The following is a 141,291-nucleotide window of genomic DNA, read 5'->3' on the forward strand; positions in this document are numbered from 1 at the left end:
CGAGGTGCCTGTCCCTTTGCGTGTTGACGGTCAGTCACTCTGACCGAGCGCACTGTCATGGTCACGGGAGCTCGGCGGCCTAGTTTGCCCTTCTCCCAGGCCCGGCTCAATCGCCCAAGGCAGTGAACAGAGCTGAATGAATGACTGCACGAACGGCTGGAAGGCTCCACACTGGCGCCCAGTAACAGCCAGCGAGTTTGAAACCACGGGGTGTGAGCGTGGAGACCAGAAAACTGCGCAAGGATTCCCCCGAGGTCGAGGGGTGCCCGGCAGGCGCGCGCGTTTAGGCTCACTCCTTGTGGGCGCGCGCCCTAGCCCCTCATTCCGGGCCGGAGCGTGGCTCGGGCTCAGGCTCGGGCCCCATCCCCCACGTGTCCCGGGGCGCGTGCCCCATCTCATTACCCACCCCCTTCCCCCGCCCGCACGGCGTGGCCCAGGGCGCGCGCGCTCCAGACCCTCCCTCCGCCCGGCGTAGTCGAGGGCGCGCGGGCCCGGGCCGGGGGTGGGGTCGCCGCGGGCTCGGCCCCCTCAGTTCCCGCGCTCGGGCCCCACCGGGGCCCAGGAAGTGGCCCTAGGCCGCGGCCCTCGCTCCGCCTCCTCCCTCCCACACTTATCACCTGCTGGCCCGGCGCGCGCGGGCGGGGAAGAAGGGCGCGAGGGGGAGCGCGCGGGCGACCAGGCGCCGGGTCGCCGGAGGTGAAGCGCGGCGAGGATGGCGGCGGCGCGGGGCCGGGGGCTGCCGCTGCTCCTGCTCGCGCTGTCGGTGCTGCTGGCGCTGGGCCCCGCCGCCGCGGCGGCCAAGCTCAACATCCCCAAAGTGCTGCTTCCCTTCACGCGGGCCACGCGCGTGAACTTCACGCTGGAGGCCTCGGAGGGCTGCTACCGCTGGTGAGGCGCGCGGCCCACGGCCAGGGAAGGGAGGGAGGGCCCTCGGGCCGGGGAGGCCGGCGGGCGGGAGCGCGCTGCAGGTGCGCCGGCGCGTGGAGAGCGCGACCGCAGCTCCCGGGACTGGTCGGGCGGAGCCTGCGGGCACGCGCGGCTCCCGGGCCGGGGCGGGTGCCCGGGGGGGCGCCGGGGGTGGGGGTGGGGGCCGGCGGGGCGGCCGGGCGCGCCCCCAGCAGGCCCGCGCGGAGCAGGTGCGCCGGCGCGCGCTGCCGGGACACTCGGGCGGCGGCCAGGCGGTCAGGGCCGGCCGGAGCGACCAGCCGCGGCTGATTCGGCGGCATGCTCGCGGGTTGCAGCCACCGCGCATGGCGCCGCCTGGGCCTCCGCGCCGCTCGGGCTGGAAGGCAGCGGGGCCTGGCCCGCATCTAGCTGTTTGTGGTTTGTGCGCCAGGAGGGGCGCAAGAGTCCGCCTGACGGGAGGAACTGCGTCGGATGCTGCGGAGGGCCCCGGGAAGGCCTTACCAGGAAAGGGGGTCTTCAGGACTTCCCCTGTAGGGAGAGGAAAGCACTGGGGCGCCGGGGATGGGGGGGTCCACGTGGTCTTACTTCCCCTTCTTGTCCAGGATTCCGGGGAGCCGGTGGTCGAGGCCCTAGTGTGGAGACACAAGTGTCTTGATTTTGTCTAGTGATGGGGGACTCATGCCCCGTACCGGACTTGTGTGGGAATTGGGTTTGTGGAGAAGCCTGAAAGCCATGTGTGGGGAAGAATCCCTTAACGATGTTCAGCGTCTTTGGGAGGAACATAAACCTTTGATGAAAGGTGTTGCGTAGGAAATCCTAGAGGCCCATTTTACAGATGAAAAATGAAATGCAAGGAATGGTTGGTGATTCACCCCACGTTGTCCAGGGTGGGGTTGGGCTTTATGCTCAAAACTCGGGCTTTTCCCGACAACTCCCCTCCTGGCTTCCTGGGGGGTACTCAGGAATTCTACATTCATTGTGTGGCGGTGGGATCTTGGAAACCCCAGAAACTAATGAAACGAGAGGCCTCTCTGCTCCCCCTTTTTCCGCCTAGACAAAGAGACCTGGCTAGGCCCCTGGCTGGGCAGGGTGATGTGGTCCAGACCTCTGTCCAGCAGATTGAGAAGAATGCAGCTTTTACTCCTGCGGGCTGGAGACAGCCCTGGGTGTGACTGAGGCCCCACCCACACCTCACAGCCCCACCTTGCTACAGATGAAAGGAGGCTCTCTTTGCCTCTCCCTTTCTTTACCTGTTTGATGCCTGGGTCAGTGTTGAAACTGACCGAGGTGTCTCCACTGTTACAGAGAACCAAATGTGTGTGTGTATGTTTCAGGTCTGTTTGCATATCAGTTTGTGCATATATGCAAGGATGGTCCCCAGAGCTCAGAGGAGCATTCTTCCTCAATAGTAGTAGTTGAGGCTATTTATTCAGAGAGTCAGCCTTCTGAAATAAGGTCATGCTATGTTAGCCAGTTGTATTTTGGGTTTAGTGCATTATGCACCTGGAGGGGTCTTGTTCCTGGCTGGGTATCAGAGGCTGAACTTGGGCTTAGGGTTTTCTGTATCCTTGACTAAGGCCTTGCCTTGTGTGGGATGATGAGCTGTTTAGTCCGTACTTTCAGGATATACATGCTCGTTCTCTGGCTGTACTCGTCTGTCCTTCTTGATATATGGGCAAGAAAGAGGAAGCCGGTTATTAAAAACAGCTGCCTTCAAGTGAATCCCTTTGGATGTATTTGCAACTTCCTTTGAGATTCTATAGCTGCACTTTTTTTCCCCCCTGAAGTAACCTTTTTTCCCCCCTCCAAGTACGTTTTCTTTTCTGAGAGAGTCTGGTGGTTTTTAATTTGCTCGTATAGCTGCTTAGGAGGAAGGGGGGGCAGTCCTAATTTCTTATGCATCAGAGAAGTGCTAATACCTTATAACTTGTTTTGCATCTGATCCATAATTTTTATTGCAAATGTGTGACTGCTTAGCTTAAGCGTCTCCTCAGAGTTGTTGTGATTTTCCCCTTCACAGGAAAATCTCCCATCAATCAAGCATCGAAAATACTTATTTTTAGTAGCGCTGCTCCTACTTGAGGCCTCTGTTGCTTTAGTTTTTGAAGAATCTCCTCTGGAGATTTTTAAGAGTTGGCAAGCAGACAAAGCTATGTAGCCTCAGTTATCTAAACCTGGGAGAAAAATATCCTCTTCATCCAAGAAGTTCATCCTTAAGTCTGAGATGAAGACCAAAATATAAAAAAAATTAAAAGCCTCCTGGACCTTGGGGGAATTTTTGCTCACTCCTTTGAATTGGGGGCCAGGCTCTGAGATGACTGAAATGACAGCATGTCTCAGTCAGTGGCTCTAAGCTCATTTTTCCTGTTTCTTGATTTTAGGGCATCAAATAATCGGACAGTTTTCGGGCCCTAGGAGCCTTAGAGATCCATGTAGTCTGAGCTACCCACATTGTCCTCTGAGCCCTTGAAAAGGAGGGGCTCTGCGTGATATCCCGTAACCACAGGTGGCCCCCAAGTAACAATGGTTCCACTTAGATTTTTCAACTTCACAACGGTGCAAAAGCGATGGGCGAATGTAGAAACCGTACTTTGAGTATGGCTCTTTACCCAGGCTGGCGACATGCAGTACACTTTCCCATGACGTTGGGCAGGGTCAGCGGCCATAGCTCCAGGCCACGGGATCACAGAGTCAGCCACCAATAGCCTTACAGCCATCCTGTACTCCTACAACTTTCTGTTTTTCACTTTCAGCATGGTATCCAGTAAGTTACATGATACACTCCGCACTTTATTATCAAACAGATTTGTGTTAGCGGATTCTCCCCAACTGCAGGCTGACGTCAGTGTTCCCAACATGGTTCGTGGAGGCCAGGCTCTCACACCAAGGGTGGGGGGGTTGGTGTATTAAAGGTACTTTCGACTTAATGATTTAAAAAAAAAAAAAACATTTTATTTATCTGTGTATTAGAGAGAGAGCACATCAGGGGGAGGAGCAAGGAGAGGGAGAAGCCGAATCACAGAGCATGGAGCCCAATGTGAGGCTTGATCCTAGGACCCTGGGATCATGTCCTGAGCTGAAGGCAGATGCTTGACAACTGAACTACCCAGGTGCCCCTCGACTTAACGGTATTAGGTTGGGTCTTTCAGGGCCTAACCCGGTCACAGGTAGAGGAAGAGCGGTGGTGATAGTCTCTGGGTTGTGTGGAAGCTCACAGGGACGCCCCTGTTCCCACCGCATTCAGGGACTTGAGACCTCTGATACATTTGCTGGATGCTGATTGAATCCTTCCCATTGCATTGCTGGTTATATGAGACAAGTTTCTTATCCTTTTTTTCTATTTTGTGTTACTGAAAGTGTTCATTAGGTCTTTTTTTTTTTTTTTTTAAGATTTTATCTTTAAGTTGTCTCTACCCCTAACATAGGGCTCGAACTCATGACCCCTAAAATCAAGAGCTGCATACTTCGCCAACTGAGCCAGAGCCAGCCAGGTGCCCTAGGTCTTTTTTTTTGTTTTGTTTTGTTTTGTTTGTTAAGGTATCCTTTTATATACAAAATGACATTACATGGAAAATTGGGAAGGTAGAGAAAAAGAGACATATACCATAATCTTTCAACTGTAACAGGGCTCGTCACCGCTTGGGCTTTCTTCTAGGCACAGCTTTTCGCCCTTGGAGCTTGTACTTGGTGTTTGGGCCCCTCGGACCCTGCTCCGCCAACCACCAGCTCACATTAAGACTCAAGTATTTTTCTCTGGTGCTTCGCTATCTTCCTAAGCTTTAGGTGTCTGAGCACCATTCTGCTTGGTAGCTGTTCCATCATCTGCCCATGCCTTTCCCTGTGATTTAAGTCCCAGGGTGTTTTGGTTTCCGCAGTGCACTGCCCCGTCTTGGAGAAAGTGAGTGTCTTCGGTTGGCTTCCTGGTTGGCTGTGTGTGGAGGGTGTTGTGCAACCTCCTGGGCCTCCGGGTGAAGCAGGCCTCTTGGCCGGGGGTATCTGACTGGATGGTGAGGGGAGGTGGTTGGCCTGGTAAAGGGCATCCTCCAACCCCCACTGAAGTGCCATGCCCAGAATTCCCCCCCCCTTTCCTGCTCTGGAAGTTCTCCCCAGGGCACCCCAGAGCTGCCTGGAGTGTCTACCAGGCTTGGTCCTGAACCAGGGTGCCCTTCTCAGACGTGCGGATAAGGATTCTTGGGGAGGCAAATGGGAGCCCTTCCGGCTGCATGGGTCGCCACTCGGTAGGCTTGTCTTCAGTGTGTGTTGTGTCCCACACTCCTCAGATCCCCCTTGGGAATCCGTGGGTTTGAAAGAGCCAGCAGTCCTTCTGTCCTTGCTGACCTGTAGCGGTGCGAAGTCCAAGGCCAGCAGCACCTCCCTCCCTGCCCCCCGCCTCGTGGAAGGAAGCAGCGGAGTGGGCCCCATTACAGCCTGGGGAAAGTGGGAGAGAAAGGGGGAGGGGAAGGGTTTCCTCTGGCTCTTCCAGAAAACCCCTCTACACACCAAGCCAGGCTGGAAAGTCATCCAGCCTGGCTGTCTTCTGCTCAGAGGAGGCAGGAGAACCCAGGGGAAACTGGAGAATCAGGCACTATCATTAGAATAAAAAATTTACACTGTGAAAGCTTAACCCCAAAAGTGAGTTTAATTCAGCCGGAGGCCCATCAGTGCTCACTGTGAGGACCCATCCTGCCCAAATGCCCTGGGGAGGCTGGTGGGGGGGCAGCACTGATCAGCGATGACAGCTGGGGGTCCACTTTCCAGGTGAGGAGTATTTGTGACTTAGAGCTAATCCAGGCACCATTCTGGTCCTGGGTCATGGGATAGCGAAGAAGCAGATGGCACTTCCCTGGAGCCTGGAGCTGGCTGGGAGGGTTCAAGAATCAACCCAGGTGAAAGCAATGGCTGCGTTTCTTGTGGCAGTAAGTCTGCAATGGACATAAAACAGCGGGCCGTGGGGCGCCTGGGTGGCTCGGTGGGTTGGAGCCTCTGCCTTCGGCTCGGGTCATGGTCCTGGGGTCCTGGGATCGGGCCCCGCGTCGGGCTCTCTGCTCCGTGAAGAGCCTGTTTCCTCCTCTCTCTCTGCCTGCCTCTCTGCCTACTTGTGGTCTCTCTCTGTCAAATAAATGAATAAAATGTTTAAAAAAAAAAAAACAAACAGCGGGCCGTGAGGCTTGCAGAAGATGGTGGGGTGTGGTTTTGGATGGGCTGGCCAGGAGAGCCCTTTCTGGAGCTGACCTGGGACCTGAGCATGTTCCGGCCCAAGGCAGCAGCCAGGGCCTCTGGCAGAGTTCGCCAGCAGAGCAAAGAGAAGGCGTGCCGGTTGAGGGGAAGGGCAAGGTTAGAGAGGTTGGCAGGGCCAGGCCGTGTGGAACCTTGTGGGCTGTGGTGAGGAGGCAGGGAGGGGCTTGCCCGGGTCAGGACTTGGGCTGTGGTGGCCAGGGATCAACTGGCTCTCAGGGCCTTGCTCTCTGCTCTGCATCTTCCGTGAAGGCCGCCTGCAGGGCTGCTGGGGCCTTGCTCAATTCCCTCCCACGGCCTACAGCGGGAGCTGCCACGGGCAAGTGTGTGTTGACTTGAGCTGACCTGGTCCTGGGTTGTTTTCTTCCTGCTTCCTTCGTGGTCTGCGCTGCCAGCCTCTCTGGGTGGCTTCGTCCCCGCAGGCCTGCCCCTGCCGCAGAGGTGCCGGAGTCGCAGGTAGATGGTGGGGGGCTGTGCTTCCCTCTGCCTCCACCCACCCACCCCTGTTCTTCGTGCATCTCACTTCCCCTTCCTGGACTCTCGCTTTCTGGCCTGAGCCTCCCACGTCCTTGGGTTCCCCTGCCCAGCTCCTGTGCCTGTGTTTTGAGGCGCGGGGAACGCCCCGCCACAAAGCAGCGGGGCCCCAGAGCTCCCAACGGACACATGGTGTGTGAGCGGCCCTCGTGTCACATTGGGAATGGGCAAGATTCACCCTTTGGAAATCCACTGTCAGTCCTTTAAGTCCTCAAAATTAAAGCTTATTTCTAGCCCCAGTATGCTATTCACCTTTTTTGTCTGTTGGCTTTTTAAATCGTGGTGAGATACACATGTAAAATTTACCATCTTAATCATTTGTAGGTCCCCAGTTCAGTGGCATGAAGTACATTGTCCCCATTGTGCCACCCTCAGTACCCTCTACCGCCAGGACTTGTCCATAACCCTCAACTGAAACTCTGTTCCCATCAGACAGGAACTCCCCCTCTGCCTCCCCCCACGGCCCCTGGAAATCACCACCGTTCTGCTTTCCTGAACACCTTTGAATATTTGCCTGTCTCCTGAGAGCGGGCAGATGGGCCCAGAATCTTTGCAGGCAACGGTGCCCCCCCGCAACCCCCCCCCCAGAGTCTAGCAACATGGTTTTGTTTCGTGTTGTTTTTATGGTTACCTGAGATGTATGGCAAATGATAGGGGCTTTCCATGTATACTAGCAATACACGGTTTCCTTTTAAAGGACTTTTTCTTTAAAGAAGCATCTGTTTAAAAGAAAAAAAAATGAGAAACGGATAAGATACAAGGCTTCGCTGGCTGTGGCTAGACCAGGAAGGGCAGCATAAAGAAGGGGGCCTTAGTGGTGGGGACAGGTGGGCAGATATGGAGGTGTGTGGCCACGGGAACCAAAATAGCAGAACCAGCGTTGTTTTTTTTTGTTTTGTTTTTCTGGTTTTTTGCTAATCTCTTGGTATTATTTCCCCCAGTTGATCTTAAAAACAAAGCAAAACCCTTTTTTCTGTAAGAATGATGACTCATGGCAAAATTGGGGAGCCAGGTATCAGGAGCCGGCGATTGGAAGAGCCATGTTCAAAACCAGGTCGCTGACCCCAGAGCCAGCTTGATTCTGGGGTCGGCCAGTGGTTGGTTTAATAAAACCAGTGACACTTTTCAAAAGCAGTGTGAAAGATACAGGTGGGATAGTGATTCAGGAGAGGGTTGAGGCCATCTTCTGACAGAATCTGGGAGCCCAGGCCCTCCCCATGGGCAGCCCCCAGGTAGGGGCCAGAGTCCTTTGGCCCTGTTTCGAATAGTTGTGCCTTCAGCACAAGGGAGTAGGGGAGTGTCCAGACCAGGGTTCCAGGACCGGGCTGGACTAAGCCGTTTTTCTAGGAATGTGACCTTGGGCTGGTGACTTAATACCCGTGCGGAGGTCTCCTCAGGTATCAGGTGGTTTTTTGTTTTGTTTTAGTTTTAAGGAGGCTCCCCACCCAACGCTGGGCCCAGCGCAGGGCCCGAACTCACAACCCCGAGATCAAGACCTTAGCCGAGATCAAGTCAGAGGCTCAACCAACTGAGCCACCACCCAGGCGCCCCCCAAATGGGGGGTTTAATAAGATGTTCAAAGCAAATGAAACATTTGGGGTGCGTTTCACTCTGTGCCTGACAGAGAATAAGCATCTAGTAAATACAAGGGGTTTTTTGTTTCTTTTTTGCTTAAAAAAAAAAAACAAACAAACAGTCTGAATGAAATCAAGCAATAAGCCTTAAAGTATTCAGTCAGGGGTGTTTCTTTTGTCTAGACTCTTCTGACTATATGCAACAGGAAACACAAGCCAAAATAGTTTAAATAAAACAAAGAAATATTGCATTGGCTCCCCAAAACGGAAGCCCTGGCAGAATTTGTTTCCCGCTTCTGTCCTGCAGGGGTTTACATGATTGTCAGCAGGACCCATGTTCTCAGTCCTCGTGTCTCTGCTTTGGCCAGGTGCTCTCCTGGGATCCAAGGTCACAGGTCCAGCCATACAGTCCCCAGAGTCAAGTCTAGTGGGGCACAGGCCGCATTGCCCATTCTGGCTAACTTACCTGGGCACGTGCCAGGGTCTGAGCCCCTCTCTGGTCAGGGGAGCAGAGTCGACTGGCCAGACCGCAGCCTCCTGCCTTCTAGTGTTGGGAGGAGTGTGAGCATTCTGGAGCCTTATGGTCTGAGAGCGGAGGAGAGGCAGCACCCATGGAAAAGTTGGGTGCCATTACTGAGAGAGGCAGATAGAGGCTGGGCAGCCAAAATCCAGCACAGGTCCCCTACCGGCATGATATCCTTGCCTCCTGTTGCATTTAGGACATTTGGTAAAATTAAGTTTATAACTAAAAACCTTCTCCTAAAGAAAATTCCAAACCCAGGTGGCCTGTTTATAAATCCTATGAAACATTTAAGGAAGGAGTAGTACAAGGTTTTTGTATCTTTTTTTTTTTTTTTTTCTCTGTAAACTCTTTCAGGAAAGAGACAGGAGCAGTTATTTCCTAATCATTTTCATGAGGCCAACTTTCTGCTGATTGCAAACCAGACGAAAACATTATAATAAAAGAAATCCGCGGGCCAAAAGCACAAACTTCTTTCACGAAATAATAACAAATCAAAACCAGAAAAATATTAAAAAGAGGGATGAGTCATCATGACCCACCAGGGTAAATCCCAGGAATGCAAGGTTGGTTTAACATTAGCAAGCAGTGTGGGGCACCTGGGTGGCTCAGTGGGTTAAAGCCTCTGCCTTCGGCTCAGGTCATGATCCCAGGGTCCTGGGATCGAGCCCCACATCGGGCTTTCTGCTCTGCAGGGAGCCTGCTTCCTCCTCTCTCTCTCTCTGCCTGCCTCTCTGCCTACTTGTGATCTCTGTCTGTCAAATAAATAAAATCTTTAAAAAAAAAAAATTAGCAAGCAGTGTAATTCACAGTATCTGTGGAATTAAAAGAAAAGCCATGTAATTAATTGTCCCCATAGGTGCAGAGCAGTCAGTGCCTATTCTTGATAAAAATCTGTAGCAAACTAGGAATGGAAGAGAATCTATAACCAGATAAAGGACATCTACTGGAACTCGTACCAGACTCTTGTGCTAGGGGCAGTGGGGGGGGGGGGCAAGAAATGAACGAGCCACAGGCTCTGTGCTCACACTGTCTCTGAGGGAAGTCAGACGAGAAGAGGGTCGTTGCTGAGGCATTGCCTTGAGCCACTTGGCTTGCTGATCCTTTTGCCTTGAATGCTTTTCTCCCAGATAGTTGAAAAGCCAACCTCTGCCTCTCTTTCAGAGTTATTTAAGGCTGTGTTCATATGTCACCCCCTCTGATAGGCTTCCTCTGACCCTCCTGCCTTTCCATCCCTACTTTATGTCTGTCCCTAGCCCTGTTGTGTAAGATCCTATATTTACGTACTTTTTTTTTTTTAAAGATTTTATTTATTTATTTGACAGACAGAGATCACAAGTAGGCTGAGAGGCAGGCAGAGAGAGAGAGGAGGAAGCAGGCTCCCTGCAGAGCAGAGAACCTGATGCGGGGCTCGATCCCAGAACCCTGGGATTATGACCCGAGCCGAAGGCAGAGGCTTTAACCCACTGAGCCACCCAGGCGCCCCTATGTACTTGGTTTTTTTAATCCTTATTTCCCACTGAGACGTAAGCTCCATGAAGTTGGGGATTAATATGTATTTTGTATTTTGGTGTATCCCCGACACTTAGAACAGTACCTGGAATACGACATATGACCCAGTAAATATGGATTCAGTGAATGAAGGAAGGAATGGTCCTCCCCCAAGGAGGACCAGTGGGGCTGTGGGTGCTGAGAGGAGAGGGGAGGGGGAGGCTTGGGGATGAGTCCATGGAAGAGTTGCCATTGCAGTGGGAGAGCTTGGTGCAGGGCCGGTGAAGTGGCAGGAACAGCAGCAGCAAAGGAAGTGAGAGCAAGGGGGAGGGGGAGGGGCGGGCTTCCGAACAGAGGTTAGACGCCAAGTGCAGTGGCTTGGGGTCTTGCCAGCGGTGTGGCCTTGGGCCAGCAACCCTGTCTCGGGCCTGAATCTTTGCTTGTGGTTCTGAGGATATCTGCCTTAGGGGATGGGGGGCCCCTGATGAAGCTGCCGTGGGGGCCCCGACAACAGGGACCAGGGGAAGGGGGTGGACAGGGTGAGGCATAAATGGTCGCAATATGGAAGGACCTGCACTGTCTGCCTGTCTGCCTGCCTGCCTTCATTTATTTTTAAGATTTTATTTTTAAGTAATCTCTACACCTACCTGGGGCTCAAACTCACAACCCCGAGATCAAGAGCCACACATTCCACCAGCTGAGCCAGCCAGGTGCCTGTCTAACTTTCTTTAAAAAGCAAAGTTCTTGTGGTCAGAATTGCACCAAAGACCCCTCCTTTGAGAACCTCCTCTTATTTCCTGATCTTGGGAGCTTACTATATACAAGCCCCGTGATGAGAGCTTTGTGTTTTCTACTCCACCTAATCACCCCAATCCTTTGCCGCAGGAATTATTTTTATTCCAGTGTGTAGAGGAAGAAACAGAGACCCAGAGAGGTTAAATCGTTTGCGTAAGGTCAAACAGCAGGTGTCACCCCAGTATCTTAGGACATGTAGGACGTACCCTTGCAGCAAGCAGACTGCCCCAGATGAGAGAACAGAATGAGGCATGTCACCGGCACCTAGGGCTGCTTACCAGACTGCACCAGGGACTCCGGGGAGCCCTTGGAGCCTGTCCTGTGGGCCCTGGGCAGAGGGCGGGGGTGCTGGTGTTGGGAGGGTGGGGCAGACCTGCTGAGCGCCAGCTGGGAGGTACAGAGGAACCCCGGATGTGCAAGCTGGAACACCACAGATACCTTCTGCGGAGTGGCAGTTAATTTAAACTGGGGGGCAGAGGCGGGCTCTTCGGCAGAAAAGCCATGCGAGCTAGGACCTGTTTCTTTGGCGGAACACGATGCTGTATGCAAACGAACTGGGCTGTGGTAGCAGGGACCTGGCTTCCGTGGGTGGCAGGTGACACTGCGGGCATCTCAGCTGTCTGGCCCACATGCAGACCTGCCTCCGGATGTCATTAGTGCTTGTCTGTCTGCAAGCCCTGTTGTGTCCCGGCCTCCGAATCCACACTCACCCTTCCTGAGGATGCCACATGCCGAGGATGCTCAGGATGCAAGTGGCCCCTGTGTTAGCTCCCGTGGCACACGGTGCACTGTCCCTCACAGGGGACTGACACAACCAGAGAGGGGGCTCCCTGGTGTGTTCAGAGCTGCCAGTACTGCTGGGCAAGGCTACGTGGTCCTCGTGTTTCTGGACACCTTGGAAAATGGCAGCGGATACAGTAGCACCAGAGAGAAGGTATGGCTGGTGGGCGAGGCTCAGGCCCTCACACTCCTGGACCCCACAGGCCCCCCACTGCCAAACTACAGACACTTCCTGCCACTGTCGGGCTTGGGCCTTTTTTTTTTTTAAATATCTGGCCCATGTTGGAATTCGCTTTTTCCTACAAAATGCCTCACTTTTTAGGATATTGATGTTGTCATCAGTATTAATATGCATGAGTGCACGAGTTGGATATGTTTGTTTTTCCTCAAATGCTTGAAACTGAAAGAATAATAACGAAAATCCATAAGAGTCCAGGAAGAATAGTTCATCTGTGTATCCTCTCCAGTGTTGTGTGTGTGTCACTCCATGGAGAAGACACAAAGTGGGAGAAACAGCTGACCTGTTGTTGCACAGACCTTCCTGTGACCCCTGGCCCTGCCACTTACAGGGGCGTGGCTCTGGGGAAATGGCTGCCCCTCTCTGAGCCTCAGTTTCATTGTCCCAGACAGGCTTGCCGGAGGATAAGCAGTCTGATGGACAGACGTATTCATTCCTGGGTGTGACATGTGGCGGGCGATTCCCTTTGCTGTCTTCTGGCCTCTTCCTGTATTAGTAAGGATTCTCTGGAGAGACAGGACCGATAGTATATAATTTTATTATATATAAAGAGATTCATTAGGAGGAATTGGCCCATGTGATTATGGAGGCTCACAAGCCCAAAGACCTGCAGGGGCGTGGGCGAGCTAGAGACCCAGGAAAGCCCAGGATATAACTCCCATCCAAAGCCTGGCAGGCTGCAGACCTGAGAAAAGCTGATGCTTCAGTTTGAAACGTCAAAGGCAGGTTCTGAAGGCAGGAATAAGCCAGTGTCCCTAATCAAAAGTGTTCGGGCAAGGGAAAGCCTCCTCTTACTTGGAGGAGGGTCAGCCCTTTTGTGCTATCAGGCCTTCAACTGATTGGGTGAGCCCACTGACATGGAGACAATCTGCTTTACTCAGTCCACTGATTAAATGTTAATCTCACCCAAAAATACCCTTGTAGAAACACCCAGAATAATGTTTGCCCAAGTAACCTCTTGGCCCAGTCAAGGAGACACATAAGATTAATTATCATACTCCCTCAGCGCGCGTGTGCACACACACACATATATATTTTAAAATTTTTAAAAAAGATTTTATTTATTTACTTGAGAGAGAGAGAGAGAGAGAGAGAGAATAAGCAGAGGGAGGGAGAGGGAGAAGCAGACTCCCTGCTGAGCTGGGAGCCCGATGCAGGGCTCCATCCCAGGATCCCAGGATCACGACCTGAGCTGTAGGCAAACGTTTAACCAACTGAGCCACCCAGGCACCCCCATATATATATTTTTAAAGTTTTATTTACTTAAGTAATCTCTCCCCCCAACATGGGGCTTGAACTCACGACCCCGAGATCAAGAGTCACACACTCCTCTAACAGAGCCAGCCAGACAAGTGTCCCATGCTTTTTATGCTAATCAAAAAACGGTCCCTGGAGGTCTCAGCACCAGCCAGATGTGAGGTGCTCCTGCCCATCATCCCGTCTCTTATCTCCTCTGGCACTCCCTCTCTCTGTCTGCCTGGCTTGACGTGATTAACAACTATGTCTCAAGAATTACCCGTCCTCCCTCTCTGGGAAAGGTGATTCATCTCTTGCTAGATCCTGGAAGCAGAAACATTCCAGAATTGCATATGTGTGGCCAGCTCTTCCGTGCCCAGCCCCGGGGCCAGCCTGACTCTTCAGGAGCACGTATCTGTAAGGTGTTCTGAGCCCACCTGGAGAGCTGTAGAATGCAGAGACCCCACTTCTGTGTGGCTGGGAGGGGACTTGAACTGCAGAAGACACCCAAATTTGGCTTTGGATCACGTATGTCCTGGCCCTCGGCATGGCCTTTAACTAGTCTCCTCTTCTTTCTGAGCCTCAGTTTACTTCCGTGTACAATGAGGAGGGCACAGCAATAGTTCTCTTAAGTTATGTCCGCTGTTGGGGAAATGTTTTTATTTAGAAGTTGAAATAGTACAAAAAAGAACAAAGAATGATGTAATGAATACCGATACTCGTACCATCAGAGTTAGCCATTGTCAACAACTTCTGTCCTTGTTCCCTGTCTGCTGCTATGGCCCCAGGTTTTCACCCCTACCCCCCGCAGTCTCTGGTTGGACTTTGAGTCCCGACAGGACCTGCCCGACAAATTCCCGACAAACACTTTTGAATGTGCTTTTTTATCTGTCTTCCACTTGAACCTCACCGTGACCTGGGCACATAAATTGCCGGGTTCTGTGGCTCTTTTGTGCCCCTTACAAGTACGCCAGAAGCAGGCAGGCCTCAGGATGTCCCAGAAAGATCAGGTAACTGAAAAGAGCCCTTCTTCTAGTTAACAAAACCACCACCCAAGGCTGTCCTAAGCCATCCTGTAGGGGGCTGTCAGGAGGCCTTCCGGCTTCAGCTGTGGCCTCCTGGAGCCCACAGAGAATCCGTGGGTGACACCAGCGGGCTGGTGTGGGGGTGGGGGGATGTGGCACGCTCTGCTCAAATCCTGGCCGTCTTCCATACCTGCTGACATTCTGGCATTTTCGCATTTCTCATGAGGTGCTCTCTGGCCCGCCCAGCTGCCCCATGAGGACCGAGTGTGGCTCCCGTTGCCCCAGTGTAGCCGAGGCCCACAGGTGCAGGGACTGGCGTCTGCCGTCCCTGCACGAGATCCCACTGTCTTCTGGTTTGGACACGGGCCCCAGAATGGGGCGGGCACCATCCTTCCAGGCAGCCTTTTTTCTTATCTGAAGGCTTAGCGCCCTCGCATCAGCCCCAACTGTGAAGAGGGGAACTTTCCCAGGAGGCACTAAGAGCACTCTGTGGCCGCCGGATCCCACGCTGGTCCTTGGCAGGGAGCAAAGGATATCCCCAGGACAAGTGGTGAATTGAGAGTCATGTTTGCCTCCCTGGCTGCCCACCTGCGGGCCAGCCCTCAGACCTGGCCATCCGCTGCCTTCGCCACTCTCCTCGCCTGGTGATGAGGGCCTGCAGGACAGCTGGGCCAAGTGTCGGGATGATGACATCTGGGATATGCTGGGTTGTATCCCAAGTCTAGTTAAAATTAACTTGCCAGTTACTTTATTTTTATTTTTTGAATTTACTTATTTGAGAGCCAGAGAGTACAAGTGAGAGGGGAGGGGCAGAGCGAGATGGAGAAACAGATTCCCCACCTAGCAGAGAGCCCGGAGCCCGACATGGGGTTGGATCTCGGGGCCCCGGGATCACAACCAGAGCCACAGGCAGATGCTTAGCCAACTGAGCCACCCAGTCATCCCCCACCTATTACTTTAATATGGCTTTTTCATAGGAACTTGAAAAACAGGGATGAGTTGGTGGAGCCCAGGATTTCTAGGGCAGCGACGCTGCTTAGGGTCAGGTTACGGATGGTGGCTCATTCGCAGACTGTACAGCCTGGAGAATGAACCCCCACGTGAACTGGAGGCTCTGGGCAATAGTGATTTGTCTGTGGGCTCCCCTGTCATTGCAAATGTGCCCTCCTGTGAGGCATGTTGACAACGGGCAAGACAATGTGTGTATGTGTGTGTGTGCTGGGGGTGTGGGTAGAAAGTACGGGAAGTCTCCGTACTTAGCACTCAATTTTGTGCGAATCCCAAACTTCGCTGAACAATATTCAATTCATTTCACCTGTTAAACTTTTGTTAACAAGGCCTTAAAAACTGATAAATGGGATCTGCCTTATTTCTCTTGGACGGGACTGCCTTGAGGGCTGCATCTGGATGTAACCTAGCTAGGAGTGAGAGGTGTGTAGCAGGGCCTCTCTGGGGTGGCTGCGGAAGGGTTGGGGATGGGGGGTGGGGGAGGCGGGAGAGACCGGCCTCTCCAGCTTGACCTGACCTAGCTCCATTCTTCTCTGCCTCTGATTAACTCACGCTGTGCAGCAGCGGGAGGAGAGTTGGCTGCCCCTGTCTCATTCTTGAGACTGAGATTCAGAGAGTGGGGAAGGGTTTTCAGCCCAGACCAAGAGTTCCCATGTCTGGCTGCCAGGGGCCGTTGAACGTGAAGTAGACCACACTGTTTCTCAAATGTAGAAGCAGAAAATAGGAATTGTCTTTTGAAATAGACCTTATTTATTTTTTTTTTAGAGCAGTTTCAGCTTCATAGAAATTAAGCCAAAATTACAGAGATTTCCCATATAGAATCCCCTGCCACATTCCCCACTGTTTAACATTTGTTGTAATCAGTGAACCTACATCCACACGTCATTGTCACCCAAAGTCCATAGCTTACATCATGGCTCCTACTTGACGTCATACATTCCATGGGTTTGGACAAATGTGTAACAACCTGTGTTACCATGATAATGTACAGAATGGTTTCCTGCCATAAAAATCCTCTCTGCTTTGCCTGTTTATCCATCCTTCCATTGTTTGTTTTTTTTTTTTAATTTAAAATTGTGGAATAACTTTAGATTTACAGAAAAGGTAAAAAGGTAGTACAGAGATCTTCTTACACCCTTTCCCCAGCTTCCCCTAAAGTTCATGTGTCACACAACCAGGAACCTTGGTCAAAATGAAGAAACCAGCTCTGATGAATAGTCACCAACCTCTAGACTTTTCGCAGGTCACAGTTTTCCCAGGGAGATTCTTTTTCTGCTCCTGGACCCTGTCCAGGATCCCACATTACGTTTCTTTGTCCTGCCTCCTTGGTCTCTTCGGTTCTGTGTGAGTTCTCTAATTTTTTTGTTTCCACACACAATTCTGTGTGTGTATACTTGCCCATGTGTGTGTGTGTTTTAATGGCCTTTGAACACTACTTTAGAGGGGCTCTGGGGTGGCTCTGCCTTCAGTTCAGGTCATGATCCTGGGTGTCCTGGGATCGAGTCCCATGTTGGGCTCTCTGCTCCGTGGGGAGTCTGCTTCTCCACCTGCCTCGTCCACCCCAGCTCGTGCTCACTCTTTTTCATGTTCTCTCAAATAAATAAAATCTTTTTTTTTTAAAGATTTTATTTATTTGACAGACAGAGATTACAATCAGGCAGAGAGGCAGGCAGAGAGAGAAGAGGAAGCAGGCTCCCTGCCAAGCAGAGAGCCTAATGCGGGGCTCGATCCCAGGATCCTGGGATCATGACCTGAGCGTAAGGTGGAGGCTTTAACCCACTGAGCCACTCAGGTGCCCCTCAAATAAATAAAATCTTAAAAGGAAAAAAGAAAACTATCTTAGAGTCGCAGAGCTGCCAGCAGCTAAATAGAGTGCGTTTCCACCATGCCGTGAGGCTCATTGCCTCTCATCACCTCCTCTCACTTTCTTATCTGCATACGCATTCCAGTCCCACTTTGTTGTCTTTCCTTAGTCGCTCACATGCTCTTTTCTCAGAAGAAATCCCACTGTGAGGAGACCACGGTGTATTTCCTGGGGGGCTGGGGGTTCCTTCCATGACAGTGGGTGAGCTCTGTGTTCTGAATATGTTCATGGAGGTGTTGATCTGGGCACCCCCCAGCTGCTCAGCATGGGTCTGTGATGTGTGTGCCACGCTGTCATCCTTAGGTGCATATGGTGGGACCGCTGTGCCTACCTGGCCCCGGGAGAGGCTCTCGGTGACAAGCCAGAAGACTTGGAGAGGTCTTTTGGGCTCTGTTTCACACCATTGCTTTTTACAGCAGGCGTTTTTTTGTTTTGTTTTGTTTTGTTTTGTTTTAAACAAGTTTCTTTCTGAATACTCCAGATCAATGGTGTTCCGGGGCTGGGAAGGAAGCAAAGACGGGTAGTTCATGCTGTGTTCAGGCTGCTGTGCTGAGCACAGCCCCTAGGAATGAGGGCTGGACACTCTGCACAGAGGACACCCCTTCCCTGGGTCCCAGAGTACACCGTAAGCACCCTGAAGGCAACACCTTGTCCCCTGCTCCATACAGTATGCAACGGCTAGAATTGTGCACCTGCTTCAGATCCCTCCATAGCTTGTCATTGCTCTCAGAATAAATCTAAACTCTTTGCTTGTGGCCTCCGGTGTCTCCCTGATCTCAGTTCCTGCCATCTCCTTGGACTCAAGCCCCGCCATCTCCTTTAAGGACTTTTTCCCCCCCAGGTTTATTGAGTTGTAATTGACGTATAACATATGTATGACGTGGGGCGCCTTGGCAGCTCAGTGGGTTAAAGCCTCTGCCTTCGGCTCAGGTCATGATCCCAGGGTCTTGGGATCGAGCCCCGAATCGGGCTCTCTGCTCAGCGGGGGGCCCACTTCCCCCCACTCTCTGCCTGCCTCTCTGCCTACTTGTGATCTCTGTCTGACTTGTGATCTCTGTCTGTGAAATAAATAAATAAAATATTTAAAAAAACATATGTATGACATATAACATAGTATTAGTGTAAGGTGTACAACACAATGAGGTGATACATGTGTCTATTGCAGAATGATCACCGTGAGTCTGGTCCATCACACACATAGTTACGGTTCTTTTCTTGTGTTGACAATTTTTAAGATCTATTCCCTTAACCAACTCAAATATGCAGTACAATACTGTGAGCTGTAGTAACCGTGCTGTACTTTCCAACACCAGGACTTATTTAACTTATAACCAGAAGTTTGTACCTTTTGATCCCCTTTGCCCATTTCCTCCATCTCCCACCTGCAGCAGCCACCAGTCTGTTCTCTGCTGCTGTGAGTTTGGTTGCTATTAGAGTCCTCATACAAGTGAGATCGCACAGTTTTTGTCTTTCTCCCTCTGACTTATTTCACCGAGCGTGACACCCTGAAGATCTATCCATGTTGTCACAAAGAGCAGGATTATCTTCTCTTCTATGGCAGAGTAATATTCCACTGTGTGTGTGTGTGTGTGTGTGTGTGTGTTCCACATTTTCTTTATTCATTTGACCATTGATGGACACTTAGATTGCTTCCGTGTCTTGGCTGTTGCGAATAATGCAACAGTGAACATTGCGGTGCAGATATCTTTTCAAGTTAGTGATTTCATTTACTTTGGATATATTCCCAGAAGTGGAATTGATGAATCATATGGTAGTTCTATTTTTAATTTTTTTGGAGGAACCTCCATACTGTTTTCCACAGGGGCTGCACCAATTTGCATGCCCACCAACTGTACAGGAGGGTTCCCTTTTCCCCACATCCTTGCCAACACTTGTTATCTCTTATCTTTTTGATGATAGCCATTCTAACAGGTGTGAGGTGTGAACTGTTGTGGTTTTGATTTACATTTCCCTGTGAGGATCAGACTCCAAATTTTAAAAAATTCTCAAGGAAAGCCATTAGCAGCTTGGGGTGGTGGTTAAGAACACAGGCTGTGGCCAGCGTCTCCACCTCCTTGACCTTGGCCTCTGTCCATCTCCTTGACCTGAGTCCCAGGCCTCAGATCACACTAGCCCTCCTGTTCTCTGAGTGCTCCTGGCTGCTCCCACCTCAGGGCCTTGCCCCAAACATCTGATCTTCCTGTGGTAGGCCCTGAGAGGCCTCCCCCAGCAGCTCCCCGGTGCCCCCTGTCGGCAGAGAACCATAATGACACTCACTCAGCTCTAGGAAGTATCCGCTTTGCTCATAACCACTCATTCCCATCCTGCCTGGATCCCAAAACTGTCATCAGGCTGTGTCATAGGTGAGAAACCGTGGCACTGACCTTGGGTCACTTCCCCCATCACGCTCTCCCTTCCTCCTGTTGTTGTCAAGCCCTGTCTCTCCATGGGAAGGCAGCTCATAGATTTTACTGGTCTGTTTGTGTGTGATGTGCCTTTCTCCCCAGCTTCACCTTAAGGTCAGCTCCGGGCACACTGGACTTTACGGTTGTTTGCTATCTTTATAGTCAGTGATCTCCAGGTTTTATGGGACTTATTTGGTGGTGGTTAATGCTGGTGCCTGCTATGACACACGGTGGTTCCTCCTTACCAGACCCCAGAGGCAGTTTTCCCACCAAGAGAGAATTCTTCCTAGTTCCACAGACTAGTCTTACAAGGCGACCATGGTCTCCTGGTTCATTTGCTTGGTGGGCGCATGCTTGTGGAGGTCCCATGCACCCAGGTGGTCATGCTCCTATGAGAGGGGCCTCTGCCAGGCCCTTCTTCCTGGGTGGGAAGATCCTGGACACTGCCCACCTCAATTCTGTGTTTCAGTCTGGGGCAGAGCCCAGGATGGGGAACTGCAGCTTTGGCTTCAGGCCCCAGCTGTGCCTTCTGGGGTAGCTCCAGAGAGTAAATTCTGACCTTTTTGCCCCAGGTCATCGACCCGGCCAGAGGTGGCCAGTATAGAGCCACTGGGTGCCGACGAAGCCCAGTGCTCCCAGAAGGCCGTGGTGCAGGCCCGCCTGTCCCAGCCTGCCCGCCTGACCAGCATCATCTTCGCCGAGGACATCAGTAAGAGCTTTGAGTACCCTGTGGGAATCCCTGGGGTGGGGGGGCGGCAAGAGACGGGAGGCGGCACCCCCATCACCTTCCCTGCACCTGCCCCTCCCACTGAGACCTCAGCCCCACAGCCCTCTTCTCTCTCTTGTTGGGTCAGAAGATGCCCAGGCAGGACCCACCCTGGCCCCTCCGTCAGGGCTATGTCCTGTTTTCCCTCTGTGGAGTCTGCCTTTCATTTCTAAATAATTACTTGTTAACCAAATAACTCTCAATGGGTCTTGAGTCAAAATGAAAAAAAGTTGTTGCAGTTCTTTTACTGCCCATGTTTAGTTTAACCTGTTATGGTTGTAAACTGCTTGGAAGACAATTAATGGCATTTTCTGGCATGCTTTCTGCCATTTAACATGATGTGAAGTTTTCATTTTTATAGGGTTATTTTTAATGACTCAACACCATTCCTCACAGGGGCTTGTCCTATAAGGATCCCCTTCTGTTGGACATTTAGACTGTTTTTGGTGCCTGTGGGGTGTTATATAGAAAAATAAATATATTTGTCCAGGGGACAACTTAGGGTTCTTTGGAGCTATTTGCTACCAAGGATAGGTTCCCAGTTTTACATATGAGTTGAAAGATTCTGATGTGGTGCTTTCTAACGAGGTACTGTGAATGGGGCACAGGTGGTTTCTACAGTGCCTGGAGAGTGGGCAGGATGTTTTTGTGTCATCTGCTGTTGTTTTTACACTGGAGAATTCCCCGGGTAACACCATTTATGTATTGCATTTAAGGAGCTAGTAAAAAAGGCTATGTGCTCGCTCACACTACCCTTTCATTCTGTAGTACAGTTGATGGTCTCGTATAAAAACCAGTGTAAGCAGACGAACTCCGGGTGCAGTTCCTGACTGGAGCATAGGGACAAGCATTCCAAACTGCATTATCTTCTTTGGTGCTAACTCATCGTAATGTACCCTGGGCTTTTAACTTAGTGGTCACACCCCAAACAAAACCAGATTTTCTCCAAGGAGTTTTCTCGTGTGCAGCTGTAAATGCTGGTGCTCATGTTGCTGAAGAACAAGAGAGGCCATGAAAATGCCTCTGAGCCCTTACTCTGCACGGGTCTGTGCTGACTTCCGGAAAGCCCGTGTGTTGGTCAGCGGCTTGGATGCTGAGAGTCAGTGTGGTTCTCCCAGCTCCACATCGTGGTGGTGGTTCTGTTGAGTGCTGACGTCCTTGCCAAAGTGAGAGAGCACCTGACCCAGGAGACCCTGGAGGTGGGGTGGTGGTCAGGGCGCCACCTTCTCTGTCAACCCCTCCATGCCCATCCCCCAGCCACGGGCCAGGTCCTCCGCTGTGATGCCATCGTCGACCTCATCCACGGCATTCAGATCGTCTCCACGACCCGCGAGCTGTACCTGGAGGACTCCCCCCTGGAGCTGAAGGTCCAAGCTCTGGACTCTGAAGGTGAGGACAGGCCCCCAGCAGTTTGCTCGCTGTCCCCTCACGTCCGGCCCTGCCATTCCCCTGGGGAGGGCAGTTCCAGCCGATGGCAGAGCTGGTGTTGGGGAGACGCTGACGAGGTCAGGACCACCGAGTGGCTCTCAGACCCTTGGGGGGCTGACACTCCTTGGCCTCTGTGGCAGGGCCTGTGAGATGAGATATTTGGCAGTTCCTAGAGGCTGATTCTGTGCCCAGGACAGTGCTGGGTAAAGTGTCTTGGCAGTAGTAGGAAGCTGGGAGATGCTCCCTGGATGTGCTGGAAATGGTGGGAGTGTCCTTCTTGCCCAGCTTTGAGGGCTGGGGTTGGCTTCCTGGTCCGGATTGCAGGGTGCACCTGGGCATGTGTGTGCGTGCACTGGGTCTCCTCCCTGTGCTGGCCCGAGTGCCGTCATTCACTTTACTTCACCAGAGTCCAACATTAGATTGTTCTGGGGTTCTGAGGAGATCTGTTTTTGGACTGTCTTGGGTGCAGCCTGACCTCTTGGGAAACTGAGCAAAGGGAAACTTGTAGGTTAAGATTCCCGTTGGAGAAAGTGACTCAGGCAACAGATGTCTTTCAGAGGAGGGATCTCCCAAAACGTAAGCCCAGTCCTTGGCTCACCTTGCCTTTGAAACCTTCCCTGGCCACTCCAGCTCCCTCTGCTCAAAAATAAAATTCTCTAGATTAGAACTGCCCAACTTAGGGTAGTATCTGCACTGGGGGGTGGAGAGTTATTTGTGGTAGGGGTTGTCTCGTGCTATGTAGGGTGCTCAGTAACATCTCTGGCCTTCACCCACAAGAAGTAGTAGAATTCCCCAAGTTTGTTATTTAAAGATTTTATTTGTTTGCTAGAGAAACAGAGAGAGAGAGCACAAGTAGGTAGAACAGAAGGCAGAGGGAGAGGGAGAAGCAGGCTCCCCACTGAGCAGGGAACCCGATGTGGGGCTCAATCCCGGAACCCTGGGATCACGACCTGAGCCAAAGGCAGACGCTTAACCCACTGAGCCACCCATGCACCCCAGAACTCAAGTTTTGATGACCAGAAGTATCTCCAGCCATTGCCAAGTGTGCCTGGAGGACAAAGTCATGGTTCTAGAGCATCAGTCAGGTCCCTTATTCCTGTCCATTCATTTATCAGATAAGCTGCCTCACTTCTCTGATCTGTTCTCTGGTCTGTGAAACTGAGATAGTGGTGCTTACGTGGGGCTTGCAAGGATTCAGTAAGAAGCATGTACAGAGCTTCATGCTGGGCAACACAGAGCGGGTCTCAGTGAGCCTGGTGGCGTCTGAGCAGTTCCACCTGCTGGCCATCCTGCCAGGTGCTGGGAAGGAAGGGCTGCCTTCTGCCTCAGTAGCTCAGGCTGTAGGGAGGACCACATGCATTTCAGTAGGTGCTACTTGTCATCAAATCAGATGTAAGGCGACCTGGGGCACGTTGGAAATTGGGTGTGGGGGACAGAAGTTAGGATGATCTCTTAGGGACATGCTGTTTGACCAAGCCATGGAGAGTGTGGTGTTTGCCCACCTTGGAAGGCCATTTTCTTCTGGAGAAGATAAAACTCGCAGTAGGGTGGCGGGGAGGGGGGATGCAGAAGGTAAAGGACCTTGCATTGCCCACATGGGGTTTGCACTTGGTCTTCAAGTGAGGGAGCTGGGGGAGGGGTTTGCGCAGTGAGATGATAGGAGCTCCCCACGGGGATGACTCATTGATCTTGGGAATAAATGACCACACTTGACGCCACGCCAGGGCCAGGTACTCCTCTGAGCACTTTGCATGTTCTAACTTCATTTCACAGCCAATGATGAGACTGAGGCACAGAGGGTGAACACAAACACGTGTGTGCAGGGAGAAGTCATATATAGTTAGTATGTAACACAACCAGAGTCTGAGCTCCGGCCTGGTCCCTGAGTCCACTCTCTTGGCCTGGGCTCAGCAGACCTTTCTAGTGAAGGGCCAGAGAGAGTAAATGTTTTAGACTTTACTGGCCATGCCGTCTCTGCTATATGTACTTGGCGCCCCCCACTGTCGCTCTAAAGCAGCCCTAAAGGTTGCATAGTGGCTGTGTTCTAATAAAACTTTATTGACCACATGCTCTTGACTACTCTGTTTTATTTCCTGTCTTAAGTTACTTGAAAAAAAAAAAAAGATTTGTATACCATGACATTCATCCATTTAAAGTGTACAGTTCGGTGGTTTTTAATATTTTCACGAAGTGGTACAGCCATCACACTAGCTGATTTTAGAACATTTGCGTCAGTACAGAAAAGAAACCAAGTACCCTTGAGCAGTGACTTCCCATTCTTTCCTCTCTCCGGCCCCTGGCAACCACTACTTTTGGTATATACAGATTTGTCTATTGGGGACATTTTCTATAAGTAGAATCATACAATGGTACAGTCTTTTGAGTCTGACTTCTTTCACTTGGCATAATGTTTCCAAGGTTCATTCACGTTGTGCCGAGTATTTCCTTCCTTTGTATGGCCGAATGACATCCCACTGTGTGGAGAGAGCACATTTGTTTATCCAGTCATTTGTTGATGGACATTTAGGTTGCTTCTACCTTTTGGCTGTTGTGAATAATGCTGCTGTGAATATTCATGTACAGGTCTTTTTGTGGACATGGTTTTCATTTCTCTTGTGCATCTGCAGGGGCGGAATTGCTGGGTCACAGCATAACTGTGTGTTGGCCTAAAAGTAACGGTAAAGACAACAGCCCAGTTTTCTGGAGCTTTTGCTAAGCAATGTTTTTTTGGCTTCTGAGATCCCACAGGTGGGGTGGGGCAGGACCTGGGGCCCATCTGGCATTAAGTGCCTTACCCTTTGCACTGTAGAAGGAGCTTTTCCAGATCCCAGATGCTCTTATCTGGGTTGCCAGGCAGGGAATGCAGATGAGGACTATTGCGGTATTGCGGGGGGCAGGGGGGCAATAGGGCATGGTGGGGAGTGTGGCAAATCCAAGACCATGATCCCTTCTAGCAAGGCTGAGCCAGCCACTGGTCTGCAGAGGGACATTGGCCCAGGAAGCCGACTCTGTAGACTTTCCAAGAGAACTTGGGAGTTGAATTTATTTGGCGCATTTCTTAATTTGAGATGATGGGACATAACTCAACAATGTAAAAGCAGTGTTGCCTAGGTAAAAGCAAAGCCACAGCTCAGAGGAGATGGGGCCTCAGAGCCATTGGTTGCCATCTCCCACCCCATTGCGGGGTGTTGATTGATGCCCAACCAGACCTTGTACTCACACTAGAGTGTTAGGACCCACTCTGAGTCCTGTCTCCAAAATCATTACTGGGCCCAGTTGGGCTCACATGTCCTGACATCCTGGACTGCAAGCCGATTGCAGAGCTAAGTCTGGCTTGGGTGGCTTGCCATCTCCTCCACACTGGGACCCTGGGAGTCCCAGCATCCAGGGGAGAGATGAGCTGTCACCCTTCATCCCCTGACCCTTGAGGCCTCAGTTTCCTTTTCCTGAAATGGGGGCATAACACCTGCTTTGCAGAGGGGTGGTCCTGAGTGCATTTTCCCCTTCCCCTCACCCCAGGGAGTTAACTCTGAGCCTTTCTGCTCCCCCCATCCCCCCCATCTGTTCCTGCAGGGAACACTTTCAGCACCCTGGCTGGGCTGGTCTTTGACTGGACGATCGTGAAAGACACGGAGGCTGATGGGTTCTCGGACTCCCACAACGCTCTGCGGTAAGAGATGCCTCACCTTTGCAGGAAAAGCGGGAAGGAGGTGTCAGTTGGCTCCAGGCAGGGTGGGGGGCTTTGAGAAGCGTCATCACCATCAGCAAGGAACCCAGGGTCGTCAGGAGGCTGGCCTGGCATCCCCCATGATTGAGCAAGGACGAGCATTTCGGCTCCCACAGCTGTGTGGGAACCTTGCTGCTTCTGCTGCCCGCTGGGGTGTGCGCTGGGTGTGGGAAATTGTGGTGGAGGCTGGCATGCCCAGCTGTGGAAGAGAAGACTTGCCCCAGATAATGGAAGCTGTCACATGGTACAGGGAAGGGTTGCATGTCGCCTCAGAGAGCAGCCCTTCACTGGGGGTGAGTTAAAGGGGAGACAGGTTGTGGCTGGGAAGACATTTCCAGCCCTCACAGGAGCAAGAGGCTGTGTTCCCCAGCACGGGGGGATACAGATGGGCTTGTTATGTGCTCTGTACCACCATTTTTGCCATTTTTCAGACAAAGAAACAAAGATTTAAGCCTCTGATCAAGTTGGTAAGTGGCAGAGCTAGAATTGGATTCACAGCTATATAAATCTTCACTACCCAATATGGTAGCCACCAACCCTGACTATTTAAATTTAAATGAGGTAAAATGAAAACTCCAGTTCCTTGGATGTACTGGCTGTCTCACGTGCTTGTTTGCTATGTGGCTAGTGGTTATGACACGTTGCACAGAGAAGATGGGGAGCAGAAGGTCCTGTTGGCCGGTCCTGGTGTAGACCCAAGGACTGGGCTCATATCCCTTGCTACCCTGCAGTGCCTCAGGCCTTATCGTATCAAGTTTTAAAGTCTCTTTTAAGAGAAGAAGATCTAATTTTTTAAAATATCCTCTTATAGTCTTTATAAAATTTTAATTTCAGTATAGTTAGCATACAATGTTATGTTAGTTTCAGAGGTATAATATGTGAGTCAGCACTTCCATAAATCACCCAGTGCTCATAAAAGTGCCCCCCTTAATTCCCATCCCCTATGTCATCCATCCCCCCACTCACCTCCCCTCTGCTAACCACAAGTTCTCTATAATTAAGACTCTTTCTTGGGTTGTCTCTCTCTCTCTCTCTCTCTTTTCTTTTTCCTTTGCTTGTTTATTTTGTTTCTGAAATTCCACTTGTGAGTGAAATCATATGGTATTTGTCTTCCTCTGACTGATTTATTTCACTTAACATACTCTCTAGTTGCGGAGGAAGACTTAACTTAAAAAAATGAAATTCTTTTAAAGATCTTGTTTATTTATTTGACGGAGAGCACAGGCGGAGGGGAGCAGCAGGGAGAGGGAGAGGCAGGCTCCCCGCTGAGCAGGGAGCCCGATCGGGACTTGATCCCAGGACCCTGAGATCATGACCTAAGCCAAAGGCAGATGCTCAACTGACTGAGCCACCCAGGTGCCCCTTTAAAACTTTGCAGCTATTTTCAGCTTACAGAAAAGTTGCAAGTATAGTACAAAAAGTGGTGTCCCTGAACCATCTGAGAGCCAACTTGATGTCCCTAATTATTTTAATGTGCCTTTGCTACCATGGAGACATTTTCCAGCTTACGTGCAACATCATCAAAATGAGGAGATGAACACTGATGCCTACAGTCATCAGACCTCATTCAAGTCTTGCCAGTCTATCCTAGTTATATCGTTCATAGGAAGCACAAAACCCAGCCAGAGTCGCCTGCTGTCTGTCGTCCTATCTTTCTCAGCCTAAGATAGTTCTTTGGTCTTTCTTTCTTTGGGGACCAAGATGCTTGTGAAGATTACAGTTCAGTTGTTTTGTAGAATGTCCCTCATTTTGGGATTATCTGATATTCCCTCCTGATTAGATGCAGAGCTTTGCATCTTTGGCAGGAAGATCACAGAGGTGAGCTTCTGTATTCTCCTGATTGTATCTTATCACGGTTTGGTGGGTCTATCACGGACGACATTCACGGTCATCACTTGGGGTAGATGGTGCCTGCTCAGGTGCCCCACTGTAAAGTCACTGTCCTATCCCTTTGCAATTAGTAAGTATTTTGTGGGGAGTTAAGAATCTGGTCTTCCGTTTACACCTTTCCAAGTCCAGCTCCAGGCTTTAGGGAACATCTTGGCTTAGCCCATGCCTATTCCCATGGCAGACATCACTATGCCCTGATACTGTGCAAGGCGGGTTGCTTTTTTGGGTCAGAGGTCTTTGGGGGCAGGGGGGCATGGGGCCCTCAACCTTCGTCTTCTGCATGAGCTCTGGAATTTCTGGTGTCTCACGAAGCCAGGAACATGGGCTGGACAGTCAAAGAGACTCGGATTCCCAACCTGGCCTGGTCACTTCCTGCCTATTGCCTCAGTCAAGGGGTGCAGCCCGTCTGGGCGTCGGCGTCCCCCCTCTGTCGGAGGGAGAGGAGGATTGTGGCTACTTCTGAGGGCGGCTGTGTGGGTCCACATGGTATTCGGAGCCCCGCCCTGGGCCTGACACCTGCTAGACATTCAGAGAACGCTGGTTCCCTGCCCCAGTCTGTGCTAGCAGGTGCGTTTCCTACCATGACAGCGCCCTGAGCGTCCATGCACTCTGTACGTGAGCTGAATGTCAACTGAAATCGAAAGCACTAAGGCCGGTTGCAACCAGAGTGCCCTGGGTTTTCATTAAAACCAGCATGTGACACCTAGTCAAACCAGACAGGGAAATTAGTCCCAGCACACTACCACAGCCCGCAGATGCTGGGGAGAATGGAAGCGCGTCCTGCGCCCTGCTCTTGTTCAAGTGGAAAGGCGGGCTCACCTAAATCGCAGGCTGCGAGAGAGAGAGACCGCGTGGAAAGGGTCCCTCAAGCCGCCCAGCTTCTGGCCTCCACGGTGGGGTCTCTGCATCCCAACTTCTCTCCCAGTGTGGGGCTTCTCCCCACAGCCCAATGTCTTACCGTGGGGCGATAGGATGGGTGTGATACCCTCTCCCTGACACTGGAGGAAGGGTCATTGAACATCATTTCCCAGTGGCGGGAGCTGGCCCAGAGGGGTGGGTAGAACATCACAGGGGGCCCTGGGAGCCTGGTGGGCACTGCTGGCCCTACCCCGGCTGGGTCTGTGCTCCTGGGCCTGCTTCCTAGTTTCCACGGGCCTCACCTGTCACACCTGTGAGCGTGAAGCATTTTGTCCAAGCAGGTGGTCCTCATGTATCAGGGTTCACCGTCATCGCATGTGATTTTGATAAAAAGCACAGTGCCAGCCTTCTTGCAGACAAAGGCCTGTACGGGGCCCAGGAGTCTGCACTGTTCACCAGGAGGTGGGCAGTTCTGATGTAGGAAGTTTCGGGGACAAATTTCTATGTGGCGCCAAGCAGGGCACCGCCCCTCACTTAAGGGTCTGGCCCCTCCCAGGAGGTGCCAGCAACGGGTGAATCTGTTAGGGTCCTTGCTTTTGCACTCAGGTCTGATGACATCTTCCTTCTCCAGAATCCTCACGTTCTTGGAGTCCACGTACATCCCTCCTTCCTACATCTCTGAGATGGAGAAGGTGGCCAAGCAGGGGGACACCGTCCTCGTGTCCGGGATGAAGACGGGGAGCTCCAAGCTTAAGGCGCGCATCCAGGAGGCTGTCTACAAGGTGGGCCCCTGGGGTCGAGGGGCACTGGGCTCCTTGAGGTGGCTCATGCCTGTGAGCACATTTAGGCATGGTACCATGAAAGTTTCACTCTTCATGAACTGGGAACTTCAGAGTGTGATTCTGTGTTTCTGTTCGTTGGGTTTGGTTTTTGGAGGAAGGGTTCCACAGCTTTTGAGGGAGGTAGTTGGAAGACCAGAGGGCACTATCTCCAGAGTCACAAAGTAGTTGGTCCAAGGTCCATTTCGAGGCAGGTCAGGGAAGGGAATGCCCATTAACCCACTGATGTTCAGCAGCCCCCCTGCACTGGTCCCTGTGGAGGGATGCAGCCAAGCCTTTGGAGCTCTGGAAAAACTGGGGGCTTCCAGGTGTCCTCCATGCCATCCCTTCCTAGGTCCCACTCTGAGCCCTCGGACTGGTAGTCCCATCTGTGGAGAGCTAAGACTCCTTCCTTCTCCTCCCCTTCCCCCAGTTACCCTGGCCTCACTGGGACCTGCTCTGGCACCGTCTGGAAGAGGGGTATAGGACAGCAGAAAGGAGAGGTCCTGGTTCTTTCCCTGTTCTCATGGGCACATGTCTGCCCTGCCTCCATTGAACTACAACCCTGAGACCTTCCTTTCGTTTGCCTGGTTCCTGGAGCTCACACAGGGAGGGTGTGGTACTCCATCCACCATTGACTTTCTAAAGTGACAGATGAGAGAACGCCTCCTGATGCCCTCTTTCGTCGTTTAGCCTGTAGGCCAGGGGTCGTGGGGGGTTTTAGAAGCACAGGACATGCCACATTACAGGGGCTCATCCTGTAGCACCCTGCAGATCGTGTTTGGAGACCATTTGCCTCTTGTTATTTGGGGCCTGAGCCCAGCCTACCCCACCCCTGAGCTGGAATTCCCTCTTGTCCTGCCTGGTGCATGTAGGAGGCTTCCCTGCTTGCCACACTAGAAAGCACTCACCAGAGCAGAGCCCGGCCCAAGGGCTGCTTTTGTCTCTTTGGATGAGTCAAAGATACTATGTAACTTCCTATTAAGTGAGGAAACCTGTAAGATGTTACACCTGGGGCCCAGGAGACCCTCAAGAATTTAGGAACAGACGCAGAACTGGTCAGTATCCATGGGGTGCTGATCGATGCCCTCTCCACCTGAGACAATGTATTGGCATTTCTGTGGATGAGAATCATTTTCTTTGCCAAGTTTTCTCCACGTTGACGAGTTGCCAGTAGATCAAAGGCAAGGGAAGGCGCGGACCCCCAGAGACTCCGGTGATCCAAGGGGTGTGCTGGGTTCGACACTGGTGACCGTTCTCCCATTTCAAGTCTTTCATGCCATTTCCCGATGAGGAGGTCACGGCGTGATGGGGGTGGGGTGGAGGGACATGTGTTGCTCCCCCTTTTCAGGTTTGCCCTTGGCTCCCCAAGCTCCCTGATCTTTGGGCTTTCGTGGGTGGAGCCCCTGAGCCCCTGGTGGCCACAGTATCCATGATCTCACTCCTTACTTTTCTTTCTGTGTAACTATGATGACTGCACATTGAGCTATAGTGTACATTAATGTAAAGTGACGTGCTCAGCACGGTCCAGCAGTAGCCACTGGACACGGGCCTCGTGAACACACAGGGCTCCCTTGGGGCTTTGAGGGGTCTGAAGGTGTGGGGCTCTGAACATTGCCTTGTTTCTTTACCACTAACTTCCCTATCCCCACGTAAACATGCTGAGAAGTTCTAGACTCTCTTTCTCCTGCCCACACTGCTCCCTGTTCCCCACCCACACCTCACTTCTTCTTTTTTTAATAAGTAGGCTCTGTGCTGGGTGCAGGGACCAGCGCCGGGCCCAAACTCACGACCCTGAGATCGAGACCTGAGCTGAGGTCAAGAGTCGGAGGCTTAACTGACTGCACCCGCTGAGCCCCCCTCCCCCCGCCTCACCCTTTCTACCCTCTTTCTTCCAAGCACGTGCGCCCTGCGGAGGTCAGGCTGCTCATTCTGGAGAACATCCTTCTGAACCCGGCTTACGACGTCTACCTGATGGTGGGGACCTCCATTCGCTACAAGGTGCAGAAGATCAGGCAAGGAAAGATCACAGGTGGGTCACTGACTCAACATGGTCGCCATGGCGGAGGTTACCCTTTCTATCATTGTGGTAAGACGCCCATAACAGAATTACCATTTTCACCATTCTTAAGTGTGCGGTTTGGTGGCACACTCACATTATCATGTCACCATCCCCTCCAGCCCTCTTTGGAACTTTCTCATCTTCCCAGAATTGAGACTCCCGTTTCCATTAAACACTAGCTCCGCATTCGTCCTCCCCCAGCCTTTGGCAGCAGCCATCTTTCTTGCTGTCTCTGTGACTTTGACTTCTCTGGGGACCCGAAATAAGATGAATCCTACTGTATTCGTCCTTTTGTCACTGGCTTTATCTCATTTAGCCATAATTCCCTCAGGGCTCATCCACATTGTAGCGTATGTTAGAATTTCCTTCCTTTTTAAGGCTGAATAACACTCCAGCATATGTGTATTGATATTTGTTGAATGTTTATCTATTCATCTGTTGATGGGCGCTTGGGTTGTTTCTGGTTCTCGGCTATTGTGAATAGTTTTACTAGGAGCATGGGTGTGCAAATACTCTTTTCAGGACACGGTTTTCGGTCCTTTCAGGTGTATATCCATCCTTTTGTTTGGAGAGCATCAGAAGCTGTGAGCGTCACATGGGAATGGGTTTGCCTTTGGTCTGCTGCTAACTGCCGGCCAGTCTTGGCCGGCTTCTGCCCACCCTTTGGGGCTCAGTTTCTCCTTCAGATACCTTGAGGCCTTTCTGCTTATGCTTTGAGGGCAAAGTTAATTAGTGGATATGGATTTGTTCTGGTAATTGTAGAACGCTGCAGACCTGGGATGCATTTTATATGGTGAGAGTTCTTAATGCAGCACCCATCCTCCTAGGAATTATTACTATTATCATTTTTAAAAAAGTTTATCCATGTCTCATGGCCAGAGCCCAGGAGGTCAAGAGTGTCACCCACCTGTCCGAGGGCTTTGACATGTGTTGAGGCAGATGTCTCCCCCAGGTTGGAGGGTCACTCTGTCTGTGATGCAAGGTCTTGTGTAAGAAGCACATAGATGCTCCAGTATCCAAGGAACTTGGGTTTTGTTCCATAGAGGAGGTCCTGAAAGACCCTGCCTCTCCTGGGAGCAGTGGATCTGGGGAGCAGTTATAGTGTGAGAGAGCACTGTTCCCCTCAGACTGTGGAAGCTGGGACTAGGCTCCTTCTGGGTAAGAAGCAGGGCAGGGGCTCGTGGCCAGAGATCTGAGAGCTGGGCCCCAACCAGGGAGGGCAGTCAGCACGGTTAAGGGTGGGTGATTTAATAAAAAAGTCTTAAGAGCCCACCCTGAATTAGCTCAGGTGTCACAGTCCAGAGGAACAGCACATCTCAGGGGACCCAGAGAATTTGTGGGCTGGGTCACTGATCTACCATAGATCTCAAAGGGCCAGAACACACAAAAGATAGCCTGGGGTAGGAATTAGGAATGTTGTTGCCTCCCTTTCATCAATGGAGAAATGGGATCGAAACTTCCTCCAAAAGTGAACACACCTGTGTGACTGATGGTTCTGGTTGACTCAGGTCTAGAGCGGCTTCCACAAGGAAGCCTCGAGACCCGAACCATCAAGGTCCACAGTGACCTAGTCATACAAATGGAAATTCTGCTCATTTGTTTTAGATGGATTGGGCTTGGGTGTTTTGTTTCGTTTTGTTTTGTTTTTTAGTTGAAGTACAAGTCACATCACTGTCATTTTGAATGAGTTGACTGGACAGGGAAGTGAGGACTGATGACGGGACAGGGGTGTGAATTGCTGCTGTCGCCTGTCTCACATAGCACCCTGCATTGGCTGAGAGAATCCTAGGTTAGAGGCCAGTTACCTGGACTTATGAACATGCAGATCCTTATAACCCCAATTAATTCTTTCTCTTTTTGTTTTTAGTTTTCCTTCCTTAAAAATTTATTTTTTCCTCTTTTCTTCCATGTCTTTATTTCCCTTCTGTCTGCCTCCCTTTGTTGGGTGGCTTGCTTTCTTGCAAGCCCGTTTATTGAGCACCTACGCAGTGCCGTGGTCTGCTGGCTGCTGCAAATGTCGCCCGGGTTCCTGCCTTCCTGGAGCGCACAGCCCAGCAGCCACTCTGACGGTTATTCTGCAAACATCTTACAAGTGGGGGCAGGGGAGGGAGGAGAGGGGCTCTTGGAGCTCCTAACCAGGGGGATGTGTGTTGCTTTCAGAGCAGTGTTTCCAGTGGGTGGGCAGGGGGAGACGCTGGTCCCTCCCCTCAGTTCTTAATGGTGTTGGTGTTTGTGCTGCTTGAAGACATGATTGGCACAGTAACCAAATTACTGGACAGAACAAAATGCGGGAAGGCCATGCTGACTGAGGGAATTGTTGTCTGAAAGAACTTGGGTGGAATGGTGGAAGGGACAGAGACAGAAGTGCACTGAGGCTGGGAGAGTCACCTGCCGAGGCTGGTGTCAGTGACCCAGGTGTCGAAGGGACTTGGAGCCCAGCACCCCCTTGAGCCGTGGCTGCCTAGAACTAGCTCACATGGGCTGTGTGAGCAGGGGCTGGAGCCAGAGGCAGGGGAGTGAGCTTCCCATCCTCCTGGACTCAGATCCTTTCCAGGAGCTCCATGGTCATCCCTGGAGCCTACCTTGGGGGAGGTGGCAGGGGATGAAAAGCATGTCTGGAGGGTCGGCCAAGATCAGGAGGGTCACAGAGCCTGGTCTCCTAGAAGCATGTGGGCCTCCTGGTTTACAGAAGGGCAGCCCTGGGGATGGCCCTTTACCCCCTGCAGATGATAGATGGGCTGCTCCAGTGCCCCAAGAACAGCCTTCCTATTTATACAGATAGACAGTGACCCTGAGCATCTGCAAAGCCTTCTGCATTCAGTGCTTTTCATAGTAGCGAGCTCTGCATTCTGAGAGGTTTTCCAGGACTCACGCCCCTTATTTTCATTGTTTTAGGATTTTGTAATTACGTTGTCATGCAAGATCTTTTGAGAATCAGTATGTTCATTTCTCAAAATGGTCTCTTTGTTTGGAGAAGTTTAAATAAGGGAGGAAGCTAGCACTTCGTAAAACAGCATAAAGGAATACTGCTTGATTGAGCAACGGCATTATTTTCTTACAGTGTGGATCCTTGATGCCCTGCTGCTGTATTCTGAACATATAATCCTCAAGAATCTCAGCCCAGTTTGGCTGGGCTTCCCCCGGGTAGAGAATGAGGAGATGGGCTGTGTATATGCTAGAGGATTCTCCATTCTGGCATGTGCTGGAATCACCCAGAGGGCCTGCGTAAGCTCAGCGCTTCGGGCCCACCCCCAGAATTTGTTTCAGCAGCTCCGGGGTAAGGCCAGTCATTGGCAGCTAGTAGGTGGCATTGGTGGTCCAGGAGGGCCCGTACTTTGAGAACCCTCTGCTCTAGGGCAAATTCTTGGGGATTTATCAGAACAACACAGAAGACACCCTAAGACAGGAGGTGGACCAGTTGCCTCCCTTTTAGAGTTTCCTTCGGAATTCTTGGAAGTCTAAGGATGCTGTGGCTGAAATTCCTCCTGGCCCTTGTCCCCAATGCCTTCAGGCCCTGAGCTGGGACCCAGGGAGAAATGGTGACCAGGGGTACAATCTGTGGCTCTCCCTCCCTCCTCTCCCTAGCTAGAGGGCCAGGGTGTGGCCACACCTACAGGGTCCTGAGCAGGTTGCTTGGTAGGAAAGTTGAGGGACAGGACTGGGAGGGGTCAAGTAAAAGTGTTCCTGTGCTCTTTGGTTTTTTAGTTTTTTGGTTTTCTTGTTTTGTTTTTTTTTTTGTCTTTCTGGGTTTTTTTTTTTTGTTTTTTAATGTTCAGTTAGCCACTGTATAGTACATCATTAGTTTTTTGTTGTAGTGTTCAGTGATTCATCCTGCTGTCTTTGGTTTGAATCCCAGCTGCGCCACTCCCCCGCTGGAGGACCCTGTGGGATTCTTGCCTCGATTTCCACAGCACCACCATCTTGAAGGTGTGGACATCAGCAGTACCCGCGCCAGGGGTTGTTGTGGGATAAAATGTGGTGATAGGCCCCTAAAGCTGCAGGCACAGTCCCGCCACATCTTGTTTTTGTGGTCAGCAGTAGCCATTTATAAGAGCGTTCGTGGTCACTACCCACAGGATGTGGAAGACGGACGCCAAAGTGGCGGGTTTTGCAGGGTCCCTCATTTCCTAGGGAAATCGTTTTTCATCCTGGCCCAGATTGAGTGAGTTCTCTTCTACAACATGACACTGAGCTGGGAAACCTTGATGGATGGTCAGGATGGTGACGGAGAACATTCTTTGCAGATCCTAGATTGAGCTCCCCAAACCTGGTGGGAAACCATGGACTGATGCCTTTTTGGAAACCCCCCACTCCCAGAGGCCTCACGGCTCCAGTGAGCCCCACCCTAGGCCCCTCGGTGCAGCAGCAGAATTCACTTAACTCATGGATTCTGCAGGCAGCCTACAATTGCTGTCAGAAGCTGTGCTTAATTAGGAAAAAAAATAGCAGTTTATGACAGTCACTAAAAAACTGATTGCTTCTGAAAATTCATGGAGAGTGTCAGTTTTGTCCACGGGCACGGAGAATACTGTTAAATTTTAAAGCGTCGAGAAAATTATAACACTGTGTTAACTATGCTGGAATAAAAAAAAAAAGTGTTGAAGAAACTAAGCAAAAAAAAAAAAAAAAAAGAAAAGAAAAATCAAGCATTCGTACGAATGGTCGGGTCCAGGGATTTGGGGTGGGGCGGAGGTACTGGTTCGTAACGTTCCCTGTCTTTGCTCTTGTCTCTCCCACTTGGTTCTTTCTGCTTCTGGGTGGCCAGAGCTGTCAATGCCTTCCGAGCAGTATGAGCTCCAGCTTCAGAACAGCATCACGAGCCCCGAGGGAGCCACAGGCCAGCCTGTGGCCATCTTGGACCAGGATACGTCGACGGTCACCGCTGTGCAACTGGGACAGAGCAGCCTGGTCCTGAGCCACAGGAATATCCTTTCTCTAGCCTGGCTGCAAGTCCATATGTGCGTCCTGCACAGGAGATTGGCCTGTTTAGGAGTAATTTTTCTCCCCGAAAGCTTGGCTTGGCTAAAAATAACCCTGTTTTCCCCTCAAGGTCTGAAAAATCAGAAAGAACCAAAATAGCAACACGGCTGTGTGGCATCGCTCACCTCCGTGGGTGACTCACTGAAGAGGCTCCGGGCCAGGAGGTGGTGGCAGGAGCAGAGGCTCGCTCCTTGCCTCCGGAACCTTCCCTGGCACGGACAGCCCCATCCCAGGGGCCTGGCCAAGGCTGTTTGCACACCAGCGTGTAGGTTGTCCCTGTCCTAGCCTTGTCCGGGTAGTCTCCAGTGTCCCTTGCAAGAGACCCTCCCCTGCTTGTGTGGGAAGTGTGCGGGGGCCTCTGATTCTGGAACATGGCTTTGTTCTACTTGGCCTCAGGCAAGAGGGTTTTCATCCTCTCTCCCATGCACGTGTTGTCTCCGTGGTAATCAGGCTGCCCTAGTCTTGCTGAATCCTGCCACCTGCTCTGTTTGCCTTCATGTGTTTTGTTCCTTAAGTAAGAATTCAGGTATCCGCATGCAGGGTGCTTCCAGGTTACCCAACAGCACCATCTACGTGGTTGAACCCGGATACCTGGGTGAGTCTGGTCATCATGGGTCCTCATGGATGCTATTGACAGGAGTTAAAAAAATAAATAAATAAAGGCAACAGCAGTTGCCCAGAAAATGCTTCACCCTAGCCAGCTCTGCCAGCTTTTTTGCCAGGGCTGCTCCCCAGTCCTTCTTGCATTGATGCACAGAAACAAGCAGAGGGTAGGCCAAGGTCAAGGTAGGTGGGTAGCTCCAGAAGGAGAGAAGTGTTTGGGTAGAGTCCAGAGGGTTTTGTCTCCTCCTGCTTCCTATACCAGGGCTCTGTCCAGACCTGACCATGGCTGTGGACATCTAGAGGTTGGGGATCCCAGTGATCAGCTCAGTGACAAAGGAGCCCCTCAAGCAAGGAGACATTTGGTAAAAGTCTCAGTGGGGAAGAAGGGGAGGCATTTGACCAAGAGAGGAAGGGAGGAGTCTGCGGTCACGGAGGACCTGTGGGGACAGAGCCCGGTCCCAGAGCTGCTGTAACTGTTGAGTGCTTGAGAGATGTCTGGGACACATGTGTAGCCCAGGTCATAGAGATGATGCTCCCTTCGAGTTTCCTCCCTGTTGACGTACCTGTTGGGTGTACTGAATGGGTTCAGGCGAGAGAATATGCAGCAAACCCCTGGGTCCTCCTGTTAGCCATCACACGAGCTTGTTGACTGGTGCAGGCCTGAGCTGACAATGTTGAAACACCAGGCAGGGTAGCCCTGTGGGTCCTAGGAGCTTCATTCATTCAGAAAGGCGTCATTCAGATGTAGACTCACTGTGGATTCAGATGTAGACCTACTGAGGATTCAAAGGGTAGACCTACTGTGGATTCAGAGTGCAGATCTTGTGTGGATTCAGATATAGACCTACTATGGATTCAGATGTAGACTCATTGTAGATTCAGAGGGTAGACCTACTATGGATTCAGAGGTAGACCTACTGTGGATTCAGAGGTAGACCTACTGTGGATTCAGATGTAGATTCACTGTGGATACAGAGGTAGACCTACTGTGGATTCAGAGCGCAGACCTACTATGGATTCAGATGTAGACTCACTGTGGATTTAAAGAGTAGACCTACTGTGGATTCAGAGTGCAGACCTACTGTGGATTCGGTTCATAACAATTACGATGGATTCAGAGTCTAGCCTTCAGTGGACAGTGGGATATGCTCAGGTGGTGCTGGGGCAGCTGAGGGCTCAGCCCAGCATCTGCATCCCCAGGGCTGCTGGTGGGCATTAGGTCTCCCAATGATTAGCAGCTGTTCTTTCTCCTTGGAGGAGTGCAGGTAAATAGTTTGCGGGGTCCTTCAGGTGTGCCTGCTACCATTTTCTTCCTCAGTGGCACGTCCCTGTGGCCCAAGTGGTCAGGCTTTGTTGCCTGCCTGTTTTGTAGGGTTCACAGTCCATCCTGGTGACAGGTGGGTGCTGGAGACCGGCCGCCTGTATGAAGTCACCATCGAAGTGCTTGACAAGTCCGGCAACAAGGTCTACCTGTCAGACGTGAGTGCCTGCCTTGGGTCCCAGCGGGGTGTCAGTGCGGGATGTGTCTGTTGAAGTGGCCCCCCAAAGCTGCAGGGCCCCCATATAGGCAAGCTGAGTTCAGTGATTGCTGATGGTGCTGCTGGGTTCATGGGGGACAGCACCATGACATCCCTGGTGCCTCTCTGGACTTTGTGAACCTGCGAATCTCTGTCCCCCCAGCCCTACCCCTGCAGGGACCAAGTGGGGAGAGAAGGCTGCAGGCTCAAGAAGGTTCAAGAAGGCAGAGATGGGAAGTAGCATCTGCCAGCTGCCTTCCTGCTCCCTTGTCATTAGCCTGAGACTTCATGGTGCTGAGAATCTGTCTCTGCCTGCTCTGTGGAAGACAGGGAATAGTTCCTGACCTTTCCCTGCGGGGCCAGGAATACTTGTAAATGTCTAATACCCGTAACTGTGACCCAGGCCCAGCTTAGCTTTCTGGCTCTAGAAAGGAATGGCAGACATAGAGGGACAGGAATCTCAGCAGGTTTTGGTCCTTCGTGAGAAGTTCCCAGTATCATCAGCTAGAACGTCTGCGACCTTCGTAGGGGCCTCTGGGGTTTTAGAAGAAGGAAGCAATGTTCCCCCTTGGGCAGCTTTGCAGGTCATTGCTTTCCTCGTGTTGTTTTACATAGACTGTCAATCCAACATTTTGGGGGGAAGAAAGCTCTAATGGATATTGGTGACCTTTTTGGTGTTTGCTGCTTTCCTCTTTGGAACCTCAAGGTCTGAGAAAGCTTGACGATAGTAGGCTTTGGGCTCCCCTGAGCACCACATGGGTAATCACAGCAGGGCCATGTGGGGAGAGGGTAGTGGCCTAGGAGGGGGGTCAAAGGCCAGAGGGGACAGAGCCCAGTTCTACGTCTAGTCCAGCTGCTCTGCTGGTTTTGGAGACCTCTGGGCCTCAGGGGGCCCCATGGCCCGGTCTGGCTGCTCTCTGTGGGTCACATTGCTCCTTTCCTGCGTTCTGACTCCCAGACACACTCCCAGAAACACCTCTTTCACTCATCCTGCCTCCCTTCCAGAATATTCGCATTGAAACCGTGCTGCCTCCTGAGTTCTTTGAGGTGCTCACTTCTTCCCAGAATGGGTCATACCATCACATCAGGGCAATAAAGAGGGGCCAGACGGCCATCGAGGCAGCCCTCACCTCCGTGGTAGACCAGGCAAGTCGGCACCTCCCTCCCTCTGTCCCCTGCGCCCTCCCAGGCTGGACATGCACCGGGGGAGCAGGGTGCCCAAAGTTCAGCCTGGTGCGCCACTCTTGTGGGTACCGTGGGGGTTGCCTCTCATCCAGGCTCATGGGGGCATGTCTGGTGGCAGGGCTTTGGGCTCTCCCTGTCCCGCATGTCCACACGGGGTACCCCTCTTCCTTTGCCCTTTGCCAGCCTCTGTCAAGGTAAGCCTGCCCTTCTGGGATTGGGGTGGAAACCCTGTTAGGGAAACGCAGTTGGGCCCGTGTGTCTAGCTGTACTGTTTCCAGGAGCCATGAGCACCCTCTGGCTATTTTAGCTCTTGAATCCTTTAAAGTCTTCATTTTCCCCCTTCATTTAAAAGGCCAGTCTCTTCTAGGCATGAGCAGTTTTTTATTGATTGGAACATTAGCATGGGTATTCTTAACTTCCTACCCTGCACAAAACCTGTCCTGGCCCCTTAACAGGCAGCAGAAAAGAGCGGCCTGCAGGCCAGACCGCAATTCCTACCAGTCTGTCATTGCAGCTCCAGGGACTTTGGGCAAAGTTGCTGCAGTGCCCCATGCCTCAGTTTCCCCATCTGTCAAGCGGGCGTAACCACAGCATCCCAGGTAGGGTGCTGAGAAGGTGAAGTCAAGCAGCATTTACTTGGTGGCTGTTCCAGAGCCCTGGGAAGCTGTCTCCATGGAGACAGAGAAGGCTGCAGGGTATCTAGCATCTTCCTTCCTGCTCCCAGACCATCAGGGAATCTCTTTGTGACCTGATCTCCAGGGAGGGGCGGGGGTCTGCTTGACTGGGAAAACCTCTGATGACCTGGTTGTCATGGTGACGTGCGGCACCCTCACCTCTCTGTAGGACGGAGGGGTCCACACATTACGGGTGCCTGTGTGGAACCAGCAGGAGGTAGAAATTCACGTCCCCATCACCCTCTATCCGAGCATCTTGACGTTTCCGTGGCAACCAAAGACAGGCGCCTATCAGTACACAATAAAGGTAACCGTGATTCCCCACATCTGGGTGCATTCCTTTGGGTGTTTCCGTGGGATTGGAGCTTTTCACCCATCCTGTTTCTTTTACTATTACCTTCTAGTGGTTGGAGAGAATTTAAAATCAGGGAATTTTATGCTTCTTGTATTTTCTGGGGTTTCTATCACAGCATTGTATTTTGGTAATCAGAAAAAAAAAAACCTGAAAAACAGAAAAGAAAGCATAATAAAGAAAACCTGGAATACAGATTTAACTTCCACCTGCATTTTTTGTTGTTGTAAAAAAAAAAAAGATTATTTTCTACAAGTAGTGTAACTGTCCCCAGAGAAAAATGTGAAATTCCAGGGAAAAACATCTCTAACTCTGTCACCTGTCATGTGTTCTCAGTCTCTGATGTTCATGTGCCCGCCTGGCCTTCACTAGCAGGGACTGACTCCCATGGGGGCTTGAGTCTCCATCAGTGGCCAGTAGAATGCCCATCAGTCCCCACTGCCTCCCTGGCAGTGAGGACTGTCACTGGGATCTGCTGCCTGTTCACACAGGTGTCTCCCCTTCCTGGCCTCTCTTGGGCTCCAGGGTGGTGGCCCCTGACCTGGGAAGCCACTGGACTGTCTCTGCTCCATGGTGGACGACCAGGAGTGGCAGGGGTATGTGCCGGGAGGGAGTGTTGGGCCTGGTCAGGGAAGTAGCTTCTAGCACCTGACTGTGGCCCAGGGTTCTCCCACTCCAGTCTGTAGGTGCTCCCTGATCTGGGGCCACTGTCACAGGTGACGGTGGGTGTCAGCCACAAGACCCCCAGAGTATGAGGAGGAGAAACGAGGCAGGGCAGAGAGAGTGAGGTAGGGAGATTGTCTCCAGCCAGATATCAGCCGATGCCAGGGTTTTCCATGGGGTGGGAGGCTGCTGACCATCTGAGTCAGAGAGTGAGACAGAAAGACCAGGCAGGTGGACTGATCTGATGGTTCTTCTCTGCAGGCCCATGGTGGGAGTGGGAACTTCAGCTGGTCTTCGTCAAGCTATGTGGTTGCCACTGTCACTGTCAAGGGTGTGATGACCACAGGCAGTGACACCGGACTCAGTGTGATCCAGGCGCATGATGTGCAGAACCCGCTACATTTCGGGGAGATGAAGGTGAGACCTCAGGGGCCCAGAGCTGAGGATGGCGGTCTCTAGCTACCTCCTCACATCCAGTCCTCGGTCTTGTACTTGGTGTTGGTGGTGGGCAGGGGGATGGACGTGACATTCCCCACCAGCCAGGGGATGGGACACAGAAGGGCCAGGGTCAGCATAGGTGGAATTTCTGGAAAGGAGATCAGAGAACACAGAAGACCTGAGATACTCAAAGGAGTCATTCTAGAAAACTCCTCAGACCTGAGAGGTCTGAATCTCCAAATCAGAAGGGCCACTGAGTGTTGGTAAATTCACAATGAGAGGGAGGTGCCAGACTCCAGGACACCTGGCTCTGACTCCTTTCCTCTCCCTGTACTGGGGCCCTACACCTGGCTCTTCATCACAAGTGATGTTGGACCAACTCACTTAGCATAAGGCCTTGGGTGGGAGTGGTCACCGGCCACTGAGCCTCTGCCAGCCCCACCTCGGCCTCCTAACTTCTTGACCCTGACCTCAACCTGCCGTTGTTACTTCATTGAGAGCAAAAGTCAAAGCTCCATATGTGATGTGTCCAGTCCCAGCCTGCCCTTTTATTATTTGGAACATGGATGGACAGATGATTCTAGTCTTTTTATTTGGATCCGCATAGACAGACAGACAGACTGATCCGCGTAGACAGACACACACACACACACACACACACACACACACACACACACACACACACACACACCCCATCTAAAGATTGATCTCATTCTCGCATACAAAGTGTTGTAACTGAGACCCTTTAGCTACAGCATAATTGTGGAATGTGGGATAAACTATGACCACCTTGCTCCCTTCCCCCGCCCCAAGCTTCCTTATGTCAGCACAGGTGCCACCTTTCACCCAGTTGTTCAACCAGAAGTCTGAGGACAGTTCCTTGAGAGACAGTGTGTGTCATGGTTAGAGCCTGGTTCTGGGGCCAGGCTGCCCAGGCCAGACTCCCATGGTGGGTGGGCAAGTCCCTTAACCTCCCGTGCCAGTGTCTTCATCAAATAGAGATTACTAATAGAATCTTCTTAAGAAACAGGCTGAGGGGATTGAACTTAGCAACATTTTTAAAATAGAACCTGGACTATGGAAAGTTTTGTTTCATCGAAGTGTTAGCTGTGGGCAAGGACGCCTCTCGCCCTGTACTACGACCTTCTTTATATTCCTGCAGTAAGTCGAGCTGCTGCTTGGCTCAGGATCTTTGCATATAATGTCTCTTCTTCCTACAACGTCTTTCCCCCACACTTCTGTCTGGCCACCTCTGACATGCCCCTAAGATCTGAGCTCCTGAGTCACCGTCTCAGAGGGGCCTTCCCGGACAGCTCTGTCCCTGAACTCACTCCAGTCCCAGCACCCATGTCCTCCAAAGCTCAGTCTTCTCACTGACGTGTCCTTGGTGCCCAGAGCCTGGCAGCTCTTAGTAAATACTGGTGCGGGCCCTTCCTCTCGCATGGAGCTTGCTGACCTCCATCTGCACCCCTGCCCTCCAGGTGTATGTGATCGAGCCCAGCAGCATGGAGTTCGCCCCGTGCCAGGTGGAGGCCCGTGTGGGCCAGACCTTGGAGCTGCCCCTGAGGATCAATGGCCTTATTCCTGGCGGGGCCAACGAGGTGGTCACCCTGAGCGACTGCTCCCATTTTGACTTGGTGATTGAGGTGGAGAACCAGGGCGTGTTCCAGCCACTTCCAGGTAAACCAGCACTGGTGAGTGGGCGGGCGCCAGTCGGGGATCAGGCCAGACCGCCGAAGTTCTCAACATGGGCTGCCCCAGATTCCTAAAGAGAGGGCTTGAGGGTTACAGCATCAGGAATGGCATCCGTCTGCAATGGTCTGGTCTAGCTCTTGCCCACGTGTGACCTGCTCTGTCACTGGGCTTTCAGAACCTCGGGTTCCACATCTCTAAAATGGGTATCATCCTAAGTAGAATTGCATGTCCTCGTGCCCATTACAGTGTCTAGATGGTAGGAGGAGCTCAGAATACACAGTCCATAGGGATTTTGGCTGGTGACAGAGTCCTGACACCTTGGTGGCATGCAGGGTCCGACCCCCTGAATAGTCGAAGCTGTGCACATTGCTCTTTCCTCTTGGGCATGCCAGGCAGGGTTTCAGTGGTGATATAGGTGGTGATGGTGGCCACGGAAGTTAGTTTAAGGGATGTCAACCCTACCAGGTGCAGTGAGCACTCGGTGTGTGTGTGACTCATCAGACTTCCTGGGGGTAGGGGAGGGGGACTGTGGTTGGGCCACGTGTCATGGGAAGAGACTGGGGCTGCCTGGCTGCTCAAGATCACACAAGGGCACAGGTGGGATGGGATAGAGACTGGTTTGAGTCTGACACTGACCCTGAAGCCTTTTGTCCCCTGAGAAATGGTGCCTTGCAGGGGAGCCGGCCAGGGGCAGCGGGTCAGGGCGGGGGTGGGGGAGGTTCTGTGGACAGAGAAAACCAAGGACTGATAATTCACTGAGGGAAGAGGAAGGTTTGGGCAGGGGTTAGAAGTCACAGGTGGGCAGGGTCTTTGTGGTCCCAGAGGTGGGCACGTCTGTGGGGCACAGGCGCATACCGTGGCCCTGGGATGGGAACCTGTGGAATCATGAATCACGAAGGGCTTGGACTTCAGGGTCTAGGCAGTGGGAAGCCACTGTTGGTGTTTGAGCACAGGAGTGACCACTCGATCCCAACAGGTTTAAGAAGCTCAGTTGGCAGAGGTATTTGTAGGATTGCCTGCAGTGCCTGGGCGGCTTCACGTGCCCCTGCTGTAGTTGTGGTTACTCGTGGAGACCTATGAACCTGAAGCTATGCCAAGGAAGGGGGCAGTGTCTCTGAAAGGTCACTAAGCAAACCACGTTCACGTCCTTCCTTGGATGATGCTGCTGTGCCCTCTCTGACCATCCATGGAGGAACAGCTTTTTGAAAATTTAAGTGTCCTTAGTGAGGCAACCATTTAGAATGGAGGAAGACCTCAGCATGAGGGAGAGAGAGGCTGGCTGATGGCTCCCCCTGTAGCACCCCTGATGTGTATCTGGGAGGAGAGTCTTCAGGCTATGGCTCCAGGCACTAGGTCAGTGCCCAGGAGGTCCTGGGAATGAAGGATAGGGTTGGGAGCTCTACAGCTATGGGTCTGAGCATCCTTCTTCCATAAATTGGCTCTGTGGTGGTAGACAAGTTGCCCAACTTCTCTGAGCCTTGATTTTTCCATGTATAAAACAGGGATACTAGCTCCTCACTTGCTGTGAGGGTTACAAATGAACATCCCTCAGCCCAGTGCAGAAGGTTTTTCAAGGAGTTTGGTTCTAAATACCACAGCCAAGACCAAAATCCTGTGGCATCAAAATTTCCCTTACGAAGCCCCTGAAATGTCTCAGTGTGTAGCTGATTTGGCTTTGGAAAGCCTGTGTGTAGGATCCAGGTTTTATGAGAACTATGTATATTACCACCTGAGCCTCGTCAGGGCAGAGGGATGTTGGCATTGTGGAAATCTGTGGGACTGGAGACCAGGTGGGGCCAGCAGATCGGGTGACATCTGTCTGGGGCACAAGAGACTCATGGTACAGACGCTTCAGGGCAGAGGGGGAATCCCCCTGTTAGGTTTCCTTCTCTGTCTCAGCCTCTTTCCCAGGCAAGATTGCCCAGGTTGAGAGGACAAACGATGGGACTCAGGTCCTGGTTCTCAGGAAGGGGCGGCCCCAGGATCCCAGCACCCTCTGGGTCAGCTTGAGGTTCCACTCTCTTCCTATTGGAGTTGGCCGCTGGGGTCCCATTTCCTCCTTGTCTTTAACATTGAAGTTCCCCTGAAAGTCCTGGGGCTGTAGGCACCAAGGAGCTTCCGGTGGAACCCCAAGGCTTTGGACTTGGCTAGGCTCAGTGCCCAGGGTGGCCACATCTCAGCTCTTGCTCCACCCTGGCCCCTTCTCTGCTCCCAGCCTCAGTTGGTTTTCAGCAGCCTGTTCACGGAGCACCTAGTAACTGCCGTGCTGTGGGGGTTCCTGGTAAACACCAGGGTGTGGCGTCGCCTTCATGGCCCACACAGCCTAGCAAGACCCATCCTTACGCAGGCAGTTACGGCACCTGGAACGGAGTGCGCCTGCGCCTAAGCCCAGGTCCCGGAAGTCCCTCCCACTGTTGGGCGGGTCCTCGGCAGAAACGCCCGAACGTATTCCTGAGCAGAAATGTGCCCAAGATGGGTGCCCAAGCCAGTTTGGGGGTGTCCGGGAAGGCTGCTTAGAGGAAATGAGAGCGGGACCCTAAGGATGAGAGGGGACAAATTGGGGAGTGTACCGAGGAGCGGGAAGAGTATGTCAGAGGCCAGAGACTGCAGAGGCGGTGGCATGTTTCAAGTTGGGCCCCAGGTTCGTGCAGGTGGATCTCTCGTTGCTACAGTGGAGGCCGCAGGATGGGGAGAACCTGGGTACTGGGGGAGCCCTGAGTCTTCCCACCAGGCAGGCTGGGTGGGAGGAAGCTCAGGGGGGCTCTTCTGCCATGTGTCAGGACCCCCGGTTCTCCAGCACCCTCTTCCCAGCTATGCAGAGGACCTGGCGTCCTGTCCAGAAAAGCGCTTGCCCAGACTCCCTGCCAGCAGAGTCCACGCTCAGACCTAGCATTTCTCTGTCACTGTATGTAGCTATGAACACAAATCGGCCTATTTGGCAGAGTTGCAGTTTTCCGGAGCTCGTGGGCTCTGCGCGTGGACTCCCTAGCTCACCCTTGGTGGTGTAGGGAGTTCTGCCCAGGGCACAGCAGACTTAGCTCCTTGATCACCCCAGCCAGGAAACAACCCCAGTGCTCATCAGCTGGCAAATGGATGAGCAAACTGGAACCCTTGCAATGGAAGACTCAGCAATAAAGGGGAGCCAACTATCCATCATGCCACAGCCTAGATGAATTTCAAACACATGGTGCGTGAAACCAACCCTACGCAAAGAGCCCACTTTATTGATGTGCAGTGTGAGGCAGACTGATCTACACAGAGAGAGACTGGTCATGGATGCAGGGTTTCTTTTTCCGGAGAGGAGATGTTCTAAAATTAGCAGTGATAGCTATGGGACTCTATGAACATGTTAAAAACCACTGAATTATGAGTACCCTCTAAATGGGTGATTCTGTGGTAAGTGAGTTATAGTTCAATGAAACTGTTATTTAAAAAGAAAAAACTAAATTGGGACACTTGAGTGGTTCAGTCGTTAAGCGTCTGCCTTGGGCTCAGGTATGATCCCAGGGTCCTGGGATCAATTCCCGAAGCGGGCTTCTTGCTCAGCAGGAAGCCTGTTTCTCCCCGCCCCCCACTCCCCCTGCTTGTGTTCCCTCTCTCGCTGTGTCTCTCTCTGACGAATAAATAAATAAAATCCTTAAAGAAAAAGAAAAACTATGGTGGAAAAAAAATCGGAATGTCATAAGTGATTGCTTCTGGGAACAGGGCGGGGGGTGGGGGGGAATCACCCAAGAAGGAGTGGGAGGGAACCACAGGGGCAGGTCACGTCCCACATCTTGGTAGAGGTTCGGGTTTCACAGGAGGATGTGTTTGTCTGAACTCATAGTGCGGCCCACTTAAGATCTGTGTATCTCACTTTGTGTAGATTTGACCTTAAGAAAAAAGAACCAGGACGAAATACTGAACTGGAGATAATTATGCATATCTAAAGCATTTCAAATGAAGTGTGCTGATGCCTGCAACTTACTTTTAAATGCACTGAAAAATAAGATCAGTTGTTGGATGAGTAGGGGGATGGATTGCTATGCAGTAAGAGAAATACAGCGAAATATTCTTCATAGAATCTAGGGGATGAGTATGTGGGGTGTCACGGAAATTTTTTCTATATGTTTAGAAAGAAAACAGTAAGATGCTGCTACCCTTCCACGAGAATGGCTTTTTTTTTTTTTTTTTTTTTAAATCATGGGAAATACCAAGTATTGGTGGGAATGCTGTGTAGCTTCTAGTGGCAATATGACTTGATGCATCCATTTTGGGGAAGATATTTGGCAATAATGATGAAGAGTGAACATACACGTGGTCCTAGCAGTAAGGATGGGGGGTGGACATACTGTACTCTTAGGGGTACACGTAATAGAAATGCTAGAATATATCCATCCAGGAAAAGACGTACACATGCCCCTTCATAGCAGCACCCTGCATCAGAGCCCCACCCTGCAAACAACCCAGATGTTTGCAATAGTATGGGGACATCAGCAGCTGTCTATTCACACAGTGCAATCATACTACAAATGTGGATCAAAGGTCTACCTCATGCAAAATAGGAGGGCTCTCACCACCAATACTAAGCTCAAGAGGGCAAATACAAAGGAGTTTATGTTTAGTGATTCACTGTGGTTAAAATAGGGCAGCCAGCAAAATTAAGCTGGTGGTGAAAAGTCAGGTAACAGCGATTTTCCTTTGGGGAGGGCTAGTGACCAGAAAGATCTATGGGAGATGCAGGGTTATAGGTCATCCTGTTTATTGATCCTCGATACAGGGTGTGTTCAGTTCGTGGGGAGGGATGGGGAATCACTGTGAATTGTATGCTTATGCTATGTATATTTTTGGTATGGGAATTAGACTTCATATTTTTAAGTTGAAAAAATTAGATTGCATATGAAGCCCAGGATGAAGGAAGGGCTGTCAGCCTGTCATGCCTTTCTAGGCAAAGGCAAGTTCACGGTGACCATTTGACTCTTTTCTTACAGGGAGGCTGCAACCGGGGTCTGAGCACTGCAGTGGGGTCAAGGTGAGAGCAGAGGTCCAGGGCTACACCACACTCCTTGTTAGCTACAGACATGGCCACGTCCACCTGAGTGCCCGGATCACCATTGCCGCCTACCTGCCCCTCAAGGTGAGCCTGGGGTCCCTGCCCTCTACCTCCTCCCCCGATGCGAGTAATTCATTGGCTCTGGCAAATTTGTATTAAAACCCTGATTGGTGAGAATAGCTTTTGGAAGAGCGACTGCTCCCTCTTGTCTGAAATGTTGAAGGAGCAGAGCCTCCCCAATGGGAGACAGTGATTGTTAACATGCGTGTGGATGATATGTTCCCTGCAGGGGTCTGGACAGGAAGGCTTCTGGTCCACTCCAGAGCTATCCAAGTCTTCACAGAACCCTAGGAGGGCACATAGTGCCTACTCTGGGGTCTGGGAGATGCAGCTCAGGTCTGAATTGTGCTATCTGCCCTGTCAGGCAACCAGCTGGAGTATGAGTCCCCCTTCGTCCATCTGTGGCCAGAGGCAGCTAAAGCCTCTGCAGCTCAGAGCCCACTGCCTCGGCTTTGACAGTGACTCCCCAGTCACCAGCTCTGACACCAACTCTGTGGCATTGGCTCATTTCATTTTCCCGGCCTCCCCTTTCCCTGTCTGTAGAATGAGGCTAAGACAACACCATAGGGTTGTGGTGAGGAGTAGCTGAGCTAATGAACGAAACGGACTTAGAACAGTGCCTGGAAGGGAGTGAGTGCAGTAGGGTTAGTTATTAAAATGTTAATGAAAGGGAACCAGACCTTCTTCCAAGGGGGGTTTGGAAGGGTTCACATAGCAGCTTGCGGTAGGGGGATGGCAGACCTACTGAGAACTTTTCCTCTCACACAGGAGGCCCTGAGTCAGTGAGTTGGCTCCCCCTGCAGGGGAGGGTGAAAGGGTCATCCTCCTGGAGGCCCCCACCTCCGCCAGCCTCCCAGGCTGGGCCAGTTAGGGCCACATTTCCCTGACATCCAGCATCAGCCTCTAGAACAGCTCTGGTCCCTGTGGTTTGTGGGAACAGGTTTTCTTCCCCCTCTCAGCCATTAGAAGTGGAGTCAGTGAAGTTAGAGCCTTTTACCTCTGAACCTCTAGCCCCAAGCATAGTGCCTGATACAGAACAGATAACCACCAAGGGTTGGTTTTGTGTTTCTTTTGGGTAATTGACATGTGACATACTAGTACTTCTGTACAAGGTAATGATTCGTATTTGTATACATTGTGAAATGGTCACCCCAGTAAGTCTAGTCTTATTCTGTCTTATCAATTTTCTTAGTCATAATCTACTCTCTTAGCGACTTTCAAATATGCGACATGGTGTTATTAACTCTAGTCACCGTGCTGTACAGGACATCGCCAGGAGTTATGTATTTTATAACTGGAAGTTTGTACCCCCTGACTCCCTTCACCCCTTTGCTGCCCCACGCCCCGCCCCAGCAGCCCTGCCACCACCAATCTGTTCTCTGTCTGTGAGCTCTTTTTCTCTTTTAGATTACAGTGAGATCATAGTGTTTTCTTTCTGTCTGACTTATCTCACTTAGCACACTGCCCTCAAAGTCCATCCATGATGTTGCCCATGGTAGGATATCCTTTTTTATGGTTGAAAAATATTCCTGTGTATGTGTGTGTATCACATCTTCTTCCATTCATCTGTTGCTGAACACTTAAGTTATTTCCATACCTTGGCTGTTGTAAATAATGCTGCAAGAAACAGGGGAGTGCAAATATCTTTTTGAGTTAGTGTTTTCATTTCCTTTGGTTAAATGGGTATTTTTTTTTGAAATGGGTATTTTTTTTAAAGATTTTATTTATTTATTTGACAGAGAGAGATCACAAGTAGGCAGAGAGGCAGGCAGAGAGAAAGTGTGGCGGGGAGGGGAGCAGGCTCCCTGCTAAGCAGAGAGCCCGATTCGGGGCTTGATCCCAGGACCCTGAGATCATGACCTGAGTTGAAGGCAGAGGCTTTAACCCTCTGAGCCACCCAGGCGCCCCCTGGAAATGGGTATTTTTTGAGAAGGGTTGTTTTATTTAGAATCAATGAGTGTGCACATGTGTCCAGACTTATTAGCCAGGACGGAAACCAACATCTCCTTAGCCCTCCCCTCCGATCCCCTCCACTGCCAAAATCTATATGAACACTTTTTCTGTACCAGTCCTTGCTCTGAAACTAAGAATGCACAGTACAGAGAACACACAGAAGGGGCATCTGGGTGGCTCAGTTGGTTAAGCGACTGCCTTCGGCTCAGTCCATGATCCCAGAATCCTGGGATCGAGTCCTGCATCGGGCTCCCAGTTCCATGGGGAGTCTGCTTCTCACACAGAAATCCTTGTCCTCATGAACGGACATGCTGGCAGAGACAGTAATAAACCAGTGCTTCCCATGGAAAAAGTAAAGTAGGAGAGGGCGATAGGGAGGGTAAGGAAGGGGGAGGGTGGCAGTTTAAAAATAGGAAATCATGGGGCACCTGGGTGGCTCAGTTGGTTAAGCAACTGCCTTCGGCTCAGGTCATGATCCTGGAGTCCCAGGATCAAGTCCCACATCAGGCCCTCTGCTCATCAGGGAGCTGGCTTCTCCCTCTGCCCCTTGCCCCTTTCATGCTCTCTCTCTCTCAAATAAATAAAATATTAAAAAAAAAAAACAAAACAGGAAGTCAGGATCCCCTTCCTGATCAGGAAGCAGGGGTAGGGCTCAGAAAACAGGGTTCCAGAGATGGGCAGCCTTCTTGAGGAACCCCTGCCACAGCCTCAGGTGGAGTTTCTTTAGGACCCTGGGGAGGAAGTTCCATAGGGCTCTTCCTTGGTGCTTGTTCTAAAGGACCAGACACCCTATTTAACTGGGGTGTGTGGCTGAAGTATCAGAGGCAACCGACTGAGCTCCCTGTCCCAGGGTGGGATTAAGTGTGAAGACAATATGGACATGTTCCCAATCAAGGCTTCCTGACTAGACAAATTATAGGAGAAGGATATAGGTCTCTTCTTCTCTTTTTTTGTCTTTCTTCGTTTTGATAACAATTAAGATCAAGTTTATTTACATATAACAAAATCCAAAACTGTGGCTTAGCCAGTGTAGAGGGTTTATTTCCCTTTCACATGAGAGCCTTCACATGGGGCTAGTGTGGCAGCTCTATAGTCACCAGGGCCCCAGGTTTCTATCTTTCATCATTCTAGTACATTGCTTTCATCCTCACGTTTGCCTTATAGTCTAAAATGGCTGCTGGTGCTCCAGCCATCACATCTGCATTCCATGTAGCTAGAAGAGGAAAGGGCTCTCCTCCCAGCTGAGGTAGTTTTTTCTAGTAATCTTGTCAGAAGTTTAAAGGAACAGTTTCTACCTCATTGGCCAGAACTTAATCCGTTGGGCATATCTATCTTCAACAGAGGCTGGGAAATGTTTTAGCTGGACAGTTAACTACGCTAACAAAATGGGGTCCTTTCTCTAAGGAAGAGAGCAGTGTGGAAACTGGGAAAGCAACATTCAATGACTGTTTGCTTGTCCATTCACCAGTTTACTCTGCAAATCATCTCTGAGTAAGGTACACAGTTGGTACCTGACCCAGGCTGGGGAGGCAGAGATGTAGGGAGAAATCCCACACTGTGCCCTGGCTGGCCACTAGTCTATGGGGAAGGCAGGTGCTCAGACAACTGCAGTGAACATGGTAGAGGGAATGAAGAGCCCCAAGGGGGCAGGTCACCCATGAACACAGAAGTAGAAGAAGGGCCTGCTTTGCAGGGAGCTTGGCTGATGAGAGCATTCGAAATCGTGTGTCTCAGGTGACATAGGAGGCTGTGAAGTCTCCCTGGGTCATATCGAGGCGGTGTCTGAATGCCGGGTTAGGAGTGGATATTTATTCTCTTCTTACCTAGCAGTGGACAGCTGGTGAAGGTCAGGGAAGGACAAAGTCAGGTCCACATGTAAGATGGGCACCACTCGGCCCTGCCCCCCGACATACATTTGGACCTTGGAGGGGCTCATGTTTGTTGGCTACCTCATCCTTTCCACAGTCAGCACTCCAGTTACAATTCGGCTTCTGTCTGCTGTAGGGATTGGCATCCCTCAACCTACCAGCAGGTTACCCCCTGGGAGTCCCTACTGTCTGGGTCTGGGGACCCCACCTGGCTCTCCATTCCCACAATGTCAGCATGACTGAACGTGACAACCTCTGAGCCCCTGGGACAGCCAGGTGCAGTGGGGCCCTGACTTCTGCCCACCCCACCTCTCTCCTTCTGTCTCTTGATCCTGGACCCAGTGTGAGCATCCCTGAGAGGGGGCGCGTGGATGCTGGCTGCTGGAAGTGTAGGCTGTCTGCGCTAAGGGCCTCCTGATGTCTAGACTCACCCTCATGTTCTGCAAACCAGGTTCCCAAGGCCCCAGAGTCGGGGTCTCATCCGAGGTGCAGGGGCTCTCTCCTCTCTGGCCTGGCCAGTTCAAATACCTGTGCCTTCGTAGCCACCAAGGAACCTATACGATTTATGGGTGTCCTTCATTAGCTGGGCTGATTATTAACCTTTCTTCCTGGCACAGGATACTGTGACACTTTTATGTCTGAGTGGGAAGAGCATTACACGTGAAGGTGATAATTCATTGTTCTCCAGTTGTTAATTACAGGCCACGTGGTGCCTGTGGGAAAAACCGTCTTTCCCTTTGGGCTGGCCATGGAAAAAAAAAGTCCTTTGGCCACATTTACAGTGACCTGCTTTGCCCACAGTGAAGTTTTGCTGGTTGTAGCATTGAGACTTGGTGAAGAACAGAGCACTGGACTTGGAACAGACTGGGTGAACCTGGACACGTGGTTTCACTTTGCTGGGATTCATGCTTTCCAGCTGTAAAATGGGGATGACAGTTAACATTAATGATGGTTGATAACAGCAGGGGCCATTTATTGAGCATGCGCGGGACATGTACTCAGGGCTTTCGTTCACATGCCCTTGAATCTCTACAGCAAACTCGTGAGGCTTGGGTTCTTGTTGTACCATTTTACTGGAGGGGGAGACTGAGCCTTATAGAGCTTAACCTGCTGCACAGCTGGTTGCACAGCTGGCCAGTACCAACTTCATTCTAGTTGTGGGGACCGAGAAACATCATCATATGGAAAATGGTGGCAGGGAGCGACAAGGGTGGTCGAGCTGGGAAAAGAGGTAGCCGGGGACAGGAGGTTCTGTCTGAAGGGGTCAGAGAAGGCGTCTCCGAGGAGGTGAAGTCTGAGCAGAGGCCCGAGTGGTGCAGGCCATGAGGCTGTCTTGAGGAAGAAAAACGAAGGCCCTGATGGTACTTTGGCCATTCATGTGCAGGAAAAGGGCTGTTTTGATGGTTTTGAGACCTGGGCTCACAAGCAAGGTAGAGTCTGTGGCTGGGGGCGCCCCAGGTTTTTTGAAATTGCACATGTGTGTGTACGCACATGTGCATGGAGGGAGGCCTGGAGAAGTGATACCCAATAACAAATTCAGGAAAGTGTCCATATTGCAAAAAAACAAACAAAAAAGTTCAAAGGACAGAACTCTCATTGACAAGTGATGCGCTTTCTTTGCTAAGGGTTTAATGTAAGTACCCAGCCCAGAGAACCTGTGCCCAAGAGGCCTCAGCAGGTCATGTCACCTTGCCCTCCTGCCTCCATCCTGGAGGGTGTGTGGGTCTTAAACCTGTCACTCAGGTCAGACTCCCCCTCCATATGGAGGAAGATGGCCGCTTGCTGGGACACGGCTCCAGGTGACAGCCGAGCAGCCATCAGTCTGTACCTGTGAGGACTTGAAGCTCTTGGCAGTTGGGGGATGAGAATCTAGCCACCATAGGGGGTGTGGGCGTGGAAGGACCTGGGTGGAGGATTAGGGGCCCTGGTGAGTGGGTCAGTGTAGACTGGACTGGAGTCTACACTGACTGTCCAGTCTTCATGACAACCCAGCAATACATTCTGGTCTCTACCTGCAGAGGGTCTGAGATCGGATGTTCTGCCCAGAGCGGCACGAACACTCAGGGCTTTATGGATTCCGGGAGAGTAGAGCTTGGGGAAGCCGGACCCGAATGTAACTCTGGATGGTCTAGGCAGTAAACCAAAGATACGCTCGAAGTGTGTTAACAGTGGCCTCCTCGCTGCCAGCATGCTGGCCATTCTGAGCTAGAAGGGGCCCCGCCCACGTGGATGGCAGTCTACAGCATACGTTACACCTGTGTGTACCCATGTCCACAGCAGACATTGCTAATCAGTCCTGGCATCCTTTTTTGCCTGATGGTGATTCCACCTTCAGAACCAGTCCCCCTTCCCCCGTCTGGCCAGCTGTTGCAAGGCTTTCAGGGTAACAGGTATTTGCAACGCTTGTTCTGAAAATGTTGGGGATCATGAGAGGTCAAGGGATCCTCGAGGCCAAGAGTAGGGTAGGGGACTGGTGCGGGCTTTGTCACTGCAGCATTGCAGTGACCAATTCTTCAGACTGGTCTGTTTCCCTTTCTTCTCGATTTTAGGGTTTGATTTCGGGTGATGGTTTTTTTCTTTAATTTTAACGCATATGTAAGTTGTTTATGTGGTTCCAAAGTTAAACCTGTCTTAGGAGGATCCTTGCAAGTCTTGCTTTCACTTCCCTTTAGGGAAGTTACACATGGACTTTCGACTGCCTGGTGGGTCAAGAGCTCGAATCCCTGCATTGTTCAAGGGTCAGCTGTGCATGCAAATATCAAATAGTTACGCTATACCCCTGAAACTAATACAATGTTCCATGCCAATTATACCTCAAGAAAAAAGTAAGTTTTTCCTAAAGGGTGCACGTTTCTCTACCAATTCACCAGCAGGGCATGTGCTCAAACTCCTAGATTTTTGCTAATCTCATGGTTAAGGGTTTTACCCATGATTTTATAGAAGAGGCAAATCAGTTTACCTCCCACCCCGCCCCCCAGGCATTGTATCAGAATGGACACACAGTTCTTAGAACACTCATATGCTTTTAGATCTTGACGACAAACCATAGTGGTGCTGTCAATGAGCAGACCGAGTTCCACGGAGGGGTTGCAATTTGTCTGACCTCTGCGGGATCAAGTCAGTGGCAGGGCAAGGCCTCCCGTGCACATGAATGCTGACTTTCCTTCCCCTCATGCCCCAACAGGCTGTGGATCCCTCCTCTGTTGCCTTGGTGACCCTTGGCTCCTCAAAGGAGATGCTCTTTGAAGGAGGTCCCAAACCCTGGGTCCTCGAGCCTTCCAAGTTCTTCCGGAACATCACCTCCGAGGACACAGACAGCATCAGCCTGGCGCTCTTTGGACCCTCTACCTCCCGGAATTACCAGCAACACTGGATCCTTGTGACCTGCCAGGCCTTGGGAGAACAGGTGAGAGTGCAGCCATCCCTAGACCCATCTTGTCCAGAAGGAGGGGTGGAAAATCCCCTTCCCTGAGTACCCTGCTGTGTGCCTACAGTGCCATTTCCCAGACAGGCAAACTGAGGATCAATGGGATAGGCAGGTTGACCGGGGTACCCATTTGGGGACCCTGCCAATACAGGACAGCTTTGCTAGAGCTAGCTAGTTCTGGCTCCCTTTCCACTACTGGGTGACTTCTCTCCCTGGGCTTCATCATTCCTGCCACCAAACTGGGGGATGGGACAAAACCTGGGGGGTCACAGTCAGAAACAGCCAGGGTCAGGCAGATAGCGTACATGAGCAAGACTTTAGCCCAGGTTTGGCAGCTCTTTTCAGTGTTTCAGGATAAGCAAGGAATCCCAATATTTTTTTCTGAAAAATCCCTCAATTTTTATCGCAATGCTGAAAACCAGAGAAATTTGGAGACTGAAAGACTGAACCCAACATGTCGGTGGTCTGAGGTCTCGTGGGGCTGGTGTGGGCTAGAGAGAGCGGCAGCTCACCCATTGGGGCCCCCTGTGCCTGCCACTCCAGAGGCTCAGGGCCCAGTGCTCATTTTGCTGATAGTAAGGACATAGCCCACCATTCACAGGGTACCCCAGAGCTGGAAAATCAAGGTGGGAGGCCAGCGGGGATCAAGAGAGATAGGAGAGAGACCATGTCTTTAGGGAAGTGGAGAATGTTAGGGAAATGGAGAATGCCCTTGCACGTGCAGTAGTGCAAAGGATGTCAGTTGCTGTTAGAACACACGCGCTCACATCACCCGAGTTACACTTACAAAGCTTGCCCAAACCCAGACAGCCTTGGTGTGGATGGAAAAGATGCACAGTGAAAGGCCCTGATTCCCACTGGCTTTGTTTTGTAATTTTTTTTTAATTAATAAGAAAATTTTTTTAAAAATTAAGAAAAATAAATAAGAGAATAAACTTAGTCCAGAAGGAAATGAGAGAAGTTTCTCCTCCGTGGCTTGGCATCCTCATCCATGTCCCTGCTGGGCTGTAGGACTTGGGCCTCTGAGCAGAGGCCCCTCCAGGATTCTCCCACTCCGTGCCCTGTGCCTCTCACTTCCTTGGGGGCATTACGGTGGAGGCGCGGGGCCTGCAGGTCAGCATGGAAACCACCCTTTGTCCTGCCTTGTGGTCCGGAAGGGTGAGGGGCTCTAGGATGGGACCACTGGGCCCTACGACAGTATCGTGTCATTTGAGGAGCCGAAGGTGCTCCCTTGGCGTGGGTCCTTCGCTGGGGTGCTTGCAAAACTCAGGCCTGGGCTGGACTTCTGAGTTCCCAGGCTAAACTAGACTTCAGCTTCCCTCTTTTGTTGCCTCTCTGATTGTGGCTTGTGCAGCAGCCAAGTGAACTTCTCTCCAAGAGAAGGACAGCATGCAGGCTGAAGCCCCCCTCACACAGCCTCACAGGCCGGGCCCCCCACAGCCTATTGTCCAGTCCGTCTGCCGTGCAGGTCACTGTCCGTCAGCACACGCCCTCCCAACACCTGTACCCCATTGTAATGGATCTTCTAAGACAGTGTGGGCCCCTCATTTGAAAACCCACAGGCCTGGGAATTTGCCCCTACAACTCTGGGGTCTTTGGAGGGTCCCGGCAAGCTGGGAGGCCTCACTGCTCCCCTTCCTCCCTGGGTCACAGAGCAAGCAGTGGTTAGGCCAGCATTTGTAGAGGGCCCTAGAGACTCTGTCCAAAGGCCTCTTGCACACTGAGAGAGCCCTCTCCCACACATACGTCCCTGGCCCTTTGTATGCTGGTGGTGCAGGTCTTATCTGCCCATTCTACAGGGCAGCAGCCTGAGTCCTAGGGAGCTGGCTCTTGAGGCCAGGCTCACAGTGGAGCAGGCACGCAGACTCTGACTGCTCCTCTGTTCTGCCAAGGTCATCGCCCTCTCGGTGGGGAACAAGCCCAGCGTCACCAACCCCTTCCCCGCGCTGGAGCCCGCTGTGGTGAAGTTCGTCTGCGCCCCGCCCTCCAGGCTCACCCTGACCCCCGTCTATGCCAGCCCACAGCTTGACCTGTCGTGTCCGCTGCTGCAGCAGAACAAGCAGGTGGTAAGTGAGCAGTGCTCGGGGAGGGTAGCAGGTCCATGCTGCGCCCTCGCCTCCGTGCTCAGTGGCCCCTGCTTGGGGCCTGCTCCTGGCCGGCTTTTACATATCAGAGGGTTGGGGGTTGAAGACCCAGAGAGGTGAGGGGCTCACCTAGAGTCCCAGTTGCTCTTGACAATGCCAGGTGGAGGTAGGGCGCCTCTGGTCCCAGGCTAGGCTCCCCCTCTCTCTGTGCGGCACTTGGCAGCTGGTAAAATCTCATCATTTTCTGTGACTTGGGGGCTTTGAGGTGGGCCTTTGGTCTGTGGGCGGCCAGTGTGTGTGTGGTCAGAGGGGACACTGCTGCACCTTTCTCCACGGGTGAGGGGAACGTAGGGAGGCTGTGTTTCAAACGTACACATGGGAGGGGAAGAAAATCTTTGGGGATTGCTCTGACAGGCAGGGATGGAAGATGAACCCTACAGGTCTGGTCCCCCTGGGCTTGTGGCCAGTCTAGCCCTCCACCCCAGGACACCCAGAGGCCAGAGTGACAGATGCAGAGGACTCTGGAGCCCTCCTGTTCAGGCTCAGGGTCACCAACAACCTCCTGGCCACCCCCAGCCCCCAGTCCCTTCTCAGGCAGAGACCCAGCCAGCAGCTTTTCCTTCTTTCCTTCAACATGTATTCATCCAGCACCTTCTGTGTGCCGGGTGCAGAGTCCTGGGTTCGAGAATACAGAGTACTCAGGACAGTTGAGGCACCTAGAGGGACAGGAGACCAGGAGGCCCATGGATAGCAGACGAGAAGGACGAAAGGTGGGGATTGCTGTGGAGTGAGGGAGGCAGGGTAGGATCCCTACCAGTGGAGGCCACTTCAGATGGGGCCACGAAAGGCCTCTGTCAGGAGGATACCTACCACGTCAGGCCCCGTGGTCAGGAGATGCCAGGCCAGAAGAGGTGAGTTAAGGGTGTCCCAGGCAGTTAGAATGGCAGTGCAAAGGCCCTGAGACTAGCCTAGGGTCTCTGTGTCCCTGCTGCCTACACGGTAATCAGAACGGTTGTCTGTGCCAGGAACTCTCACCTGTGTGCTTCATTGCCCATTGCCAGGACCATCTGGGCAGCCAGGCTTGTTGGATCCCATTCATGGCTTTGCCCACGAGGCCCGGAGGTGGGCAGGGTCCCAGAGGAAGAACCTAGATCTGCCCACTCCCACGTTTTCGGTGCCTTCTCTATGGCCCCTGCAGCTGGTTCTTTCCTCCCAGCCCCGGCCTTACGATCAGCCCCAAGGTGTGTCCAGCTGCCCTCTCCCTTGGTAGCTTCTGAGGGGCCCTGTGTCTCCTGGAGCCACCTCTAGGGATAGGACCCTCTTACCTCTTTGCTGTTTGCCTGGAGAGGACTCAGTGCCTAGCCTTTGTGCACATAATGGAAGCTTTCTGAAGCTTCCTGAAGCTGTTTACATGGGTAGCCTATTCCAGCGGGGGAGGAGATTTGGGGTTTGGCTTCCCTGTGGGGAAGGAGGAGAACAGCTTTGTGTCTGGTCAAAGTCACATTTCTTTGAAGCTCCGTGGGGGGTTACTGACTCCAGTGTCTAGGACTCAGGAACAGCTCTGCCTGTCTGGCATGTAACTCTGCCTCTCAGCCCACACATTCCCTGAAAGCTTGGGTGACTTGTCTTCCTGCTGTCCTGGTGGGCATCTGCCTTCTCTCAGGCTTTCTGGATTGCTCAGCTCTGAGGTTCTCGGCCATGGGACCCCCTCTGTTGCCCCCGACACTGGTCCCTTTAAGGGTCACTGCCTCAACAGCATTCAGCACAAAGGGAGGGTTCTTTGTGCCCAGCCTCAGCACATCCTGCCTCCCCCACTGCTGGCCAAGGGGTACCACCCTGTGTTTCCTCTCGACAGGTGAGGCTCTGGGGGCTTGTCACCTTGAAGCCACATTCACCCCTAACCCAGGCCTGGGTGTCGGTGGCAGGGACCAGGTGGCTGTTGTTTCCAAGCTGAAAATCTGTGCATCCAGGACTTAATTCTTCTCCCTGATTTGAGGGGCTTTTGAGATGAATGTCCTGAAAGCTTCACATCTTAAATCATTTTCATGTATTTATTTAGCACATTTTCCCTGAAGAATATAGTCAGGCAAAGTCTGGACTCTTCTGGAAAACCTGACCTGTTGGTCCCCTGGGTGTGAGGCCAGGAGTCAGCCAGCAGCTGACATCAGTAGGGACTGACAGCTGGGGCTGGATCCCTCCTTGAAGGATCCTGGTGACAGTGGTCTCCTAGGGTTGTAGGGAACAACCGTGGGTGGACCGAAGGTGTTCAAAGCAGTAAATGTTACCCTTCTTACCTTATTCTCTGCTTAGACCTGGCCAGCAGCTTCCCATTCCCCCAGAGCAAAAGCCAGTCCCCTTCTGTGACCGCCAGTCCCTGAGTCCAGGCCCCTGTTAATGTCCCTCCCACCTGCTCCCCCTGTACTGGGAGACCCTGTCATGCCACGGGCACCCCAGAACACGCCCTATGTGCATCCCCAACTTGCTGTTCCCTCTGGCTTGGCTTCTCCTGTGTTCCCAGGCCTCCCTCCCTGCCTCCTTCACTTCTTTATTCAAATGCTACTCCTAGGAAGGATGTCCTCAGCCTTTAGAACTTACCCAAAGTTTTACCCTTCCCTCAACATTTTATATTTTGGCTCTCTTCTCCCCCTGCCCCCAAGCTCTTACCATCATCCAGTACCATAGAATTTACATGTTTATTTCCTTCTTTGTGAGTCTCTAGAAGAGAGCACTACTTAGGGTAGGAGGTCAGTAATGTGATGGACAAATGAACACAGGAATGAGCATCCCACGCCCATGTCCCTGTGTCTTCTGCCCCCCCTTTTAAGATTTTATCATTTATTTTGACAGAGAGGAGAGAGAGAATGAGTGCATAATCGGGGGAGTGGCCCAGGGAGAAGCAGTCTCCCACTGAGTAGGGAGCCCGTTGCGGGGCTCGATCCCAGGACCCTGGGGTCATGACCTGAGCTGAAGGCAGATGCTTAGCCGACTGAGCCACCCAGGCGCCCCTCTGCCCTGACTCTTGCAGGGTCAAATGCCCAGAGAAGCCAGGGGGGTTGCTGCTGAAGGAAAGGGGCTAGAGGTATGAGGCAGGGATGCAAACCTGGAGAGCAGGCACCCCTTTGCAGGACAGCCTGCCCCCCCCTCAGCTCCAGCCCCTTCAAGCCCAGGCAGGCCAAACCTTCTCATTTTCAAAGAAAAAAAACAGGCCAGGCAGATCGATGGGCATCTTCCTTGTCTTCACACGCTGGGCACCTGCCAAGTGAGCTGTGTCTGGCCGTCTGTTGGCTGTGACCTCGGGGTCAGTGCGGGGCTATCTCTCTTGACGGAAGGATGACAGTCAGGCTGCGGAGCATTGCTCTGAATGGGCTTGTGCGTGTTGTAGATCTCACTCGTCAGGAAATAATGGACCTCAGAGACAGGATCACTGGGCCATCCATCAGTCCTGGTGTTGCGGAGCTGTGAGCTGCACAGGCACGGCCCCTGCGATTTCTGATCTCACTAGGGGACCTTGAGAAAGATATATCCGTGCCATGCATTCCCGGGTGCAATATCAATTTAATTTTATACCTCTCCAAAGCCAAAGGCCACCCAGGATGTGTTTGCAGAGTAAATTATGGGCAAGGCCAGACACTGGAACGCAGCTGAACAGTCAGAGTGACAAAGTGGAACCAGACTCCGGCCTGACCCCAGTCCTTGGCTCTGGTCATCCTGCACTCAGCTCACTGTGGCTGAGCCCTGTTGCGTGCCAGGATGACTGATGACCAGGGGCATGTGTGGAGCCCTCGCCCGACCGGTACTCCGGGGAGAGGCCACACAGGGCAGGCCGCACACTCACAGGGGACGCCTTTGGGCTTTAAAATCAGACCAGCAGAGTTCCACCCCAAAACCTTTGTGACCTTGGGCAAGTTGCTGGATGTCTCTGAGTCTCAGCCTTCCCGTTTGTTAAAATGGGGATAATGTTGTCCCAAATGCCCGTTGGAAGGATCCAAGTGTGCTTGGCACAGGATGTTAATGTCCTTCCCTGGAAGCATGGTGGCGGGGAGGGGGGAGGCATTAGTTTTTCACCCAGGTTGCTTCTACAGGAAAGAGAAAATGCTACTTCTCATCCCTGCCTAGAGTCAGCAGCTCCTGGGTTGAATCCAGACTGGTTACAAGATCCTTTGCATCCCTGGGGTTTGTGCTGACCCGTGTTTGAAATTTGCTGTATGCTTTGGCTCGGTATCATCTAGGGGAGAGAAAGCTAGAAGGACCCGGAGAGGAGCCTTCCTGGCACCAGTCGGGAGTTCGGGGACGGTCTCAGTCCGGACAGGCGAGGCTAGGCTGCAGGAACAAGTACCCCCAGATCCCAGGGCCTTCCCACAGCAGTTCATTTCTTCCTTGCACCGCTCATGTATCACAGTGGTGGGGGACCCGGCTTTGTGTCACTGCTCTCTTCCTTCCGAGACACAGTCGGTGGGACACCCACCAGGTGGAATGTGGCCAGAGAGAAGGAGAGTCTGGCAGGTCGCTTTGCCCTGGAGGTGTTTTAAGTCACTTTCTGCCTTTCACCGGTCAAAGCAAGTGACCTGGTCCCTCCTAACTGCAGGGGCCAGAGAAGTTGAGCCCTGGTCTCTGGACCCGTGGCTGCTGGAGACACTGGTGACTACCGCGCATGACTGCCCATTTCCAGACTTGCTCATTTGTTTCAGTGAGCCGGGCTCTTGAAAAGGATCTCGTATGACCCTTTTTTAAAACGGGGTCCTGGGAGGTGTGTTCTCCTGTGATGCCCACTTTACAGATGGAGAAACTAAGGCTCTGGGAGGTGGGCAGCTTGCCTGGGTGGTGAGAGGCCGAGGTTCTAGTCCAGGCAGTAGAATCCGGATGTCTATGTGCTTAGGGTCCCTGCTTTGCTTCCTGCCCCGCCTACCCCCTTGCCATCCGGGCAGGGAGCAAAGGGGATGAACCAGCCTCTGGGAGAAATGAGGCTGACTTAGCATGGGTTCCAAGGGGTTGATTTGCTTAGGGAGCCAGAGGTAATGGTACAGTGGTTGTAATTCAGGGTTTGGAACTGAACCCTGACAGCGTACTACTCATTTGCCGAGTCGCCTTTGATTTGTTCCTTTTCTTCCCTGGGACTCTGCTTCCTCACCCTTAATATGGGGATGGTAGCTCCCATATCACTGGGATATTTAAGGATCAAGTGAGAACCTGGCTCTGAAAGGAGCTTTGCAAGCTGAATGACTGGGACATTTCGAATGTTGTAACTGGTGTTCTTGTTAAACCCTTGGGGGCGGTCATCCTGGAGGGGCTGGGCTGTGCATGCATGGGGCAGAGAGGAGGTGGCAAGGATTTGGGAAAGTAAGGCCAAAGAGGAAGTAGAGCAGCCTGGCGAAGGTGGTGGTGGGAGGGTGTGGGATCTAGGGTGGGGTCTCCTGACCTTGGCATTCCCAACATTTTGAACCAGATCCTTACTTCTTTAGGGTGTTCCTGTTCTTTGTGGGGTGTTAGGCCGCATCCCTGACCCCTACCCTTTACATACCCGTTGCATCCCCTGTTCCCCCGTTGTGATCATCAGAAAGGCTTTCAGACATTGCCAGGATCACCCTTGGGGGAACAAATGTTTCCCCTGTCAAGGGGGACCATGGGCTGGAGTGAGAGGCCAGGTTGGACAGAGCTATGAGGCATCTTGATGGCGGGGCAGCGTAGTTAGTGACTTGCCCCCTCCCCCTACCCAGGCCTCAGGGAGCCCCGAAGGCAGCCAGCCAGGTCTAGGGTGCCCCGTGCAATCAATGGCAAATGTGCCCTGTTCTGGGCACGGCCGGGATGCAAGATTTCTGCCCCTTGCAGGTTCCGGTCTCCAGTCACCGCAACCCCGTGCTGGACCTGGCCGCCTATGACCAGCAAGGCCGCAGATTCGACAACTTCAGCTCTCTGAACATCCAGTGGGAGTCAACCAGGCCCCTGCTGGCCAGCATCAGGCTGGAGCTGCCCATGCAGCTAGTGGCCCGGGACGATGGGAGCGGCCAGAAGAAGTTGCACGGTGAGCCCGGGTTGGGGGGCAGGGGTAGTCTGCTGACCCAGGCCAGGAGGACAGAGTGTAGTGAGACCCCAGATGGACGGGAGGGATGCTGAAGGAGGGCTGGCGGCAACTATGGACCCCACTGGATCACTTTTTCAGGGATGGGCAGACAAACTGAGGCTCAGGGCAGGGGAGTCTCACATCTCAGCTGGTCCAGATCAGCCAGCCTCCCAGGCCCGCGCTGCTCCAAGCCACGCGCCTTCACAGACCAGTAGTGGCTAGTAGTCACGGCCAGCGCTGCTCCCCGAAGCCGCGCCAAACTTGGCTCCACGGGCCTGGTAACTCATACGGTGCATATAGTTTAAACCAACTCAGTCATGTATTTTTAGGACCAGAGACTTAAACTGTAAGAAGGAGGGAGGGGCTGTTTCCCTGGCAGCAAGGGGCCAAACACCCAGCATCTGTTCTCCTCTCCTTGGACTCAGGCTTGCAGGCCATCTCGGTTCATGAGGCATCGGGGACCACGGCCATCTCCGCCACCGCCACCGGCTACCAGCAGTCCCACCTCAGCACGGCCAGAGTGAAGCAGCCGGTATCCTCCCGGGCCCCGGGCAGGGAGTGCTTCCCCCAACCCCTCCCCACTGTTCCTGCTCACATCCTGCCCACTGTCCGAGCGTCCGGAGCCCCCTGAGCTCGCTCCATTCACTAACCCACACCCAAATCGAATGCCATGGGCTCGCATGAACTGGGGTGCCTTCCTGCTGGCATCCTGCCTCCAACACCCCTATCCCCCCATGCCTGGTACTCAGGCAGCTGGGGGGGGGTTCCAAATTAAAGGCAGTCTGGCCCCGGCCCCTCTTGGCCCCTGCATACAGCTTTGGGAGCCCTCGAGCTCATCTGTCCTGCCTCTTCTCCTGCAAGGCCCTGACCTCACACCCCACCTGGATGTGCCTCAGGGCCTTGGGCCTCCATGACTTTATACCCAGAGTCCCCGCTGCCGGGAACACCATCCCCCTCCTTCCCTTCACTCCTCCCCAGCTAGTGGCCTCCTGTTCATTAGTCCCAGCCATACTGTCAGCCTGTCTGCAGAGTGGTCACTGAGCCTGGGCACTGAGTAGCTGCCCCCACCCCCAGCGTGGTGTAGACGCCCCCCACACACACATACACAGTTGCCATCATCCACATACACTTGGGTCAAGGCTTGTCGAATCTTCTTTCCCCACCCCAGCATCTCATGGCTCACCTGTAGAGGCACAGCTTGTGGACAGCAAGGGAGGTCATTTGTGGGGGCATGAGAAGGGCTCCCCCAGAGTGGTCTTACCTGGATGATCCCCACCCCATGGTGAGAGAGGGGCAGCAGTCGACTTGGGTTTTATATAGGGTGAAGGCAGCAGGTGGTGGCTGGAAGGAGGAGGTGGGACTGGGTTCTAGGAGACCCTAAGTGCCAGGATAAGGAGCTTGAAGTTTCCTTCTAGGTAGTGGGGAGCAAGGGAAGCATTTGAGGGGGTGGAACCCCAGCGGGAGCAGCACTGAGGCTGGCCTGGGGGGAGGTGGCCCTCAAGGAGCACACCTGTATGCCCCTGGCGGCTCAAGTTTTGGGTCATCTGTTCCCCACCCGCACAGTGTGTCCCTTGGCTGTGGGCAGCCTCACGGGCCTCCCCCTTCTGGGCCTCAGCACTTAGGCTCTTTGGCCTGTGGGCTTTTCTCTAGTGATAACTGCCCTTAACCTTCACTTCCTTGGCGTCTGCTCACCTGCGAGTCCCCCCCACCCCCTCCACCTCCAACCTGCCCTTCACTGCCTTCGCAACCCACCCTAAGCTCTGACACAGGCCATTCATTTGCTTTCCCTTTTAATCTTGACCTTAGATTCAATTCACATCATTGCCAAGGGCACTTGTTGGACCCCTAGGGCTAGCACAGTGCTGTGCACAGGGAAAGAGCTTGAGCATGAGGACACGGGTGGGTCTGAGCTGGGTCAGGTCCAGTAGTCTCCCTGAAAGGCCATGTGGCCGAATCACATACTTGGAAATGTGCACCACCCGAGGGAGTGAGGGGCAGTACTGCTTCCCTTGTGAACCCACTATGACGACACCCCCTCCACTCAGCCCCTTTGCTGTTTACCCAAGCCCTGGCCTCTTGCACATGGCTCCACAGCTGGTCATTTGCTATGTGTCCTCACTTTCTTGGTGAGGGGAGGGTATGAATTGCCCATTTCATGGGGCCTGGAAGGTGGGGTGGGGTGCAGGCCTGGGTAGAATTATCGGATGTCAAAGGGATGTGGCCTCTTGGCTGGGTTGGAACATGATGGTTTTCCTGGGGCTTGTGTCCCCAACATACTGAGTGCCCTGGGGTAACTCCAGGACCCAGGGTTTCTAGAGCTGCTCTTTTAGTGGGGAAGCCCGCGGGCTGGCCCTAGGATGGCCCATTGCCTTGGACCTGATGGCCCTGTTTTGCTTCTCCAGTACGACCCTCTCGTGCCTGTGTCAGCCTCCATAGAACTCATCCTGGTGGAGGACGTGAGGGTGAGCCCAGAGGAGGTGACCATCTACAACCACCCCAGCGTGCAGGTACAGAGTCCTTTCCCTGTTACTGTGACACCTGGGTGTGGCCCATGCGGTGGGGGTGGGTGGGAGCTCGCCTCTGACACCCAGGCTGACCCCTCCTTGCAGGCGGAGTTGCACATCAGAGAAGGCTCGGGCTACTTCTTCCTCAACACCAGCACCACGGACGTCATCAAGGTGGTCTACCAGGAGGCCAGGGGCGTGGCCACGGTGAGTGTGGGTCCTGTCCCCACGCTTCTTGCAATTCCTCCTTCGGGTGGCCTCGGGTTTAACAGAGTGGTTACTTCCAAAGTAGGCGCTTAATCGCACCAGATGCAATTGGTGAGGCCTTTTGAGTCTGTAGTTCATTGTTTGTGAAACTCTCATCATTTGTGAGCTACCTTCCGTTCCATGTCTATAAACTGCCCACGCTATTAGTGAACTAGCGGTTTCCTGTCAGTCTTTTAATTAAAACATGATATATAAGCAGCAGTGTAACAGTGATAAGGAAGGCTGCTTTTGAAAGGTGTGTCAGCTTTTTCTGTTTTTCCCTATGTCTTTCTTGACCCACTCCCTGTTCTGGCAAATACCGACTCAGCTGTGCCCGCGATGTGGAAGGGTTTAGGATTTTGCTTTTGTCAGGAGTTGCACCCTTAGTTTTTCCCCACCATGTTGCTATGTAGGCTGGCTGACTTTTTTTAAAATATATTTTTTAAAGGTTTGTTTATGCATTTTAGAGAGATAGAGAGAGTGCTGAGGGAAGGGGCAGAGGGAGAGGGAAAGAGAATCCCAAGCAGACTCGACTCTGTGCTGTGCTTAGAGCCTGATGCAGGACTGGATCCCATGACCCTGAGATCACGACCTGAGCCGAAACCAAGAGTCAGACGCCCAACCAACTGTGCCACCCAGGCGCCGCAAGGCTGCTTTTATGTAGTTGTTTGTACTTAGCTATTCTCTCTTTGTAGAGGATTTCAATTGTTCAGATCTTTTTGTTTTTTAAAAACAGCACTACAGTTATAGCAAAGAGTAAAAGCAAACAAACACCAAAGTTCTAAATGTCTGCATATGTGTGTAAGGAGTTATTTTGCAATCATGCAAACAGAACTTTCTCCACAACAAACGTACTATGGAATGTATTGAACCATAAATGCAGGCAGCCATGAACAAAGACATGACACCCAAGTAGTACCATTAAACTGCAGCTCTGCCATGGCCCTTAGACTGCTCCGAAATCCATTTCTCTGTTTGCACTCACTGACTATCTTGACACAGGGAGTCACAGTTATTTGCCTCTGGAGTGGGACAGGTGTAAAGGACATGAAAGTCATGAGCAGGGTTTCCCAGGATGGGGAACATACCTGGAGGTGCTGTGCCACATGACCCCTGATGTTTACTTTCAGTGTCAGTAGCAGGGAGCGGTGGGGACCATGGCAAAGTAGAAAGCAGAGACCGTTTCTGAGGGACAGCCACCAAGTGCCTCCAGGTGGCTTTTGTTTAATTTTTATTTTTTAAATTTTTTTATTTTTCGAAAGGTTTTATTTATTTCATTATTTTAGAGAGAGAGAGCACATGCATGCAAGTGCTGGGTGAGGGGCAGAAGGTGAGGGAGAGACTCTCCAGCATGGAGTGGCAGACTCCATGCTGAACTTAGAGCCCGACACGGGTTTGATCCCATGATCATCTCCTGACCTGGGCCAAAACCAAGAGTCAGATGCTTCACCAGCTGAGCCACCCAGATGTCCCCCACCCCACCTTTCATTTTTGTTTTTTGTTGTTGTTTTTAAAGATTTTATTTATTTGAGAGAGAGAGAGAGAGAGACAGAGCATAAGTGGTGGGGGGGGGTGCGGGGAGGAAGAAGCAAACTCCCACCTAGCAGGGAGCCCTATGTGGGGCTTGATCCCAGGACCCCAAGATCAAGATCTGAGCCAAAGACAGATGCTCAACCAACTGTGGCCCCCAGCCACCCCCTCTTTTATTATTTTTAATACCAGCTTTATCATGGTATAATTCGCATACCATACACCTTGTCTATTTCAAGTGTTAAGGTCAGTCGGTGGTGTATAGTCACTCGTAGACACGTGCAGTCAGGACCATGGACAGTTCTGGAGCGTTTTCATCCCCTCAGAAAGAAACCCCTGTACACTCTAGCTGTGTCCTCCCTGTTCTCACACAGAGACAAAAGAGCATTGGATTTTGTCAAATGGTTTTTCTATGTCTCTTGAAATACTGATGTGGTTTTTGTTTTTTATCTTGTTGATATGATGTGTTGCATTAATTGCCTTTCAGACATTAAACCAACCTTGCATTTCTGGGACAAATGCTACTTGATCATGATACGTAATTCTTTTTACATGTAACAAGACTCTGTTTGTTAATATTTTGTTGAGTTTACACTCACAGCCCTAAGAGGTACTGGTCTGTGCTTTTCTGTCCCGTGATGTCTTCAGCCGGTGTGGGTATCCAGGTAACATCGGCCTCACAGAATGAGGCCTGCTTCTTAGTTTTGGTAGAGTTTGTGCGGCATTGGTATGAAGTGCTCTTAAATATTGGATAGAATTAACCAGTGAAGCCATCGGGACATGATCTTTTCTTCTGGGGCAGGTTTTTGATTACTAATTCCATCTCTTTATATGTTATAGGTCTATTCACACTGTTTCTTTTTGAGTCCATAGCTTGGGTCTTTATAGGACAGAATGCCCTTTTTAGGACAATTCAGGTTTTTTTGCTTTCTGGGTGTTTGTTCTGTTTTCACATGTACATCCTTCCAGCGATTGACCTTGGTCTCTACCTGGCTGTGGAGAGGCTTTTGGTTCCATCCCTTGGTGAGGAAGCATGTCATAATACTCCTGTTTTCTCAGAGGCAGAGTCTCAGCCGACAGAACCCCTTAGGTGTGTCGCTGTAAATCAGAGCAAGAAAACATTGTCTCTCACCACCTGGGAACAAATGTGTGTTGTTAGAGGCAGCAGGAGGGTTGCTAGAAGTCTGAGATCAGAGGAAACTGTCCCCAGAGTATTTTTGTTCCCTTTATAAAAGAATGGATAGTTCCCTGGCCATCCCTCCTGCCATGTAAATGAGCGTTTACTGTCACATCCTTCATACTAAAAGGAAAAGCTCAAGTCGTAAATAATTCTGACCACTTGAGATATGCCTTGCTTTGCTTTACTTCAGGAGATTAAAAAAGAACTCCCTCGTTATCAGCAGGGCACCTCGGTGGCTCAGTCAGTTAAGTGTCTGCTTTATGACTTGGGCCACAATCCCAGGGTTCCAGGATCGAGCCCTGTGTCAGGCTCCCTGCTCCGTGGAGAGTCTGCTTCTCCCTCTGCCCCTCTCTGCCACTGGTGCTGTCTCTCTCATGCTCTCTCTCACACACATAAATGAATAATATCTTTTAAAAAAAGTCCCTGTTATCAAGAAGAGGGAAGCCTCGAGTTCAGAAAAAATGGGTACAGTGCCAACAAAATTTGAAGACCCCTTTAGTCACATTTACCTTGCCTCTTATCTTTTGAATAAGCCCAGAGTGTAGACCTGCAGCCAGAGAGAGAACTCTCCTCCAAGAACAAGAGCTTCTAAGAGCCCGTGTTCGACTGGGCTGCCCCTATAGGTAGTGAGTCCCCCATCTCTGGAGGCAGCCAAACAGGAGGTGGGACACTTGTCTGGAAGACTCGAGATGGGATTGATTTCAACATCAGAGCCAAGTTTCCCCAGGAGACCGCGAGTGCCTATATAGTCCCACAATACTAGGTTTACCCCCATGCCGTCCCTTTCAGCAGCAGAAGCTAGGCTTCTCCAGTCAAGACAAGTAATGATGTTCCCATTCTAAGAGGGTCCTAGGAGAGCCCCAGCAGTTCTCTCTTGGTCGTGGGTGAGCCCTTGCTCATGTGTCTCATCCTGCCATGGTTCCCGTGGAGTGGGACAGAGCACCCAGGGCAGGCACGACCCCCAGGACGAGCCTAGCACTGTGGAAAGCACCACAGTGTCCCATGCGGCGGGCCCCACGAGGTGTTCTGGGGGGCACCTTGACCCTTGGGGTCTCTGCTTCCTGTCAGCTCAGGCCTAGGCAAAGACCCTTGCACCTCGAGGTAGAGCTTGGGCTCCGGTTCCCTCTGCCTCTTCTGTAACCTGCCGGAGGGGTTTTTCATGGAGCGTTGACAGTCAGTGACAGTTGTTTCTGAAGGACGTTTACACATTTTCTTTGGCATTTTCCAGCTGCTAATTAGCAACATTCTCATTTTCCTTAATCACAGAGACGAGAAAGCCCACAGCAGTTCTTCAATTAGCTCACAGAAGATGTTTCTTTCTTTCCTATTGTTACACATTCAGGATGCAAGAATGGCTCCCGGGTGTGCTTCGCCTTCTGAGCATCTCTGGAAGGGAGCTGTCACGCTCACACACCAGGGCCATTGTGAAGGCTCTTCTGGCCACACAATGGAGGGCCGTGCATGGCTGTGCTGAATTCTTACATCCTCCCCCCCCCCCAAAACTCCCTGCGAGTGGCCTTTAAGTTCATTTCTGGCTGGCATGTCCCTAGGAGTGCTTACCTGACTGAAACTTACGGTTCCTTTTTTCTCACCCATTCTTTTCATTTCAAATCAAGTCCTCTACGCAGAACCCACGTAACTAGAAGGGGAGGCAGGGATGGGGGCGCATGACCTACTGTGCGCCATGCACTTCATACCTTTAAAGTAATCGTTCATTCTGCAAAGATTGGTGATGGTCCAGGTGCTGGGAGTTGGTGGGGAACAAATCATGAGCCACATTGTTTGTCTCCGTATCCTCAGTCCTGTGAGGCCTAGCCAAGCATGGCGACCTTGTATATTCAAGGAGTGTTTCCGGAAGCAAGAGGGGATGGGTAGCAGGTAGCAGCCGTGGGCTTTGAACTCAGGTGTGTGTCCTGCTTTTCCCCTGAGAATGACCTGAGGACAGAGGTACCTGTCCCAGTCCTGGATGGATTTTCATCCAACATCCAAGCCAGGGCTCTTCCCCCTGCCTGTGACTTTCCTGTGTTTGTGGTCACCACTTACAGGTCTCAAGGACATGCCCTGACCACTACCCCCTACTCCATGCCATTGACAAGCACTCTCTAGTAGGAAATGGGAGCTGGTGGCTCCTGGGATGTTTGGACATATTTGTAGGGTCCTTCCTCTTCTATAAACACCACCCATCAGAGGATAAGCCTGAAGCATGTGGGGGCCCAGGGAAGCAAGGAGCTGAGCCGGTGCAGGCGGTGTCTCCGGGGCTGGGCGGGGACGCGGAGACATCCACAGCATCAGCCGCTTACAAGCGGAGCTGCCTCTGGCTCCACTAGCAGGGTCTCAATGAGCAGTAATGCATTCATCGTCTCCGCAGAGATGACAGGACTCTCCTCTCGGCTCAATATGCACTGAAGTTCTCAGGTGGCACCTTCAACACCTAGAGATGAGAATTCGCTCTGGGCCTGGAGTGTCCCCTCCTCCTCCCCTCCATACGCAATGCCCCCAGATGTCAGTCAAGAAGCAGGTGAACCCAAAACGCCTGGAGAGGCAGACAGGCACAGTCCAGAGTTAGTAGTGACGCGGGTCCCCTCGGCCAGAAGAGGCCTGGCAGACACCCTCCCTTCCCCAAGAGGGGCCTGTCTCACAGGCAGCCCAGCGGAGCTTGCCCTTGACGCCTTGCTCAGCAGGGGCCAGGGGAGTGGCTGTGTGTTGTGGGGGGACAGCTTGATGCTGCCCTCCGCATCCGTCATCTGGAAGGCAGCCAGACGTCCAGCCTCTGGGAAATCAAGTGGAAGATGAATTGATTTCTGCTCGCCTTTTTGTCGTTGTTTAAAATGTGCAAAATGGTCCTTTTGAAGGGGGAGGGGGAGAGCTAGAAAAAGCCCTCCGTGCTTTTACCTGTGAGGGTCCATCTGCCGCCAGTGCAACATGTAATTTCTCAGCGCTGTGAAGGACACACTGGCCCCTGACAGCACCGAGTTCCGCAGGAGGATTAGATTGGAGCCTTGAATTAGGTTTTCAAAGATAGCTCTGGTTTCTCTCTGGAATTTTTAAATGTGTTCACGTTAAGGGAAAAGGAATAAGCCGGGTGAATCATCCCTGGCCAAAGGGAAGGCCTGGTGCTTCCCAGACCCCGCTCCTCGGCCCGTATTTCGTACCAGACTCAGGTGGCGGTGGCTCAAATTGCCGAGGCATCACTCCAGGATACGACCGTGATTTCCACTCTGGGATCTTTGTTAATCGACTTTAAGTCATCGTGCAGAAGAACTTGGGCACGCCTCCTCCGGGCTGGTGTGCCCTTGAGCTCAATGATACTGCCGGAGGTTCCAGCGTGGCCAAGCTTGCTAATCCTCCATGCCCCCAGCTCACTGTGGGCTCAGGCCTCCGTCTCAGTCCTAGCCTTTCCCTGGCCTGCTCTCCTCCCTTGCCCATGGTTCCATTTTGGTTGCTGCGGGCATGCTCTGGCAGAGTATGGTAGAAGGAGCCCTGAACTGGGAGCTCAGGCACCTGGGTTTCCTTCTCAGTGCTGCCCCTTCAAGGCTCAGTTCCCACACTGTGTGGGCCTCAGTTTCCCCCATATGTGCATTGAAGGAGTTGGACCGCAATCAATACTTCCCAAAGAGATGAGGGTACATGGGTTTGCAGACTTTTTTTTCCCCCCCTAGAATTTGTAGTTCTTCACAAAGCTAATATTAAAGCTAAGCAAACAGACTAGAATACCAGGTTTCTTTGCCATCACTACAGTAACCTAGAGCTGTGACCCTGGGTCTTGGTCTGATCAATACATATTTATTGGGGACTGAGCCTGTGCCAGACGCTAAGCCCAGCCCTGAGAGAGGCTGGTGAGAAGACAGCCTGGGGGAGGATGGACACTAGACCATGGTCTCTGTCACAGCCTAATTATAAGCAATAAAGCTGTACCAGGAAAAGTGAGCAGCAGTAGCAAAGAAGCCTTAGCTGTCTAATTGGGGAAGACTTTCCTAGGAAGGATGCTTGAGCAGAAGCCTGAAGGATGAGGAGGAGCCAGCCGGTGAAGATGGGGTGCAGGGAAAAAAGCCCCAGGTTGTTAAGATGGGCTGTGCATCCCTGAGGCAGGCAGGCCCTAGCTGGCTTTGAGAACCAGAGCAGAACAGTGGCTGGAGCCTGACGGTGGTGAGGGAGCAGGTTTTGCAGTGACATTAGAGCCCCGGGCAAGGGCCAGCTTCATGCCAGTTTCTTCTAGGACATATGAAGGATTTGGACTCACTTTCTGGGCCACCTTCAAAGGGTTTTACCCTGGATATGATGTGACCACGTCTGGCTGTCTCCTTTGGTTCAGAAACCTGCTTTTCTTCCCCCCACAGGTTCTTATTACTGGCATTGTAGCTTTCCAAACACTGAATCCCTGTAAACCGCTCCCCTTCCCACCTCCTGCCAAATGACTCTACCAGTGTAAACTGCAGCCAGCAAAGCCCGGGCCAGGCAGGGATGGGAAGCCACCCTCGACCCAGCCACCAGCTGCGTGGCTTACCCCCCACCTGCCTAGCCCCCAGACCACCCAGTTGAGATACATGCCTAAGCAATACGACATACCACTGTGGGCACGTGGGCAGCATGACGTAGTGATTATGGTGCAGTTTGTCTGGGGAGAGATGCTTCCGAAGGTGGGATCCGTGAAGCAGATAGGGAAAGAGGGAGGTTTAAAATGGGGGGGGAGGGTCTTTGCAGTGAAGACTGGAACACAGTCACTCAGGTGTGTCCCTCCACTTAGAATGTTCACGAGGTCCCTACTTCAAACACAGCCAAGGCAGACATGAATGTCGGGATGAATGAGACTCACAGAGCGAATATTTGAGACTGGTGGCCTCTGTGGTCTGTTTACAGGTTCTGAGATTCTGTGGGGTCAGATGAGGACCCCCAAGTGAGGGTTTTGTTCAGAAAGGAGCTATGTCACGTATGGCACAGTCTTCTATTACCGAAGCTGCAGAGGCAGGTGGCGTGCACTGGAGATGCGAAACCCTGGGTTGGTGCCCTTGTGTGTGTCCATGGCCTCTGACTGCTCTGCTTTGAGCAGCTTCCATTTTTGTAAATCTTAAATCGTAAATCTTACCAAGTTGAAGTAAATATTCTTCGAGATCCACCCTGGTTCTCTCATGTTACATTTCAGGCCCTTCGCCTGGCTGGCAGTGGGGGCTCAAAACGAGGAGTAGGCAGGACAGTAGCCGGGTTAGGATTTTCCTTGTCCACTGCTTCTGTGCCCTGGCCTGAAGGCCTCCTGGAGGTGGTGTTTCATGGGTGATGGGCTGATGTCACAAGCAGCTGTCGGACTGAGCACCACTCCCCAACCTTGCAGGTGCACCCTTTGCTCCCAGGCATGTCGACCATCATGATCCACGACCTGTGCCTAGCCTTCCCGTCCCCAGCAAAGGTGGATGTGTACGTCTCAGACATTCAGGAGCTCTACGTACGCGTGGTGGATAAGGTCAGTAGCAACTTCCTGACAGGGCCCTCCGCTACTGGTTCACAGAGATGGGGAGAGTGGTGAGGCTGCAGGAATTACTTTCCTCATGCCCTTTGCTCTTTTTTCTGGTTTCTGGGTCCCTCTACCCACCTCCTGAGTTGTTTGGAGCTTCTAGAGCTATCTTGCCTCTGTCCCTCCTTGTGCACGATGTGGAGGGACCTCTGAGTTTATACTTCCACGCCAGTTTATGTCAGGAAAGTTCAGCTGTAAGTCCTGCCCGAAATAGTCTCCTCCTTAGACCCGACGTGGAAATGCCCGTCCTCTAGCTGATGCAGGTTACTAGCCTACACTAAGCAAGGCTTACACCCTGCTGATGGTGAATTTCTCCCTGGTGTGCAGGTTGTGGATTCTTGGGAATCTTAGTGGCGAATGAGTAAAATACACCACTGCTAAGTGCTTTTGGGAAAGGAATACATGACAGATCTGGGCTTTTCTTGAATGCCAACGAGAATTTATATTGCTCCAAATACCTGAAGGAGCTATGGCCGGGCTTACAGAGGGTCACTGTCTGGTTCCTAGTTTCCTGACCAGAGAGAATGGTTAGTAATTAAAATGTTTGAGCAGCTTACAGTACCCAAAAAGCCAATATTCTCTTATGTAACCTCAGATATTCCTTCTGCGGTCCTATTTCCTCATCAGACTTCAGTTTCTTCACTAAATATGTCTGACGCTCTGTATGCCAAGGTTCTTACTGTATATGCTGCCAGGTGTGAGCAGTTTGGTCAGTGACCATTATTGAACGCCTATTGTACGTCATCCTGGCTGTATCTTATCACTCTAACTAGCTTCTTAGCTCTTTAAGAGTGGGGAGTGTAATTGATGAATCTGAGTATCCCCAAAGCCCCCTGTATACAGGAAGCACTTAATTGATGTTCATTTGTTGATTGGCTTATTATCTGGAGCTCAGCCTGGCCGGTAGGTTTGAGGTTAGCAACACTTTGGCAGAAAGCCTTGGAGTGCCACCAGTGCTAGAATTAGTCACTCAAAGGCTACCCTGAGTCTCTGTCCCCACGATGCAGGTGGAGATTGGGAAGACGGTCAAGGCCTATGTCCGCGTGCTAGACTTTCACAAGAAGCCTTTCCTGGCCAAATACTTTGCCTTCATGGACCTGAAGCTCCGAGCGGCTTCTCAGATCATCACGTTGGTGTGAGTCCTCCCGGGCGTCCCAGAAAGCCATCTCAGGGATAGCGCTGGCAGGTTGAGGGGAGAAGTCCCAGCCCTTCCCTCTGTTCCAGGGCCCTCGACGAAGCCCCTGACAACTACACGGCCACGTTCCGCGTCCATGGCGTGGCCATTGGCCAGACCAGTCTCACCGCGACGGTGATGGATAAAGCTGGACAGCGAATCAACTCGGCCTCCCAGCAGATCGAGGTAAAACTAGGTCTCCTACTGCCATGTGGGATCCATCCATCCCTCGCTGCCTGTACGCATGGAGTGGGAAACATGTCGTTTTTACAACAGGCTTGGAGTTCTAGGGGTCATCCAGGAAGCTGCCGTGGAAAAACCATATTAAGATCTCTGCCCTGCCGTGTCCTCTGACTCAAAGGGCGCCCCCGCCCCCCGCCCAGTCCCCGGGAAGATAGCACCACAGGGAGGGGCCTGAGGAACTCCGGTCTCCCTCTGGGGACGTGGGGGGCAGGATGTCACTCAGAGGGGAGATCCACTTGTCACATGGCCGGGGAGGGCACAGTACTCTGTAAAGCCTTAAGTGCCAGAAAGGAGTAGCTGGGCAGGAGCTGTGGGCCGATTAGGCTCACATCTAGAAGCTCATCCTGACCATTGCTCCAAACTAGCCCTCCGAAGCAGTGGGCTCCTGTCATGGCAGCTCCCGGAGCAAGTGGGGATGTCAGGGGTCATCTCCATGTGTGACTTAGGACTGTCTTGTGGCCTTAGGTGTTTCACAGGAGCCTCCCAGTCCCTAGGGGCCAAGGCAGCCATGGCTCCAAATTCAAGTCCAAGTTTCTCCCTCAGTGGCAGTGCCAAGATGCGTGCCCTCCAGCCGTCATCCTCCACAGGCCTGTCCATGCAGCGGTGGGCAGGCTTTATATTAAATGCTTCTGAAGCTGGCAGTTGTGGTCTGTGCCTCTGGATGGGAGGGCTCCTTTCTGGTGATTCATTTCTGCCTATAAATAGCGCCACGCAACGGAGATTAATCCTCATGCACAAAGCAGCCCCTTGACCAACTGGGCTCTGTGCTCCCGTCCGGGTTCCTCCTGCGCTCCTGCTAGGTGGAGCCAGGGGGGACGGGCGGCCAGGCAGGAGGAGGACGTCAGGCCTTCTGTGGTGCAGAGAGACAAGGGCATCCTTGTCCCGGACCCCCCCCAACCCCTCTTCCTTCATCTGAGAATTTTGAGAGCATCGAAGAAGAGAACTGTCCCCGGGCAATTTATCAGTAGAAATTGGAGAAATGCTGTGCAAGGGGGAAAACCTTGAAGGCAGCGGAATGTGAACTTTGCCATGTATCAAAATCCCCTAGAAGACTTGTTAAAACACAAATTTCAGGGACAATCCCCTTGCCATTCTGATTCCATAGATCGGGGTGAGCTGGAGAATGGATATTTCTAATAGATCTCAGGTAACACTGATATGGCTGGCCAGGGGACCATGAGGTGAGAGCCTTATAAGAAGGTTTCATGTGAGAAAGATGTGTTTATTTTCACGGGGCTTCGGGTCTGGCGAAATGAAGCAGGGTTGCAAACAGCAGAACTTGCCCCTGGGTACCACAGATCCTCAGGCCCTGGACAGGCTGAGGTCCTGGGGAGGGGAGCTCAGGCTCTTCCTGAGCTCAGCAGGACCCAGATCCACCCCAGTTCCCTCTCCCAGAGCAGGGATGTCCAGGAGCCACGTGTCCCTCTCCCTGAATACGTTCAGGGTGGATTCTGCCCAGCCAGGTGTGCTCAGAACACAACAGCCCCCTTCTCTCTTGTGTTTCCACATGCAGGTCTTTCCCCCATTTAGGTTGATACCCAGGAAGGTGACGCTGATCATCGGGGCCATGATGCAGGTAGGAGCCGAAGGCTGCATGCTTGCCCACACCCAACCTGTGGCCCCTGCCTAGCTCCAGGCCCGCGCCCCACCCCCACCCTGGGCGTCAGGAGGCTAAGATGGAGAGCTCGGGTGTGTCGGCACCCTCGCCTCCAAGGAAGACCTGGGGGCTGACTGGGCACTGCTGCTTCTCCCTGCTGCAGATCACCTCGGAGGGCGGCCCACAGCCCCAGTCCAATATCCTCTTCTCCATCAGTAATGAGAGTGTTGCCGTGGTGAACAGTGCGGGGCTGGTGCGGGGGCTGGCCGTCGGCAACGGCACTGTGTCTGGGGTCGTGCAGGCTGTGGACGCTGAGACTGGCAAGCTTGTCATCGTGTCTCAGGTAATGCACGTGGGCTCCTCTGGTCATGGGGCCTCCTGAAGCCTCTAGTTGTGGGGTGCACTTCTCCCCCCAGCAGCTGGCGCGCCAGTCAGCCATGATGGCAAGGAGGTCTTTTTACTGGGGTCGGGCTCTGGTCCCAAGGACCCCCCCCCTCCCTGAAGGCCCTGCTTCTGCCCTCTGAGTCCACAGCCCCTCTCTGCCATCTGCCCTCCACCAAGGCCAGCCCGGCCAACCTGGGGACGTCTTCTCCAGACTGAGTCCCTAGCTGCTGCTTTTTTTTTTTTTTTTTTAAGATTTTATTTATTTATTTGACAGAGATCAAAAGTAGGCAGAGAGGCAGGCGGAGAGAGGAGGAAGCATGCTCCCCGCTGAGCAGAGAGCCTGATTCAGGGCTCGATCCCAGGACTCTGGGATCATGACCTGAGCCAAAGGCAGAGGCTTTAACCCACTGAGCCACCCAGGTGCCCCTCCCTAGCTGCTTCTTAAAGGACAGGATCTCCAACGCTGTCCCTGCCCTGGGGACTTTCCAAGGCACGATGGTGGTAGCAGCTATGACAGTGGACTCTGCACTGGGCACTTTACCCTTAACTCCTTTAGCTCCCCTGGCACCCCTGCCCCTGGACATTTGCTGCTACACAGTTTCCCTATGATTGGCCTAAGGAAGAGCTAGGGGCCCAAGGCTTGGGGACATTCAGATGGAAGAGAAGGGTACTGTTGCCTCCGACATGCTTTGTGGGTTTTCAGGGGTGTGCATAGCTTGGCTACTACTGTAAGCATGGACAGTTGGACACTAGTAGGATTTCAGAACCAGACTTGTATTTTCAGGAAAAAAGGAAAACCTGAATCATGAGCTAGTCACTTTTGCTCCACTGGAGGTTAAGTTATTCCCCAAGCTTCTTGGCTGGACTCCGGGACATTTACGAAGTGCTTTTCTGGATTAGTAGAGACACTGGAAGGCTCAGTTAGGGGAGTCTTCCCCGTAGTGGGTGTTCTTCCTGCCCCTAATCAGCGGCCCTGACTCCAGGTGGGAGAAAGTTGGTTTCTTTTTTGTTTCTTTTTTTCTTTTTTTTTTCTTTTAAGTAATCTTCACACCCAGTGTGGGGCTTGAACTCATGACTTTGAGATCAGGAGTTGCATGCTCCACCAATTGAGCCAGCCAGGCACCCTAGACATTGGTTTCTAAGTCTGATCATGTTCCTTGTTTCCTGGGGGTGGGCATCTCATTGGGCTCCTCAGGGGAGATGGGAGATGGTCTCCATGTGCTGAGGGCTTGAGTTCTCCCTGACATCCTGTGACCATGGTGACTTGCGGAAGTGTCTGCTCTAATAAGACCATGGACAGCCTTTTCAGAACCTCAATTCCTGGTTCCTTGTCTGGCATTAAGGGCTCCCTGGAAGGTGTCCGTGAGCAGCCCTGTGTTCACCACATTTGAACACAGGGCACCCAGGGGAGCTGGTTGCGTACCGTCCTGGAGAAGGGGAGGCTGATGCGTCCTCCTTCCCCGAGGCTGACTTTGATCCGACATTGAGTTCATTGATTTACTCCCTTTTGCCGGAGTTTCAGCGTCTCTGCAAGGATTGTGCTTAAACCACAAAGTCTTTTTGAATCATGGAGGTAGATGCCCTGATTCTACCTATCGATTTTATAAAGACGACAAGAAAGCCTTGGGAATGTGAATCTGTCCTGTGGCATATAGCAGGATTCAGATAGACGTCCTGGAGAATAAGATGAAGGACCAACGAGGCGTTGATTTTTTTTTCTCCCCCCTTCTAAAGAAAGGTTTGCGGCTTCGGGAACTAGTTTATTTTTCTCCTCCTGAGGGCCCAGGTGGCTGAAGTGGCAGCTGGCTTGGACTTCAGCTGGAGGGGCAGACAGCCACGCAGTTCCCTCCCAGCCACTTCTCTTCCTGGTCTGACCTCGCTGGGCCACCTCTCTCTGTGTCTCCCATCTGGTGGGTCAGGAGAGGAGCTGGGGGAAGGTCCTGGTGCCCCCTGGCAGCTGGGAGGTTGGGCCACCAGCACCAGCTGAAAGCCATCTTCTTGAGCCCAGGCAGGTAGGGGCTTGGCTGAGGCCCATGTATCCACAGAGTGTGTGGGAGCTCAGAAGCTCCCGGTTCCATCTGTCCAAACCAGGTCACCGATACAGCACCCATGGCCAGGGTGTGGGCCGGGACTAGCAAAAGGAGACCACGCTGTGAACAAGACAAAGGGAAGGACAGGAATGGATATTTATTGAGTACCTACTTAATGCCAGGCCTTAGTCCAGATCACAAGACACAGGAGGTGGGCCCTGTATGAGCCAAAGCAAAAAAAGGCTTACAGGTTTTAGTAGCCTGGGTTTAGCAAGAGTCAGTAGCACTATAAAGAAACTTAATAAAATCAGGGAGCCTGCTTCCTCCTCTCTCTCTCTCTGCCTACCTGCGATCTCTATCTGTCAAATAAATAAATAAAATCTTAAAAAAAAAACAAACTTAATAAAATCAATTTTTTTTTTTTAAAGATTTTATTTACTGACTTGAAAGACAGAGCATGAGTAGGGGAAAGAGGCAAAGGGAAAAGCAGGCTCCCCGCTGAGCTGGGAGCCTGACACAGGGCTCCATCCCAGGGTCCTGGGATCGTGACCTGAGCCAAAGGCAGATGCTTAACCGACTGAGCTACCCACGTGCCCCTAAAATTAGTTTTTGACCAGATTAATTCGAGTATAGACTTTAGGATGAAAGAGCATATACAGGGGTGCCTGGGTGGCTCAGTGGGTTAAAGCCTCTGCCTTCGGCTCGGGTCATGATCCCGGGGTCCTGGGATCGAGCCCCGCATCGGGCTCTCTGCTCCGCGGAGGGCCTGCTTCCTCCTCTCTCTCTGCCTGCCTCCCTGCCTACTTGTGATCTCTCTCTCTCTGTCAAATGAATAAATAAAATCTTAAAAAAAAAAAAAAAAAAAGAGCATATACAGTCTGCTCTAGCCAGATTCTGTGTCCTGCCTTCGTCACAGTACCCTGTTCACTTACAGAGAGACACATGCTAGATTTGGGGTTGGGAGACTCTGGAATCCTATCCTGTGAGAGCCACCCAGAAGAGCCAACCCCAGTCACTGCCCCCAAGTCCCTGAAGTGCGGACCTGGAGCAGCTGGCTCAGATAGGCCTCTTAAGCTCAGAGGCCCAGGGTGGGACCCCCAAGGGAATAGGAAAAACAGCAGCCAGATCTCTGGGGGGGTGAGCCACCCACAAAGCCAGGCTGCGTGGGCAAGAGAAGCAGGTGCTAGACATCTTGTGAGGACCTCCTGGCCTGCAGGACCCTAAGCTGGCCTTAACAAGATCCTCCTTCCCTGGAGGGGTCCCTTTGTGTGACACCTGTTGGTAGCCCCTAGTCCCTCCCGCAGCCAGCCTGAACTCCCAAAGCCCCTTCTCCTAGGACCTCGTGGAGGTGGAGGTGCTGCTTCTCCAGGCGGTGAGGATCCGAGCCCCCATCACTCGCATGAGGACAGGAACCCAGGTGAGGCGGGAAGCTCTCCGGCCCCTCCCATCCGTGCTGGCTGTCTAAGCAGCCTCCTGGCGGGTCTTGGGCTCTGAGTTCTGGTTCGGGATGAGCTTGGCGGAGTCATGGCTAGGTCGCTATTCCTTCTCCCATTCAGCAGGCCCCCCAACAGTCCATGGGTTCAGCTCTAGCTTTAGGAGCCTTCCCCGTATTTCCTGTTCCAGGTCCCTTGTGATTTCTCCAGCAATATTACTGAGGGACACCTGTGCCCTGCCCCACCCCCCCAGAGTCTGCCAGTTTCCCACACCTAGAAAAGCACCTGGCACATAACAGGAGCTCACGCTCGTATGGCGGGTACCCTGCTCCATGCTTTCTATGCAGTAATTCGGTCAGTGTTTGCTAACAACCCGTGAGGTTGCTCCCCATGTCATCTCTCCAATATAGATGAGGAAATGAACGCACGTAGAAAGCCTATGGCCTGGGCCGTAGGTCACATGGCGAGTAAGTGATAGAACTGGAAATCGACCCGACAGCCTGGCATGGAGTCTGCTCTTAGCTTTTGGCAGTATTCCTCCATGTGTTTTCCCTGGCGAGCACTCAGAAACTGCAATTCCCACCCATGCCCATCCCCCCGTGTGTGGGGACCCCCGGCTAGGTTGAGAGAAAAGAGCAGAGACAGGGACCCCAGGGCAGAATGAGCTGTGCCATCTGGGAGGCTGCCGGCACCCTGGAACTCTGGGGGGATGGGGGGGTCACATCACGAAGGGGGTGGGGGTCGGTCAGCCAAGATGAGACACTGTCCATAGCCCAAGAAGGACAGTGCACGGAGGGGCTTGTTCTGTCTTTGATTTGATCATTGGCTGTTCCGCCCGCCCCTCCTGCACCTGTACTGGGCCCATCTCTGGTAAGGGAAGAATGGGGCACAGGTCCCATGGCACGAAGGCAACAGTCAGTGCCCTGGGGCTCTGGGGGGCCCTCTCGGCAGCGGGACTCCTGTGATCACAGGCCTGACTTCTCTCCTGCAGATGCCTGTTTATATCACTGGGATCACCAACAATCAGAATCCTTTCTCCTTTGGCAACGCTGTGCCAGGCCTGACCTTCCACTGGTCTGTCACCAAGCGGGACATCCTGGACATCCGGGGGCGACACCACGAGGTAACTACCCACCCAGGGCCCCCTCCCCCGGCACGTGCGCCAGTGCCCAGAGCAAGAAGGTCTCTCCCCATATTTCTGCCCGTGAGGTCTGCGCCCTCGCTCCCAGGCTGCTGCTGGCCCCGTTCTCACTCTCAAGGCTCGTCGGGACAGCTTCTTGCAAATGCTGCCACCACACCATCCTCCCGTAGTGTCCTTCCTCCACTCCCAGTCCTCTCGTGTCCAGGAATCTGGGCTTCTAGCTCTCCCTCCTCGTAGCCCTTTCCACCTGAAGCACACACTGCTAAGTGCTACAGACGGGCTTCACAGTAGCCAACTTCAGAAGGCAGCAACAATGACAGGCTGTGGGGAGGCTGCAGAAGTTCCAGAACATCACAGGGTCTGGGTCAGGGTCCCTAGTCTGTAACTTCTCACCTTCTCTCTGAGGTGATGCCTGGCAGCCCTGGGGCTTTTTCCAGATTTTTCCCTGAGGCCAAACTCCCCTCCCCTTAGCCCTTCTTAGAGGGACCCTGGCCTTTCCTCAAACCTCAGAGCTGAAAGAGAAGGTACTGGCCCCCTCTTTGTGCTGACTGGAGCCCATCTAAAGGAAGGGACTTGGCGTATGTCACCCGGTGTGCCAGTGGGGAAATGGGACAGGGAGTCAGCCCCGGTGACTCTGGCCTGCCACCCCCAGTGCACTGTGATCATGCAGGGCCCAAGTAGGGGTTGGCTTGGGGAGGTTTCTTTTTGCCTTACCTATGCACAACAGGGAGGGGGTGGTTGGGAGGTTCCTGTACCCAGGACCAGCTGTCAGGGGTACCAGGGCCCTAGGCCTTTCCTGAGAACGCATTTGGTGTCTGTCCCAGGCTTCACTACAGCTGCCGTCACAGTACAACTTTGCCATGAACGTGCATGGCCGGGTGAAAGGCAAGACCGGGCTGAGGGTGGTGGTCAAGGCTCTGGACCCCACTGCTGGGCAGCTGCACGGCCTCGCCAAAGAACTCGCCGATGAGATCCAAATCCAGGTAAAGGTGGGGGGGCCGGAGCCACCATTAGCGGGAAAGCCAGTGTGACCACCCAACCCCCAACCCAGGGCCATTCGGGCCCACATGAGCCCTGCTACCACCCCTACACCTGATGGCTTCTCAGTCTGCAGGGGCCAGGAGTATATAAGGTGCCGTGGGAGCCCAGAGTCGAGGCTGCCCCAGGCCAGCAGGATGGGGGTGGGTGGCTGGCAGGCCAGGTGGCAGGAGCGGTGTGTACAAAGTCCTGGAGGTCTGAAATAGCAGATAATTCTATGCTTGGTGTTGGAGGCACCTTCGTGGTAGGAAGAAGCTGGAAAATTGTGAGGCATTCATTGAATTGTCTGTGTTAATTTCACAAATACTCAGCACTTAGCGGAGGCAGACTTGCCTTTCTCCACCTCCCAGTGTTGTCTCCCCTGGGAGGTGCTCCCATGAAGTCCGCAGGGGCTGCTGCTTGAGGACGAGCCTGCGGCCCAAGGGGGAAGGGGTCCAAGTGTCCCCTCCAGGTTGTGGTGAATGGGCGGTGGGCCCAGAAAGGCCTAGAGGGCTGTGCTGTGTGGACGGCCTGGGATGGCTCTTCTCCCTCCCGGGGCTCAGCACCCGTATTTCTGTCTCTGGCCTGCCCTCCTACCTCCCTTGTCCTTCGGGGCCCTTGTAAAACTAGGGAGGGGACGAGTTGCTTCTGAAGAGCATTTTTAGCTTCAGAGGGCCCCGTTCTGCCCATCTGGGACTCAGTAAAACCTCTGGGTCCCCCTAAATTGTAAAGAAAAACTGAAAGTGGTCCCTAAATATCATGAGAAAAGAAACAGACTCAAGCCCCCTCATGTCTGGTGCCTCTCACGGGATTAAAGACAGGGCTTTGCAGCTTCCACATTCTGTGACCTCAAGTGAGACACTTAACATCTTTGTGCCTCAGTTTCCCGAGCTGACAGCTGGAGGCTTGAGTACCTCAGAAACTTCAACATGCTGGATCTAGCCCACAGATGTATTTGCTTTGGCTCATGCAGCGCCCTGAAACAATTTTTATTTGTTGCCAACATTTAAAAATAGGAAGATGTTGTCTAAAAACCCAGTAGGCAGCTTGTCCTAAAGATTTGGTGTCTTGGCACACGCCAGAATCAGCAGGCGAAAAGCAGCCTCCCCTCAGCAGAGCCAGCCCCACCGCTCCCCCTCGTCGTCCCCCGGGTGGTGAGGCCACGGGTCCATCGCTGTTGACCCTGGTGCTCACACTGCTGCTTTCCTGACACTTGAGTTAACAGGAAAGTAAGATCCCTCTCACAGCCGCCTCTCCCTCCGAAGAGGGGCAACAAAGAACATGCATGTAAGAAAAGCAGGAGGAAACCTATTTATAAGTATGTCTCCTGGCCCATGCATGTGTCCAAGTCAGAACCGGTGCTCTACACTGGGTACCCCTGCCCAGTGCAGGGACCCCCACCCAACATCAGAACCCCATCTTGCTCCCAGAGACGATTTATCAGTCACCATTTAGGAAGCACTGCTCTCATTGCCACATGAGGCCCGCTGTTTGAGACAAATGTGGCAAGGATTATTTTTTTTAGACCCATTTTACAGATGAGGACGTTTGGGCTTATGTATATGATCAGAACATAGCAAGGCTGGGAGGGAAGGAAAATTGGACCCTTTAGAATCCAGCCCATCTGATGAGATCAGAAGCCAGTGGGGGAGCACAAAGCTGGACTCAGCATCCAGGCCCAGAGGCCAAGAGAGGTCCTCCCAAGGCCCCCTAGAGAAAAGGACTTGGAAGGGTGGTAGGCAGTTAGTGTGCTTGTCAGGAGGGGTCTGGAGTTCCCGTAAGAGCTGCGATCATAGGCTGGGGAGCTGTGGCAGGCCTTGGGGCTCCTGGGAAGCGAGGATCAGATTTAATCCGATTCGCTCTGACATGACCAGGTTTCTCACCTGCCAGTCTGGTTCACTGACCCACCCGCCCCCGCACCGTGTGGCTCCCAGGAGAGCACGACAAGAGGGAGGAAGATCAGGGCCGAGGGGCAGCTAGGGTTTATCCCAACTTGGGCACAATGAGGATCACCTGAGACAGACCCTGAGCCCTGTAATTCTGCACACCTCCTTCCATGCCCACAAAGATCCCCACCCACCACGGGAACCTGGGGAGCAGCCTGTGCTCCCTGGCTTCAATGGGGTATGCACACATGAGCCTGTCCGCTCGTTCTCATCACACCCCTGGCCTCTGTTAAAAGCCTGCCCTTCCCATCCCATTCCCTGCCATCTGGCAGGTGCCCCCAATGGTGTTCCTCATCTCTGCCCCCCCACACCCGGTCTCACTGCCAAGACGGGGGACAGGGGGCTGGATGGGACTCCAGCGCCTGCCAGGGAACCAACCTCACCCTCCGTTCCAGGTATTCGAGAAGCTGCTGCTGCTGAACCCTGAAATAGAAGCAGAACAAATACTAATGTCACCCAACTCATTTATAAAGCTTCAGACAAACAGGTACGTGACTCAGCGCTCGTTTGCAGCAGGCTGAGGAGCGGCTCTCCGCGTCCGACGACTCGTTTGTCACAGTTGTCAGGAGCCGCAGACGCTTCCAGCCAGCTGCGTCCCTCTCTCTGCGAAGAGGGTGTGGCTTCTGCAGGCCCCTTCCCTGCCCCGCCGATTGCTCCTGCGGCTCCACGTCGCTGGTCCCCATGGGCCTGTCTCCTCTTCCCTGGTGCCCAGCGAGCTTGTAATGCCCACCGCTCCAGTCCGCGACTCCAAAGGGGGAAAATGTACCACCTTGGAAGAGTCAAACTTCCAAATGCCCCTTTGTCTTCAAGACACGCTGCTCGGTGGGTAGCATTCCTGAGCCAGCAGCGTGGGCATCACCAGGGCACAGGGTGAAAGGCAAGTTCTGGGCCCCACCCCAGCCCTGCATTCAGCCAGGTCCCCACTCGGGGGGGACTCACACTGTGACTGCCGTGCAATTCCTGTCTCGCCTTCCCGCGGGTGCCTTTGGTAGCCCTGACTTGCGTGTGAGCGGCGGTTTGCCAAGGGGGGTGCTCCAAGGACCACAGGGTACTTGCATGTTGCGTGAAACACACACATGTCTAAATACCATCTGATGCGCCCGTGGTGGGGAAGAGGAGCATGGCACGAGAAGGGCTGGCGGCCAAACAAGGTATGATGGTTAAGCTGTAGCCCAGAGCAGGGCCTTCTGTGCGAGGCTTTAGGGGAGACATGTCGGATGGAAATGCTTGAACTAGGTCTTTTTTTTTTTTTTTTTTAAGATTTGATTTATTTGAGAGCGAGAGAGCTCAAGCAAGAGCAGGGGGAGGGGCAGAGGGAGAAGCAGACTCCCCGCTGAGCGAGAAGCCCTACTGGGGCTCCATCCCAGGACCCCGGAATCATGACCTGAGCCGAAGGCAAACACTTAGCTGACTGAGCCCTGCAGGCACCTCTTGAGCTGGGTCTTGAAGGGTGAGCAGGACCCTCTGCGGGTTCCAAGGAAGGGGCTGGTGATGGGGCAGAAAGTTGCAGCCGAGGCAATAGCACTTATTATCGTCATCTGAGGAGGGTCCATAGGGCTGCGTACAAAGAGCAAGGTGACAGAGGCTAGCCCTGGGAGCGAGCACATTTCCTTCTTGTCGTTTTTTGTTTTTGTTTTTTAAGATTTTATTTATTCTTTTGACAGACAGAGATCACAAGTAGGCAGAGAGGCAGGCAGAGAGAGAGGAGGAAGCAGGCTCTCAGGGAGCCCGATGCGGGGCTCGATCCCAGGACCCTGAGATCATGACCTGAGCCGAAAGCAGAGGCTTTAACCCACTGAGCCACTCAGGCGCCCCTTGTCGTTTCTTTATTAAACAAAACACATGGGAGAGAGTATAAAACACTGTGGTAGTTCTAACCACACTTCTAACTTCACTTCTAACCAGTGAAGATCATTGGCAGCTTTACGAACCATTTTCTGAGCAAGTAGCCCATTTTCACCCAGTCCCCTGCCCTTAGAAATTAGACAGGGCAAGACCATTGCTTCCCTTTCACAGTTGGGGAAACTGAGGGCCGAGAGAGGAGACACGAGGTGCCTTGAGGCACGCAGCTGTCTGCCGGGCATTGGGACTGTGCTCAGCATCTGCCCGACTCAGGACCCTATCCACTTTCCACTGTGCCAGGCCGCCTTATGTCAGTAAATGAGAAACATTCTGCCCCAGAAACGATCTTTTTTTTTTTTTTTTAAGATTTTATTTATTTATCTGACAGAGATCACAGGTAGGCAGAGAGGCAGGCAGAGAGAGAGGGAAGCAGGCTCCCCACCGAGCAGAGAGCCCGACACGGGGCTTGATCCCAGGACCCTGGGATCATGACCTGAGCCGAAGGCAGAGGCTCAACCCACTGAGCCACCCAGCTGCCCCCCCAGAAACGATCTTTATAGCAAATGTCCCATGCAAGGGATGAGAGAAGCTCAGCTGTCAGTCTTTTCTCCCAGAAGCAATGCTCTCCTTGGAACCATCAGTTTTCCATATTAGGTTTCCCACAGGGGACCAAGGAGGTTATGCGCAGGCTGCCCACCCGGGTCCTAATGTACAGTGGGGCCAGGTTCAGGTCTTTTCTTCTCCCAGGAGCCCTCGGGAAGCCCAGATGGCTGCATCTCAGGGCAGAGACGCTGGGCCCCTTCGCTGCGACCTGCTCTCCCTGCTGCGCTCTGAAAAACTGGGTCTATTTGTTTTTCAAAGGGATGGCGCGGCATCTCTGAGCTACCGCGTCCTGGATGGGCCGGAGAAGGTCCCCGTGGTGCACGTGGACGAGAAGGGCTTCCTGACGTCTGGGTCTGTGATCGGGACGTCTACAATCGAAGTGACTGCCCAAGAGCCTTTCGGGGCCAACCAAACCATCATCTTTGCCATAAAGGTAGGATCGTGTTCTCCTCCTGTTTTAGAGTAATGAAAGCAATAGCACTGAAGGAAAAACCTGCCCCTCGCAGGTGTAAAATGGATCTATTCACCTTTGAGCTGAGAAATTGTATGGAAGAATTCACTGAAGGATAACTTGGGGGCAAATGTCTTAGAGGAAAAGCTATAGCATCTTCTGGATGTCACAGCTGAAGGTCCTTGGAGGTTACTGATCGCAATGGCCTCATTTCACAGAGGGAGAAACTGAGGCCCAGCAAGGCCTATGATCTGCTGGAACTGGCACCTCCGTGTCCCGATGGGGCCACCGGTACCTGATTGGTGCCCAGGAGTAGTGGCTGTGTGTGCTAGATGCCCGGCGCAGAAATCATTGCATTTTATCCATGGTGACATGGAGAATTCAGTAACCCATTTTACAGGCAAGGAAAGTGAGACTTATAGTGGAAGTGAGTCACTCTTGGTGACTGTGAGGCAGAGCCTGGGCCCTAATCCACATGGGCTGGGCTTGGGGTTGTGTCCCCCAGACTTATCACAACACTTTCCATGCCCCCCCTGCCATTCCGTGCTCCTTAGTGCTGGGGGCTTTCTCCTTGGGCATCCTTTGGGTGGGTCCCCCAGATTTCCCTCCTGTACCTCCTCACCACAGGCTGAATCCTGAGTGACAGACAAGACACGTGACTTCAAGTTTTGAGATTTTTGCCTGGGTCCCTGACCTGCTTCCTTAATTAGTGCCTTTTTGTTTCAAGGTGGGTGCCTTGCAGGGAACCCTCCACCCTACTTTTTGAGTAAATGGAATCTACTCACTGCTCATCCTACTTCAGCAAATAGGTATTGAGCACCAACTGTTTACCTATCACTGTACCCACTGAGCTTTATCCCAGAAATTAGGTCTTTCGAGGGAGTGAACGTTCTGGCCAGGATAGATTTTACTCGGAGTTAGGGGGCCAGGGCACCGTCTCTGGAGCTCGGGTTTCCTCCTCCCCATCCTGTTTTCCCTGGAGCCTCCCAGTGCCCCCCAGTTAATGCTTCCCCTGAAGTCCCCAACGGGCATTCCTTCACTTGAATGCCCGGAGAGCCAAGTTTCCCAAAGAAACCGAGCATTCAAAGCCTAGGGGATATTTTTGCAAAATGAATAACGATAATAATTTTTTCAAAGTCACGGGTTTTGGCTCTTATAGGTTGGGTTTTCTTTTCATGAATCTGGCCCGCTGTGTGGGAAGGCAGGAATCTCATCACTAGTTCAGGACTCTCAGGAGAACAAGGCCTTTCCTCTTTCCAGGACCCCAACGTCAATCCAGTCCCCGGTCCTTCCCGAGGGTAGTACCTCCCAGCTGGGGAGGCTGGTTCCCAGAGCAGTCACTACCACATCTGCTCATGTCCTCAGGTGTCTCCTGTTTCTTACCTGAGGATCTCCATGAGCCCTGCCTTGCACACCCACAACAAGGAGGCTCTGGCAGCCCTGCCTTTGGGAATGACTGTGACCTTCACAGTCCACTTCCACGACAACTCTGGAGACATCTTCCATGCTCACAACTCGGTGCTCAGCTTTGCAACCAACAGGTAGGCTGTGGGAGACCCTCATTTCTCATGGGAAGGAGTGCCTCAGTTGGACCTGGATGGCAACTGGACAGTCTAGTGTCACTGAAAGGAGACTTCATTACCTGCGGTCACCAAGAAAAGGGAACATGCCACACTTGTAGGGCCCCAAGGGGAAGCCCTGGGCTTGCTCAGGAGGCAGGATTGAGGGGAAAACGGGCCAGAGCCTTTATTACCATGTGGCAGGAAGCTATCGGTGATGTCCCTGGTGGGCAGGAGGTGAGACATAGGTGTCAGGGTTTGGGTTTGGGGTTGGAGGGCTTGAGGTAAGACTTCTGTATACCTGGGAAAGCCCGTCGCAGGGAACATGGAACCACGACATAGTCATGGCCAATGCATTGGCTCTGTGATCGGCGGATGCAAAAGTTGGTCACCCCATAAGGCCCACACCTTCCAGCACTCCGGTGCTGGTGAGGAAGGAGTGTGATGTTCACTGCCTCTGCTGTGTCTCACTGACACCTCACTATAGCCCATTTGCCAAGGCCCAGAAAGGTCAAGCCACTTGCCCTGGGTCACACAGCCAGAAAGTGGGTTTGAATACCAGGTCGCATCTGGCTCCACGGGCAAGTCATTTTGGCTATCTCTTATAGCTGTTAGCTGCAGCTGTATTTTGGAAGGTCTCAGGTGAGGTGACAGGGCGCTCTCCAGAGCAGGAAGAGAGCCGTGGCCTCCATCTGGGCCCGCCGAAACCTCTGACTGGGTCTGCTGGAGCAGTGAGTCTCAAGGCGTGGTCCCCAGACCAGCTGGGCAGGAGCCCTTAGAAATACAAGTTCCCAGGACCCAACACTTGGTGTTTTAAGGAGACCCCCAGGTGATTCTAAAGCCTCTGGTACAGACTAGCTAAAAGCAGGAGAGAGAGGAATTGGGCACAGGAGGAAAGAGGACAGCTTGGGCAGGAGTTCTAGGGAGTACGGGAACAGAAGAATATATGCAGGTGTGAGTGACCATTGCAAGTTGGCCTCCCCGCAGGCCTGCAACAGATGTGTTCCCTGTGGCTCACATACCCAGGGCCAACACTGGGGAAGTAGCATGGTAGAAGGACTGGGGTTTGGAGTTAGGCCCCGTTCAAGCCCCAGCTCTACCCTTTGTGGACCCTTCCTAGGCAAGGCAGCTCATCTCTCCAGGCCTCAGTCTCCATACCTGTCATGTGGGGAACCTGCCTCGTCCTCAGGGCCATCAACCAAGGCCATAGTCATGAAGGCCTCTGGCAAACCGTGGAGCTCTGTGCCCGTGGTATGAGCTGTGCCTCAGTCTGGGATCAAGGCTACCCTGGAGAAAATGGAGGCAGGTCCTCCCAGCCCCTCGGCTACCCCACAGAAGTCGTGCTGGCCCTTTTGTGGTGGGAGCCTCTCTCCTGGAGGGAAGTGATAAAGCCAGAAACCCTGCCTCTCTGGCCAGCCAGTCCAGGCCTGGTGCTGACCAAGCACGTGTCATGCACCAGCTGCTGGTCCCTGTGCTTTGTAGCCACCGACCTGGTTTAGCGCTACGTCAAGCCTAGGATGCCATGGGTTTATTCTCATCCCCATTTTAGAGGAGGCAGGAGACAGAGATTGTGTCTCCTGAGAACCTCCCACCCTGTTGGGAAGGGACTGGCAAGCGCTTTGTAACTCCCCTTGCCCTCTGGCCTCAGCTTTCCCTTCTAGAACATGGGGACATGCTCCAGGCCACCCCAGCTGTGGGCCAAGGGCTCCTCCCGGGACAGGGGGGAGGAGGTCAGGTTTAGCATGGCCTGCAGTGGCCCCAGATCTGCACCAGCTGCTCAGTAACCTTGAGCCGAAGGGACGTCTGGGGCCACGGTCAGCAAGAAGCTTGTCTGGGCAGGGCTCCATATTTCTCCCTCCGGGGTCAGGCACCTCTTCCCTAAGACTGAGCGCCCACCTCCTCCTCCTGTGCCTAGAGACGAGTTTGTGCAAATCGGGAAGGGTGCCACCAACCACACATGCGTCGTGCGCACCATCAGCGTCGGCCTGACGCTACTCAGCGTGTGGGATGCTGAGCATGTGGGCCTCAACGACTTCGTCCCGCTGCCCGTCCAGCAGGCCATCTCCCCGGAGCTGTCTGCAGTGCTTGTGGTGGGAGACGTGCTCTGTCTGGCCACAGTCCTGGTCGGCCTGGCAGGTAAGAGAGATGGATACGGGCCGGGGACTCCTTCTGAATCCGGGCAGCCCCAAAGATGGGAGTGGGCTCCCTTGGTGCGGGTAAGACGAGCAGAACTCGGAGGAGGTCCAAGAGCAGGCATCAGAGCCCTACAGGCAGAATCCCGTGTGCTGCCTCTTTTTGCAAACAGGATGTCATTAGAACTCCGCCATCCCTCTTCATTCACGTGCTGTTGGTGGCTGTGTTTCCCCTACAACGGCCGGGCCGAGCAGTGGCATCAAAGACCCCCAGGCCCCCACAGCCTGACACACGTACCATCTGGCTCTTTACAGAACAAGCTTGCCAGCCCCTGCGCTCGTGTAGCACTGTCTGGTAGAAGTTTCTGCCACTGTGGAGACATCCCATATCCGCTAAGGCGGGGAGGCCCTCCCAATCCAGCCCTCAAAATGCACCCAAGGAACTACCTATTTCATATGAAGGCACTTGTGCCTAGTGGTTACAGGGCTGGACAGAGCACATCCAAAAGGAAATGTAAGCAGGGAATAGCTACTGGGCCCGTTCCGTGATTTCCGGATTTCAGCTGCTCCCACGTCACCTGTGTTGTACGTCCGTGACCTACATCATTTGTTTGTTTTTTTTTTTTCAAAGTTTCAGATTGACTCCCTATTTTTTCTTTATCTAATTCATTTTAAAAGGAAGTTAAACACTGCTCTTAAAGAAAAACAAATCTAACTTGCCAGAAATAGAATGTGGTTGTTATTTTGTGGTCTATATTCTGTAACGTGACTGGCTTTTAACTAAGAAATGTTGTCTAGCACCCGCTCTCGAGCCTGACACTGGCTTTGTTTGCTAAAAAACATTAGATAAACAGTTGGGGGTGGGCAGGGGTGGTCCTGTGGAGAGGTCCAGCTCCCAGGTCATCCTAGGACAAGGGAATGATCAGGAGATTACAAGCAGGGAGGCACTGGAGAGAAAGGAGGGCGGGAGGTTCACTCTGGGCAGGGGTTGCAGCTGTGCAGAGAGCAGGTACCTAGGCCTGCAGCTAGCCCCAGGTGGCTACAGCCAGGATCCTGGGGTGGGGGTGGGGAGAGTGGGCCCCAGTCAGGGTGCCAAGGCCAGTGGGATGGATGGCTTCTACCCTGAGGTTGACGAGTTGAGGCCCCAGGGCAGCAATGTGGAGCACAGGGCTGGGCAGGGCTGGAGGCTGATGCGGTCACCTGGGGGACAGAGTTTGGCCATGGTATTGGCTGTAGGAATGGTGAGTGACAGCCAGCACTTCCTCTCCCAGGCCTCTCTGGAACCTGGAGCTCCTCAGCCAGCAACGTCCTCCACGTCGACCCGAGGACAGGCGTGGCGGTGGCCCGAGAGGCGGGATCTGTGACCATTTACTACGAGGTTGCTGGGCACCTGAGGACCTACAAGGAGGTGGGACTTTGGGGGCACACGTGGCTGACCCTCTCGGGGTGAAACCCTTCGCTTTCTCTACTGAATGACTTCCTTTTCTTGAGCAAAGAAGCAGTAGCATCTTGCTAGCAGTCAGGATCCAGAGTCATGAGTCTGGGTTCCGCTGCCCCCTGCCTCTAGGATTGTCACAAGCTCCCTTTTTGGCACACCCCCCCCAATTCCCCGGCTCCTACACACTCTGGTGGACTGGCAGGAAGGTCCCCCGTGGGCATCCCCCTGGGAGTCCTGGGATGGGTGGGCCAGTGTGGTGATTTGGCGTCACTGAGGAAGTTAAGCCTCCCCGGCAAGCCACCCCTTGAGTCTTTCTGGAGACGAACAAAACCGTTCTCTCCTGTTTATCTCCAGCCGAGAATGAATCAATGAGCCAAGTCGGGCCGCATTCCAAATGTGTCTCATTTTAGAGCCAGCGTGCACGTGATCGAATCCAGCAGTTTAACCTAATAGCTCGCACATTTACTGCTGGGGCCGTGCAGTGAGGGAGCCGATCCCAGATAGGGGCACCTGGTGACTTGACTGACGAAGCTGTGTTCTCCCGGGGAGGAGCCACTGAGAGTGGGCAGGGGAGGGGCTGGGCGGTGTTGGCTGGGGGAGGGAGAGGGTGGCTGGATGAGAGAGCGTGGCTAGGCAAAGTTGTACCCAGCTCCAGAGCCCAGCCCTGACGGCGGCGGGAACCTACCTAGGCGGTGGGGCGGGGGGGGCAGGAGTGGAGGCTGGCATGGCCATCATGATGCACCCTGGGTTCCAGGAAGTTCTGTGGAGTGGTTATGCATGTGAGCCTGAGGGCCAGGCTGCCTGGGTTCGCATCCCAGCTGGGCCACTGAGAGTCTGTGTGGCATCAGGTAAGTTATTTCACCTCTCTATGCCTTGGTTTTCCTGTCTGTGAAATGGATAGAGGAGTGTTGTAAGGATTAAAGGCACTCGCATGTGTGAACCGCTTGGAATGGTACTCAGCAAACCTTCAGCAGGTATTAGCTGCACTGTTACTACTTTACAGCAAAGAGACAAAAGCTTATGCCAAACCTAGGAGGGCTTCATCAGGGATTTTGTTTGTTTGTTTTTTACAGTAGAGAGTGATCTAGATCAGAGGTAAGGTTTGGAACGGGTCCCAGTGCCTGGCAAAGTCTAAGAGCCCAAGAGAGGGAGAGGAGCTGCAGGGAAACCAGGCAGGGGGCTGGGGATGGGACTGGCACCATTGGGCGGGCAGAAACTAAGAGTGGGTTTGGGGGAGACTGAGCAGGGAGAGTCATTAGAGATCGATGACCATTTGGAAGTAGGGATTGAGGGAGAAAGAGGCTTTGGGGATCCGGGGTCTGCCTTGGGTGACAAGGTGGATGTTGGTCCTTTACGCTGACTGCAGTGGCAGGTGGGTAGGGGTGCAGAAGGAGGGGCCGGTGTGGGTGGAAGATGAGTGAGTTGAGAAATGGCCAGCCTAAGATGGCCACAACTCCTCTGTGTGGGGCTGGTGGTATGGCAGCAGGTGTTCCTGGAGTTCCAGAGCAGGGAGCAGGAGAGGGGTTGGGGGGCTAAGGACAGGGATGGTTCTGGAAGACCTGAGAATGGACAGGACTGTGCAGAACATACTAGAGCAGGAGGTGAGAGGGGCAAGGCCTTGGGTCCCCTCTGCAAGGTGTGGAGGAGGAGGAAGAAGAAGTGGGGAGAAGATGATAGCCTGGTGTTCAGGAGGAGTCCAGGAGAAGATGGGAAGACCTAGGGCCAGGGTGCAGGTGCCTACCAGTGAGTCTGAAGGCCCTGGGGCCAGCCCGTAGGCCTGCCTATGCTTCTGCATCAGCCATGGCCCTGGTAGCTGCGTGGGCTTTGGGGAGGAATGAGACTGCATCCCTGCTCTTAGGGAGATCACATTCTGGTAGAAATCAGATCTGTGGGAGGCAGGAAGTGCTGAGTGCCTGCCCAGAGGTGGGTAGACAGGCTTCCAGCTAGAGGGGGTGACTCGAGCTGGGCCTACAAGGACCAACAGGGTCAGTCTCTGCAGGGAGGGTGGAAGCTTAAGGTTGGCGCACAGCTGGGGCGGGGGATGGGGGAGGTCTGGGTGTGGCCAGTGCAGGATGAGCGAAGGGGATGGGTAGGAAAAAATCTGGGAAGACTTCAGTCTGGCCTGGGGGTGGGGGGTGTCAGTCCTTACCCATGGTATGTGGGTTGCATTTTCATCCAGGTGATTTATGTTGAATAAATGACAGTAAAGTAAAACAGTGCCTTCTCTCTTCACCGAAAGCCTAATTAACCAAACTGATGAACAGAGAAGTGATCACAACTGCCCCAGGAGCCAAATTCTGTAGCCCACCCCAAACCATTGAAAGAATTCAGGCCCGCAGTTCAGCTGGGGCTCTGCTGTTCTGGAAAAACAGTCAGCTCAGAGAGAGGGCAAGGCTGCAGAGTCTAACTGGCCCCAGGGTCTAACCCCAGCTCCACCATCTCTGGGCAAGTCTCTCGAATGCTGAGCCTCAGTCTTGTCCCCTGTGCAGTGGGTTGTGCCTCATCACAGGCAGCAGGGTGAGGTCACGAAATTGCCCAGCCACCAGGCCTACACGTGGTCGGTGCTCAGTGCAGTTGCCTCGGCTCCCTTCCCAGATAGTGATTGGTGTCCCTCAAAGGATCGTGGCCCGTTCCGTCCGCCCAGGCCAGACCAGCTTCCAGGAGGCCTCCAAGGTGACCGTCACCGTGGGAGACAGAAGCTCTAATCTGAGAGGTAGAGAGTAAGGGGCTTGCTTGGTCCGGGGAGGGGTCCTGCCGGGCTCAGGGGCTCTGCTGCCATTTTGTCTGCTTTTCCCACTCAAACTTACGCCAGAGCTGCATTTAAACTCCTTCTGGCCTGTTGCTTCCAGCTTTTTAGAAATCCAAGTCGTCCCCAAGCAGAGACAATGAAAAGAGACTTTCCTAAAAGATCCCGGTGCCCAGAAATAGCCTGTGTCTGAGCCAGAAATGCCCCTTCGGCCCTGGGTCACCTGAGGAAAGAAAGCCACACTTTACCCACATGAATCCCAGAAAGTAATGACTTAGCAGAGATCTCACGGCTGATTTTTGTAATCAGCTCTTCCAAGCCGTGCATGGAACATTCGACCCTGTCCCCTGCCCATGACAGCCCTGGACAGCAGCTGTCAGGAATAAATACATCAATACGGACTGGTTTTTTGTTTGTTTTTGGTTGGTTTTCTTTTTTTTTTTTTAACCACTTAACTGGTGGAATTAAATATGGCTGTCCTCGTTCTGATTGATGAGACACCTTTACTGTATCCACTCACCTCTGTTTTCCTACCTCAGTGTGCGGGGACAGCACCATGCAGTCGCCGAAATGGTCCTCAGCGTATTCATGGGGAACTCTTGCCCTCCTGATGTCCAGAAATAAATTGCCCATTTTTCCCCGCTGACAGGGACAGACGATGCGCGTTAGTGGGCCTGACCCATCCAGCCAGGCCGTTGGATACAGCCTCTAGCACAAATGCTCGAATTCGGATCTGGACTTGCCCCAATTCCGAATGGCCCTCCTCCTCCCTAGAATTGTCCTCGGCTTTTGTAACCTCCAGCAGCATCGTGAAGCTGGGGGCAGCCCCGGGGCACCCCGCAAGCGTCAGTTCGCCACCCCTCTGGCCTGTGTGCGCGGCCTGCTCTTGCTTCCTCATTTTGGGGCACCGTGGGCAGGTGCACAGGCCCCGGGCCGGCCTGGCCCACACCCTCCTCACCCACTTCCCATCTCCAGGGGAGTGCTCCCCAGCCCAGATGGAAGTCATCGAGACGCTGCATCCGGAATCCCTCATTAGCTGCCAGGTTCAGTTCAAGCAAGACGTCTTCGATTTCCCCGCACGTGACGTCTTCACAGTGGAGCCAGGATTTGACACAGCTCTGGGTGAGTTGGCGAGGGTTCGAATGGGTGTGTTTGGCCCACCATGCCTCTGTGCAGAGGGGCCCTGTCTGTCAGGAGCCCAGCCTAGGGACTGAGGCCACCCTCTGGACGTGGGTTCCTTGTGGTCACCAGGAGTGCTTGGCAGGCCCATGCTGGGTGACAGCCGCTCTCCACAGCCCCCTCCCTGTGGCAGGAAGGACACACTTCCGAGCTAGAAAAGCTGGGCTCGAGGCCCAGAGCCGTTGGGTGTCAAGGCTCTTCAAACTGGGCAGGATGGTGCCTTGCCCGCCCTGGTGACAGGGCTGAGCAGTGCAAACGAGCACTGGCTAGAGGGTCCTGGGTAACGAGTTTGGGCCACACAGTGTGTCAGAACATCACTGTTCCACGGCCTGTGGAGCTGAAGGCTGGTGCCCTGGGGTTGGAACAGCCGCCTGGGCCCCTGGCATCCTGGCCAATTGACGCTGTCACCAATGCACCCTAAGAAAAGGGGTGCCCTTCTGGGGCACTTCAAGGGTTCAGTAGGATAGTGCCTGTGACCTGCTTAGCATGGGCCAGCACACACTCCTATCGAGTCCCTGATGGTCACTGCCAGCATCAGTATAATAATGATTGTTGATGAGCGTTTGGCTCGTTTTTCAGTTCCTTCCAAGAACATGCAGCCCAGTCTTAATTAGCAGGAGTTAGCCACAGCACCGTGCTAGGCCCTAAGCCCAGCCTGCAGCTCTCTGTGGCTCGGGTTAGTACCCAGGCCACTTCCTAAGACACTAGAGGTGTGTCGTCAGGGCACGTCGTGTGTGGGGCCCAAGTGTACAGAGTGGGCACCCAGGGGTCCCATATTCTCTTTACTCGCAAATGTGGCCCCATGAGGGGCGAAATGTTATTCCCACCTGACCGAGGGAAAGCGTGCCAGCAAGAAGACCGACTCACCCACCGAGGGGCACTTGGCCGGGACGGGCATGGAAGCGACTCCAACACAGGCACCCAGGTTCTAAGCTGCACGGGAGGGCTCTCTAGGGCCCCCCTTGGCAGTATCCATTTAACTCGTTTGTCCACTCAGGGCAGACACGGAGGATTCAGCAGGTACCAAAATAGTCCCGATCCATGTCCTCTAAGAACTTCCTGTCTCTGTACTGGGAGTCAGCCCCAGCCGGCCTGTAAGCCCAGCATCGGGTCAGGGTAACTGTTGATCATTGACTCACAGTCCCTCTGAGCCAGGATGGCTGGGCCCTGAGATGCAGCACTGGCCCACGCCTTCCTACCCCAGGGAACGTCAGGGCAATGGGGATCTGGTGAACCAGAGCATTCTGGGAAGGGAGCCAGAGTGCTGGTCCCAGAGAGGGTGTCCAAGCCACCAGGGGTATGTCCCTGGAGGGTCCCAGAGGAGGGGATGCCTCAGGTGGGCTCTGAAGGGGGGTAGGAGTTGTCCGGTTAGAGAAGCCAGTAGAAAGTGTAGCATCAGGACACGGGCAGGAGAGGCGACCATGGGGAACATCCTCATCTCCACAGGCCGGTACCTCTGCTCGGTCACGATGCACAGGCTGACAGACAAGCAGCTGAAACATCTCAGCATGAAAAAGACGGCACTGCTGGTCACTGCCTCCATCCCGGGCAGCCATGCCCCCAGAGAGCATGTGGGCACCGAGGTGCCCTTCAGCCCAGGGCTGTACACTGACCAGGCTGAAATCCTTTTGAGCAACCACTACACCAGCTCCGAGGTCAAGGTCTTTGGTGCCATGGAGATTCTCGAGAACCTGGAGGTGAGTGGCATCCACACGTGAGCCAGGGGCCTTGGAGATGACTGGAAAGCAGGGAGGCCAGGGGGAATGTGGAGGCCTGGACCACCTCTCTTTGAAATGAGAAATTTAAAAGAAAATGTGAATACACCATATCCTTTTCTTTCTTCCCATGCCACTACCGTTATCTATGAATTACTGTGATTTCTGCAAGTCTTCCCCAACCAGGAGTTAAGTACATGGAGCCAGTACTTAGCATAGGGCTTCCCGGGCACATAGTACATGCTCAGTGAACGTTCGGTATGCTCAGTGAATGAAGTCAGTGCAGGACTGCACACTGACGTGGGGCAGGAGGGCAAACCTCTAATCCCTGACCTGTCACTGACACCTGCACAGCTGGGGACAAGCCCCTTGCTCTGGGCCTCAGTTTCCCATCTACTGAGTGCTGAGTGAATGGTGTCCTGTGTCCTGCGATGTAGCTCGCTGGGACATCTGGGGTGACAGGCCCAAGGGGGTTTTGGCTCCTCTGTTTACCTCAGCCCTTGTCTTGCTGCAGCGAATGTGGCTGAACATCCTTGGAGAGAGGGATGAATTCGTTGCTGGTGATAGAGGGTCTGCCAGGCCTTGGGGTTGAGCTGCTGGCGATCAGCCAGGAACAGAGCTCCAGGCTATTCCCTTGGAAAGTTGGCATTTGGTGATAGTTCATGTTAGTTTAACATTTTTTTAAAGAGCCCTTGATTAGAATTCAATGGTATTGATTTGTCCTTTCCTTAAAAACACTCTGAGTATAGACACCGTGCTCCTGCCCCGACTCGCAGATTTCCTGCTGTCCGTTAAAAGCACCCAGCCATCATCACCTGCCTAGGAAGGGGGCCTGGGGAGGGGTCTCCACTCCTCCACCCTTGGGCCCAGGAGGGAAGCGCATCATTTCAGGCAGAAGTGAGGCATGCTCCTCTCCAGCCCTAATGTCTCTCCCAGGTGAAATCGGGGTCCCCAGCAGTGCTGGCCTTTGAGAAGGAGAAGTCTTTGGGGCTCCCCAGCTTCATCACCTACACCGTCGGCGTCTCGGATCCCACAGCCGGAAGCCAGGGGCCTCTGTCCACCGCCCTGACCTTCTCCAGCCCCATGACTAACCAAGCCATCACCATTCCGGTCACCGTGGCCTTTGTGATGGATCGCCGCGGGCCTGGTCCTCGTGAGCCATGGGACGGGACACAGCTGGGATGGACCTGGGTGGGGAGGGCTGGGCCACATGGTCTTAGCTGTTTGCAGCAACCCAGGGGCATCGATAACAGGACGACTCAGAAATGCAGAACGTCCTGCGAAGCGAATATGGCTCATTTGAGCAGCCACACGTGCTTTGCTTCCCCGTCTGCTCTCAACACGGCAGTTAGAGGGATCCTTTTGAAAAGTGACTAGACCATGCCCCTCCACTGCTCAACACTCTGCTATAGCTCCCACCTCCCTCAGGAGGTAAAGCCCAAGTGTCTCCAGGATCTTGGAAAGCCTCACGTAATCCGCCTTCCCCACCCATTTGTGAGCACCTTGCTCCAGCCACGCTGGCCTCACTCCTGTTTGGGGCACATGTGCGGCGCCCAGCTGAGTCCCTGGCATTCACTGTTCCCTCTGCCTGGGGTGCCTTTCCCCCAGATAGCCCCAGGCAGCTATCTTAGCCAACACCCCCACCTGCATCCAGCCAACCTTCCCTCAGACTTTCTCTGCTCATATAGTAGGAAACTTCGAACCTTACTTCTACTCGAGCCTTTTTCCATCTCCCATGGCACTATTCTCAACTGTCAGCCTATGGAATAATTAATACAATTAACGATTAATTAATCATTAGTTAATGATTAATTAATACAATTATGATTGCCACCAGTCTTCCCCCACCAGAAGCTAAGCACTGTATGTGGGGACGGCGCCTAGAAGAAGGCCTAACTAACATACCATAGGTGCTCAGTAATGGGCGATTCATTGATTCTGTAGACATTATTAGCACCTGCTGCATGCCAGGCCCTGTGCCGGACAGAGGCCTGAGAAACCCCCCACCCCAAATAGGGCATGGATTATAAACACAGCAAGAAAGGAATGGAGGCACATGGAAGGGGTAATTTTACCTCTGCTGGCTTGAGGGTACCATTCAAAGGGGCTGCTTCCACCAGGTCCAGAAGGAGGAGTAGCTGGGGGAGGGCAATGCAGTCAGTAAGACCCTGGGGTGATATGCAGGATAAGAGGCTGGGCCACGAGGAGCCTTGAATGCCAGGTCAGGGGCTCAGGCCTTTTCTTGAGAGCAAGAAAGTGGCCTGGTCAGTTCTGGCTGGGAGCACACTGTAGGGATGGGACCAAGGTCAAGGGCACTTGAAGAGGCAAACACCTCCTTACTGCCAAGCAGGGATGTGTCCTGACACAGGACAGCCCAGTGAGGGAGAGGAGGGTGCAGGATGAGGTAGAGGGAGACGGAAGAGGAGGCCACAGTCTGGACCACCCCGAGGCAGGGCCCCAGAGGTGCGATGGCTTTGGAGCAGATGATACTGGCATCCCTTGGTGCGCGGGCCTCAGTTCTGAGAACGGCAGTAGCCCTGTCCAGCGCTTTGCCCAGCACTGACGGGCGTTGTCATGAGCAATGCAGCGCATGGCTTGACACTTTCAACACTGCCTTGCCTTTCCAGACAACACAGCTGCCTCCTGGGCATCCCCCCCCCCCACCGACTCCCCCACACACGTCTGTTCTTCCTGGGAATGGGTATGGACGCTGAGCCCACCTCCCAAGGAAGTGGGGCCTCAGATGGAACTGGGTTAGTTCCAGTGACCCAGAATGGGCTAGAACGGAGCACTGGGGTGACTGCCCTACAGGACCGGGCACTGGTCCACCACCCCAGGCCTTGGGCAGTTCACCTCACCCTCTGGCTGGGCACACAGACACAAGGCAAGTCCATGTGTTGGTTTGGTGACTTGTCTTTCCATCGATCGCAGACGGCGCCAGCCTCTTCCAGCACTTCCTGGACTCCTACCAAGTGATGTTCTTCACGCTTTTCGCCCTGCTGGCTGGGACTGCTGTCATGATCATAGGTGAGGTGGGCTGCACTGTGTGCCCTGGGTTGCTCCCCCCCCTTCCGCCCACTCTAACCAGCCACATGGTCTTGCAGCCTACCACACCGTCTGCGCGCCCCGGGAGCTCAACGCACCTCTGGCCCTCTCCCCCCGAGCCAGCCCTCGCCACAGCCCCCACTGTGAGTACCCCCCCATCTGCCGACAGGACTGGGGCTAAGAGGAAGGGGTCCTGAGGGAAGAAGTGGGGATCAGGGCCCTGAACCCCAAGTCTCAGAAGCTCTGGCCCTGGCCTGGGCAAGAGGGGCAGCTGAGGTATGAAGCCCAGAAGGCAAATCGGGGAGCTGGGGAGGGGTAACGGTACACTGGTCCTGGGCGAAGAGAGCTTTCCCCAGGCAGAACCGTACAGGGTGGCGGGGTGGCAGGCTGGTGGCAGGGAGCTGTCTGTGGGTGTGCTCGCTGGGACTGGCTCCCCATGCCAGGGCTGCCGCAGAGGGCCGCAGAGGGTTGGGCTGGCTGGCTCAGAGGTGCGGGTTCAGACAGTCCCAGTGATAGATCTCCCAGAGGGAGAGGAATCACGAGGACCATTCCTCTTAATAGTCCAGCTCTCCCTGGTGACCCTGTATAGCTCCAGCGGATACTTCTGTCTTTGAGAAGTGCACTGTCCGACCACAACGGTGCGTGGCAGCCCTTACATCTGTGTTCCGCTGGAGGGTTCTTCCCCCTGAACAGGTGTCTGCTGAGCCCAAGAGGGCATGGCTAGGCTTCAAAGAATCTGAATTTTTGGAAGATAAGAGTTTCGTGTATAGATGCATTTTCCTGGGTGACAAGATCCCGCATGCATCCTGGACCCCTAGCACCATAGCCTTCCACAAACATCCCCCAGCCAGCCTCACAGCGGACACTCACCTTTTCTAACCCCGTCTCCCAGTGCACCCCTCCCTCAGTGTCTTGGGGGAGGACACTGTGGAGTTTTGGCTTTATTTCTGGAATACTCCGGACTTTTCTGCTCACATGGGAGCCTTTGTTCATGCAGCTTTCTCAAGGAGCTCTTCCTGCCGGGATAGCCAGGCCCTCCTCCCAGCATGCCCTGTGGGCTCATGGATGCTTCCATGTGGTCCTGAGACCCGCTGCTTGCTCTCTCCCACAGGTCTGCTGTGGGGGAGCGGGGGGTCAGGCTTCCGCTCCAGGTCTCCCTGCATGTCCGGCCATCACTACCATCCCTTGGGTGACATCACGCCACTGACCCAGGGCTGCCTGGGGGACTGGTCGCTGGGGGAACGAGGTGGCCGAGGTGGGCTGCCAACACTTCTTCCCAGGGGCTGTTCTGGCACGGCCACTGAGGAATCCCCGGGGAAGGCTGAGCTCTCCTATTTGCTCTGTTCCTCACTTCGTCTCTCTCCCCCCTAGATTTTGCCGCCTCATCCCCGACGCCTTTCAACGCACTGCCTCCCAGCCGCAGAGCCAGCCCGCCCTCAAGGTTGTGGAGCCCCGCATACACCTCCCACTAGTCGGCGGGCCGGCCCTGCGCCCCCACGGTGGGGACACCCCCGCTCGGCCTGGCCTGGAGTGCCAGGCCCCCTCGCTGCCTGTCCTGGCCTGTAGCTCAGGCCGTGCCCGTTAGCTGCTGCTGACACGTAGGAGTCCCAGGTGGCTTGGATTTGGTTTTGTTCTTAGCCTTCGCGAACACGCTGGCTCATCCTTCATGCCTGGTTGTCTGGGGTTTCTGGGCAACGTGCAGTCCTGCTTCTCTTTTCTCTCCAGCCTCTAGAATCCCCTTCTTCTCAAGACTTTAAACAGGCAGAAGCTCCATTTCCTAGGAGGGGTTGGTACTGCAGTGTCCTCAGGGATTTTTGTGGGGTTTCCCCCCTGCCGTGAAAACTTTACCCTTAGTCTGGCTCCTGCTAGGAGATGAGGACAGAGAACAGACATGAGTGTCGGATGCGGGCCCTGTGACCACACAGAAGCCTCAGGAACGCAGCAACGGGGACCCCGTGCTGGCTCAGCCTCCCCGGGGGACACTATGGGCCATGGGAGCTGTGAGCCAGCTGCTCTCTGCCTCTCTGTGGACCACTGTGAATTGAAGGCAGTCTTTGTGTTTCTGTTTCCTAAGCGTGGAAAAGTCTCCTGGGACATGGCTGCAGCCCCATTGGGCTATCTGGTGGGGTCTGATTCCTTCTCTCTCTCACCGCTTCTCTATGGAATCATAGTTAGGAAAAGGTCCTTGAGCCAGAGACTGTGATCTTTCCTTCCATGTGTTCTTCCGGAGAAGCCACTGTGTTCTGCCCAAGCACAAAGACCCAGTGTTACCTGTTCCTCCTTCCACATCTCAGGAGACCTGAGCCTCTGGCCCGCCCAGTGCAGGCCCCGGTCTCCCTGTGGCATTCCCCCAGCAAGCCACGGAGCTCGGCCTGGCCAGTGAGGGCAGTGTGCCTGCTCTCCAGGAAGGGGCTGGGAAGGAGAAGACAATGAAGAAAAGGCCCTCTTCCTTCCCAGCCCGTTGTTCATTCAGCACTGGAGGCCTCCAGACCGTGGCCCCTCTGCCTGTGGCCAAGAGCTGGGCCACTCTCAGGATGAACTCGAGACACCCCCCACCCCCGAGCCAGGTACGCGTGGCTGCTGCGTGGGGAGTTGTCCACTTTGACTCTGAGCCAGAAGTGTGAATCCGCTGCAGGCCTCTAGGGCTGGGCCATGTGATTTATTTTTGTAAAGCTGGAAACAGGAAGAATTGTGCCTTGCATATTACTTGAGCTCAAACTGACAACTTGGATGTAAATAGGCGCATTTCTACTTGGTTTATTTAATAAAGCTCTCTCTAATTTCGTAAGAAGGGCGTGCTCGTTGCCAGAATTGCCGACGTCCTGCCTGGAAGGGACCAGGCTCTGGTGACTTTGCTTCTGGTTACATGGGTTTGGGGAGCAGATCTGTTCTGCTGCCCCTCTGTGCCACACTCCCCCTTCTCTGGCTGGCCACCCTGGCCTCCCTCCCGCGCTGTGTTCCCATGGCTGCCAGCCTGGGGCCCCATAGGTGTCCGAGGACATGGCAGCCCTGCCCACATGTCACCAGGTGTCACCACAGCCTCCCCACCCCATCTCCCTCTCTCCCTCGGGCACTTCTCACTCTGTAGCTGTTCCTTCCTCCTGTCTCCCTGGTTTCCACCCCCACTCTCCTCAGAAGCTGACCTCCCTGGGATCACCGTCCCCTTGCCTACTGGTCCCCAGCCCCTCGCCCTCTGCCTGTCCGGGTACTTGCTCCTTTTGGGGGTGGTCTTCAACCGGCCCGCCACAGGCTCGCCGTGAGAGCCCAAGGCAGTTTCTGCTGTCCTGTGTCATGGAGCGGATGCCTAAAGAGACCAGGGGGTCGCCCAAGGTGGCAGGCTACCCGGAGTTTCCTCTGGCAGAGGCCACCTGTCCCCGACGTCACCCTCCTTCTTCCTTAGGACCCACACCACCAACTCAGAGCTGGGTGGAAAGTGGCCACAACACACTTCAGGCCCCACAGTCCTTTGGCTGCTGGAAGCCAACACACAACTGTACTGTGGGGACAGAACATGGGTAGTGGTGTCCTGTGCAGCTCGTGAAATGGACTAAACGGCAAGTGGTGTCCCCAACACCACGTCGTCCCTCCCCTGGCTGAGCAGACCAGGTAAGGGCCACAAGAATGGCTAGGTCCTTGTCTGTGGAGCCTGTGCCCGGACCCAGGACGGCCTCCCTCAACAGGAGAGGACACTCCCAGTAGCCTCAAGGTCAAGCGGGTCTTCTGCCACGGCCAAACCTCATCCCCGTGGATTCAGTGGCATCGCCCAAAAGCAAGCCCAGCAAGCCCAGCGGCCCAGCTCTGTGACCCTCCTGCAGGCCACAACACCACATCTAGCCGCTGCCTCTCCGGAGCCCTGCCCCAACCACCACTGACACTTGCTTCTGCACGACAGGGCACTCCTGCAGTCCCTTGTCACCCATACCTTACATCTGGCCAGTCTCTAAGTTCTCATGAATCTGCCCTCCCCGTAGCCCTCTTCTTGGCCCAGGGGGCCTACCCCAGCATGAGGTCCCAGGCTGCTCACAGATCTGACCATCACCCCCTCCAGCTTACACGCTGCAACAGCCCGGCCTGCCCTTGGGGTGGACGCTGACCCTTGGGACACACCCAGCAAACTGCAGTTTCCAGACAGGCTCTGCACCTTCACCTCTACTCTTTTCCCTCAGGGAGAAGCTGCCCCCAGGCCCTGGGCCTTTGATATGAGCCAGGGCTGGGCTAGGTCCTATACCCGCCTGCTCCCACCTGTGTGGTCCCTTCCCCACCCTGGGCTTCAGTTTCCTCTGCAAAGTGGGCATAGCAGCGGCTTCAGAGTTACGGTAAAAATCAGCGAGAGACCGTGTGCGAGGCCTTCTTTTGGGGCAGTGGGTTGGTGACAAGGGGTGCCCTCTCTCCCAGAGAAGATGGTTGATCGACTCTTAGAAGGGATGGTGGGGGCAGGAGAAGCTGAGGGAGAGGCCCCAGCTCCCTGCAGACAACTCTGTGCAGCAGACCTGGACTGAGGGCCCCGGGCAATGGGGGTGACTGGGCGCACAAGTGCTTGGGGGTCAAGGGGCACTTTTAGGATATGTAAGCCCAGGTGTTGGCCTGCCTGCACTGAGAAGCTGAGTGCAGAAGCTAAAAAGCTAAAAGCGCCATCAGTGCCCTGGGCCTGGTTTCCCTGATTGGTAAATGAGGAGGACACTGTCAGAGGCTTCTATGAGGACAAAATGAGCCGAAAGACAGGAGGTGCTGTGTCCACATACGCTGCTATCACTGTTGTTGGGGAAAGCTGGCACGGGGCCCACGAGGAATCCAGATGGAGACAGTGTTGGTTTGCAGAATGGTACAATAGACAGCAGGTGAACAGGAGGGAGGGTGCTCCCCCAACCCCCCTGGACCTCTGCTGTCATTCCCTGTACTATGTTGGCATTGTCTGACCCCACTATCCCCTCCCAGCTGGGACCTCCTTGAGGCTGGTCCTACTATGGCCCCAGGACCTGGCACATATGAAGACCTAGAAAGCATTCAACCAATGTCCTATGTTCAGCACAGGGCCTGCCTGGCATGCAGCATTCAATCCAACTGTCAGTATCGCTTTCAAGGAGGCCCCCTCACGGACACAAGATGGCTGCCAAGATCCAGGCATCACATCACATCCAGACAGGACAGCATTCACAAGAAGAGGAGAAGCAAAGAGACAAGCTCTCCTTACCTCCTTCTAAGGACTAAAGATGTTTTTCCTGGAAGGCTCCTCAGCAGAGAGCTCCCTTCCTATCTGTAGCTGGGGTTGGCTCTCATGGCCATTCCACTCCCATGGCTAGCGAGGACAATGGAATGATCACCTCCATGTATGGTGATCCTTTAGGGTTGACTGAATATCAGCATGTCAACCCCCTCGACTTCTTTCAGATCAAAATAGAAAGGTCTCTGCATCTGCGCCGTTGGTTTCCTCTCAGATGATGGTATTTTCTTCCCTTTATCCACCTCCAATACTCGAGAGAGACGGCCAAACATGCAGGTGGGAGGCCTGGGCCTTGTTATCCCCAGAGGGGACCACCATTTCAAAGCACACACAATGACAGCAAACACGTGCTGCCTGAAGCAGGCCGACCTTGCCAGAAGTGAGTGCATTGACGAAACCAGAGGGCGCCCAGCATGTTCAGCTTTCTGCTCCCCAACCGTGCAACTTTCGTTCTCTAAAGGGTGCCAAAAAATGCTTTTAGCACCGTTTAGTGCTAAAAATATAGTATTGCATATAGATTTTTTTTTTCCTGCAGAATTCCTAAGTTTGGATAAAAATTAACTATCTGCTTCTTCCTGCTTCTTTGTGTGTGTGCACGCATGTGTGTGTCTTGGGTGCTCTGGAAATGGTACGTCTCCAGGTTTGATGGACTGGCTAGGAGAAAGCCCAGGACCTGGGGCATCCAGGATGGGTGGCAAAGGTCTAGGCAAGTGTGGAGTCCGTGAAGCTTAGAGGTCAGGTGGCCAGGAGTTTGTAGGCCTAGCTTCTGGGGCTAGAGAGCAATCATTTTCCCTTTCCAGGCCACAGAAGTTTTCTGTTGTATAAAATGTCCATCCTAACATCTGTTCTGCTGGCCACCCTGAGTGGCTGCCCATGGAAAGCAGGTGCATTTTCATTCCAGACTTCTCCCTCATTGCTCGTCGCTCCCTCTTGCTCAGAAGTATGGAGCCTGGCCATTGAGGCTGAGTAGGTTCCCACCCCATGGGAGCTGGCCATGGTTCTGTGACCTGCTTTGGCCAGCAGAATGTGGTAGAAGTGACAGCATGTCAGTTCAATGCCTGGGCTCAAAGAGGCCTCAAGTGTCCACTCGCCCTTCTTGTGCTTCTGCCATTGACATAATAATAAGGACTTTCAGGTAACTGCTGGCCCAGGGAGGAGGGACCTGAAATGAATCCACTCATCCTCGATCCACTGACGTTGGGAATAGTTTGTTAGACAGCCTTATTGTCATGGGTGGTGATACGGATTCCCTTCCGGCTGAACCATTGAAGGCTAGCTTGCCGCCACTTGTCACAGGTCTGATTGACATCGCTGGGCCCTGCGGTGGGTCCATCCTGCTTTCTGGGAGGGCTCAGCAAATGGCTGGAAGGGCATGGGGCCACATGCTCAGGCGGGATCCTCCAAGGATGAAGGGCACAGAAAGGCTGTCTTGTGGACGGTCTTCCCCTCCCTGAGCTCCGATTGCCTCCATCCTGAGGGGGAGAAGGGGTGGACACCATCAACCACATGTTCAAGGCTGCCAGGGACTGATAGCCACATGACTCTGAAGGACTCCTTGCTCCATTTGTATGGGTCCTACATCCAAACAAAAACTGTGGAGGTGAGACCACACAGGAAAGGATGTGTTCAGGATGGTTCTTTGAATGAATACAAGAATGAGCCCCATGAAGGACTCAGTGACTTGTGGGTTTTCTGGAACACCCTGAGCTTCAGGCCAATGAGGAGAGGAGCCAGGCCGAGAGAGACAGGTGGCAGCAGACATTCTTAAGTCCCTTTCACTCCAAAGGCCCAAGGCAGGGGGCCTGTCCCAGACTCCCAGCCACTTCCATGCCACCTGGACCAGGGCCAAGCAAAGTCAGCCTGGCAGGTAGCTACCTCCTCCCACAGCCAACTATGGCTCCCTATGGCCAGTCTGGCTGTTCGGAGAGGCCTGGGACCACCTGACCAAGCAAACTGCTGATATCTACTATACCGTCCCCCACCAACCAGGCACAAGCCAAGCCCTTTCCCACCTCTGGTTCACTTCATCATCACCTCAGCTTTTCACAGATGGGGAAACTGAGGCACACAAGGTTAAACCACCATTCTGATGTCCTGCAACCGGCAAGTGACAGAACCAGAACCCAGATCCCCCCAGACTGGCATCGAGGTTTACCGTCCCACACTGGTTCTTGCCTCTGCCCATCTGGGATGGGGCTGGGGGGGATCCCCCCTGCAGAGGGGAAGCTGTGTGGGCAAGGAGCCAGGGCCCACACCCCCTCCCTTCCAAGCAGTTCTACTTTGGGCTGGCTCATGGGTCATCTTAGTTTTTTCATAAGAAAAAAACAAACAAAAAACGCTGAATATAGAGAAGTACAAAGCGTGACAAGACAGCCTCCTATGCCTTCCGCTCGATGTGGGCCACCGTGAACGTGTGCTCCCAGGCCGTGGTAAGAAAAACGGAAAAATGAAACACTGCAACTACGACTTGAGTTTCATTTACCCTCTGCCTCGCTCCCTTCCCTCCCTTCTCAGGGGCGGCTAGCTACCTTTATAAATTTGCAGCATGCCCCTCCAAAGCAACTTTGATCGTTAATAACGAGCATCTGTAACTAGAATAAGACTGTTTTGTGGTATATTTTTAGAACTCAGCATGACCGCGGCCACACTTTGTCTCATCCGGCTCTTATTTTTTTCCTCAGATGTTCTGTATTATTCTATCATAGAGGTTCATTTCAGTTGTTTTTTCTTCACTCCCCTCCTGCTGGACAGCAAGCTTATTTCTCAGTCTTGCCATGTTGAACAATGCTCCAGCCGATGCTCCTATGCACGGCTCTGTGGGCCCAGGGGCTGGAGTTTCTCCAAGGGGTGGATATCAAGGCACGGAGCTGCTGAGGCAAAGGGTACGTCCATTGTAAGTTTGCCTCGATGGTGCTAAATTGATTTCCAAAGCACTGCCCGATGCTCACACCCACCAGCGGGACACAAGGGCTTCTATCCCCCCGTCCTTGCCAGCACGTCCCCTTGTCATCCGTGAGTACTTATTTTTGCTGGTTTGGTGGGTGCGGTTGAATGTTGTAAGTTTAGTTCAAATTCTTGGATCACTACTGAAGGCGAGCTTTTTTGTTGGCTTAAAATTGGCCGTTGATATTTTTCCCTGCGAATTGTTTGTCCTTCACCCCAGGGTTGACTTTTTTTAAAAAACTTGTCATGCCAAAAGAGAAATACTGGGGCATCTGGGGGGCTCAGTAAGTTAAGTGTCTGACTCTTGGTTTCAGCTCAGGTCGTGTTCTCATGGGTCGTGGGATGGAGCCCCATGTCAGGTTCTGTGCTCATGGGGTCTGCTTGGGTTCCTGTGCCTCTCCCTCTCCCTCTGCCCTTACCCCCACTTGTGCTCTCTCTCTCTCTCTCTCTCTCTCTCTCTCTCAAATTAATAAATAAAATCTTTTTTAAAAATGAAAGAGAAATACTATAAAATACCTATTCATAATGCCCAATTCTGTATTCAGTGTATCAGTTAGCTATTTGTGTAACAAACTTACTCTCCCCACCAATCTCAGTATCTTAAATTACTTTTCATGAGTCCAAACATCATGTACTCTAGGCCGGGTTCAGGTACTCAGAGCCATGGCTCTGATCTGTGTGTCTCTCATCCTCCTCCCAGAACCCACAGGACAGGTGAGAAACATCCTTCTCATGGCGACAGCCTAGATGGAAGAGAGCAAGTGGAAACACCATCGAGCTTCTTGAGTGCTAGGCTGGGACTGGCGTGCTGTCATTTTTCATGTCAACCTAGTGAACAAAACAAGTCATGTGTCCGAATCTAGAATCAGGGCTTGGAGAACAGACTCTCCCTTTGCTAGGAGGACCTCAAAGCCACAGGGCATAGAGTGTGAAAAGAGGGGAGAGGAACCAAGGTCATCAATGCAGATTTGTCCCAGTTGTCTTTTTGGTACTGATCATCAGTAACAGCTCTGTATTCAAGATACACATCAATATTTTACTTATGGATATTTTGTCTGAGGTCTTCTGCTTCTGGAATAAAATTTTGAAACCTGTTGATCCAGCTCAATTCTCTCATTGTACAGATGGGAGAACCGAGGCCCAGAGATGACAAGGAACAAGGCCACGGTCACATGAGTAATACACTGGGTTGTAGCCCCTTCCTCTGACATTCAAGGCCCCCTACTTGACGGCATGGCCGCTGCAGCTAAGACAACTCACGCGGGTGTACGGACAAATCCCCATCAGCATTTTACCCTATGAATAATTCTCAAGGAGCCAGTTTAGAGCCACAATTTTTTCATCAAATAAAGTGAGCGATCGCAGTAGTTAAAGAGTGAGAAAGGGAAGAAACCAAAACCCAAGACTGTGGGTTCAGGCACCGTCTATTATTTTGTTAAGTTTTATGTTGTATGGAATTAGCAAATAAAATTCTGTGGAGGATTTCATTAGCAGCCTCATCGGGTGACCACTTTCATTTGGGAAGTATTTACTGAAAGCAAATAAAGACCATTTGTAAGAATCAGGAAAATGGAATCCGAAAGACCCATTGCTTCAGTGCATTAAGACATAAGCGCCCCAGAGCAGCCACACTCCCTCCCTTGGGGCCTTTCCTCATGGAGGAGGGGGAAGGCAAAGGCAGCTGCCCATGGCATCAACTAGTACCCCTGCCTCTGCCACTTACCAGCCCGGTGACCTGGACCTTGGGTAAGTCACATCATTGCTCTCAGCCTTAGTTTCTCTGTCTATAAAATGGCGATTATAATCTGACCTCCTCCAGAGGTTTGTTGTGTGGGCTTAATGAGTAGAAAACCCCCCAGTGTGGTGGGAGCAGATATTTGGTGCTTGAAAATGTGAAATTTGCTTCCTTCCTCTCCCTGGGTGGTCCGAGACAGCCACCTTTGCTCTCTCGGGGGCCAGGACACTGCCCTCTGGGAGTCTTTCCATAGCACTCCCGCCACCTGCCAACCAAGGAAATCAGTAATCAAGCCCAGGCTCCTAAGCGTGAGTATACAGGCCAGGTGGATGACATGTCCAAGGAGCCGGTGGCGGGGACTGACCTGGAGTTCATGACCTCACCCTCTTGGCTCCAGCTGCCGCAGGGGGATAAAAGCCAAGGGGTTTTTCTAGAAATTCCCCAAATCCAGCTTTGGGGGCTACAGGGATGAAACCTCCACTTCATAAATAGTGGTAATAAAATTCGCAGTTAAAGAATAGGGGAAAAAACCCACTGGTGTAGGCTAAAGAAACCACTTTTCAATCTGAATTTCATAAATGGTCAACTTCTCTGTGCCTTTCTCCATGCCCCCTCCCCGTGGCCCTGGAAGACATTGCTAATCGCTCTGCACACTCTTTCCCACCTGGCTCAGGCAGGACTTCATCGAGCAGCTGCAGCCAGTCCACTGGGGTTGACGGAGAAGCCCTTCATCTTCGAGATGGAGAAGGACTGGTTTTAGTTCACCCATAATGAAAGCTGTGGAGGTAGGAGCTTTTCTCCGACACCTTGCCCGGGATGAACACAGAGAGAGGAAGGGACAGAGGGAGCGGCTGAAAGATGCTGTGTATGCTAGAAGGTTTTTCACCCCCACTCAAAATTATAGGTTGGGAGCTGGAGCATCTCAAAATGCAGAAGGAGCAGGAGGCGACGGCAGCCCCAGATCCTTGCTCCTATTGCCATCGGTTCCAGACACAGTGGGCAAGGGATCTGCAGGCGGGCGGGGCACAGGGAGTTCACAAGTGCAAATGTAATCATTCTGTTGTTTTCAGGAACCCCTGAAATGGCATTTCCCATGAGTTGGGGGAGAGGGGAATGGGATCTCATGGTCTACATCAAAGAACACTTATCAAGGACTGTTTCTTAGACACCCAGGTTGGAGGCAGATTCCTGTGGGCTGCCAAGTCAATAATTCTGTTCCCTAAGCCAGGAAAGTTGAGCTGCTGTTATCACCTCCCAGGGGTGTTGGCACTCTTTATCAACGCCCTGATTGCCCATGTATTTATTCTCCAAATATTTATTAGCTCAAGTTATGTGTTGGCAGCTTCCCAAGGAGCCAACGGGGATGAGGGGGAGGGGAAGAGAGCACAAGTCAGATGGAGTTCCTTTATGGAGGGGCAGGGAGGGAAAGAGATAAGCACCTCCTATGGGATGGAAAGTGCCAGAACCTTGGAGAATGGACTGTGCCAGGTGGGTGGGTCAGAGGAGAGCCCAAGGAAGAGGTAAGTCAGAACGTGAGCTGAAACCAGGGCATCTCAGCAGAGGAACAAGTTTGAGCTCAAGGTTAGAAACTCACCATAGGGACAGTAAGTGATGAGCAGTAGGAAGAAACAGGCAGTAGCCTGGGTTTGAATCTTCACCTGTTTGGAATGGAGCTGTGGCCTATTGTGCTGAGTATAAAAAGCTCCCAACCCCTAGACATGGGGATAATGGCAGGTACTAATCTGGGATGACGGAGATCACGGCATTCAAACCACAGGCTCCCTGTTTCTCCCTGGGTCTTATAACACTCCGAGCAAGCCCCTCAGGGACATGTGGCCTGGGTGGAGGCGTTCTGAAGTCAAGACAGCCAAAGAGAAGTCAGCAAAATTGATTATTTCCCATCTCCCTGGACTCTTTTTGAGGTTTCTCACACTTTAAATTATGAAATGGATAAAACCCATTCAATAAGATGTCACATGATTTCAAAGTCTGAGGAGGGTATTTAATTTGATAATTAAAATATTTTATCAAGTTGTATCCTAAAGTATTCTAATGATGGTTGATCCTCATTGCACTTCATCCTGCAAAATGTTTAATACATTCTCTTCCCTATTCATAAGAGCATACCTTTAAACAAATGGTGAGGTCGTAGATGCCAACTTATAAATGTTAGGAGGGTTGGAGTTTTGTGAAAATTCTCTGAGAGTCAACAAAAAATTATAAAACCTCTCCCATGGGCAATGGGGAACCATGGATGGTGCCTGAGCGGGAACCTAATGTGTTTAGGCTAAAAGAGGTCTCCTAGGGGGTAGATGGGTGGGAGAGTGGAGTCCCCTCAGTTGTGGCTGACAGGATGACTGGTCAATCTGGGGAAAACACGTGCCATCACCTCGCTCTGCCCCTTTGTCCTTCATCCAGTCTCTCCTAGGCTTCTGCTTCTGGTCCTGACTACTTGGCTAGTCCCCTCCACTCTCTCTGGGCCTCAGTGTCCCCCTCAGCTCTGATCAGGTGCTCCCAGCTCCCAGGGGCTAAGGGTCCAGGGAAGGCGTAGCCCCAGGGCCCAGACCTCAGCTCGCTCACTGAGCCGGGTCTTCAGGGAGCATATATGCTGCCCTTTCTGGTCTGGGTGGGCCCGAGGGCCAGCTGCCCACCAAACCCTGGCCTGATTTAACTGCCAGGGACCACTGTGAGAGTCTGAAGACTGCAACAGGCAGCTTCAGGCTCTCCCTGCCTGCCTCAGGACATCTAAGAGAGAGGCTTGTCCTCCATTTGACAGCATGGGCGTCGCCTGGGAGCCCTGCCCCAGACCAGCTGGATCAGAACCTGCATTTTAGCAAGACGCTCCCCCAGGGGTTTGTATGCACTTTTCTAATTATGGGGTAAGCAGAGCTAATTGAAGCAGAAAGTATAGATAAGCAAGAAAAAAAGGAACATCACCTCAGTTCCTCTGCTGATTGCTAACTCCATTTCGATTTGCCGTGCTTTCTCCCAAGGTTTTTTTCTTTTATATGTATGCATACAGAGAAATCATTTTTTGTACAGAAATGTCAGCAAACTGTAGAGATTTTGTAACCTACATTCTTCATGCATTTGAATATATCATGGGCATCTCGCCATGTCGGTAAGCATGGGTCTGTATCCAGTAGTCATTCATTAATGCGGACATCCTTTCAATAAACAGTGAGCCATCATCGTGCACCAGGCACCGTGCTAGACTCTGGTTTACACTGGGAAACAAAACAGATCAGTTCCTACCTTTGGGAAACTTACAGCTCTGTTGGGGAAAAGATAAGCCAAGAATCACACCAATCCAGGGACCACTGCAAATACAACGGGTTCCTGGAAGAACCATGTTATTGGGGAATTTGACCCAGGCAGGGAGGGGTCCCCTCTCCAAGGAAGTGTTGACTGAGTTGGGATTTGAAGAGGGAGTAGTAGTTAACCAGGTAAGGAGGGGAGGGAAGAGTGATCCGGGCAGGAGGAACAGTGTGTGCAAAGGCTTCTAGGATAACTTTCTAAATGCAGCATTTGCTTTCCTCTGGGAGAGTCTTGAGAGTAATTGAGCCAAAACCCCAACCTAGATGTGATTTCTTGAAGCCCCTCCGACAACCAGCTGCCCCAGTTCCATGGCTGTTCCTGCTCTAGTCACATCAGTGGAGTCAACTCCAGTGGGCCCAGGACACTCTGAGATGGGAACCGAAGTCCTGCTTGAGGACAGGAAGGACAAAAGCAGCTGAGGTTCCCTGCTGATGGGAGGGATGGTCCTCACAATCCTGAACTTCTGTTACCCCCTCATCCCAGTCTGCAGCTGGGCACAGGGGCCCTGGGAGGCCTCCAACCCACTCCTGCCCTTCCAGAGCTCATGGTCCAGTGTGGAGAGAGCCCAGGCTTAGTCCAGGGCTGGAGTGGGAGTCCTGAAGAAGCTCCAAGGAGGCCTCAGCCTAATGTGGGGATGGGGTAGTCAGGGAGGGCTGTCTGGAAGAGGAGACACTTCTTCAGGCATCTTGATGGAATAATAAAAGGTTTTCTGGTGGACAAGAGAAAAGGAGAAGAGTTCCCAAGAAGAGGGAAGAGCATTTGCGAAGTGGGCCAGGGGGAGGACAAGGAATTGTGTATGTGCTGGGTAGGCAGTGGTGGTGGCAGGGAGGGATGCGGCTGAGACTGGGGGGAGTGTTGAGGTTGTATGGCTAGGGCAGGACTTCTGTGGGTTTCCTGTAAACATTTGAGTGAGTGAAGTGAGGGACTGGAGCAGGCCACTGTTTTCCATGTGCAGGCTCTGGAACAAGAAGGCCTGGGTTTAAATCCTTGACTCCACTTCTCATGAGCTGTGTGACGTGAGCAAGTTGCTGAAATTCTCTATGTCTCAGTTCCCTCAGCTGGGAAACGGAAGTCATCAGTGCCTCCCTCATTTGGACTGATCTGAGATTAAATGAGTTAATTAATGGCAAGTAGTGGGCGGAGTTCCTGGCACTTAAAGGGCCAGCTGGAGACCAAGGACAGGTCATTCCCCTCCCCACTGGGCTTCTGGAGCTACAGCATGGGCCAGATGAAAGCTCTCTCCAAGGGGGGCTTGTACATATTCAACAACATTCAACGTGTATACAGGTGCCTGGCCACCTGCTATGCAGACCCGCTTCTCTCACGGGCTGACACTGTAGTGGAGGGAGACAGAGAAACCACAAACACATAAGATCATCTCAGAGTTCATGGGCAGTGTCACAAGAAGCACAAAGCCAGATTGTAGAAGAAAGGATGGTAGCCTCAATGGTGGGACGCTGAGTCAGTCTGGCGATGTCAGGGAGGACTTCTGCAGCAGTGAGATCTGAGTTGCGATCTTAGTATCAAGGAACCAGCAAAGATGGAGCAGAAAGAGTGTTCCAGACTGGAAGAACAGCCCATGCAAAGGCCCTGAGGTGGGAAGACTAGCAATGTGATTATGGAAGAGCAAGGGGACTGTGTGCCTGGAATAAGGCTGCCGGATTTAGCAAATAAAAATATGGAACACCCAGCGGAATTTCTGAAATGAGAATTTCAGATAAACAGCAAATAATTATCTAGTATAAGTATGTCCCAAATGTGGCCTAGGATATACTTATAACTAAAAAAATCATTTGCCATTTATTTGAAATTCCAATTTAACTGGGTACCCTGTATTTCATCTGGCAAGCCTAGGCTTGGGAGGGGTGCAGGAGAGAGAGAGCTGGAGGAGATGAGTCAGCAACAGAGGCTTGGCAAGCCTGGGGAGGCGGGTATGTTTTATTCTAAGGGTCATGGTTAACCGGGGCCGTGGCCTCCAGCCTCCAGCTCCACGCAGGTGCTAACTGGGTGGGTGTTCTTCACTTAATGGAGGGAGCATCTGTCGGGGACCCCAGGACAAGTGATTCGAGTCACCCACATTACGAAGAGCCCTCCAGAAGATGATTCATCCCAAGTAACAGACAAGAGAGCTAGGGCCGCACATGTTCCTTGGAGGCGAAAACATCCCTTATAGAAATGACAGGGAGGGGCGGCGGTTGGAGGTAGTACGGGAGTGATGTTAAAATTAGAACAACCATGTTCTCTTAATTAGAAATGCAGTTGGTGCCACATGAATCTGTAATGGGATTCCTTGCAGACTTCTGGAAGAGGGAGGCTGGACAGGGTCAGCCGCGTACATATTTATGAGGATACAGGAGAGGGTTCCCTGGGGAATGATGGAGGGCGCAGGCCTGCCTGCTTCCAGGGGAGGCACAGCACTGAGGCGTGGGTGCTGATCACTGCTCTGCCACCAATTAGGGGATCCTCTGTTACCTCAGGCATCCCCTGCTCTCTCTGAGCCTCAGTTTCCCCATGTGTACGGGAGGGGCGCCCTGTGCTGGGGGAGATGGAGGGAGGAATCTAGTTCAGGATGAGATCCTAAGAGAAGAGGGCTGGACAGAGGCAGTGGCTCTGAGCCACCCTCCAGCAGAATCAGGGACTGCTGGGGTCTCCGCTGAAATTACAGACTCCCCCCTTGCTGAATGAATGATTGGGATGAACGAACCCAAGTGGGCTCTTTGGCAAACCCCTTCTTTTATGTGGGCAGTGCTATTTTAAGATCTCTGCGAGGTCCTGTTTGGCATAGCCACACCATGTCACGTCAGACATATTAAAAGGCACCCACACGCCTCATTAAATAAAATTTATATATAACTATACCAGCGCTGAGTTGAGACGCAATTGACTAGTTGACTAATGTTATGTTCTCTGGACATTTAATTAAACATTTATTCATGTTGACATGTTTGTCGGTGTATTTTTTTCCTGCCTTCCCCACTACCCTTCGCAAACATATTCTTGGGCCCCTGAGAGGCTCCTGGCTGTAGACTCTAGGGGAGAAGGCCTTGTCCCAGGGCCTCAGGCTTCCCATCTGTAAAAAGGGAGAGTTAGATGTTCCTCCCATAGATAGGGTGGGGGATTGTTAAAGCGACACCCTTCAGAGCTATTGCAGCAAGGGCATCTCTGAGTCCTAAGTTGCCTCCAACATCCCTCAGCAGGACACAGGCTAATCCCTGTTTTATATTTGAAAAGCAGAGATTTGGGGTGGCAGGGCCCTAACACATCCAAGACCAAGTCTCCGAGGTCGTTTGAGATGCGGACAGAAGCACACCAAACAACATAAGACAACAGGGAGAGAAAGTCTCTCTTCTTCAGTCCTTCCGATAAGATGGAGCAGGGCTGAGCTGTGTGCTAACTGGTCTTTAACACGTCTTTGACACTTGCTAATCTAGAAAGAACAGGCCTCGTCTTACAGGGTAGATAGACAACAGTTTCCAGATCATAACATCTTTTTCATTCTCTTTTATTTTATGGATTACCTTCTAATTATGGCAAGGGATACAGTTTTATTTCAGACTAAATATTTTGGTAAGAAAGATTTTTAATCAAAGATACTTTGTTAAAAAGATGTTTTCAAAGAAAAACATCAAGGGGGCATTTTGGTGTCTCCAGGGATGGCCAAATTCACAAAGGCAAGATTTGAACGACCAAATTTGGGGTTGCATGGAGCGGGGGTGGTCTGCCATTAACAGGTTGTGTGTCCTCAGACAAGTCACTCTCCCTCTCTGGGCCTCTTCATTTGCAATAAGGGATTGTTGGCCCTGACAGGCTACAGCATTAACAATCTAATTCTGAAGGCTCCTTTTTCTGAACGGAAGATGAAAGTTTTCCATTTAGGGGGTGCCTGGGTGGCTCCGTCATTGAGCGTCTGCCTTCGGCTCTGGTCAGGATCCTGGGGTCCTGGGATCGAGCCCCGAATCGGGATCCCTTCTCAGCAGGGAGCCTGCTTCTCCCTCTCCTACTCCCCCGCTTATGATATCCCTCTCTCTCTCTATCTGTCAAATAACTAAATAAAGTCTTTTTAAAAAAGAAAAAGAAAGTCTTCCATTTAGGCCCAGCACACAGTGGACCAAGGGCCCTCGGAACAGGCCTGAGTCCTGATACTATGCTATGTGCACGTGTGCCTCAGGAGCTGGGCATGCCAGGCCTCGGGAGGGGTTTCAATCCCACCTTATTGTGTGCAGCTGCTCGCAACTGTAGCCAGTTACCTGCTTGTGGAACGTGGGGCAGCTGAGGAGTAAGCAGCCTCCCTGATGGACAGAAAAACGATAGACAAGGGGGACTGAAACCCCCAGCCAGCCCCATCTGGCCGGACCACAACATGCTGCTCAGCTGCCCCCTGGGCAAGGGCCCAAATGGCCAGCTCTGAGGACCGGAGGTCTGGAGCATCAGCACAGGTGAGGTGGGAGGGGTGGCAGGCAGGGCTCTGACCCGGAGGGAGCTCTTGCCTCCTCTTTCCTCTTACAGCTACAGGCAGGTGGGCGTGGCGAGAGTCGTGAGGGTCTTTGCCCTTTAGCAGGGAGTTGGAAGCGTGAATATTTATTGCTGTGGTTGATGTTTGGATTCCTTCGGCCACCTTAGTTTGTGTTTTTAATTCATCATAATTTCAATATTTCATTTTTAAATTGATCAAATTGTCTTTGTCCCCCCCCCCTTTTTTTTTTGCCTCTATAGCTTTGAAAATTTTGCCTTCGGTCTCTACTCTTCTAAGGGCTACTTTGATATTGCTTAACGCACATGCTTAGTTTCCTATGAATGCTTATTGTTTAACAGTGTCTCTATTCCAGCTTGGTCTTGGTGGTGCTGACAGACCTTCCAGGCAGGGATCCGAGGGCAGAGAAGGGGTGGGACAGTGTTATGGCACCTCCCATGTGCCAGGCGCCTTTTCATGTGTTTCCATATATGACCCCATTTTACCCTCAGAGCAGCCTGGGAAGGGGGCTTAGTGTGCCCATTTACAGATAGGAATGTGAAGCTTTAAGAGAGCGTTAAGAGAAGAGAGTTGCCCTGGGCTTATCAGCAAGATGGTGGCCAAGCGGGACTTCTGAGTCCTGGCTCTATCACTTTTTTTCTGTCTGTCTGTCCTGTCCAATACTTGTCTGTACTTACTAAAGGGTCAGGCAAGCTGGGGAATGAAGACAAGGAATGCCAGGGGAAGGGGTAAGGGTGTGCAGGGGGAAGAGGGAGCTCCCCCTGATTCCTGCTAGTGCGGGTTCAGGGTACCAAGGAGCCTGGCCGAGCTCTGAGAAGGACCCCTGTGTTGATTCATGTCTGAACTAGGAGCTCAGAGACTGTCCCCGCCTCGTAGGTTTCTCGGTCCCTTATTCCCTCGTCTATTCGTTCATTCATTCATTCACTCATTCACTCATTCATTCATTCATCAGATGTTTCCTGAGCCCTTCTTGGTGGCAGAATGTGGGAGAAGAGGTACAGGGACTAATCAGACACAGTTCCAGCCCACAGAATGTGGTAGAAATGAGAAGCAGATGTGCATAGAGAATGTAATACCCCGAGATTATTTGTTTCCTGTCATTTAATTATTATAGCTATATTTTGGAAAGACAATACATGTGCCTGGGAAACAATATCTGAACTTTACAAAAGGCTAGAGGGCCAGTCTTCTCCCTGTCTCTGGGCTACTGTCATTTTGTAAAAAGGTAAAATATACATGAAGAGTATAAAAATTTCAGAAGGGCCCACATCTCGCACTATCTGGAGTGCATCCTTCTGGAAATAGACTATATATATTCAAGCACACAATCTGCATATTCCTTCATATCTTTATGCCGTTAGGAACACCCATGTCTATTGCTTCTGTGCCCATCTTCCGTCCCCTCCTCTATCCTGAGGTCACTCTTGTCGATCCATAGGGAGCCACTCAATGTCATCTAAGGCTGCAGAGTTTCCACAGAACAGACTCTCCATGATTCCTGAGCAGAGGAGTGAGTTTACTGTGGGATAAATTCCTAATACTGGAGTTATCGGGTCAAAAGCTGTGTGCATTTGAATTCTGGAGGACAGTTCCATGGTCTAGTTGTCCTTCAAGGACCTTGTGCCAATTGTCACCCCAGCAGTGACTTCAGCTCAGGTCATGATCTCATGGTCCTGGGATGGAGCACCATCCCCACCCCCGCCCTAAAGAGCCCTCTGTTGAGTCTGATTAGTGCCCGACACTCAGCGAGGGAGTCTACTTCTCCCTTTCCCTCTCTCGCTGCCCCTTCCCCTGCTCATGCACACATGCGTACACTCTCTCAAATAAATAAATAAAATCTTTTTTAAAAATTTTAAAAATAAAAAACAGCAAGAAGAGCCAAAAGAGCCCTCAAGTAGACTAGGGAAGGGCTTCTGGAGGGAAGTGCCTCTTGGATTGTGTCTTGTAGGATGGATAGGGAGGGGTTTTCCAGTCTGGGGAGTGTGGGAAAGGAGTATCTGGAAGAAGGAATAGCATGTATGAAAATGCAAAGACATTAGAGCCTATGACATGTCCAAGGCAAGGAAATGCAGCGTGGTAGAGTGGAGAGGAGGGAATGTGGGTACCCAGTAATGGGGGGCAATGGCGGCTATATGTTGACCATTTTTCTCAGCACCCTTTATGGTAGGGTATGAAAGAAGGCTCCGCTTCAGTGTGAGACCTTGTGAAATAATCGATAAACCACTGGCAATGGTGCAGGTTGAGGGCAACAACCCACATAGGGTCTAGAGTTCAAGGGCAAGACCCCTTGCCTCTAACTTGCCAAGTGGCCTTGGGCGAGCCACTCCTGTCATGAAGTTTCAACCTCATTATTTGCATGGGGCATCCGACAAGCCACCCCTGGCTTGTTGGCAGGGCCCCCACACAGGATTTGGGGAAGATGGCTGGTGTTAGGGCTTAGCAGGCAGTGGCTGTCCTGGCACGCAGGGACTTCAGGTGTCCCGTGGCTCGACTCACCTCCCAACTCTTGGGCCTTCTGAGCTCTGCCCATGGCCTTCCATAGCGAGACTCCCTTACCAAGCAGTTACCGCGCATTTTAGTGGGGCCACTTGCTCCTCACGCTTGCCGGGAATGGGAAAATGGGGTGGGAGCCCATGGCCCAGTGTCCCTCCAGGGAGGTAGACATGGCCGCAGAAGCACCTCACATCATCTCCGCCACTGGCAAGGGGCAGGGGGCTGTGACAGCACATGGGAGCCCTGCAGAGGGACAGCTACAGCTAAGGAGACCGGTCCCGCCCAGGAAGGCCAGCTCTGTAATGCTTCCAAGGTACCCTGGAGGCTGGGGTGTTCTGAGGTGAGCCCCTTCCCTCATGCCCCCATCTTCCTGGCTTCTAGCCAGGCTAGGGAGTTGGGGACAGCTACAGGAGTGAGGGATGCCAGCCATCACTTCCAGAGCTCCTGTTGTAAGGCTGGTACCACGGTAAGCCATGCTTGCACAAATGGCCCGCTGCTCACTCCCCTTCCGGTCTCCATACCCTTTGCCATGTGGCGTTGTGGCACCTCCCATCCAGAGCGCTGGGAAGGATTACCCTTCCTCCGAAAGTGGCTGGCCTCAGGACTTGCTTTGGACAACAGAACATGGCCAAGTGACAGCCATCCACCTGGGACAATGGCGGCCTGGAGGGGCCAGTCTGAGAGGAGCCCCAAATTAGATTCTTTGTATGAAAGCTCCTCCCCTTAAAATGTTAGCGACCGATTTGCATTATCTTCCCATACCCGCCATCTTGGGTTGGGACAGGCAGCCCACAGCCCATTTGCAGCCTTTGTCCTGGGGTCCAGTTCAGTCATGGGGATGGAGAACTATAAATTCACTGGGTCTGTCACAGGGATTCACACAGCTATTTCTTCAAGAGGAACACAGTGATCTGAGACTTCTGCAGGCCAAGCCCTGATGTGCACTGAGGTGAGGGAGGCCATCTTCCCCCCAGTTACATTAAGAGCCTCAACTGGGCAGGGGCCCTGGGAAGGCTTCATGCTGAGCCTGGAGAAGCTGGCTACCCACCCCGCCACTGCTCTGCACCCGATGGGGACTCTGGAAGAAGAATGGTCAGTCTTCTTAACTGACGCCATCTAGTAGATATTATGGGTTTTTTTTTTCTTTTTGACTTTTTAAAAGATTTTATTTATTTATTTGACAGACAGAGGCACAGCAAGAGAGAGAACACAAACAGAGGGAGTGAGTGAGGGAGAAGCAGGCCTTCTGTGGAGCAAGGAGCCCAATGTGGGGCTCCATCCCAGGACCCCAGGACCATGACCTGGGCCAAAGGCAGACACTTATCGACTGAGCCACCCAGGAGCCCCGGGTTTTTTCTTTTAATAGTTTCATTGAGATATAATTCACGTACCACACAGTTCACCCTTTAAAAGTATACCATTCAATGATGTTCAGTATAGTCACACAGTTTTACAAACATCACCACGATCCATTTCAGGATATTTTCTTTACCCTTAAAGAAACTTCACCTACCCACTACCCCCAGCCCAGCCCTAAGCAACCACAAATCTGCTTTCTGTCTCTGTAGATTTGCCTATTTGGGAAATTGTGTATAAATGGGATCCTACAATCAGTAGTCTTTTGTAACTGATTTCTTCCACTGAAGCATGACATTTGGAAGATTTATCCCTATTTTAGCATATGTCAGAATTTTATTCCATTTTCTTACCAAATAATAGTCATTGTATGGCTATACCACGTGTTATTTAGCCATTGACCAATTGATGGACACTTGGGTTGTTTCCTCTTGTTAGCTATTATGAATAGTGCTATTACGAATATCTGTGTACAAGTTTTTGTGTGGATGTATGTTTTCAATTCTCTTGCCTCTATACGTAGGAGTGGAATTCCTGGGTCCTGTGGTCTAAATGCTTGAGGAATTGCCAGAGTATTGTCCAAAGCAGCTCTGCCATAAACTATCCCACCAGCAGCATGCGAGGGTTCAGTCTCTCTACATCCTTGCCAACACTTATTATTATTTGTATTATTAATGTTAACCAACCGAGAGGGTGTCAAGTGGTTTTGATTGGCATTTCCCTGATGGTTACTGAGGTTGAGCATCTTTTCATGTGCTTCTTATATCTCCTGGGGGAGAAAGGTCTATTCGGATTCTTTGCCTATTTTATACCAGGGTTATTTACCTTTTTATTTGTTGAGTTGTAGAAGTTCCTAGATAATCTAGATACAAGTTTCTTTTTTTTTTAAGATTTTTATTTATTTGACAGACAGAGATCACAAGTAGGCAGAGAGGCAGGCAGAGAGAGAGAGGAAGGGAAACAGGCTCCCCGCCGAGCAGAGAGCCCGATGAGAGGCTCAATCCCAGGATCCTGGGATCATGACTTGAGCCGAAGGCAGAGGCTTTAACCCGCTGAGCCACCCAGGTGCCCCTAGATACAAGTTTCTAATCAAATACCTGATCAGCAAAAACTCTTTTCCCTTGTTCTGTAAGCTGTCCTTGCAGTTTCTTGATTGGCAGCCTTTGAGGCACAAGTGATTTGGTTTTTGATGATGTCCAATCAACTTACCTTTCCTTTTGTTGTTTATGGTCTGGGTGTCCTTTGTAAGTCACTGTGGTTTCATGTTGCGTTTTGCTAATGACTAACAATGTGGCACATCTTTCTTACGTGCTAATTTGCCACTTGCTTGTCTTCTTTGGTAAACTGTCCATTCAAATCTTTTTGCCCATTTTAAAGGGAGCTATTTGTCTTATTATGGTTAAATTTTAAGGGTTCTTTATATATTCTACACACAAGTTCTTCAATGAATACGCACGTTGCAAATATCTTCTCCCACACTGTACTTTGCCTTTTCTTTTTCTTAACAGTGTCTATGGAAAAGTAAGTTTTCTTCGTGTGTGTGATGAAGTCCAATTTATGGATCTTTTTCTGTTAAAGTTCATACTTTTGATATCATACTTAAGAGATCTTTGCCAAACTGAAGACCATTAAAATTTTGTCCTGGTTCCCCCACCCCCCAACAAAAGTTTTATGTGTTTGAGTCTACTTTTGATTCCAAGTTAATTTTCATAGACCTGTGGGGCATAGGTCAAGAGTCATTCTTTTGCAGGTGATTCTCCTATTATTCTGGCAACATTTGTTACAAGACTATCCTTTCCCTCATCAAGTTCCCTTGGTATGCCCGTTGAAAAACAATTGTCCATATATGTGTGGACAACTATGTCTGGACTCTCTTCTATTCTATTGATCTTTACATCTGTCTTTACACCAGAATCACTCTATTTGATTACTCTTGCTTTATAATAAGCCTTGAAATCATGTAGTGTGAGTCCCCCAACTTTGTGCCTCTTTATGGAAGTTTGAGGGGGACAGTTTGAGTTGGGTGGGACTACATTGTACAGTGTATCCCAGGCCTGTGCCCATTAGTACCAGAGTGTCCTCTGTCATTGTGATGATCAAAAATGCCTCTCACCATAGTTTATACATCCTGATTGGGGTCAGTACCCCTCCCCCTCCCACCTCCCAAAGAGAATCTCTTATTTAAAGGAACCATACTCAGTAGTAACACTATGGGATAGAGGAAAACAGAGCAAACCCTTCCAGATTTTGAGGAACTTGATTTTTTAACCTCAAATTCTATACCCAGCTAAACTGTCAATCAAGTGTGTGGGCAAGTGCTCGCTTTGGCAGCACATATACTAAAATTGGAAGAAGTGTGCAGGCAAGATAAATACTTTCAGATGCACAAAGACTTGAAGACCTTCTTATAGGCAATCATTAGGAGAATTGTCGAAGGATGTACCCAGCAAAATAAAAAATGATTCCAAGAAAGAGAATACAGAGGATCCAAGAAACTGTGGATCCAATCCAGAAGTGTAATGCCAAGAAATCTCCAATGATAGCCATGTAGCAGGCCAAGGATGCAACCAGCCCAAATTACAACAGTGAATCAGAGAGCTCACAGAGGAAGGTTTTTAAGAAGAAAAATGAATATGCTGCAACAAACGGTAATATTAAAAAAGATGGATGGTCTCACTGAGAAGCAAATGTGGATAATAATAGTAATAATTAATAAATGATCACAATAGGAATTTCCTTCCCCTGTCTCCTATTTCAAGTGTTTGTTACTTGTATTTTCTTCTGAATGCACAGTTACATCTTTTTCCCCTGAGTGCAAGGTAAACTATTTGGCCTTGCATTTATATGATCATAATAATCGACAAGCCAATTATTGGCTTTTTGGGGTTTAGAATCGATCTGTATGCAAAGCAGGGAGATCTTACTTAGAGTTAGGGAATAACTAACTAAATAACTAAAAAATCAGTTTTTGTGTAAACCCCACAAATCATAACAAGGTAAAAGTAGTGGTGTGGGGTCAGGACAGAAGGGTGTCTCAGGCTGCTTCCCAGGCAAAAACTGAGATACAGGTTTGCCTGTAGGAGCTTTAGTGGGGAACACTCTTAGGACCAGCTCCAGTGAGGGGGTGGGCAGAGAAACAGGACTGGGCAGATGGAGAAGCTGGGTTGTGGTACAATCCTGATAGAGATCTCAATGGATCACATCAGGGCCCCTGGAGGTGGAATGACCTGCAGAGTTGTCCATATTCAGGCAAGGAGCCTGGGCTTTGTAATCCTACATGGACCCATCACTGGGTTAGAGGTGCCTGCGAAAGAGGGAACACATCCTTCGGTGAGGCAGATGCCATCAGCACAGGACAATTTCCCAAGACAGACTTGGTCATGAGCCATCAGCTGCTCACATGCCTGGCTGATGGAGGATGAGGGTCAGATCCTGAAGGGGTTCTGGGCAGTCGTCACAGTGTCCACTGCAGTGTTCCAGCTCTATCATTGTCCACTGTGGGAATTGAAGCAAGAGATAGTGTCTAAACTGGATGGTCTAAATTTGTTATGACTGTTTTGCTTTGCCCATCATGTCAAAGCACTCTGATTTACCCCTTCCTATCCATTGTTATCAGCTCTTCCCATCAGTGTTCTTATGTGGGGAGATCATAAGAGACACCTGGGCAGCTAAGCACCTTGCCCAGAAGAGAGGTCAATTACCTCACAACACTGGGGACCAGTGGTGGGATCCAAGCCAACAGAGCTTGTCACAAGACAGGTCTTGCGGGACCGTCTTCCAAGGTTGAGCCTACATGGCACAGGTGTGTAAGCATTGCATTCCCCCTGCGATTTAAGGAATATGGTGGTATGGGGGATGCTCTCTAGCTTGGATCATGGTGGAGGCATCCATGAGGACTTCTGTGGTAAGAATCTTTGCTCCTAGCACTCAGCTTGTTTGGCCCAAAGGTGAAACTCTCCTGCTGACACGTGATTAATACTATTAGGTTTATGCTGAGTCTCAGACATGCCAAGCACATGTTACAGCCACTGCAACACCTTGACCTTTGTCTGCACCACTGTGCACAACACAGCTCCCTGGAATCTCATGGAACTGGCCACAGTAGGAGTATTTACACCACAGAAATTGGCAAATGCTAAACAGGGATTTCTTCTGACTGCTCCATGCTCACCTGGCACACCACTGCACTCCTCCAGGACTGGCCTTGTGTTTTGGAAATTCAGTGCAAAATTAAAATGCTGGACCCCTTGTCCAAAAATTAAGATCATCAAGACAGTGACAACAAGGGGGCCCTGGGTGACCACTCAGAGTGTATGCCCACCCACCCTAAGCTCAGAGTCTGTCTCCATGGTGGGGACTCCAGGGGAACAGGCCCTTATTGGTGTCATACACAGTGTCCCCTATGGCCTGGCCTGAGTCATTGTGCAGTGATATTTGCTAAATGAGTGACCAGGTGATATTCTTTGAGGAAGAGGTCTTTGGGGGAAGGGGGCAGTCTTTGTTCTGGTTGTGCACCTGTTTGTGAGCTGGGAGGGCTGGCTCATGTGGCCTCACTGATGATGGCAGGACTCTCTTGTGATCACCAGTGCCAGGGATTTGGCACTAACTGGTATGCCCCAGAGTGTCAAGAATGGAGGTCAAGGAAAACAAAGAAGATAGAGGCAGATGGCAAGTCGGCAGTGGCTCATTCCGTTCTCCTCTCCTGTTGCCTAAGGCTGAGGAGCTCAGCAGTAGGAGCTGGAAAGAGCAGAAAAATGCATCACAAAACTTGCCATCATTCCTGGCACCCATGGGGGTTCTCCATGTATGCTCTGTGGACATCTCTGTTTGGCTCATGGGGTGGAGGGATAGCAGTTCCAGAAGGAAAGGGTCCTGCCCAGTCATCGGGTATAGGCTCAGGTCCCCTGAGGGTCCCACTTCCAGATTGTCTCCTGGGAGTACCTAGGAGTCAGGGTGGAACCTCATCCCCCCAGGGTGTCCAGCACCCACAAGGGCCTGGCACTGACGGGGCCCTTTGTCTGCTGAATGGAGAGATGTCAAGTTTCAGAGAGCAGGGAAGTGGTGTGGAAAGAGAAATGAGAGAGGTCAACTTCCACCTGGAAGTGCAAGAAGGTGCCTCTGGAGTGGTGGTGGGGTGTGAGACAGGCAAATGGGGGTTGGGGCTGGGAGAGCGGTCCATTGCTCCATTTCACCAGCAACCTCACTGACATGCACCAGGATTTAGAATTGAATTTCCTTCCCTCCCAAACACTGGCAAAGGCCCCATGCCTGACTCTGGGTCAGCTCTCCCCAAAGAAGTCAAAAGAAGCCAGGGCTACCATCCTTTTTGGGAAGCTCCTGGAGTATTTCTAAATAAGGAAGTATTAAAATAGGAACATAAAGATGTTGGTGTATTTTAAATGTATAAATTGAAGCGATAAACACACACACACACATAAATAGAATGTAATATTGTGTTTTTCTGAGAAGCATTACGGGATTTACAAAAATGATATTAATTTGTAGAGACCACTACAAGTGCAGGATTTATAAAAAATAATATTAATTTCCAGAGGACTATTACGGACCTAGTAATGGGGGCCAAGTTTAAAGTTAAATGTTGAGTTTTCATTCACTAAGGTGTGTGTATTACCTTATCCTGATGGGCTATTTCTTGAATTTCAGGACCCCAAACAAATGGCCCCACTGCTATTTCTTCCCTCTCCATAGGCCATGCCCAGGGAATACCCAAGGAGTCTTGGAGGGCCTCCATGCAGGGCTTGTCCTCTCCTGGAGGTAGAGAGATATCAACAAACGTAAGTATGGAGTATCGAAAGGCCAGTGTAACGGTACCATTAACAAAGAAAACAATACCATCAAAATGTACATTGTTGTAGAGTTTTCAGAAATTATGAGATGTAGCTAAAGCTTTACCCAGAGGTCAATTTATAGCCGTAAAGGCATTTGCTAGTAAACAAGAAACAGTGGAAATCAATGGAAATCCCCTAACACTTCAAGCCAAAAATAGTGAAAAATAAGCCGGCCCCAAAGAAATGTGGAGTATGAAAATGAAGAAGACGACAAAAAGTCAAGAAATAGAAAACATTGCTGAGGAGACAGCAGCTCAGAGACAAAACAAGCTGCCCAAGGTCTCAATGCCAGTGTCTGGGTGAGTCTTTGCCCTACAGTGCCTCTCCAAGAACCGGGAGTGCACTGAGTCTCATGCCTGAGTCTTGATGGCTGGTCCGAGTCGACCTCTTGAAGGCTTTGGGGCCACCAAGCATTCAGAACGCAGAAGGGGAGTCTAGGAAACTTGCGAGACCTCCATAAAACCAACCCAGCGTTTAGGAGACTGATCAGTTTTTGTTTGTTTGTTTTAAATTCGAAGTTGGCCAGAGTTTATTAGCTATTTTTCTACTCACACCAAAATCGTTGGCTAATAGTAGTATGAATATATATTTGGCCGAATTTCTTTTTAAATTAAATGTATACATCAGAGTTGCTGGGAGGGGGCGGGTGACAAGCTGGTAGTCGTCCCCGCAGGGAGCTGGGCGCGGGGCGGAGGGGCGCGGGGCACTGGGCGGCGGGCCCGGCAGGCGGCGCCCTCCCTCCGTCGCGCCCTTCCTCCCTCCCGCCTCCTCCCGCGCCCGCAGCTCCGGCTCCCGCTCCGCCTCGCGTCGCAGCCGGCACTTTGCAAAACTCCTCGCCTGCCCGTGGCGGCCGCAGCTCCGCGCCCTGCCCGCCCCGGCGCGTCCGTGGGGCAGCGGTCGGCGGAGCGCGGCGGCGAGGGGAGCGCGAGGCGCTGAAGCGCCGGGGGCGGGCGCCGGCGGAGGCGGGAGTCGAGGCGGGGCCGCGAGCCCCGCGCCGCCGCGCCCCCCGGGCCGAGCCCCGCGCCGCGCCGAGCCTCTCCGTCCCCGCCGCGCAGCCATGGCCGCCCCGCCGCCGCCGCGGCCGGCCGCCGCCGCCGCCCCGCCGCCCGCTCGCCTGAGGCGCTGCCGGCCGCTGGGCGGGGGCCATGGCCAGCGCCGCCGAGCCCCCCGGCAAGGCGGCCGAGTACCTGCAGGAGCTGACCCGGATCGTCGCGGCGCAGCAGGAGCTGCTGGCGCGCCGGCGGCGGCGCATCGAGGAGCTGGAGCGCCAAGTGGCGCGGCTGAGCCGCGAGAACGCCGGCCTGCTGGAGCGGCACCGGCGACACCTGGCCGCGTGCGCTCGCCGCCTCGACCCCGGCCCGCAGCCGCTCGGCGTCATCCCGGAGCTCGGTGGCCGCCGCGACAAGTAAGCGGGGACCGGGGACCGCGGGCGTGTCGGGGGTGCGCGAACTTCTTGGGGGGCTCTACTCGCTCCCCTCGGGGTCCGGCGGGGAGGCGGGCGGAAGCGGGCGGAGGCGGGGAGGGGGCCCGGCCGGAGGGCGCACCTGGGGACCCCCGAGCTGGGGCCGGACCTCGGGCGGGTGGGATTGGACTCCCCCAGGAAACCGGCTCCGCGGCGCTGCCAGGGCTCCCACCGGCTGGGCTCCGCAGACGGACGGCTCCGGACTCGGGCTCCAGCGACCCCCGGGGCTCGGTTGCGGGATCGGCCTCGCCACGGGGTGCTGGCCTCGCCACGGGGTGCTGTCCGCGCGCAGACCTGGGGCTCTGGGTAGCGCGGCCAGAACTCTTGACCCGGAGAGCCCAGTGGGAAGGGGGCGCGGGAGGCGCAGATCTCGCTCTCGAGCGGGCCTGGGTCACTTGCGGGTCGCCGTCCCTCCGACAACGACCCGTGGTCCCTCTAGCCCGGGAAACGCCGAGCTCTCCTCCCTCTAAACGCCTCAGTCTTTTCCCTCCAGGCTCGGGGTTAATACCCCACCCGCCGCACCCTGGGATTACCCTGGCTATTTCGGACCAAGGATTAAGCGGGGGACAGGATGGGGGCGGGATTGCCCCGCCGCGCTGGCCCCTAGCGTCCCGGGCGAGCTCGTAGATCTCGGGTGGCAGCCCTTTCGCTTTCCGGGAGTCCCCAAGTCGGGTACGGGGCTTCTCTCCGCAGAAGTCCGGGAGCCCATCTGGGGCGAGGCAGGGGGCACAGGGGGCTTCAGGTGACTCCAGGCTTGGGTTCCTGGGTGCTCTGAGCCTGTCTACCCTCGCTGTCCTTCTCTCTTCGGGACCACCGGCCACATTCCATGGTTTGAACCCGCGGTAGAGGAGAAAAACACCGTGTGGTGGGGGAGGGATGGGGGCACTGGCCGTCATGAGCTTCCTGAAGGTTTCCTCGGGGTGGGGGGGTAGGGTGCGAGGGGGGATAGGCAAGGGTAATGGGGGAGGAGTTGATCCTGACTCCAAAAATCTGCTGGGGAGGGGGCGGGGAAGAGGGGGAGGGGTTCCTGATCCGGAGTCCTGGTACAGTCCTCTCAGACCTGGTGTCTCACCCACCTTGTGGGACTATGCCAGGCTGTGGCCATGGGACAGAGGCTGCCTGCCTGCCCCCCTGTGTCTTGCACTGGTTCTGGGCAGTGCTTCTGGGCTCTGGTGGGCTCTGAAGAAGGAGGGCTGTGAGGGTGAGGTCAGGGCGTGGGTCAGCCTCAGGGCTCTGTGGTGGCAGGCCCAGTGGCAAACTCCTGCTTTCTGTTTATCCAGAGAGGGAAGAGGGAAGCGTGTGGCTAGCTGTTGTCACTGAGAGAAAGCGGAGACCAGGCTGCCTCTTCTTGGTGCCCCGCCCCTGGCTCTCTGGTGTCACTCCATCCCTCCCACAGTGGTTGTGGGTCACCCGGTGTTACTCGCAGGGTACTGAGCTCTTATCCCCCACACAGGGGCTGGAGGGAAAGCTGGGAGCTGCCCAGGTGAAGTCCTCAGCAGCTTGGGGAGACGACACACAAGGGCAGGAATGCACGTTCTACTTTCCTAGGCAACAGTGACACATGCTGTTGGCAGATGCCTCCCAGCACCTTCCTGGGGAATGCATTCCTTTCTTCTCTTCAAAGTCATCTCTCTGGTGACCAAGTGTGGGGACGGGAGGATTCGGACCCACAGTGAGTCCCACTTGCTATGCGGAATCCCCAGTGTCGCATCTGGGCGGTGGCCTCAGAGTGGGGGCGAACCAGGCATGTGGCCACGGTGTTTATTTCACAAGTCTCCAGCTCTGTCCCTCTGGCTTCCCTTCACTGAGACACAACCAGGGACTGTGATGCCATCCCCTTTGAGATGGTGGCAACACCACCACCAGCCAAGTTCTAGGTCAGGGGAGTGTCTCCAACTTGACGGTGCCCACCTCCTACCTGGGGATCTTGCTAAAATCCAGATTCTGACCAGCAGGTCTGGGGCAGGCTCATAAGCTCCCAAGAGAGTGGCTGCTGCTGGCTGCCAGACCCCCCGTGATGAATGACACTGTGTGGTACCAGCATATTCACAGAACGGTGGGGGGGGCCCTCGCTCAAGACGGAGCACACTGGGCCCATTTTCCAGCATCCACTTCATTTCCCTGCCTTTCAGGAGGGAGAATACTGGAGCCTCTCTCCCTTCATGGGAGACTCTTTGGGCTGGGGGGGGGGGGGGTACCGTACTTGCCTTCTCAAATACTTGAGGTATAGGGGGAATGAGTTGAGGGCTCCTTTCCTGCACCTGGATTCACGGTGTCCAAGGCCATGTGTGTCGCAAAATGATTGATGCCCGGGGGGCATGGTTTAACCAGCCTCCTCGAGAGCAGCCAACTTTTATGAAGTGCCAACTCTATGCAGAGCTGTTAGTGATGTTCTCGGAGAGAGAAAAAGCAAGAGCAGAGAACAGAGGAAGAGAAAAACAGCTCTGTGTAGAGAAAGGGACATGGGCAGACTTGGGTCTCCTGGCTGGCTCTGCACTTGCCAGCCAGTGACCATAGGACAAGTCACGCTCCCCTCATGTAGACTCAGCTCTTTCTTAATGCACACAGGATGATCACAGCTGCCTCCCATACCTTCTCTGGTAGGTAAGGGAAGATAATGGGCATGGAAGAGACTGGTATGCAGTAGGTGCTTAACACGTTTCAGTTTCTTCATCAATCAGTTTCTCCTTTCTTTGGGGCCAACTGTGCACAGGCAGGAGCTGAGTAAACTCCTTGACAACTCGGTGAGACCTCCTGGGATCCAGACCTCAGGGTGAAGTTGGGCTCGGCCACCTGTGTTTGAGCCAGGCCACAGCATCGGGATTATTTCCTGCTGGGGCACCTGGCTCCACTTTCTCCCAGTGCTGGTGCCCCTCCCACCAAGGCACTGCCAGGGTCAGCATCCAGGCCTTCCTGCTGCAGATGGGGGTCCTTGTAGGCAAAAGTGCATTGAGCGTGGCAGGCTAAGGCAGGGTTGGCTAACCTTTTCTTAAGCGGCTGTCGGCTGCTCTAGCTCAAGTCAGGAGCCCCCTGCTACCATGGAGACAGGCTGTCCCCAAATATCCAGAAGGTGCAGTGTCCCTCCCCTCTTGCTGGGACACAGAGATGCAGGTGAAGGTCATTGACAGGGTTCATCCTGGGGCTATAGCGATCTTTTACCACTTCACCCAGGCACGGTAGAAACTTTCAAGCCCAGAACTTTAAGCCCTTTCTCCGAAGTCCTCTGCTGAAAGAGAACATTGTGAGTTTCTCAGCTCTTGGGCCAATAGGATGATAACAGGGAAGAAAGACGGCAGCTTTGGTTATGTTGGATTATTTAATTGATTTTTTCTGACATCAAAATTCATACCCAGTATTTAGTCAGCTACATTCTAATGATGTTTCCAGAACCACCCTCTCCCACTAGAGGTTCGGGCACATAATAGATGCTCAATAGATATCTGTTGAGTGGATGAAGGCTAGTGGGATCGATTAGAACTGCTGTGTTTTCCTTCAGACAGTCAGCTTGAACTTGAGCAGGCGCCACTGGTGTCCGTGAACCTGCAGAAATCTCTGGTTAGCCAGCGTGAGTGCACTCTGGCCCCACCCCCTGAAGGCCACCCCATGTGCCCCGGACTGCTCTAGGGCTTCACATTCACCGGTTCACTGCATGGCCACATACCCCCTATGAGGCAGGAATAGTTGCTGCTCCCATTTTATGGATGTGTAGACTGAAGCTCAGGTCGTGTGACTTGCTCAGGCTTTCCTACCTACCTAGTAGTAAGTAACGCCAGGATTGGGACTCAGGTGGTCTGGCTCTAGCCCCCTGTTCTAACCCACCACCACCCACCCTTGCTGCAGCAGAAAGATTGGATGACCCTCCCCTCCCACGCCCACCCCAGGATCCCACGTGACTCCCGGCCTCCAGTGCCAGAGGAAGCCCAGTGTGCTTGGCTTTTGTCCTGTCATGTGGGATCCCGTGACCAAGTCCTGGTACTCAGTATCCCCCGAGGTGGCAGTGAGAGGGGGCAAGGGTTGAAAGTCCACCCTTTCCAGCCTCTGATCTTCCAGAGTGTCCCAGCAGAAGGAAGCCCCGCCCCCCCCCACGAGGTTGGAGAGAGGGCCCTGTGCAGCGGCCTCCCTCACTTTCTCGTCCCCTCCAGCCCTGAAGCGCTGTCACATCACTCGCAGAGGACGTTTTTCTGAAGCTTGGAGTCGGTGACTCACTCTGGGGGAGGTTTCCAGTGGCATTCAGTCTCTGTTGACTTACCAAACAAGCGCTCTCCTCAGGTCCGTGATGACATTAACCGTGATGATGGTGGAGGCATTTCGGAGGGGAGCTTAAGGGTGGCCAGTGCTGAGGGGGTGGCGGGCAAGAAGTCGACATCAGCTGTACTCGGGAGGGTCCTGGCAAGACGCCTCTGAGAGCATTCTGTTCCTCAGAGTCACTGAAAGTACCCAGCCCGTGGTCCAGGCTCTGCATACCCGAGAGCCTGTGTCCCTGTCCCCTCGTCCCCCTTTAGTCAGACTGGGGACCACGTACAGGCCAGGAGAGGCCTTGAGGGCTTTTTCCTGATCCGAGAGGGCAGTGGCAAAGGTGGCAGAGGGAGATGCTGCGTTCACAGTTTCATGAAAGAATGTTCTTGTTCTCCCAGCCAAGATAAAGTGGAGTATCCAATGCCGGGGAGGGTGTCCCTTGGCCAGGACGGGCTGCGACATGCTCTGGGAGGCCAGTCCTGCTTGGACAAAATGTTTCCAACTCCCAGGGCCCAGGGCGAGCCGCTCCTCTTTTCTCAGCAGATGGTAGAATCTGCAGAGAGATGAGGAGAGTGCGTTTCTCTGAAGTTCTCTCCCAGCCGTCTGACAAGCTAAGCAAATGATTATTTTACAACCTGGAAAATAAATCGGGAAAAGCTTCTTTATCTGGCTTGGCTCGAGAGAAACAGGGAGGAGCCCCGAGCGTGAGATGAAGCCAGGACCTCCTCTTGTTCCCACCTCCGTGTCCACCTCCGCCCTCTACCTTCTGGCCTCCTGGAGGCTGCAGAGGTCTTGGGTCCAGGCCAGGTGAAGTTGAGTGAAGTTGGGGGCGTGCCACCTTGGGAGTTTGGGGGCATCGGCCTTTTTTGTCGGTGGGGCGGCTACTTGTCAGCTCTTTCATCTCTGGCAGTGTCCTGACAGCTGATGGTGGTTTCTGTTCTTGGCTATTTCTGCACGAAAGAGCATGGCTTTGCCTAACTTGGGAAGGGTACCGCTCGGAGCTTGTAAGGGTAAGCGCCATCTGAGTAATTGCCATGGAGCGGCAGGAAACACACACACAGGCCGGGTGGGCAGCAAGAACTGGGCTGGGGCAGGTGCAGTGATCTAACAGAAATGGGGCAGAAGCCACACATGCGGCCAGGAGGCAGTCCTGGGACCCACTTGTGACCTGGAAGTCCGCCCTGGGCCTCGAGTCTGCCACTCCATGCCCAGGGCAGACCCAGGCCAAGCCAGGCTGCAACCACCCCAGCTGGGAGCCAAGCTGTGCTGGCTGGTGACATCACCGAGTGGCCTTGGGAGTCTGAACCCTAGCCCCTCCGTAGGGCTCGCGTTTCCAGCAGGGTACACACAACCAGTTCTTAGAATTACTAAGTGCTTCTGTTGTAAGAGGTGGAGAATGGCAGGGTCTTGAGGGTTTCAAATGCTTCCCCCACCCCAGCTGCCCTGGCCTTGCTCTGGGGGCCCTCCAGGCCACCCAGTGACCAACACCTGGAGTTCAGCCCTGCCCTGGTGGCTGGTGGGTACAATCCCTGCTGTCCTGCCTTGGCCACCTCCCAGTGGCTCAGGCTTTCCAAGTGAGGCAAAGCAAAGCCCTTGGCTTCCTGAGGCCAGTCTCCCCCCCCACTCCACCTCCCTGCCATGTTAAGTGGGGAGGGCTGCTTCTGTTCAGAAAGATCGGAGTCAGGCGTTGTATAATGGGCCTGGCATTAGGGAACACAGTGAATGATAGCTCCAGGGGCAGGAACAGCTAGGGTATTGAAAATGCTTTTGAGCCTTGTTTTCCCTAATTTTTGTTATGAAAATTTCCAAATATACAGAGAAATGGAGAGAACTATACAAGGCATAATACCCTCTCCAGATCTACAATGTAAATTTTGCCCTAATTGCTGTATTTCCTGCCTGTCATCCATGAGGGTATTTGGAGCCATGCTCCATTTATGGAGCACCTGTTGTATACCAGGAAACAGGCTGAGCATAGCATGGAGGCTATGCTATCTGCATGTCCTTTTATTCACTAACTGTCGAATCCTGGGGCAGCTCAGCCTCATTCTTGCCCTTGATCTGCTTGGACATCCGTGGGGATGGATAGAGGCCTATAAAAGAAGGTTGAGGAGATACTGGGCCAGGATAGGAAGTGGGGTCAAGTGGTGTGCAGCCTCAGAGTAGGAAGCAGATGGACACCCTTAGGTGTCAACACGGGCTTCCTGGAGGAGGTGACATTTGAGCTAGAAAGAGGAGGAGGAGGCTGGTATCAAGTTGGGAAATAGCACAGAAGAAAGAAGAGGTGAGAGGCGCCTGGCAGGTTTGGGGGTGGGGAGTGGGAGGTGTTGTCAGTGGTCACACCAGGCCTGTGAGTGAGGACACTTGGGACAGGCGAGTTCCAGAATATAGGGACCAGCCCGGGGCACTTGCTTAGTACCCAGATTTCAGCTAGGTCAGCGGCGGGGTTGGGGGTTGGGAGCTGGTGAACAAGACTGGCTCATTGCTCCCAAGCTGTGCTCTGTCCGAGCCCTGATTGTGAAATGCTTGGCTTTCCTTCTTGGAAAAGAAGAGGGGCAGAACAGAAATCCTGGGGTTTTTTTTTTTTTTTTGCACCTCACCTTAGAACGCTCTGATTATAGACAAACCGCAGTGACAACTGAGCCCATTCCAGGGGCCGCGTGCAGACTCCTCCTCCCAGTGGTCTCCATTGGCAGGCTTTCCCAATGACAGCTGTGAGCTGTTATCAGCCCATTTCGCAGATAGGAAAACTGAGGCTCCGAGAGGTGAATCGGGTTGCCTGCGGTCACCCAGTGTCAGAGGTCGCTTGGCACCCAGGGCTGCCCTCCATGAGAGGCCACGCAGTTCCCCACCGCGCTGTGTAGCTTCAAAGCTGCATGCTGCTTTGTGTCAACATTTCACGAAATATGGGGCCATTTCCGGATCTGTGTGGGCAGTTCCCCCAGACAACCCACAATGAACTCCTGCACCATTGCCCACCCAGGACAGCTATGGCTCTTCCCTTTGGGTGTCAGAATGGGTACCTTGCTCTTGTGATCACCTTGGAGGAATGACTTCACTGCCAGGAGCCCAGGTCCCTTTTTTGGCAGGATGATGATGGGGTCGTCGAGGCCAATGGGTGTGCACGTGCATAGGAAGGGATTCTGGGACTCCCGAAGCTGGCAGGTGCTGCCCAGCCCATGCCAGGCATCCTGCTTGGAATGCCCCCCACCCCCACTCCAAATCTGTGGGCATTTGCCAGCCTGCTAGGAAGCTGGCCATGAAGCCACCTCAGGCCTTTCTCCAGGTGTCTGTTCATCAGGGCACACTGGGACACTTGGTCCTATGAGGGAGTTGGCACATGTGCCCCTCTTCTGGCTCTGACCCTCCCCACCCCCCAGATCCCTTCTTGATTTGAATGAGTCATTTGCTCTGTGTGCACCCCTGCCTGAAGAGTGTCAGGCCTCACAGAGAATCAGGGCACCTGGGCCTGGCCCTCCTCATCCGAACCACAGGGAATAGGGCATCCAAGGAGGGTGTCCTGGATTGGCAGGTCTGGAGGAGCCTCTCACAGTGGGTCATTTGGAACCTGCCTGCGATGTGTCTGATGTGGCAGGCCTTGATAACGAAGGTCTCTCAGTGCTCAAAGAAAAGTCTCCAGACTGTATCCCACGGTACTGGGGCAGCTGCTGGGGACCCTGGCTGGGATGTCCTCTAGTCCAGAATGTAGATTATTTGAAGATAGGTTGTAGGAGTCTCTGGACAGCCTGAAATTGAACGTGAATGGGCCGTTGGCCATGTGGTCAGCTCAGATGTAAGATTCTGATGGGGCTAGGGCCTGGAGACCAAGCTCTTCTTCCTCACCCTTAGCATATAAAAGGCACCTCCATGAGCCTCAGCTTCGTTTTCTCTAACAGTGGACAGTGGATCCAGGAGGACAACCGGATCTCCCTTTTGGGGTTGTCCTGAGAGGGGAGCACACCTGGTGTGGTCGAGGCACAGTGAGGTGACAGGTGTGTCTGGAATAGAGTGAGCAAGGGGACAGGACAGCAAGGGAGAGGAGTGGGGTGGGGGATGCATGGGGGGGGGGGGTGTGGGTAGGGCAAGCAGAGCTGGAGAGGTCCAGAGGGACCTTGGGAGACAGTGTTCCTGGGGTTGCTGTGCAGAGGAGGGCCAGGACGGCACTCAGGTGTGGACAGGACCCCTGTTCCTGGGGGGAGGCGGGAGCCAGTGAGAAGAAGGTCGCAGGAGATGCTACAGAACTCGGGGTGTGGGGTGCTGGGAGTTTGGCCTGGGGTGCTGGTGGAGCTGAGCAGAAGCACATGAGTTATGGATAAAAGGAACATGGTCCCATCCTATCCTCTTACCCGACAACTACCTATCCAGATGGGAAGGAGAGAGCATTGCTTACCTAGAAGGAAAGGCTCCAGATGGCGGAGTGCGTGTGGGTCTTTGTTGCCTGCAGTGTTCTCGGACTGACAAGAGAGTGGGGGGCCGGCTGATGTCCCTGGACCCTGCCTCCAGCTCCCCTCTCTCACTCACCCCTCTGGAGAAGCAGCCCGAGCAAGGATGCTCAGCTCCCCCAGGGTGGCTGGGGGTTCTAGACAGCTCTTGGTCAGAAGTCACAGTCACACTCAGATGCTCCTGGTCAGGAGTCATGGTCATACTCAGACACAGTCAGGCACGCACCATGGGGCCAGACCACTCCCTCCACCGCAGTCTGGCTGTGTTGCCTCTGGCCAGTCACTTAGCCCCTCTGTGCCTCCTCCATGTTTTCACCTGTAAAATGGATTATAAAGCATCGCCTCCTTCAGAAAGGAGCTGTGAGGGTTAAATCTGTAACACAAGTGAGCTGAGCACCCCTCCTCCCTGACAATTTTTGCTGCTGTTGTCCCCTCTTTCCTAGGTGGAGAAGAAATTTGACGTCAGAGGAAAGTCACAGGATTCAGAACTCAGTGACTGGGCCTTGGCGTTTATCTCTCTATTGTCTGTCTGACTTCTGCATGTTTAATGTAGCTGATCGTGAATCCAGCGCATTTGTAAGATGTGCCGTCGTCATCCCTTCAACCTGCAGTTAAAGGGGGAGACTTACATTGTTTCAATAGGATGGAGGACTCCCTACAAAAAGGCAGAGCTGTCTAGAATGTTCTGCCTGCTCCCCCTCCTCCCTGCCCCAGCCCATTACAGGCTCTCATCTCTGTCTAGACATCTCTTCCAGGCTCTGCTTTCACCCAGCGGAGCCCCTCTAAACCTGGAGGTGTGTAAAATGCTCCACCAGCAAGGGGTGTGCGGGGAACCGACCACCCCGACTCGATGCCCACCCGTAGGCCAACCTGCTCCCTTCCTGGCACCTGTTGTGAGCCAGGCCCTGGGCGAAGGACTCAGCAGATGCTACCATGCTGGGGCCTCACCACTACCAGCTTTTTCTTGTGTACCAGGTGATCCTGCAGGGCTGCAGTGAGGACCGAGTTAAACAGTGGGTGCGGAGGCGTTTTGAAAATCTTAACCCGTTGTATGAGGGGATGCCTCCTCACCCAGAGATGAAATGTAAGAGATTATCGTTACCACCCTCCATCGATGACAAGTAATAATTATGATGACCGAGTGGTTTCTTATCAACCCTTGCTGCGGCTCTGTGAAGTAGTTAGTACTCTTGTGCCCATTGCACAGCTGGGGAAACAGAGGCACAGCAAGGCGAGGGAGGTAGGGAGAGTGGTGGTTTGAACAAGGATGACTCAAGCACATTCCCCTGAGAGCTGCCATCTAGCCCTATTTAGGGGGCTCTAAATTTCAGCCCATTGTGTTTCGAGAAGATACTTTGTAGAAGGTTTGTTTTGT

At 52.8% G+C, this 141,291-nt stretch overlaps 1 protein-coding gene across 1 annotated transcript; it reads left to right on the top strand.

Annotated features, from left to right (window-relative positions):
* The first annotated feature begins 670 nt into the window (after positions 1 to 670).
* LOC111159061 (nucleoporin 210) lies at positions 671 to 105,178 on the top strand. Its single transcript, XM_022521440.1, has 40 exons — positions 671 to 888; positions 20,184 to 20,320; positions 21,635 to 21,766; positions 25,379 to 25,475; positions 28,912 to 29,062; positions 30,998 to 31,130; positions 35,926 to 36,084; positions 36,667 to 36,735; positions 38,116 to 38,222; positions 39,266 to 39,406; positions 40,289 to 40,426; positions 41,396 to 41,551; positions 43,054 to 43,252; positions 48,238 to 48,383; positions 55,365 to 55,586; positions 57,500 to 57,673; positions 63,518 to 63,710; positions 64,175 to 64,281; positions 66,152 to 66,256; positions 66,359 to 66,460; positions 74,536 to 74,664; positions 75,723 to 75,850; positions 75,940 to 76,075; positions 77,646 to 77,708; positions 77,893 to 78,072; positions 81,480 to 81,560; positions 82,568 to 82,699; positions 83,542 to 83,700; positions 86,076 to 86,167; positions 88,384 to 88,558; positions 89,942 to 90,117; positions 92,051 to 92,271; positions 93,539 to 93,675; positions 96,301 to 96,418; positions 97,427 to 97,573; positions 99,077 to 99,327; positions 100,282 to 100,498; positions 102,277 to 102,372; positions 102,450 to 102,533; positions 103,762 to 105,178. Exons 1-40 carry the CDS (start codon positions 713 to 715, stop codon positions 103,860 to 103,862), a joined length of 5,667 nt encoding a protein of 1,888 aa, XP_022377148.1. The 5' UTR covers positions 671 to 712; the 3' UTR covers positions 103,863 to 105,178.
* Positions 105,179 to 141,291: the final 36,113 nt, after the last annotated feature.

The sequence above is a fragment of the Enhydra lutris genome, unplaced genomic scaffold (assembly GCF_002288905.1).
Source record: "Enhydra lutris kenyoni isolate GAN:26980312 unplaced genomic scaffold, ASM228890v2 scaffoldscaffold66, whole genome shotgun sequence".
Taxonomy (NCBI): domain Eukaryota; kingdom Metazoa; phylum Chordata; class Mammalia; order Carnivora; family Mustelidae; genus Enhydra; species Enhydra lutris.

Excerpts from the sequence above, each read along its gene's own strand:
- LOC111159061 (XM_022521440.1), top strand. The coding sequence starts at position 713 with ATGGCGGCGGCGCGGGGCCGGGGGCTGCCGCTGCTCCTGCTCGCGCTG. Across the intron at positions 57,674-63,517 it reads TGCAGCAGAACAAGCAGGTG|GTTCCGGTCTCCAGTCACCG; the intron begins GTAAGTGAGCAG and ends TGCCCCTTGCAG. Across the intron at positions 78,073-81,479 it reads AGCTTGTCATCGTGTCTCAG|GACCTCGTGGAGGTGGAGGT; the intron begins GTAATGCACGTG and ends CCCTTCTCCTAG.